We start from the raw sequence: 141,534 nt of genomic DNA on the forward strand, positions 1-141,534 counted from the left end.
CCCATATTGAATTTCATGCAATTCAGTTCATAACTAACGGAGATGTAAAGCGATCGAACATTTCTAAACAAAGTTATCGTTCACACGGACAGATAGATGGACAGACAGACAAAGGAACAGACGGAGAGACCAACCGGCAGGCGACAGATAGCAATGCAAAATTATAAAAGATCTCTAGGATCGTTAATAAACGGCAAAAGTGTAAAATTATGGAACATGTAAAAAACGGTTTTTTGTTTTTTTTACAATAACTTTTTTTGTAAGCGGTACAGAAAAATTCCTTCCTTGGTACAAGACTCGACACCATAACGAACCAAATAGCGAAAAAAGTAGAACAATAGCTCTTAAGATAAAAAACTAGTAGCGTCGCAAAGTTAGCGGACGGACGGACGGACGGACAAAGTAGCCACAATAGCGCATTTTTTTTTTATTTTTGTGGAAATGCGCTAAAAATAAAAAGTGCACTTTTTCGTTGTTTATGTCTGCCTGTCTGAAAAATTATTTCATGTTTTTATTTTCGTTAAGGCATGACATGTCCATAAGAGCTATTAAAATCGAAAAACAGAAATCAAAAATTTCATCATAATCGGTTCATTCCTTTTCGAGATATCGTGAAATGATAAATCTCGCCAGGAACTCGTTAATTAATGTCAAGTCTACACCTCCTATTTCTAGTGGCGACTTACATAAAACTTTCGTCGCTGATGGGTGGTGGTCCGAATATAATAAAACAAACTTCCTTAAACACAATATTATAATAAACATAATTTCTAAAATGCGTAGATAAGGGGTTATAAAATAAACATTATACCTCGCATTATACATAGCTTCATTAAAAAAGTGAAATGAAATCAAAACTTTTGGCAAACACTTAAAATTTGAAAATAAACAAACATTCTAAAATAGGTACCTAACACAATATTTAACTATTTAAAATTTTAGCTGGTTTCTAAACCTTAACAATATTACATCAACTTGACCTCTTATCCTTAAACGTAAAAGCGGAAAATGCGGAAAGTTCAAACTCTTCACGTCGGCGTCGCGTCGGTTCGAAAAGATGTTTTTTTCCGAGAAGCTTTTTTTCGAAAAGTTGTTTGTTGGGTATTCTAAAATAGAATTTTATTTGATTATTATGAAAACTAGCAGTTAGCCTAAATCTGGCACTGATTAATGATGCAATTACGTATGCCATATAAAACAAGAAAGTTAGTATATCACTTTTGGTATAATGGGAAGTGACAATATTTTAGTTAATTAGTTGATAGATTCTAGATTACAACATCTATGCGAGAATTGTCCGAAAAATGAACAAACCGGACTTTTTGGTGATAACTTGAATGAATCAGGTTGCATTCCTTTACTTTACGAGTGAAATAATTTAATAGACTGAAATTTAACATCTACTACGTGACTAAGAAGTTTGATTAGTAGTTTCGCCTCATACTGAATGTATTTCCTACGCTTTCCCAAGACGTTCTCGCACCCGGAGATCCGAAATAATTATAGTTCACACTTTTGATGCAGTTTCATGGTAAAATGCAACCTTTTCATTGGCACAGTCTTTATGATTGAAAATGGTTCCCTCTTATATGGTGCCTCATCACAGTCCCTCTTCAGTGATAACGACGAGATAATGAGACAGATATGTATCCCTGTTGTACATGTTAGTCTTTTAAGGATATCTTTCCATTTGTGACTCGAATATGCTGAGTAAAAAACGTATACATTGTAATAATAACGCTTTCGTTTAGATTGGATTTATACGTATTCATCAATGGATTGATTGAAAGAAAATAAAGTCAGATCACACTTCATAGATTACGGTGCGCTTACACAAACTTCAGTTGGATAATTTAGTATGTACTTGTCACATCATTAATAATAGTGTAATTAAATAATAGTCACATTCCGCAGGAAGTTGCATCAAAACTTTTATCTTCAAGGTAGCTGTACTCAAAGTGTGAAGCATACAGCACCTTCGAGGGGTGTCTGGGAGAGAGTTACTAGTGACCCACTTGTCTAAAGATGTATGCCATCCACGTTTGCTGCAGCCAGTTGGTAGCCGCTTGTCGTGGTGATGGTTGGTAACAAATACACAAACGTGCGTTCTCTTCGCGGTCAACTTTATCGATCGCAGTCGTGATCATTACACTTGATTATAGAAGCATTAAATTAAGATGTGGATGTTCCTTTTGGAATATTGCATAAATTTTAAATAGAGATAAAATAGTAAGTATTTGCAGTTCAAAAAAAATTACCGGACCCTCTGAAATGGTTTTCTTTGCAAATTTCATGTCTATATTAATTTAGTTAATTATGAACTGAATAATAAAATATTTTCTCATTTTTCTGGGTTAAAATTTGTTGGAGTAATCACCGGTTTCTAGATGTCAAATATCTTGAGAGTTCAAATAGATTTATTATAATTTTTATTATACTGTATACATATGAAATATTCTATGTTAAAATAACAAATTCTGAATAAGAATCATAAATGTTGAGTATATTTGAAATATTGGATCATTATAATTTCAAAGAAAGTTCGGTGTTACCTACTAGGTAGGTAGTTAAAATAATTACTAATCCCAAACAATATACTTGGTAATTATTTATCTATTTCAATTGTTAAATATATATACAGAAAAATAACAATCAACAATACCATTTTGCTTATTTAGTTTTTGCTTTTTCAGAGTTCCATATGCGTAGTGTAAATGAAGAATACAGACAGAGAATGGAACACGCTGTAAGATTTAGAGATTAATGGTGCTTGTGGTTTATTTAATTTTCAGTCGGTAGTGTGCATTCGTTAAATTATCGGTGAAACTGATTTGTGATTTCCGTGGAAATAATAGTTTAGACCCAAAGGTGAATGAAAGCGAGATATTTAAAGGAATAGGTAAGATTATCAATTTTTTAAATAATTTGTAAGATTTAATTAAATGCTCTATGTCTATATCAAATCTAAACAATAGCGCATTTTTTTTTATTTTTGTGGAAATGCGCTAAAAAGTATCTTAAAATCTTGGGCTAAGTTAATAGGAATAGAAGACATTCCTGATATTCAGTAGTAAAAGAAACAAAACTTTACAACTGTAAGTACCTATCAGATTGATTTTTATTGATTTCGGTGAGACAGCCGGTGCATCGTATCGTAGAATCAGTAGAATCGAATGAGGTTGTGTGAAAATCGCTCAAATTTTGTGAATTTTTATATGGTATTTAAATCAAATGCCCCATAAAGTGTAATTCAGCCATTCAGGTAATAAGTATTATTATTTGTTTCGAGTCTTATTATCATAATTTCATAGCATTATACCTACACGATAATTGTGTATAGTTTACCTGTATTTGAGGTATTTAATTTTCATTAATGAATTTGTAAAGAATGAACCACATAAATCACAAACGGATAAATGTTATGTTTGATTTTCGAAAAATTAGAGCTTATTTGCTATACTTAGTAACTACAGGGTGTATGTGACAAAAATTAATTAAACCTTTATAGTTTAAATTGGTGTTTATAATTTTTAACGGTCTGCTAAGGCTTTGAAAATCGACAAACACTGATTTTTTAGAATACAAAAAATACTTAAAAGATAAATACGATATGCTTATATCGTTCGAAAGGTAATCAAGTCCTATATTTAATGAAATAAAAAAACTTGGTAGTTCCACATAAACAGATCAAGTACCTTTTATTGAAATTTTGAAAAAGTTTAAATTTGATCGTTGATCGACCTTCTAAGTTTTATGATAACTGCGATATTCAATTTTTACTGGACTCTTACTTTTTGACAAAACCACTCATTTTAGATCATGTGTAAGTGTAGTACATAAAGTCACACTAAAATTAACCAAGGCATCGAAACATGCAATAATGTATAGCAGGTTTGATTTAAAAAACTTTTTATATAAACCACTCTGTATAACAATTTCGTTGAAAGTATCTTTAGGTTGTAGTCTTGGATATTGCTTTGGTTTATATTAAAAATGGGATTTATTGGTTGGTTGATATATGGATGGATAGTGTATTATGATATTATACCGTGCATCATACGCTATTTTTTATTATACCTGCACAATTTAGAGTCTTGTATTCACGCGGTGTGTGACGCATCATTTGGGAGGCGGCGACAGATTTTTTAATCCTCTCTCGCTGTGAGGTATTGGCATCGTTCAACAGAAAAAGTCAAAGAGTATCTACTTAATTAATATTTTTTTAAATAGAATCCCCCGTATTTGAATGCATTTTTGAATTCTACGTGTAATTGTACGTCTTTTTTATTATATGGTTAATATCCGAAAAGCTAGTAGTTTTAAAGATAATTCGATTTTTAAGCAAAATTGGGCATTTGCAAGCGTCAGTAAATTGTTAAAATTATTACTTAAATTTTGATTCCAGGTTTTATTTTTTTATCCTGAGTTAAGTAAAAGTCAAATAAATAGATCTACTATAAAACATTAAAAAAATAGCTTACAGGGTGTTTTTTCCTAGATCCAAAGTTACAAAACTTCATATTAAAAAATCTCACTTTTTTTAAATGGAACACTCTGTATATTTTTCTGTCATCTTTTAGCTCCTCCAAAAACCTTCAAGGTTTGATAATAATGTCCTATACCTATCTCTGATAGTTTTCGAAATATCTTGGTTCTCCTGGTTTTTGTATTCTAATCTTAAATAAGTTATATGTAATTTACATAATAGTGAGGTGGCTATGCATAAAAGGCAATTTTTATCTGCCTCGTTCAAAGCTAAAATCATATTTACTAATTCATTTTTCTAATAATTCATTTAAGTCTATAAAAACTGGAGAATAAATTTGATAGTAAAAACATAAACAAATATCTTGGTTTTTCTACTTTTTATATTTTAACCTGAAATAAGCTCTAATTTACATAATAACGAGGTGAATATGAAAAAAAATGAAACTAATATCACTGACTGGATGACATAGGAGTTAAATTAAAAGTGCTTTGTAGTCAAATGTTTTTACTTATTTTCCAGTTTTTCGACTTAAAATAAATTGTTTGAAAAATAAATTAATCGATATGCTTTTCGTTTTGGACGAGATAAATAAAAATTGCCTTTTTTTGCATGGCCACCTCACTATTATGTAAATTACATAAAACTTAGAAAACTTAAAATTAGAATATAAAAACCAGTAAAACCAAGATATTTCAAAAACCGAGTCGAAAACTATCAGAGATATAGGCATAGTGCTTTCGTTCTAGCATTGCCGGTATGTAATTAGGAATTCCCACTTGTAAACTGTATGGTTCAAGATTTCGTAAAAGTAAGCGGTTCTCAAACTTTGGGTATGTCGCAATTAATTGAATTAAACATCAATCATTCTATGTACATACATCATGTATCACAACATTGGCAAATCAAATGTTGATAACCACTGATCTTTAAACTTATAACAAAAGAAAATCTCATTATATCTCAATGGTTATGCTCTCGCGCGCTTATCTCTCACACGCTCGCACTCGCAGGGATTTACTATACCTCAATTTTTTAACTTCTAACGTCTGCCACTATTAAAGCCACACTTAATATCGTCTGCCAGGATATATTTTAAAGTAGTGACAAAAAGAGGAATTTTTTAATGTATAATTTTTATACGGCCCTCATGGTTTAGTTCAGGGGTGTTTTTCACTACATTGGGGTCCGTCTGTCGCCCTCAACGCTGCACTTGATATCGTCTGCCATAGCGTATTTGAAAACTATGGGAAAAATGGCATTTCTGGACATAAATCTTTTCCGTGGCCCTTATATAGTTTAGTAATTTAGTTGATCTCCAAAAGAATCACTTTTCAGCGCCGCCCTCAAGTTAATGCTGCCACTTACGACTGGCAGACTGGTGATTTTATTACTAGTTTTCAACGTACTTTCAGCCTGTATTGTCGAATTTTTTGTCGCTTATGGTTTAGTTACTATGTACGCTGCCTCCCGGTCTATTTTATTTGGATTACAATTCCCGGACATGTAATGTAAGTAATTAAGTCTTAATTTTAGTTTTTTTTCTAATATTTGTTTGCGTGTTTGTACCTAGGTTTGTCATTTTTCTTGTGTGTGTTACTATTAAATCACACTTTTGTAATTCTCACATTAATTTTCCGTGTGTTTCACTCTAACGATTTCATTTCTAACTTTTATTGGAGGCTTGCCCAAGGTCCATTTTAATTATTCAAAACTCAAAAGTTCAGTTTGGAGTATTTGGTCTGACCCACTATCTGTTAGAAGTTAACAGGTTAACTGAGAGAGGAGTCGAATCTCTCCTCTGTGCTGGGGAAGAGTCTTGTGCTGGGATAATAAGTGAAGGTAAAGAGCTAGCTAGGTTTTTGTAATGGTGTTTTGTGTACAGTTTTTCTGGGCTACGGACCAGTGCACACAGTGATATATGCACTTTTCTTTACTAGAGGCATTTATGGGTAAAATTTCAAAGTGAGATCTCCATAAATAAGACATTTAATTAATGTGACAGATAACGACAGATTTTGTGCGATGATTCGTAAACTAGTGGAGCGACCCAATCAATTTTTATGTAATTTTTCAAATTTTGTCTCGAATTTTGTCAACATAAAAAACGAAAGTTTATTAATATTAATTTAATAATCATCGCACAAAATGTGTCATTATCTCTCGGTCTATATACCTATGATATGCGATATGTTTGTTTTTACTAGAAGCGTCAATGATTAAAATTTTAAAGAGAGAGTTAAAAAAGTTGCCATTTTGCAGTCGGCCCATGCGCTTGTTTGATTTTACTATGTGCGATGTGTTTGCCTTTGTTAACGACATTTGCAATTTTCGTTTTTTACTACATGTGATATGCTTTTATTTACTAGAGGCATCTACGGTTAAAATTTCAAGAAAATATTGTCATCAATAATAAATGTGCAAACAACTATAGCAAACGAGCTCCTGAGTATGGCTATAGCATGCGCAAAATCAAATTTTGATCGTGGTGTTATATTTTCTTTAATTCCACCTCTGTATCAAATTTCATGTAAATGTTTTTATAAATAAGAAAGTTGGCATTACGCATGCGCAAAACGATATTTTGAAAACGTCGTTAGTTTTATTTATATTCGTAGTGCTTGCATATAAAGTTTCATTTAACACAGCAAAATTATAAACTCGTTAGGGAGCTCGTTAATAAGGAAGTTGGCACTGCGCAGAATGCGCATAGGCTCCGCATGCGCCCATTTAATATTTACAATATGACATATGTTTCCCTTTAACAGACGAATCTGTGATTAAAAGATCAAATAGATATCTCGATAAATAAGACAGTGGATATTGCGCATATTCATCTGATATTTATAATATGCGATACGTTTGCTATCTTAAAATTTCAAAAAGATACATCCATAAATAAGATAGTTGCATTGCGCAGGCATCGACGTTGACACTGAAGATATAATATTCGCTTTTATTCCTTGTCGCCGTTCACTGTTCCTTTACCGACTTGATGGCGCCTCGGTATTGCTCTACAAAATTTGCTATATAATTAAATAGTTGCCGCACAAGAGAGTAAACTTCATAAAAGATAATACACTCCTCAACTTCTACGAACGATGAAAACATTTTTTTAGCATTGGAAATGCTTATGTTTGGTATGGGTATGAAGTTAACGGTTTCGTCAAGCAGAAAAGAAGACAGTGGTGTCGCATCAAGTGATGATTGTACCGTACTCGACTGCAATCGGTAGATTCAGGAAAAGTCGCGGATACTGTCGATACAGTACTTACGTAACAGTGGGCAAGAGTTTTGTGACTATTCGAATCTAAACTTCTCGCACATCGCCCGTGATAGTATTACACGCATGTTACGATATTTAGAAAGACACGAGCGAGTGGAGCAAGTGATTCCGTGTGAATAAGGGTTATTTGTGTTTTACATATGACGTTATACGGTTATCATTTCCAATGTCTCTAAGATGGTTGCAAGGATTGCGAAATCTGTGAATTTTTTACTTATAGTTCACCTTCTTAAACTTAAAAAAGTAAATAGCGAGGACGAGACGTATTGATTAGTAGAGTCAAAATTGAATATCTTGATATCTCGAAGCAGAAGCGTTACCAAAAGGGTAAAGGACCAAGGCTCGTTTCGTAATTCTCATACTCGTGTCTTAATAGCCCTCATTAAATGCTCGTTGCATAATATACTATTATGATACTGCTTTTGTGCATTGGAATTTTTTGTTGTCGTGCCAAGTACTGCAATACTTTCTTTTCCAAATAATGTTCTAAATCTACGTTGGGTTTCACTATTTTCTTGTTCAAAGATACAGATACAAAAATGTTGTCAAAAGATAGGAATTTTGGGAAAATCTGTGCAAAATCAAAATTTTCATACCCAGAAACCTAGTAAAACCGTTAATTCCATCCTTCTATGTATTAATGGTTGCTGAGAAACAATTAAAAAGGAAGCGCAAATTTTGGAATTTTAAGAGGTGAGTAGTTCCATAATGAATTACTATTTTGGATTCTTATTTCATTTCGAGGTTCTTTGGTCATCCAATTTATTTACATATTTATTTGTTATACGCTGTATCATTGAATAAGTAATTTAATCAATGGCTGTACTCATTCGGAATGACGTTTGGAAATATATTTCATATATGAAGAAATATGTAGAATTGATTGTCGCTATAAATAATATATACGTGTATAACTGACAACCGAACACATATAATTTTTTAGCCCTTAAATGTATTAAGTTAAAAGTGTACTAAACTTCTGTTTTATCCCACTAAGATCGTATTAATCATATTTGCATTGCCCCATCGACTTTCTACTATTATTCGCAAATAATTCCGTTTCTGACGGAATGCGAATGCAAAAATTCACTCGCACGCCGGCCTCAATTTTCTTTCGGGCTTCGCGAAGTGTAATGTAATGAGTATGTTTTATATGTATAATTAGGCTTTAAAATATGTTAAATCTTGTGGTATCGGAGCGTGTTTTCAACAGCTATGTAGTATCTTACCAATTCAATTTCTCAAACATTTTCCTATAGTTTCTGAAACTACATACTCCGTCCGCCGAGATCCTTCAAATCAGATTGCATCAAGATTTTCGCAATAACTCTTTGATATAATGAAAAAAATGCTAACCCATTCTAAAATTGCTGGCAGGTAGAATATATAATTAAACAGCTTTAAAAGTTTAACGTATCAGAAAACTGAATTATCATTTTGGTAGTTACTTTCAGCACACCTTCAACTCTTTGCTTAATTACGATTTCGTTTATCAGCTTTCGATTATTGTATTATTGAGGACAGCTGCAAAAAATTGGAACGAAGATATTTTTTCAATTAACATCTCTGAAATAATCAACTCATCTATTTTGACACGTGTAATAAGATTAACGAGATAAATTTATTGAATCTTCAGATTAAATTAACTTTTTCTTTTATCCAAAACGAAATCGATTAATTGCAACAAGGAAAACAACAATAAGCGTGAAATGAAAAAATGATGGAAGTAGAGATATACTACGTAATCTGAAGTTTTAATAATCTTCTACGTTGCAGTGACGGTACAAAGTGTAATTTTTGGTACCCAGTGCGTGCGTTTGAGGAATACGTCGGAACAACAATTATTATTAATAAGCGGTAACTGTGCAACCACAGGCGTCATGCGCTTGTTAATCAACTCTGATTAATTAGCGATGTAAACTGACAATAATAAGTATTAATTGCGCTACATGCTGGCGCACATATAATTAAGAATGTATCTCGATTTACCCCAATTGTTTATACGCCTCACTTATTTTCTCATACATAATTACAGGTTTTACACGAAGTCATGTGGTCTAATTAGCAGGATTTACTTAATTTACAGAGCGTGATGATATTGTCAACAAAATTTAAACAAACTATAATAGGGACGGAATCGCTAATAGATCAGAAGTAACTGTAATCGTATAAATTATTATCATTTTCGAGTTCTGCTTAATTTCAACCGCAGTCCAAATCACTGTCATTAATAAAATTAACATTCTACGCTTTTGGCTTTGCTTACATTACGGATGAAAATTGCATTTGGGTACACATAAATGAAGAAAGCCGGCCTAATTATAGGTTTATTTTGATAAGACCATTACATTTAATATTTTATACACTCACTTGTCATGTAATCGATGGTATTTAACCTACAAAATCAAGATTTAGTTATACCTTCATCATTCCTAATTAGCTTTCATTATTACCGTCGTAATCTTTTATTTCATAAACAAACGCTATGTTGTACTGAATAAATAAATAAAAACATTCATGGTCATAGATACGTGTATCAACCTTTAGGTAACTATCTTCGAAAAGAATCGGAATCGTCACTTAGGTACACGGTTGTCTTTAAAAATTGGTATGCTATACCTACGTATTAAGTCTGTATGTCGCTACATCCGCTGGACGTAACATATAGACCGAGACATAACGACAGATTTTGTGCAACGATTAGTAAACGTCTGTCATCGCAATTTTTTCTTTACATTGGGTTTAATCATAAAAGTACTTTCGCTGATGGAGTCTTCTGTTTCATTTGCAAGTCTTTTTGGTATAGTACCTATTTAGTACTGCCATTGAATAATTATTCAATGGTACTGCGAACAAGTTTTTTCCAAGATGAATTTTGTTAAATCAAACCAGATCACGAGTGATAAAGGCCTCTCGCATATAATTCGCTTCGCAACTTTGGTTTATTGTGTTTTTAAAATTTTAAAAGTTACATAAAAATATATTAGACTGCTCAACAGACGTATGATATAGGTACGATTATACGCTACTTCTAACCTATATATTAACCTATATATTATATATAGGTTAGAAGTAGCGTATAATCGTACCTATATCATACGTCTGTTGAGCAGTCTAATATATTTTTATGTAACTTTTAAAATTTTATTTCCACTGTCATTCTTGTTTTGTTAACAACCTACCATACGTACTATTTGCAGCCATTGTTTTAAATACTATATTATGTATTTGTATCATTTTCATGGATAACTAGATTAAAATGAAAATAATTCAAAAATGTTGGTTACCTCAAGTACTTTTGCTGTAGTGCATTTAGAAATTTTGTAGAGAATTTAATAACCTGCGATATAAGATAACAATATACAGGATGTTCCATGAAAAAGGAGTCACATTTTTGTAGTTATCTCAAATACATAAATTGATAAATACACAATTTCAGTGAGTTAACCGTCTTTCTAACTCTACTACTAAGAAAGTTAGCAATAATGCCGACTTAATTTGAAACAGCCTGTATATTACCAAAATAAAGCGAATCTACCTAATTGAATATTGCAGAAATGGGGAAAAAATGAAGCGATCGCAAGACAGAAACAGGTGTATTGTTCCGTGTGAAAATGTATTTCACTAGGTAAAAAATTTGGTTGAAAAGCATTGACAATAGACTGCCCATTCAGTAGTTTGTTGCAGAAGAAGAAGAATATTAACCGTTGTTGGCCATGCATACATTAGAAGCATCTGTTGTCATGTATATAACTTACTATTACAGAGACGAAACCGCGAAAAGGTATTTAAATCTGCTATCCATGGCGCATTCATTTAAAACCACAAAGAATACTGCGATTAAAAAATTTCGTAGCATACTCGAAATCATGTGCGTTTCTGAAAGCTTTCAACAAAGGATACGTGACATCTTTTGCATTTGCAGAAAGCGACTTCAGAGGATTTTTTATTTCAGTCGTAGATGATATATGTAGTTTCATAGGTCATATTTAAAGTAACACTATTTGGCAATTTTTAGCGCATTTACACAATAAAAAAAAATGCGCTATTGTGGCCACTTTGTCCGTCCGTCCGTCCGCTCGTTTTGCGACGCTACTAGTTCTTTATCTTAAGAGCTATTGTTCTACTTTTTTCACTATTTGGTTCGTTATGGTGTCGAGTCTTGTACCAAGGAAGGAATTTTTTCTGTACCGTTTACAAAAATAGTTATTTGTTTCATTAGTACAAAAAATGTCAGTTTTCGGGACGAGGAAGATAGTTGCTGGACGACGCGTCAGCGGAGTCCAGCAACCTTCCGAGTCCCGAAAACGCATTTTTTGTACGAATAAAACATAAAATTTTTTCTCCAACCCCCTTTACTTCAAATTATATTCGAATTTAGATTCAGTCACAGTTTCACTACTATAGTATAAGAATTTCTGCTTTCTTGTCCTCACGTGTCATGCCACTCTAGTTTTTAGGTTAACTTATAACCTATTCGTTCTTACTTCTTACTTCTCACCTCTCGCGACTTTGTAGGGAGCAAATCTTGAGGTAGCATGTTCTGCCGTTTCTATAATCTCTGGCGGAGTGCAATCCATGTCGCTATCAGTTTCAGTCATTTCTAATGCATACACAATTAATATTGTTATATTTGTATTGAAATAAAAAACTTACCATACAGTTTTTTAATTAAAATTAATTGCAATTAACTTTTTCAAATTTTGAATTCAAAATGACAGATAATAGTGCAATGTGTCTTAAGTAGATGGCGTTACGCGCGACGGCGGGTTGTATACGTATTAAAATTACGTTCACCGAATATGTAAATTACGTTACACATGGTTTAAATAAAAATAGCGAGCGTAAATCATTTTCAATACATGTACAAACGTATAGGTAACAGCATTATTTGCATTGAATATGCAAAAATATTTGATTTGTATGTATAGAAATATCTTACAACCTGCAATGTAAACCGATGTCAATGTGACATATCTCCGTGATTGTAATTTTTTAATTGGTCAACTTTCAAGGTCAATTTCTTTTTGGTACTAGGACCAAAAGTATCCACTTTTTGTACAGTTGCCATGGTGAAAGCGATTAATCCGCAAAACGTCAATTTTACGTACCGAAGACCGTCACAAAATAGCGTCTTATTCAGGTGGTTGGAGAAAAAAGTTATTGTAAAAAAAAAACAAAAAACCGTTTGTTACATGTTCCATAATTTTACACTTTTGCCGTTTATTAACGATCCTAGAGATCGTTTATAATTTTGCATTGCTATCTGTCGTCTGCCTGTTGGTCTGTCCGTTTGTTCCTTTGTCTGTCTGTCCATCTATCTGTCCGTGTGAACGATAACTTTGTTTAGAAATGTCCGATCGCTTTTACATCTCCGTTAGTTATGAACTGAATTGCATGAAATTCAATATGGGCATAGCTTTAGCCATATAATATGCAATGCCAAAAGTTGAATCGAATCGATTCAAAATTCACAGTGCCCTTTTCGCATCTCGACCATTTATAAACCGAATTGCAAACTTTTTTAATTATAAAAGTATTTAAATGAAATTTTATACATAGTCACTTGGAATAAAAGCAAATTTAACGCCAGTTTCAAAATTTGGTTTTGCGCATGCGCAGTGCCAACTTTCTTATTTATGGAGGGATTTAAATGAAATTTGATACATAGCCACTTGGAATAAAAGCAAATTTAACGCCAATTTCAAAATTTGGTTTTGCGCATGCGTAGTGCCAACTTTCTTATTTATGGAGGGATTTAAATGAAATTTGATACATAGCCAATTGGAATAAAAGCAAATTTAACGCCAGTTTCAAAATTTGGTTTTGCGCATGCGCAGGCCAACTTTTTTAGTTATGGACGCATTTAGATGAAATTTTATACATAGGCAGTTGGAATAAAGGAAAAGCTAATGTCAGTTTCAAAATTTAGGTTTGCGCATGCGCAGTTCCAACTTTCTTATTTAGAAAATCATTGAAATGAAACTCTTCTTATAAACTGAAATTGAAGTAGCACGTCAAAAATGGATTGCACATGTGCAACGCTATCTTTCATATTTGTGGCCGGATTTTTACAATTTTAACAAAAGTTGCATCTTACAAATAGGAAATGAATACAAGTGGAAATGCGCTTTATGTAAATCGTTTACGATTACTTTTTAACTTGTTAAAGCTCGGTGTGCTTGAATCATCTGTTTTCGCACGCTTAGGAGCGTTTTAAACGGAGGTTCTGATACAGGTATAATAATAGTTATTTATTATACAAGACGATAAAGGGATGTTTTAACATGGTTAGTTCTCCGTTCTCCCTTATCGTCGGTTATGTATTTAAAACTTTATTTTATAGCAAAAGCTATATAAATTATCATAAAACTTCTGAAAATTCAGAATTTATGTCAGTCGTCAAAAATAGCAAGCTTAGGTTCTCCCGTGATTTCCATGGAAACAGGGGTATTGCTTTCTGTTCTGAACTTTATGTTTTTACGTCCTCCGCTGCTCATTTTTAATAGCAATGACAGATGTCATTAGAATGTATCATTTGTTTCACTGTATCTAACCTTACTGTTTTTTTTTGGTTTATGGGCATCGGCAAGGACTTAAGTTATAACTTATTCAATACACTGATGCTTCGCATAAAACCTGTGTTTACACATGCATTTCTTCTTTTAAGGTTATCTTCCCAATTCTACGCGTTGTGCGTCGTATATTGCGCGATCACAAAGTATATGCTCCACCGACAAGACAACCTTGCATCTCCCACACTCCGGAGCGTTCTTGTCAACCAGCAAAACCCTATGTCGATTTTCAAATAAAGAATTTTCACGGTACCGTCCACATCCGCTATTTCTTTCATACAAGTGCAAATAACTTAAAAACCACGGGCATAAATTTATTAAAGTAGAATCCAAAATCCAATAAAAAATAGGGGCGGAGGTCTAGGTGTCGAAATATTTATTCAAAGCTTTGAGAAACATTTTTCAGATAGAAAGTGCTTTATTATTCCATTCTCTACTAATGGTTTTCCATTCTTCTGGTATTTAGTTGTAGACTAAAGTTATATGGATTATTTTCTAATAGTGACAACTTGTGGGTTGTGTATTCCAGATGGTGTTCATAACGCGTGTTGTTCAACACCTTAAATTTCTTAATATTGTACACAAATTACACAAGTTGAAATAGAAATAGACACGAAGTATAGCTTGAATCATGATTTACTTCTTCGGTTGCCGCACATGCATTCTAATAGCTCGCTTCTAAAGGATAAATAGAAGTAGTTTCTCTAGAATATTAACGCGTAACGTAAACTAGTTTGAAAGTTCGAATGATATACCTACTACTTTATACATATACTAGCTAGTCAATATTTTTCATTTCGGATTTTAAATTCTGAGGCCAGGCTGCTAGATACACACAAAATTGGTTACTTACCTCGTTTACATATAGGTATAAACAAGTATAAATTGTGCACAACTCTTGTGCAGATAAAGCGCGTTTTTTAACCCAAATAGCTTTTGTTTTGACATCACCAATGGATATATTTCTTGCAGACGTCTCAATCACCCGTTGTGAGTACCCTCTCCCGACAATCCGTTCTTGAGGTATAAGGGAATATACCCGATCACGATAAGAGGACGAGGAGGAGAGCATGGTTGGTAGAAATCAATGCCTTTTGTTGAGACCTTTCATTAGAGTACCATGAAGGATAAAACCAGTTCCACTTCCCCTTCCCCTGTACTTAGATAAGAGGACAGAAAGAAGGGCAGTAGTGGGTAGAAAACGGTTCCTTTCGTTGAGACCTTTAATTAGAATACAATGAGAGATAAAATTATTGCCCCCCCCCCCCTCAGGCCCACTCGCTCACTGATCTCGAAAAACAGTCGCACGGGAAAGTTATAGCTTGTACAAACCAATTTATTTCGATGAGACTTTTCATTAGAATACCATAAAGGGTAGAACATGCCCCCCCCCCCCAATTTTCTAAAGTTTAAAGGCATGCGTATGCAAAACCTGAGACCAATTGGTTGTCGTATGTAAAAGTTTTACTTTCGAAAACAGCATCTCAGGAAATAATTCGTGGGGGGGGGGCCCTTTTAGACAGCGAAATTTGATGGCCGTCTGGCACACTTTCAAGGTATAGACTACCTACTGCAAAAAATTCCAGGACTCTAGGATTATTCCCCTACAAGTAGTTCGAAACGATAGAAGTCGGTCCGGATGGACGGGCTGACGGACGGACAAAACGTAAACAATAGCATATTTTTTTTATTTAAAAAAAATGTGCTAAAAATAACAACAGTCCAAGCACACTGCCCAGCTGCCCGCCATTGCTTATGTCCAATAGTTCACAATTTGCAGATGGATAAGAAACATGTTGTCGGCGCAAAATATCTCCCTCTGAATACGTAAGATTCCATTGTGGATTCTAGACTTATTCTGTCCGAATTCATGGTGTTAGTTCAATTAAAATGCTTAGGCAGTTTAGGGAGTTTAAAAAAAGAATAACTGTTTTACTAATTTATTTCTCAATAAACTGTAAAGCTATGAGCCTATAATTGGACATTTTTGAGCATCTCCCCATATACTATAATAAATTGTTATTTTTAGCACATCTGGAACTATTGATTGTGTGTTTCTTAAATGACACAATACACTTTTTGTATGATTTGCACAATGCACTCAGGGCCAGTTGCACAAAAAAAATAATCCAGGATTATTGTTTAATCCGGTATTAAGACATTTGATTGGCTTTATACTGCAGTATACACCCAATCAAATGTCAAAATTCTTGTTTAAACTCAGATTTGGCAAATAATCTAGGATTTTGATTATAATTCGCTTTCCTGCAACCGGCCGTCATTCTTATACTCGTAATTTTAGATGGTATCAAATCAGGTCTGGACACATTAGAATTTTTTAATTCCGTTATTGTCCTAAATCTCAAATTCAGTAGCCGGTATTAACAAATATAGTTTCTTTTTGTTTTTGTAAACTGTATTATCCAGACTATTAAATGATGAAGTAAGGTTCACAGGAATATTTAAATTTTTTTTAATGCACAATTTTTTGAGCTGAATGCTCAGATAATCCATAAAGGCATAACTTGCTGCTTAGCGATAAGAATTATATGGAAAATTAGTAAATGTAGTCAATCCCGCGAAAATTCGTTTCTGTGATTTTAGTTGCTGTGTAGAAAGTAAGGAGGACCTTTGGGCTTTGATATCAAACTTTCATAAACTACAGAAGCGAATGAAAAAAACCACATCGCTTATATTTTCAAAATTGAAGCTTTCTATAACTAAGATAATCAACTACCAGTATTCGCACAACATTCTTTAGCAAAAGGCGTAAACTTGTTACTGCTCTTAAGGTGAGTATCCACCGCGAACTGCTCGCGACCACTTGTTACCATGTTCGAAAGGCGAGATAGCGAGCAGTTCGCAAACGCCGCCGATGGATACGCACGTTTAGACTCACTACTTATTAATCAATAAGAAACACAGACAACTACCTACCATATTTTTTCAATCTCACAAAAATTACGTTGATGTTGTCAAGTGCTTACATCGTTTCGAACGTCTCGTGCATCTTTAAATTCAAGTTAATCACCAACGAATTGCAATTTATTACTAAAAAACGAAAAACTAAACGTATTCAAATACGCCCATGCTATGAAGGATTTCAAAGAATCAGTTTTAACAACGTATGTATCATAAATAATGGTCTGTAATAAATTATTCGCGATGTGTATGAGAGAAGCAAATTTGCGATTAAATACGAGTAAAAGTACATTGAAAATTGTATGCACATGACCGCAAAACCAGTTTCGTATTAAGAGAATGTTCCAAAATTGCCAGGCGGAGACTTCAGTTTCGGACCTGCAGCTTCTTTTCACTTTAAACTTGTCCGAATAATTTCGTTTAATGACCATCCTTGGTTTTTTTATTATCGTGCCAACAAGATTTGCGTGTATCATACTTTTATTGGGAACAGTCTTGATATGTACCTATCAATGTATATAGGACTTGTGCGTGCATAAATTCTGAAAATATTAATCGTTTTAACTTCCTCTAGTCTTGCAGCATTATTTGTAATTAAGCAGAGGGGTGTACAATATTGTTGTACCTATTGTTATATCAATTACACAGTGGTTAGAAATCGTATCAATAGATGCACAAATACTTAAAATAACATAGTTATACATCTAACAAAGAATACATTTCGAAATGAATCGCGGTAAAACAATAGGGCGTTTTCGCGTATTGTCAAAGCCGTTTTGATTACGAAATCGCTATTCGTTACACTTTTATAACTTGAAACAATAATACTCGCAAATTATATGAAAACACTTTAATGATTATTACATTGTTATTGCATGCATGTCACCTCACTTTACTTTCACTATTATTCCCAACTGCATGTAGCCGCACTCTTTGCGTACTAATTAGAAAGGTGGATATTACAAAATAACTGCAAAGTACTCTCAGTTTCATCATTAAATTCGATTTAAACATTATCACCATCATTAATCCATTTAGTCAATTACCTCTTTGTGGTGTGTATTAAAATAATACGTTCAAACTGTTCAACTAGGAACATAACGGGATCCAACCCGATTTTATATTCCATCACAAAAATGTTTTACAAATGACCGTATTTGCAAGATTCTTTGGAGAAACTTCAATTTACAATAACATTCCCAATATATCTCTTCATTGTTAGCACAAAACACTGACTTATTTTTGTACAACTTGACAAAGGGATGAAATACGATATATACTTAAAGATTATGGCAAGCCTAAATCATATGAACGTGTGATTTCTTGTGGCATACTCGGATGGCAGAAAATACACATGGAGGAAATATTTCTTAGAGTTTCTACAATTTTATCCTTACAATCTTCAATGCACGAATAGTGAAGGAAATGCAGTGTGACACCATAACAGAATTTTGAGGGCATTATATCCATCTTTTCTTGGCTATTAATATAGGGTGATTTTTCATTTTTAAATTAACTCTTACCTAAATGTAAAGTGATATCCTATTTTAATAGGAAATTAGATTTTGTTCTAATGCAACCCTGTAGGCTGTATTTCAAGAAATTTGAACAATAAGTGAATTTGTGCTTGGAGATGATGATCATGTTATTGAACCGTATTTTTCACCTGCAAATGTACCAAATATGTGGACTACCGCTACTTGGAGAACTGCTAATTGTCGGAATTTATAGTGTGGGATGTAATTGTTTAGCCAAGACGAGGCACCTACATGTTATGCGTATCTTGATTTATTCATTCGCAAGAAAATAAACATTAGTGCCACCCTGTATAAGTCTCTCGAATTATTCTGCACAGAATGCACAGCGCAGTTAAATAGCAGTACCCAAACTGCTATTTACCAGGAGAATAGTGCGACTGCATTAACTCTGTAATCTCTCAGGTGCTTTATTTAGTTTATTAAGGTGACAATTACGGTGCAGTAACAAGATTTTTAGCGCATTTTTGCAAATTTATTTGTAAAAAGTAGCTTTAGTAACTCTTGTAGAAAGGCAACGGGTGTACGTGCCACAAGGCCGTAATTTGTCAACCTTAGGGACAGGGCTACATGATGTGGGGTTGGCGACATCTGGGCGTCATCCTCGAGCGTAGTTTACTAACGTGAAGGTTTTTCAGTTTTTTTCTGTTTTGGTCCGATTCTTTTCAAATTGGTGTTGTCGAAAAGATGTAAAGGCGCACAACTCCTGCGTGGCGGAATTTTGTTTTTTGTCCTAGGGGCGAAATTAACGACCTTTTGCAAGGCGCGCGGGCGCCTTCGAGAGGTAGTTTACCTCGGGCGCCTTTTACCTTCCGTTGCGAATTTTGTCACGCGGTTTAACGTTTCGTAAATCTTGAACCGCTGTCTCTCTCTCTCTCTCTCGTGTCGCCTATAGAAGCTCGAGCAATGAGAAGTGCTCCAAAAATTAAGTACTATCTTGTGGAAGGTTTTTAGCGAAATCCACCAAAATGTGGGTGTAAAATTAGTATGCACCGAAAAAGGCCTCCGACAAGATCTGACTGATGGTGGCGTGAAAACTTCAAACGCGAATTTGGGGTGAACGGGGCGTCGAAAGTGGGTACTAACAAAGGGAATGCGGTAGCCCCCGTAAGGATTCCCCTGTTGGTGGATTCAAATCTTCAAACGCGAATTGCGGGTGAACGGGAAGTCGGAAGTGGGTACCGTCAAAGGGGATGTGGTAGCCCCCGACACGATCTTACTGATGGTGGAGTCAAATCTTCAAATGCGAATTGCGGGTGAACGGGAAATCGGAAGTGGGTACCGTCAAAGGGAATGCGGTAGCCCCCGACACGATCTTACTGATGGTGTAGTCAAATCTTCAAACGCCCACTGGAAGGGAACGGGACATCGGAAGTGGATACCGACAAAGGGAATATGGTAGCCCCCGACAAGATTTTACTGATGGTGGAGTCAAAACTTTAAATGTGAATTGCGGGTGCACGAGGAAAGTGGGAAGCGGGTACCGACAAAGTGAATGTGGTAGCCTTCGACAAGATTGATGGTTGAGTCAAAAGTAGCTAATAGAATACTGATCTGCCACACAAAAATGCGCTGAATTCCCTTCGATCTCACACGAGGACTTTGATAATTTTTTCTTTAATATTCTTTAATTACGATTTACTAAAGTGGACATAACGATATTTTTAAGAAATGAGACTTGAAAATTCCGATCGAAGCTGAAAACAGATATTGTTCTTAGTGCTTGCGATTAAGAGACACAAGGAGTTCCTTAAAGTATTGCTTCAACGTTCGGCCCTGAGTTCATTTATTTGCGTTTTTTTTTAAAGTGCTAATAATTAATCAATTTAAACCCTTAGAAACGCTTATGTAGCCAGAGTTGGACTGGGTCAAGCATAGAGTGACCCAGTGACCCGGTGACCCAGTTAGTTTACTGATCCAGTGACCCGGTGACCCAGTGACCCGGTGACACAGTTTCACCCGGTGACCCAGCTTGACCCAGTGACCCAGCTTGACCCGGTGACCCAGTTTGACCCGGTGACCCAGCTTGACCCGGTGACCCAGCTTGACCCAGTGACCCATCTTGACCCAGCTTTACTCAGTGACCCGTCTTGACCCGGTGGCCCAGTAATTAAATTATTGTTAGGTATCATCCAAAACAATTTCAAGTAACTTTTAATTAAAAAAAAAACTTCCTCAATAATATTCGGCAACAAGCACGTAGCCCAATTTCATTCAAGAGAACTAATACCTAAAAAAATCAAATGCATTTGTTTATAGTTTGTAGTCAAGTAGTCAATGAAAGTATTTAGAGAAAAGATTTATTTGGATTAAGCTAACTAGTAGAAAAAAATTAAATGTGAATGAACACCTGTAAGCAAACTGGTAAGCCCTGAAGCAAAGAAATAACATTATTCTAATACAATTCGGGACATGGAAAGTTTTTTACGGCAGTATTAAAGCAAACATCACAGAAATGGCAGTTGTCAAGCAATCGAGTATTATTTTCAACAAACCAGCATTTCATTTATTTCATAATCTGTACACTTGAACCGAGGGCACTGACTTAACTGCGTTATTCGATCAAACTAGGTGACTGGGTCGAATTGGGTCCCCGGGTGAAATTGGGTAGCTGGGTCAAACTGGGTCACTGGGTCAAACTGGGTCACTGGGTCAAGTTGGGTCACTGGGTCAAACTGGGTCACTGGGTCTAACTGAAAAGAGTATGACGTGACCCAGCGACCCAGTGTTAATTTAGTGACCCAGGTGACCCAGTTGACCCAGTGACCCAGTGACCCAGTCCAACTCTGTATCTAGCCGTTGAAAAGTTTTCGCGTTATTGAATTTGTCGCGTTTGTTGTATTTTTATGGCGAATACGCCTACTTAGTTGAAAAGATATCAAAATCGTTAGTATAATTGTGCACCAAGATCCTGAGGCAAAATACCAAAGCAAATTCAATGCCTACGATATGAGTGCATTTTTGGAACTTCTGGTTATACGGGTAAATTGTAAATTGAACTGTATTATTTCATTTTTACCACCCGCACGTTAGTAAAGAGTAATTTACACCGGATAGTAAAACTCTCACAAGTTTGTGTCAGACAGCACTCCCAATATCTCTCATAATGTAAACAGTGATAGTGAGATCGCTCCCAGCAAGTCGAAAACTTGTCGGCAAGTAATTGATGCAATAAATCTTGCACGTCTAAACAAGTTTCTAACAGGAAGTTGACATTTATTTGAGTCTTGTTGAAAGTTGAAGTGTAAGTGTTGTGCTACTTGGAGGGCAAACGTCTATGGTGAAAAGAAGGCACCTCGTTTCTTTAATTACCCCTTTTCAAGGATTTGCAGAGTTGTGGCAAACTATGGAAAAAATCTCTACAGGTCTATCAATCAATCAATCTTTATTTGTCCGTATACCATAAATAGGTTTTGAAACGTCAGAAAATATAGTAAATATTAAATTAGTACAATGCATATATATTAAAGAATAATAAAAACAGTTTAAAATTTCAAATAAATAAAAGCTAGACAGACCATGTGGCTAAAACCGAATATAGATTATAAACAATTTAAAATTTTAGTTAAAAACAGACAAAACAGAGATAAAATATAAACAATTAAGTAAAGGTAGAAAAAATTCAAGTAAACAAACAATGAAATAAATAAATATCATTAAAATTATTGAATAGATCTCCAAGGCGTATGTAAATATTCACTAACGTTATAAAAATAATGACTTAATAAGTGCGCCTTAACGACTCTTTTAAATTAAAAAAAATTGTAAGGTTTGATACAATCAGGAACGATATTGTATAAGTCGACCCTTAGACTGTTATTTTTAGACCTACTTAGTTTATAATAGGGCGTTTTTATTTTTTTTGCTCCTCGTGTAGAATAGTTGTGAGAGAAGTCATTGGTTTCAAATTTATTTTTGTTTTTATGAATTTCCAATATGGTGTGATATATGAAAATAGATGGACTACTGTGTACATATACTACGCACATTCAAACAATTGCTTCTGAGAATACTTGCTGAGAGAAATTGTTTTTACAACGCTAGCGCAAGTTACTCTCAGAAGTACTATCGCAATTTACTATCCCACAAACATAATCTCGATGAAGTCGGTCTGCAGACCATTTCCGGTTAAACGGTTGAACCGATTGGATCTAAATTTGGTAGACTACTAAAATACTCAAAAAGTTTGGAATGTTATCGATCAATGTGGCTTACAGGAAATTAAAACTCCCTATGGGTCGGATTTAGCATCCTGCGACTTTCTCCAAGTTGAAGGGAGTAAGGGAACATGTAATCGAATCGTAATGTTTAAAGTTTAATTGGGTCAAATGTTTAGTAAAAAGGTCTTATCGGACAAAAATTAATTGGGCCTGTGATAAACAACGCCACGTGCAAAACAATGCAGGTGTCTGGAGTCGGGCAATAGTGACGGAATGATGAGTGTCGCCGTTTTACTGGACGACCAAATACGCTATTATATTCGTTATGGCTGGCTGGCTGTCCGGATGAGATCTCGGCAATTACAATAGCTAGAGACTTCAAATTTTCACTAAAAGCTTTTTGCTATAGGGTAGCAGGCTCTAGTCTATTTTGAGATCGATAATTTTAAACTGTACTAATAAAATACTGAACTGTATTACCAAAAATGTGCTTGCATCATGCATTATGCTGATTTATAACTTGTTTAACTAAAAATTGCCCTTAGATAAAGGTACATAATAACATAACATATAATTTAAATTAGAGCCATAGGCGTATAAATTTGTACGAAATATATCTGAGATTTGTTTAATGCAGACGAGGAATTAGAAGAACGAACGAAGAACAATTATGTGAAGCCAGAAAATCAGTACGAAAAATGCACAGTTCAGTTTGGCGTTCCTAAATTTAAAGATCATTACCAGTGAGCAATTTGGGGTCGATCATTTGCTTACATATTTCTTTTCAATACAAATTATACATGAGGTAACAATAATTTTGCACAGGATTACGATTTTCAACGCCACTAAAAAGCATCTCTAACAATAATCACAACATTTCTGATTGAGTACGCGTGACTTTTGCATTTAGCAGTAGCAATTATAGAGACAAGAAATCAATTGAAATCGATTAATTACGTTTTCTTCGCCAACTATGGAAACATTAGGTTTTTTAATAATTAGAAGTGTAATTTTCTCAGTTTCACTTTAAAAGTAGATTGTGGCACACAAATTAATGTCCATATAATAATTTAACCATGTTATAAATGGGTTAAGTATAGAACAAACCAGACATTGCTGTTACATTTTTATAATAACAGGAAAGTAATCGTGATTTGTTAATTATACACTACCAACGAACCAATTTCATCTTACACTTTCCATACATAGTAATGATATACGACGATAGCGAAACCATAGGATCGCCACACTGAACGCGGTCTGTCCGCCGCGGGCAATCGCTTACGATCAGCCGCGCGGTCTAGTATGTCACACAGGATGCGGTCCACGCCGCGATTCGTAACAAAATTTAATTAGTATAGTCTCGTTCGTTGCTTAGTAGCATTATTGAATATCAAAATTCTTCCTCTGACTAGGAATTATTGTTGATCGCAGCTACCCTTGATAGTGAACCGCGAAGGCGCTGCTGGGTGAACAAGATTAATCAACAACGAAGACAGCTCGGCGACTGCAGCTTGCAGACAGACTAAACACGTTCACTGCCTGAGTGAATTGTTTAATGCTTTTCTTATGAAGCCTGTCACACAGGACGCGGTAGACCGCTTGTCCACTCGCGATCCGTCGCGCGGGCAGATTTCGATCGCCTCGCCAACAGTTTCTGGCGGTCTATCGCGCGCGGTCCCCAATCAGAAACGAGATATCAGAGTGGTACACTCAGGCAATGAACGTGTTTAGTCTGTAAGTTGCAGTCGCCGAGCTGTCTTCGTTGTTGATTAAACTTGTGCACCCAGCAGCGCCTTCGCGGTTCACTATCAAGGGTAGCTGCGAGCAACAATAATTCCTTGTCAGAGGAAGAACTTTGATATTCATTCATGCCTACTAAGCAACGAACGAGACTATACTAATCAAATTTTGTTGCGGCATGGACCGCATCCTGTGTGACATACCAGACCGCGCGGCTGATCGCAAGCGATTGCCCGCGGCGGGCAGACCGCGTTCAGTGTGGCGACCCCTTATGCTCAGTAGGTACATTTATATTTTAATACTAGCAGTCTCGGCGAATTTCGTACCGTCTTTGGGAAATCCCGTATTTTCCCGCACCCCGTTCCCGTTGTTCCCTGTTCCCGTGGAAGCTTCGGGAAGTTCTTTCAGAATACAATTTCAAAGAAACATACGTTCTAAATGTCGAGTCTCTTTTCAACTCAAAACCGTAAATACCTGTTTTTTCGCGCTCCCATAATGGGAAGTGTTTTATTTGTTACTCAGTTGTAAACGTTGATTAACAAGACAAAACGCAAACGGGTAAACGTCATGTTAAACGCTACCATTGACTAATGGGAGTATTAGTCAATGACGCTACTGACTTGTAAAACTGACAGCTGACCTGTAAAAATTTTACAAGTTAGTAATCTAGTAATTTCATTGGCCAGAATTAATGCGAAGTCTTTGTTACATGGATAACATGATATTTTAGACATTTCTTTGAGATCAATTTAAGAACTAGGAGATGACAGGCTCGCCGGTCAACTTCTCCTATCGCCAGTAAAAACTCACTTACCTGGCTAATAATGTAAAATACTATTACAAACTCAGAAACTTTCACGGGCATACGTTCAACCATTCCTCAATCCGCAACCGCAGTCGCATGAACGATTTAAATAGACATAAGATTTTTCATTTTTATTTATATGGACAATTCAACTCATGTATAAAAAGTCGCATAAGCCGCAGTGCAATTGTCACTTTGGCAGCGGCAAAAGTTACCTGTAACTTTTCCAGCGACAAATGCACTAGTGGTTTTTTCACTTATTTATTTTCGAACCAATTATCGCATTGTCCTTTCCCATATGACTAGTTTGACGTCTGTCAATAATTGATTAGTTTGGTGAATTTCTTGTTCGTTAAATTGTCCTGCCGAATTACACTCGAGGTTTGTATTTAAACCGAGTAAATTTGTATTGTTGCCATTCAAATCTGTTTCCTTTTAGCAATTGAACTCGAAAAACTGTCAACCTAAAAATGCTCCACCTTCGGTGTCGCATTTTTATTAGTTGACAATTTTTCTCGTCTAAATGCTAGGCAACACATTTTCATTACCTTAACAACCCAAATTTACTCGGTAAAATACAAACCCCTTGTGCAATTATAAGTGATAATGAACGTTGTATCGCCTATCCCAGCGAACTTGGCTGTACGTGGCTATACATTAACATTGCCTAACATTTCTATATAATGCCATTACGGTGTGCACATTTTATTAGTATATTAAGTAACAAGGGATTAAAAAGAGTTTTTGTTCCTGAGAGAATGGTTTAAATAATATATATAAAATAATATTCCTAAGAGAACAAAAACTAGTTTAATCCAGTGTTGCTTATACTATTTTTCCACTACCGACCGATTTAAATTCATTTTTCCATGAATTGTTCATAAAAAAACAAAAATGAGGGATAAAATTTTTTTAATCCCTAGGGATTAAAATTACCTGTTAATGCACAAAAATTAGGTATTAAATTCAATAAAACAATGTAGGTATTGGAAAAAATTTTTTAAAGAATTGTGAGTTAAGAGATGCCGTTCCAGGTCATTGTGGTGAGCTGTTACCAATTCACACTGTGCACATTTTAAATATTTGAAAGTATTATGAGTATACTTAACTTTGCTTTGTACTATTTACAGCACGGACGAAGGCTACAGCGGGCCATGGGAAAATGACTTATTAAGAGCCTGTAGGAGAAGCCAAGTTAATAGAATATAAATAGTGGCGATACGTGGTCTTTCGTCTGGTATAGTATTCGTTGCATAATTACACTGTGCACATTTTAAATCGTTTCAAAATATGTTAAAGATTTGTTGCAAGCTTACAATGTGTACACTTTAACTATTTTGAAGTATGCGTATTTTTAAGCGGCACACAGGGTACTCTTACCTCTGACGTAAACAGGCTGACTAAAATTATCAGCTGAACTTGAGACAAAAATGCGTAAAGAAAATTCTCCGTCAGATGAGATGTGCACGCATTCAAAAATCACCCCGACAGCTGAGTTAACTGGGTTTATAGTATAGTTGAATTCCGTAGTTCTAATTTACGAGTAATAAGTAAAAGTTTATTTAAAAATAGAGGCCGATTAGCAGAAAAAATAATGAACATGTGCGGTTTTAAGGGTTTATTCAAAACGATATGATCGTGGTGGGCTCTGTAGCGTAATAAGCCCGCCCAATCACCTCCTAGAACCATTCAGATGACATAACGAATTGGCAATATTGCAGGAGAAGGTCATTTGTAACTTGCGTCACCTGTCACAGGCACTTGCCACTTGTCGTTCACTTTCGCGTTAGATGCAGTTAAACATATCTCTTAAAGCTTCAAATCCGACAAACGTCAAACCCTCGCACAAGGTTGCCGGCTCACTTCTACGTGATTGGTTGTAGGTTTATGACGTATTTAGACTGAAGCGTTTCAAATTCGGATTAAAGACACAGCTTTTCAATAATTTATTTTCGGTTTATTTTACTCTCAAATAAAAATTGAGGACACACGGATCTTTTTTTTAATGTACTTTGTAGATCAGAAATAAAAAATGAAGCCGGGGTGCCCCCATTACCACAATACAATCTGAATTTAAAAGTTGGATTGGTAATTACTATAATGTTGCGGAAAATAAGCAAGCCATGTCTTAGTAATGGCACCCTACGTTGGGTGAAGAAATTAATGACCATCATTGAAGCCATCATTTTGAATAGAAAGTACAAATTAAGGTGAAGAAGTTTCGATTCCATTCATCCGTGAAACGTTCAGAACAAATCACAAGAGAGAAATTTCACCTAAATACCATACAGCCATTAAATCCCCAGAGCGGATCTAAAATAGCGACACAGCACCTCGGTGTGACCCTACGGGCTCATTGGATTTGACTCATTTTCAATAGGCTTGTTACATGTGGCATACACGTCAACTGTGCAAAGTTTGAATTCAATCGGCCCAAGCGTTTGACAGTTATTGTGTTCACGGACGGACAGGCGCACACAGAATAAAATATTAACCACAGAAACATCTACACGACCTCTAGCGGGAGAATAAAGAACTATTGTAAATGAAACATAGAATACTCAACTAACTACATCTAAACATGTCGATGAACTAAATTAAATTACAGAGTAAATACATTTGCAATTTGCAATTTAAAAAATCACGTTACATTTTCAAAAAAGATTTCTATAGGTAAATTGCCTTTCAGTAATTTGCGCATGCGCATATTTGATTTTTACTATATGCGATATATTTGCCTTTACTAGAAGCATATGTGATTAAAATTTAAAAAATATCTCTATACATTAAAAAAGTTGACATTGCGCAGTCTAGGCATGCACACATTAATCGTAAAGATTCTTCTTGGTTCAGGTGCCAAAGCTATAAAGTACCGAATACAAAAACAAGTTAAAAAGTAATCGTAAACGATTTACAAAAAGCGCATTTCCACTTGCATTCATTTCCCATTTGTAAGATGCAACTTCTGTTAAAATCGAAAAAATCCGGCTACAAATATGAAAGATAGCGTTGCAAATGTGCAATCCATTTTTGACGTGATAATTTCAGTTTGTAAGAAGAATTCCATTTCAATGCTTTTATAAATATGAAAGTTGGCACTGCGCATGCGCAAAATCAAATTTTGAAACTGGCGTTCGATTTTCATTTATTCCAAGTGCCTATGTATCAAATTTCATTCGAAAACTTTTATAAATAAAAAAGTTTACAATTCGGTTTATAAATGGTCGAGATGCGAAAAGGGTACTGTGAATTTTGAATCGATTCGACTCAACTTTTGGCATTGCGTTCATGCGTTCTTTAACATATGGCTAAAGCTATGCGAATATTGAATTTCATGCAATTCAGTTCATAACTAACGGAGACGTCAAAGCGATCGGACATTTCTAACCCAAGTTATCGTTCACACGGACAGATAGAGGGACAGACAGACAAAAGAACAGACGGACAGATCAACAGACAGACGACAGACAGCAATACAAAATTATAACCATCTCTAGGATCGTTAATAAACGGCCAAAGTGTAAAATTATGGAACATGTTAAAAACGGTTTGTTGGTTTTTTGCAATAACTTTTTTAGCAATAAACGCAGAAAAAATTCCTTCCTTGGTGCAAGCCTCGACACCATAACGAACCAAATAGCGAAAAAAGTAGAACAATAGCTCTTAAGATAAAGAAGTAGCAGTATCTCAACGAACAAGCGGACGGACGAATAGCCGGACGGACGGACGGACGGACAAAGTGGCCACAATAGCGCGTTTTTTTTTTATTTTTGTGGAAATGCGCTAAAAAACGAGTCTTGGCTGAATAGACGGACGGACAAACAGATCGACAGGCTACAATAGCGCACCTAACTTCAATGGAAACTGTGCTAATAAAATAGTTATCTTCCCCTGACATCAAATGACAGACCGAATAAGGTCTTATGTATATGTTGGTTTGTAGTAATGAGCTAACCTTCAATTAGATCAAATTTACTCCCTTTCCATAGATACAATGCACTTACACGTGCCGAAACTTTTGAGCATTTTCGGGGGATTGTACGATCAGTATATGCAATCACTAAAGTCCATGATGGTGGCTAGAATGTTATTATAGAATAACTGAGACCTATATAAATATTTAAATATTTTTTTCCTGCCGTACTAATGACTGGGACTTGATGCAAACAACGAATGTGCATTCTCGTCTAGAAACAAGTAATGAAACGCTGCCTTATGCTAACCCAAAATTATGCTGGTATTTACCCTGCTGCAATGCTGTACAGTTAACATAAATTACGCTTTTCATTAAACCACTAACTTGCGTGGGTATAAGCCTAATTATGCGTGCAAGATTTCTCTTGAGGGAAAAATCAGAAAAAAAGAAACAACATGCGTGTTGGAATAACTCATTTTAATAAAACGGCTTAACTGCTTTAATAATGGAAAAAAATTGAAACACACTTTTCGTTTTCTTCTTCAACGCAATGAGGTTTTGTTTTATCTAGGTAGACTTCAGGCTATACAATTTGTGTCACCTGTAATGGGCGAGGTCGACCTGAATCCTCTTATTAGAGAAAATACAACAGGTGATATGTAGTTTACTTGTGTTAGAACAACAGATTCGAGATTGCAGTCTGGTCCGTTAGTTTTCGATCTCGACAGAATAATATGATATAAATTTCTACATATGTGGAGTAGCATTTTAGAGAGATTTAAATATGAATTAGAATGGAATGGAAATGTTAATGCGAAGAATGATCCCCGCTAGATCACTTCGCACTTTTCTCCGATTTATTTGTTGCGTTTCTGATATCCGGGAGATTTGGGCGGAACAGGTTTAGATTGTCTATAACTAACTCCCGATTTATTTCAACTTTGTTTTAAAACTTATACCTATATCATCCAGGTTCATAATGATATGAAAGTTTGGGCACTATGTGTATATTTTCTTTTTGAGTTACTTATTTTTATGTGTCACACACTGAATTTTAAATTATCTACTGTTTTAAGTTCTAAATAAACAAACCGTAAGCATCTAAATGGGTTCGGTCCCGTCCCCCATTGTATGTAATATGTATGCAGGGTGGAAATGGAACACTGAATATACATATACCTTCAAAACAAATTTGTTACCAATCTACATGCTTTAAATTTGTGGTCAGTGAAATACTTCTGTATGGTCGTTTTCATTACATATTATTATTAAAAGAGTACACTCTTTTGGATATAGCAGCATAAAAGATGTGCACTTTAAGAATATGTAATAAAAAATGTGGTTGCCATTAAAAAAATATACCCTCCCCCTCCACTGCAGAAGTACGCCACTGATCACAAATTTAAAATACCTAGATTGGTAACAAACTTTTTTATAACTTTGGATATCTACCATAGAAAATTTCTTTAAAAAATTTTGTTTTGAAAGTATCTATATTCATTGTTCCCGACAACATTCCCACCCTGTATATAAGTATGTAAATATTTTTTACAAATAAACTAAAGGTCTAAAATGTCCTTTGGGAGCTGCATATCAGATCAGAATGTCCCAAAATGTGTGCTTTTCCATTTTTTTCTCAACAACCATAACAATAGTGCACAGAAGGGTGACACAAAATGCTATATCTCTACATTTTTTGCATATTATACATTTCTAATTGAACTTTGGGACTTTTGGGAATGTAGCTCCCAGATATAACGGGTACTTGATGTACAGGAGAAATATACTTCGAATATTTTTTAAGGTGTATGTATGCACGTTGTCTTACAACGCGACAAGCACGTTATGTAGTCGCGACTTGGTGGCATTAAAAGTTTGACTCAGGTAAGTGTAAAAAAACGTGGGTACGTACTACGTAGCATAAAATGCCATCTTATTTTAGGTTTACTGGTAATTGACATTTCTTTTAAGGCACCGGAACAGTATAATCATGAGCATCTAAATGGTGTCATAAAGGATGCACTTACCAAGAACTCGTGTCATTTCTGTTATTAAGTCATGGCATGGTTTTATAACGAATTGTCAGCACGGTTTTAGAAATGGCGTTTCAACAAAATCAAGTTTTGCTGAATATATACAGTTCGTGAATAGTAAATTAGATGTCGGTGAATATATGTTGTGTCTAGTCTATAGTTTTTGATCTAAACTCGAGCTTTTGACACTGCAGATAATTTTTTTGTATATCTGAAAAATTATACAATCTTGGAATCCGGGGCTCCATTAACAACTGGTTCATGTTATTTTGAGAAAATGAATTATGGTACCCGTCAACAACATTCTGTTGGTTGAATTTAAGTTAGATTTAGGACCTCCGCAAGGTAGCGGTTCTGGACCACTTATCTTTCTCTTATACATCAATAATCTTTCTAATTTTATTACATACGGTAAATTGCTTATATATGCTGACGATACGTGTATGATCATATCTGGCCTTACAAGGCTAACCTAATAGAGAACGTTAACGCATATTGGAGTGCATTTTCAAATTGGTGCTTTAGGAATCATCTAATAATTAATTCAGCAAATTTCGATTATCGAACATCATAGCATACGATAAAAATCATCTTTTCACAAGGTTATAGTCTATACGTCTACATCAGCACGGTTTCCAAGATTCTAGGTAGATGACAATAACATTCAGTCCCCATTGCAGGAGGGCTGGTATTATGCCGTCAACCTCGCCTTTTAAATGTGTATTGTGCTTATGGATATTCAACTATAGCGTATGGCATTATATAGTATGGGGGCAGGGAGATCGAGATCGAGATGTTCAAAGGGTTTTTATATTACAAAAGTGGATACTGAGATTGATCTTTGCTCTTAGTGGGAGAATATCGTGTCGTGAAAAGTAAAAAAAATATTGAACCTCACCTATATACGAGTACCTCCTCAAATTACTATGTCACATTCATTTAACAACAAAAAGACTTTTCGTTCAACATTGACACGATCCTATTCCGGAAGTCGCTCGCATCTTAAGAAAAACATAGATTGTAAATCGACACAAGGTGTGCTGTGACCGGCAATCTTTCCTGGCGAGAGTTATATAGGACATTATTATCAAAAGTTGAAGGTTTTTGGAGGAGCTAAAAGATGACAGAAAAATATACAGGATGTTGCATTTAAAAAAGTGAGATCTTTTAATATGAAGTTTTGTAACTTTGGATCTAGAAAAAAACACCCTGTAAGCTATTTTTTTAATGTTTTATAGTAGATGTATTTATTTGACTTTTACTTAACTTAGCATAAAAATATAAAACCTGGAATCAAAATTTATGTAATAATTTTGACAATATACTGACGCTTCCAAATGCCCAATTTTTCTTAAAAATCGAATTATCTTTAAAACTACTAGCTTTTCGGATATTAACCATATAATAAAAAAGACGTACAATTACACGTAGAATTCAAACATGCATTCAAATACAGGGGGTTCTATTTAAAAAATGTACCATTTTACCGCCCTACTTTGTGGGCGCACCTTGTATAATTCCAAATATTTTTAAAATGTGGAGAATATTCAACCATATCATAATACAAAAGCACTCTATCGAAAAATCTTATCTTCAAGGCATTAAGTTACTCCGCGCAATCGTTGACTTACCCACCCTGTAGCTACTTATTAAGCAAAATAAATTAATTGAATTGAATTGAATTAAAAATACTGTAAATGCCCTTTTAATTATTATTAAAAAAAATACAAATCTCTGAGTTAACTTATTTCTGGATTATCAAAGAATTCTTTGACTTGTGACATTAAAACCATGAAATAGGAACTCAGAACACAGATTCTCTCACCAGGCTTCCGTATACAAGTGTTATATTACTACACATTAATTATTACTAAGCACTTGCCCGTGTTATAAAAGACAAGATATCCAATCGTAAATAAATTCTAGAGGTAATTAATGCGGCGTGGTAGACAAACAATCTATTATACTATGAATTGAATTACTTCTTGCTTATTTTAAAATTAAACCAGTTAAAAAGTAATCATAAACGATTTACAAAAAGCGCATTTCCACTTCCATTCATTTACCATTTGTAAAATGCAACTTCTGTTAAAATCATAAAAATCCGGCCACAAATATGAAAGAAAGCGTTGCACTGCACATGTGCAATCCATTTTTGAGGTGCTACTTCAATTTCAGTTTATAAGAAGAATTTCATTTCAATGCTTTTCTAAATAAGAAAGTTTGAACTGCGCATACGCAAATCTAAATTTTGAAACTAACGTTAGATTTTCCTTTGTTCCAAGTGATACTGAATCAAGCGCCGTGATTCCACTTATCTCGATGAAAACGGGGGGTGGGGGGGGGAGGGGGAGGCAATAAAATGCAAAACCCTGTTTAATAGCGCGTCACACGCATTCCTTTCTCATTTGAAATTATTGTTATTATTATTATCATTATTATTGTATTGCTGTCTCGGATAGATTAGGGGGTGGAACAATAGAAATTCTTTGAAGTCTTTGATTCCCTCTTGATACTGCCAACACTTGTCTCTGGTAATATTTGCTTGTTTTGTTCGTTTCGAAAATTTACCCTGTATAATATTATGAGGTGCTGTCACCTACCGTACGAAAGGTAACGCCACATGCAACTTCCTTGAGAATTAATGTTTTTTGGCGGTATTTACGATTTTAATATTTTATGATAAGTTTCCTTTTTTTAATGTTGTTTAGGATTCCTTTATGTTTTTTAAAAAATTATTTTATGATTATTGTATTTATTTATTTTTTTATATATTTATTATTTTTCATAATTTTAACAGTTTCAAAATTTAAAAACATTGTAAAACAACGTTACATAAAATGAATAATTCGATAGTTTATGTTTCCTTTAATTACGTTTAGTTCCTTAAAATTGGTATGCCGTGCGTAAATTGCATTGACAGAATTATCGCATACTTTCATCACGACTAGCGAAAGTTTCTGCAACAAAAAAACTAAGATTCTGTCTTAGATCAAATATTGTTAATTTGTAATTGCTTATAGAAATCTAATTACGAAAGTCATTTTTCTATTGTTATTCAATAACAATAAGTGTTGCTTTAGGAATTGATTACTTCCTTATTTGTTTCCAAAGAAAGTAATTTGTTCAAACGCATGACTCTGCAGATTTCTTTTATTATCTGGGTTAGTAACTTTGTGCACACTTGCGTATTTTCATCATTATTGAAAGGTGCATGCATCTCAATAGCCTGTTAGAAATTTTCTAATTAATATAAGTAACTATTAACAAGATTGCGTATTTGACGACAGATCAATTTAATTATAACGTCATCCATATAAAATACTCGAGGATGCAAAGTACCGTTTCTTAGATAAATTTAAATTTTTGTTTTTAAGCTCAACGCTCTTTTAGATTCGTTCCGACTTCTTCTTGTCTTGCGCTTTCAATCTTTCTTTCCGAATCTTGAGATTTTGCGAGTTTCTTTATCTACATTCACATTTATGTACAGTCACACTTCTCTAATTATCGTGTTTCTTTTGGAGAACAGCAGTGATGGCATGACTACTACCGCAAGGGATCAGCGGGTTAAAACTACCCCCTACCAGGCTAATTAGACCCGCTCGCACGATCAGGCTTGGTATGCGTTATTCTTAGATTCAGATTAGTAAAATTTCGGAGTCATACACTAGCACGGAACGACAGACACATGGACGGAAATGTAAAGACATAAGCGCCTACTTTCGTGGGTTGCGCTAAGAACGAATTTAGTCAGCGGGTGGGATCTTTCAGCATGAGGTTAATTATATTGTCCTTTATAATTTCCTCTACGATTCTGAGATCTAGGCATAATCTCACAATTCCATCTTTGACATTACAGCACTGCGTGGTCTTCCCTATCTCTCTCCCCGCAGCCCTCTTCACCCCGCTATGTATGTTCGTCACCGGTGTTCTAGTCCAAGATTGTGTCTCGTCCCACACCTCCTGCCACTTATTTAACGTCATCGCCGGGCTGCACCGCCTCTTATCTCTCTTCTACTAGCAATCTCAGCTGGATTACTATACCTCCGCTATCACGTAAAGTTCTTTAGTGGACACTGTTTCATAGGCAGAGGCGACTCGCAGCGCCATGCTTCGCTACACAGTACACCCTATCCAACCTCTATCTGACTCTCCGGGTGCCTACCGCCCCCCTCTATACTTCGCATCTATATCGTATTATCTTGTTGACGGCCATTGCAAGAACTCTCTTCTTCCCTTCCTTGGGACGGCCATTATTCCTTAGTAGCCTTTGCAGAGAGTTGACTGTTTGGGTTGCCTTTTCAAAGTCTTTATCTACGTGTTCCTTGAACTTTAGGTTTCGATCTGATCTTACGCCTAGTATGTCAAAGGTTGCGAGCTCCGCCTATCTCTAGATTGTCCGGTGTAAGCTCTCTACGTCCAGCTTTTAATGCGGCCTTGGATATGTGTCCCACCAACTCTAATCCTTTTCCCTCCAACCAAGTTTGTATATTGGTTGCAGCTTGCCCCACTTTCACTGCCGCTTCCTTTAGACCCCTGTCCACCCCAATTATTGTGAAATTGGGTGCATTCATTGAGCGCCACCTAAAGGCAGGAATACTTTAGCAAGATTTCTCGCGCGAGTTGCTGTCTGATAGCCCTGTCGAGGTGTAACTACCACCATACGTCCGACTTACAGTGGTATGTTGACCTAAACAGTGCTATTAGACAACAGATCGCGCGAGAAACCTTACTAGAGTGTTCCCGCCTTTAGGTAGCGCTCATGGAGCGGTTCGTCTGCTGAACGTAAGCTTTGTTACGAGACTAACACCTCGTGGCACTTCCACTCCCAGCACCCCGTCGCGTCGTGAGCTATGTTCCACAGGAGTAGACCTACGATCCACCCCTGTGGGACACCGCCTTGCAATTAAAAGGAGTAAGTCGTTCTAGACGGAAGGCGCACTTCCGTTGTTCTGTCCGTAAGGTAACTACCCACTAATTTCCTAAAATATTTTGGTGTGTTGGTGCTATCTAACTGTTGCAGTATTTCGCTGGTTGGCATAGTATTAAATGCAGTCTTAACATCAAGATAGGCTACCAGCGTCACTTCCTTTGTTTTCCTCGTTCCGTTAAGCGCCTTGCGCGCCAGTTCTGTGCTTTTTCCAAGCGCGTCTGTGGTGTTCCGATAATCCTGTATGCTGTTCTAGCCTGTTCACTATGACTCTCTCAAACACTCTTTTCCTAGATGACTTATAAGAGAGCCCGGCTCCTTGTTGGGGATTAGTACTCCCTTCCTTTCTGAGGCATATTGGCCGGAGTTTATAACCGCTTCCAACGTTCTTATAAAGATGTTCGGTGCCTCCCGGGCCACTTTTGATATCATTTCCGACGGTAAACCATCCGGGCCGGGGGCTTTCCTCTTACGGCATACTTCTTGCCGCTCTACTCATATCCTCCGCCCCTATCTGTCGTCTATCTGGTTCACCATACTTCTGCTGCTTTCTCCCTTTCTTGTAGAGGGAAAAGTTCTTTGACCTTTTCTATTACTTTCGCGTTGGTCTTGGTGCCAATTATGTTTATTGGTAAACATTCACTTTTCTATTTCAGTTTCAAAGGTTACGTTGCTAGTAATTAAAGGGGAACTTTTCATGGCAGAACTTTAACGGGTTAGTTTTGAAAAATGGAGTCCAGGGTACTTAAAATTGAGTTTTTCTACAATCGATATCCAAAGTAGGCATTTGCGCTCGTATTTGACAACGCAAACGTCATCTTTTTCGAGGAATGTCACTTTGTCGCTTATAAGCGACAAAATAGAAAAAACGCTCGCTCTCTCAATTATTAACTATAAATCAAATATGCATTGCTCAGAGTATCAAATGACAACGAGTATCATCAACGTATGGCACACCTTTCATTTCTGGCCTTTGAAAAAAAAGACTGAATCTCTGTATCCAGAAATATTTCTTCACAAATTTCATAATTCATCAAATCGCAAATTGCCTCTGTTTTAAATTTTTAATATTACCAATCTTTAAAACCTTGTTCATAATATAGTTGCCTTTATGTGTTTTATTGGTGTGCGGTAAATTCGCTCCGGAAGACTCGCCCCGGTTAATTCGCTCCCGGAATATTCGCCCCCAAGTAAATTCGCCCCCAAGTAAATTCGGCCCCGGAGTATTCGCCCCCAACAAATTCGCTCCCAGCAAATTCTCCTCCGAAAAATTCGCCCCAACAAATTCGCCCTTGAAGATTCGCCCCGTAGGATTCGCCCCATAACATTTATTAACCCTCGGAAGTAGTACATAGGTTGGTTTGGTAACATATTAAACAAATAACAATTAAACAATAGTTATGTATATAACAAGAGTGCGAAGTTCAATTTCGCGCATTGAGACTGAAGATATTTTGACGAGGCGAAGCCGGGTCAAAATATCAGTCAAATGCGCGAAATAACTTCGCGCTAGCGTTATATACAATATTTTTTCTACAACTGATCCGATTGTTATTATGAACTGCTGGCCCTGTTACCTCCGAGGATTAATAAATCTTAGGGGGCGAATCCTACGGGAGCGGAATGGCCGGAGGCGAATCTTCCAGGAGCGAATTTGTCGGGGGCGAACTTGCCGGGGGCGAATCTTACGGATGCGAATTTACTTGGGGGCGAATTTTTAGGGCGAATTTACCGGGGCGAATTTTCGGGGGCGAATCATCCTACAATCGTTTTATTACCTATACATAAATAAACATTTTATTTAAAAAATCTAAAACGTTTAAAAGAACCAAAATTGACAGAAAAGCTACTGCTGCATTGTCTGTTATTTGTTGGCTGATACTAAAACCCGGTCTAGGGAATCGAGCATAACATCGGTCGATGTATATAAAGTAACCGAGGCAAAGCAAGAAAGGAAGAAGAAGGGGTGGCCGAAAGGTAAACCCAGACTTCCCCGTAAGTCAGAGGCAACGCCGAGAGGATCTGGTACGGCTTAACTGTGATACTATCTGTGATATATTTTTAGTGTTTAATAGGTGTAGTTGTGGTGAACGTGATCAAAACTGTGATAATTGATAATTATTATGTATTTGCAATAGTCCGATATACACTGTCATCTGTTATTTATTTTATGTTATTTACTCAACTGTGATTGTCTTTATCCTGAAACTAACAATGGATAACACAAATATCATCCAGTGGAATTGTGGAGGACTAGCTCATAATCTAAATGAACTAAAACTGATCATTAAAAAGCACAATCCAGTTTGTATAGCCCTTCAGGAAACGCACCTGAAAGTAAGGCACAATTTTAACATGAAAGGTTTCACTTTATTAAGGAAGGATTTTTTTCCCCTGAAAGGGCATGTGGCGGAGTAGGACTTGCAATCCGTAAAGGAATACCGCATAAAAGGCTACAGATACTCACACAATATCAAGTTGTAGCAATACAACTTGAAATCAACCGAAGCTTTGCGCTGTGTAATATTTATCTTCCCAATACAAATTATGATGTAGGAGAAATTGAAAGAATCATCAATCAACTCCCAAAACCGTTCATCCTTATTGGAGATTTTAATTGTCATAACACTGTGTGGGGCTCTACCTCAAATGATGCACGAGGTAAAGAGCTATTAGATCTCATCGAGACTAAAGCTCTTTGTATTTTAAATGACGACTCCTCTACTTACTTTAACATAAGATCAGGCACTTTTGACACCATTGATTTGTCTATATGTTCTCCGTCTCTATACACTGAATTGAAATGGGAAGTGGAAAATGATCTATTTAATAGTGACCACTTTCCCATAATCTTGACTTTTCGAGGTGTCAACATTCCTGCAATAAGATCTACAGCAAAATTCAAAATCCAACAAGCAGATTGGGAATATTTTACTCACCAACTATGTCCTCCTCCAAATGATGACAAGCTAAACCTGGTGAATATCACATCCTCCATTTTGGAAGCTGCAAAGAAAAGTATACCTATGTCAAAGGCTAGACAGATCACTAGATCTGTCCCATGGTGGTCATCTGTAATAAAAGAAAAAATAGCAATTAAAAAAAGGGCATTAAACAAGTTCCGACGTAATCCTTCCCTGGATAACCTGATAGTCTTTAAAAAACGCAGGGCTGAATGTCGTCGGGAAATTCTCCAGGCACAAAGAAGGTCGTGGCAACACTATGTATCCACCATAACGACGGACGTGACTATGAGTGAAATATGGAAAAAAGTGGGTTCGATATCTGGCAAATCTAAACTAAACTACCCGGCATTCCTTCGGAAAAACGATGGGGTGGTTACGAAAGATTTACAAGAAATTTCGTACCTCTTGGCAGACCATTTCTATCAGGTCAGTAGTTCGTTACTATAACTTACCTTTTAGTATGGATGAATTAGAATCTGCACTTAAAAACACGAAATCCTGCGCTCCCAGTCACGATAGTATCCACAATCAGATGCTTCGTCATTGTAGCAACCCGATGAAACAAGTGATTTTAGATTTCTTTAATTTTTGTTGGGAAAATAGTATCTACCCTGATGAGTGGAAACGGGCCATACATAGTCGTTCCCATACTTAAAACGGGGAAAGATCCGCTGTTGGCGCAGCACTACCGTCCAATTAGTTTGACTTCATGCCTAGGCAAGCTCTTGGAAAAAATTGTTGATGGGAGATTGCGGGTCTTTCTGGAAGAAAACGAGATCATCGTCCCCTATCAGGCCGGTTTTCGGAGAGGTCGGTCGACGGTCGATCAAATGGTTAAATTAACTGATAACATCCTAAAGTCGTTTGATGGTGGCGAGCATTTGATTGGGGTCTTCTTTGATATCAAGAGCGCATATGACATGACATGGCGGTATGGTATACTTAAAAAAATGTTTGAATACAATTTACGCGGAAACATGCCCAAATTTATTAGATCTTTTTTAAGAGACAGAAAGTTTATTGTTAGAATTGGAGAGGCGTATTCAAACGAGCGCGTACTAGAAAACGGGGTCCCGCAGGGCTCGACTTTAAGCTGTTCACTGTTTGCAATTGCCATAAACGGAATAGCCCTGGGTGTTGCCGACACAGTCGATAAATCCCTATACGTTGATGACTTAATGATTCATTGCACCGGAAAAACCGTTGGTTCCGCTGTGCGTATACTAAATGTCATTAGGGTCCTGGCCCACCATAAGTGGGGAGCTCACCCAAAGACGTTACTCGACGTCTACAAGGCCTTAATTTTATCGAGAATTGATTATGGGTGCTGTGCTTATCTGACATGTGACAACAGTGCGATGCTTGGGAATCTCGATAAAATCCAAAACCTCGCCATACGGTATTCCCTCGGAGCTTTTCCAACGAGTCCGGTCGCTGCTCTTCACGTCGAGGCAAACATCCTCCCTCTAGTCCTCCGTCGTAAACAGGCTGCTGTAAACTATTATCTTAAAGTAATTTCGGATGGACAACATCCGAATCACGTATCGATAGCAGGCGCAGTTCCGCGTCGACGGCTGAATAGGTGCAGAACGCTGAGCCAAAGGGCCAGAGAGGATCTAACGTATCTACAACTAAATGACCTTGATGTTGCAAATGAGACAACAGTAACCCGACGTACACTCGTCAGGGCTCGGGTGTATGAGCGTTGGGGCGACCTATGGGCGAGGTCCAATTCATTTTTGAAAAGGGTCAAACCCGATTTGGGGCCGCTATTTCTTCTTGGCGAGGGTCGGTTTGTATTCGTGAAGATGTTTCGAATTAGACTTGGGCACACCGCATTAACCCATAGCGCCTTGCTGGAAGGTAAACCTAGACCCCTATGTGCGAACTGTGAGGTTAATTTAACACTAGAGCACATACTTTGTAACTGTCCACGATACAAAGATATACGCGATATGGGAAGGTAACTTTAACAGCGATGAACGGTGTCGAAGGGTGATGGGATTTGTCCAAAGTGTGGAAATGTTGCACAAACTGTGATATAATGGCTGTCTATTTAATTGTTATTTATTGTTGTTTGTCAGTTACCAACTTTGTCATATCGAAAATATTGTATTGTATGTGAGTCGACCTACCTGTATGTAATATTCTATTAGAACGAAGTCTGTGATATTTTGAGGAAATAGGCAAATGGCCATAGAAGCCGAAGCCATAGGTGGGGTATACCCGAGTAAGGGAGAGCCCCACACTACTCCAGACCTTTCAACCTGGAGTGTGCATAAGGAGCATTTCCCCACCTACCAAAAAAAAAAAAAAAAATTAGTTGAAACCAATACAATAATCAATCAATGACCTTGAACTGGAACTTTTGAAAAATTGCCCCCCTCCTCCCTAGTTAGCGCCCCGTAAACACCATTTTTTTAATTCGCCCTGTCAATTAAGGCCCTGATAGCAACAAACCTCTGGCTCCGGCCCTGGTGCAGCCTACAATTATTTAATGTAAAAATCGTAGAATGATTAAATAGGCGCCCGACCTTTCAACAATCAACCTACAACGTGTAGTTAAGATGATGGTTTGTGCAAAAGTTTTAGTTAATTCTAGTGTGATTTTCCCTTCAATGTCTATGAGGGGGCCCCGCTGCATATACTGCCTATGGGCCCCATACGTTGGTTAATCCGTCACTTAATCCCGTATGTGCCTAAAGGATACGTTGTACATACCTAATTCATAATTGTATCACTAAATTGATTGGACGTAAATTACGTAAATTTGTATTTAGGCCAAACGATAGGTAATATACGAGTAATTTAATACTGCAATGGATCCATGTTATATAGATAGTGGCACTGTTAGTCTCTGCGTTCGAAAGTATAAATATTGTTTAAATAAGAATGATATACGGTTTAAAAAAACCCATTACTATTGAAATAAAACATTATTATTTACAATAGCCATTATCAGCCAATTTGATTCCCAAGTAGTTTCTTTTTAATCTTAAAGTTGTACCGTTATAAATTCCTTTTTAATTTGTTGTTATGTTTTCTTTTTGCAAACATGAAAATTATGCAAATATTAAATTTGTATTTTATTCGAAACACGGGATCGTGAAAACTTACATAATTGCAACTAATTAAAATGAATGGTTTTAAGATTCTGGTCAATTAATTTTTTAGTGAGTGTAGGGCAACAGTGCAATTATATTTCATCACAGTCACCCGAGGCATTCTACAAAAGAATGAAAACTGAAGAACGGGTTCTGCTTTCTCATAATTGAGAAGCAGTAATAAAATAAAATTGCGCATGTTGAACGACACCGAAACAAAGCAATTGTGTCTTTACCGAATGTTATTGATTGAAGTACGCAATTTAGTGAACGAATAAGAGAGTAATAAATTTGAAAAACCGTAAACCGCCGGTCACTCCTTAAAAACCATTGCACAGTAAAATGGCAATTTCCTACAACATTTTAATCTTAATTTATTTGAACATTTTTAAAATTCATAACACCTTTTTTGGTCGTATACATTTACGCTGATTACCGTTACATTTTTAAGTTTTTTTCTACCACAATACATTATAGGTATGCAAGAAGAAAGTACTTACCTAGAAATTATAATCAGAAGTGGACTGAAGTTAGCTATTCCACAGACAAGTAATTCCCAGATCACACAACCGGACGCCGTTTTATGCTCTGGAGGGCATGTAATTTTCCACTTAGTATGTTTGCTGGTTTAAAATGGCCAAGAAAAATAGTAGCTATATTTATAAACAATATTTGGTTTCAAAAATAAAGCCATGCGTGTAGAATATATCAGATTGGGGAAGGTATACTAACGCGACAGGTTTACGTTTGACACCGCTGTACCCGCAATCTGTGGAAAATGGCAGAGTATTCTCACTTTGCCTGAATGTTTGGGCATTTTGCGAAATCCCTAAAGAACAGCAGGCAAAGTAAAAACTCGAGCTCCATTTCTCACTTTGCCTGCGGCATTAGTCATTTCGCAAAATGCCTAGGGATTTTGCAAAATGCCGGATTTCGCAGTTTGCCGGTAACATATAAACTATTTTTTTCACTACTAGCTTTAAAGTCCTCTAAATTAACATATTATATTGTTAAGAATGTGAACGGTTGGACAGAATTTTTTGTTTATTAATTTAAGATGTCAATCAAGTACGTGGAAGGAAAAGTTAAACAGGCCATATTTTGTCCTGTGATTGAGATATTTGCAAAGAGTAAAACATTGTGTGAAAATTGTACCCTGGATCTTACCTAGAAATACATATCTACGTTATATCCATGTGCTGCTGCTTATATTTTTGTAAATCAAAGATATTAAATTATAATACAAATTGACAAGCTTTACCTTTATGGAATACAATAACTTCAATTAACATTTAGTCCATGGGCCAGTCGACATGACGGTATAATTTGGGGGTACCAATTTTCCTTTTTACAGTAGTTATACAGGTTTATTAGGATGCCAAAAAGCCATGATTGCCATCTCAAAGCGGTAGCTAATAGAAATGGCGGTCAATCAAAGATGGCGGATGTTGAGTTGTATAAAGTTGTACAAAGCAAATTGGCTTCGTTCGGCGGGTTCTAAAGCGTACTAGCTTAGTTCCAATTGACTTGTGCAAATAAAAAAATCAGGAAATCAAATGAAGTCGATAAGAAAATCTATAAAGCGCCGTTTAGACGCTACGATAAATTGTAACAATTTATCGTTACGATCGAATCGTTACGATTTATCGTTGCGTGTAAACAGAGGATTGTAGCGATTTATTGGAATTGGAATTGGATTGGATGGTTGATGGCGGCCGGCTTCAATTTCTGCGAATCGTAGCGATAAATTGGAACGTGTAAACAATAACAGCGATTTATCGCTACGATTTGTGACAAATTTTGCCGACGTGAACCATTTTTGTATCCATTTGGGCTACTTGGACTGTCTCTAGCGCACGCGTTTTACATTTGGCGAGTGGCGATCAAGTTTGGCCACCCAAAAAAAATATTTAGCGACACATGGCTACTCATAAATCATAATCGAGATTAAGATTCTATTGTAAGCAAGCAATGTAAGCCATAAAATGCGAGTATAATTTATATTAGTGGACAGAACCAAAAGACAAGTTGAAAAGTAAAAAAATAAAAACTGTATTAAACCGTGATCGACAATGAGATTGGAACAAGAAATCGTTACATGTAAACAGTACACACTCTTTCGATTTATTGAACGATAAATTGGACAATCAGATCGTTACGATTTATCGAAGCCAAGATCGTAACGTCTAAACCGCGCTTAAGAGAAGTCAAATCCAGGGATAAACAATATATAGGGATGGCTATGTCAAAGCAAAATGACGGAAAGATCAAGAGTACTATCCACAGTAGATCTAAAGGTACTCCAAAAAAAAAACAAAACCAGCCTACATCATCGTCGTACACATCAGAAAAACAAACACACGTTACCTCCATTTTCCGACCAACCTGCCAAAAAGGACGTAACCACATAAACGTTTGCCATTGAGTAGTGGACTTCTACCACATGTAGTGCCCCTACAATTCTAAGCCCGCTCCTACACAGGCGTCGTTAAAGATGAAATGTCAAAACCAGGTTATATTCTGCGACGCTTCCGTCGTCTGGATCTCAAAGATTGGTTATCAGAAGTCGAGGAATTGTCTGAGTCGGTATCAGAGTGAGAGTCAGCACTAGGTCTAGGTTGAGTAATAGTATGATCAGGTTTTAGGTCTTTTACATGGTAAGTGCCTATAGGTTTTCCGTCTTTGTTTTTTAATTCGTAAGTCTATCTAGAAATAACGGTCTTAATCTGGAAGGGTCCAATAAATTTGGGAGCAAGTTTGGCGCTAAAATTCTTAGAAGCATCAGAAAGTACAAAATTCCGTTTCCACACGTAGTCACCTTTCTTGTAAGTAATCTGTCTATGTCGAAGGTTATAGCGGGACTGAGTGCATTGAGTAGAATTCCGCATCCTAGCTATTATGTCTTTCCTAATGTTTTCGTAAGTCTGGGTTGATCTGTTAGTCAAAGTACTACGGTCAGGTTCTATTGTTGGTGAGTCTGGGTTTTCGGGTTTATGATATAAATCTCCATAGAGTACATGTTCTCCGCCACAAAAAGCGTAATAGGGAGAATATCCAGTAATGTCATGTTTAGCGGATCAAATAACACCAATTTTTGCTAAATGTTTGTCCCAATATTTTTTATTATCTTGAACATAAGAAGAAATCATAGTCTTTAGAACTCTATTGACTCGTTCGGTAGGGTTAGCTCTAGGATGATAACGGGCAGTAAATAAAATAATAGAACGATACTGAGAACAAAGAGAGGTATATTCCTTACTACGAAATTGTACACCATTATCGGAAATAATATATTGGGCTGTTCCAAACACTAAAAATATCTTCTTCTATCGTTTTGCACACAGAAGAAGCGGTTGCATTACGCAGAGGGAAGAAACATGAAAATTTAGTGAAGCAATCAGAAACTACAAGAAGAGAACAATTACCTTTGGAGGATTTAGGAAGAGGACCAACCAAATCGCAGCTCAAAACTTGCCAAGGGTGAGTAGGAGTAGCACGGGGAGCAGTGTAGCAGCTGCGGTCAGAACATCGTACCATCCAGCGTGTCTGCCGAGACCTTAGCAATATCACGCGATCGGTAGACCATTTTTTTTGGTTTCTTATGACATCAACTTATTCCAACAAACATTTCATCTTTGTAGAAATAAGTTCAATTGAATAATTTTTTATGCATCTTGCGTGGGTGGTAGACTTGTGATAGCAACGCTTCCAGCTCGGTGGGCTATTACCATACTTCATTTTTAGGTATACTTAATTACTGTACAAACTTTCAATCTTGTAGAAACGAGGCATGTACATATTAATTATTAACATGTTCAGAACATTGTTGCAAATTTAGGCAACACCGCCGACGCGGTAGACTACCGTTTTGTTTACGTGTAGATACTATCAAAACAATAAAATGGTAGAATATCAGCTTTGTAAAAATGAGTGCACAAAAAATGTCGCTGCCTCCTGGGCTATAAGGTTTCGGGAGTGATCGCCAATACAAATGAGTCACAAAATATATGGTATTGCGACTGGTAATGTCAGCAAAAGTGATTACCTTCTCTCGGAGCGATGGTAAAGATTTCTACTGACACTTCTATGGTTTCAATTATGCCGGCTCCACGTAGTCATATTATACACTGCATCAACACTGAAATATTCAGAAACTAAGGTTATGTGTGTACACGCGTCAAGTGTGGAGAGCATTGAATTAGAAAACTAATGGAGGGAATATAATGATAGAGGGGGTAAGAATTTTTGTAGACGGAAGTTGCCACAGATAGAGGCCACTCGCGTGGATAGGTTCCCGTGAAGGTACATTTTGGCCGAGATTATTTGACATATGAAAACGCGGGTCCTGTCACTGTCAGTTTTCCACCAAATTCAAATTTTATTAAATTTGCCATTTTAAAGTACCTAATAATTTCGGATCGGTTTGTGCTCTGGTTTATATAAATAACTAACTGCCGCATGTCATTTATCATGTTGTAGGCGAGGTTGTAGGTACCCAGTTTATGTTTCTTAGTTTTCCAAACGAACCAGTACTTCGAGCAAAATGGTTACCTAACATTTGTAAATATATCTCTAGAACAGCTATCGAAATTTGCTTTTGTGCTCACAACGCTTCATTGACTGTGATTTCGACAAAAGGAAAGGCGGAAAATGTTCATCAAATATACAGTAGGTACTATCAAAACTTGTTTTTGCAGCTAAACGTGTGAGTTTATAATATGGATATCAGGTGTAAGTTTTGTTACGAGTGCGGATACATTTTGAGACCAATAAACAATAAATTATTATTGAACCTCTCTGCCGTTGTAATGAACCTGAGACCAACCAGTCAATTGTAGCTATTGATCAACACAGTGAATTTAATGGGAGTTGCCAAGTTGTAGTGGCTATAGTAAACTGGCCTTAATTATACTACTGGAACACATCGATGTATATTTAGATTTGTAATCAATGATTATATTAAATCTGCATACTTTCCCATCCTTGTCTATTTTGTTTACTTTACCACGAGCATGTATTTTACTCCTTCTATACGTTTTTTTTTTGTTATTATTCCTATTAGTGGAAAGAAAATTATATCTCTACGCCACTGAAGTGAGACGCTAATGATAACGGAAGTGGTGTGGTACTTTAATCACAGTTAGAGGCCACTTTTGGTTCCCGTGGTCTACGCCTGGCCAAGCATTTGATTCCCTCCATTAGTTTTCTAACTCAATGGTGGAGGGTGTTCGCTTTCACGGTGGCGAACCCTTTGAAGAGAGCAAAAAGACCGACTCGAAATGGGAAAACACGCGCGAAGATACGTGAACTCCGTGAAAAGTCGTGAAAACCATCCATACTCGCGTTCGCGGGGCTTCACGGGTATTCGCGGCGTGAGTCTGGAGCCGCCTTTATAATCACACTTCGCTGCCTATAAGGTTTATAATAAATTTTAACCGAAATTTTCGGCTTACCGAATATTTTGACATAAACTAACGGCGTGGAACGATACTCGGCGCACAAATTAATTATGGGCACTTAATACTACTATCCATACACTTGATGGATTGATGCATTCAATTCTTCAGTGAAAGTGGTAGACGTCGAAAAATAATTCGTGATTGATAGCTAATAAATGATGACACTAAACTGATATTTTGCAGATTTGTGTTTACGGTACCTGCCTACACTTGCCACCTGAACGACTCACGGTGGTCACAATTTGAATATTTTACCGTAGGTATTTCTTTATAATTGTCAGTTATTATCGCAGCACACAAACCGGCTGTGCATTAATCCACAATTTGCAAACCACTTAATTGAAACAGATGTAAACAAGATTTTATTTGCGATAATGAGGACTGGTTTTCTAGTTTTGACAAAAAATGACTCATAGAATTTGTTGATGACAACGAATTAAGGCATTTAGGTACTTCAGCAATAATATTTAAACAAAAAGAACCCACTCGTGGATACCTTTTCGCGGCTGGACAGTACCACTATTTTGTTTATAGTGGTAGGTATAAATACAGGGTGTTTGACAGAGTGGCGCAACCAGAAACACTGGGGGGGGGGGGGCTGTGTTATATGGACAACCGGTCAATTATACATTTTTTACTGACGCTGTTTGGACGCTGGACGCTGAAAGCAATTAGTGATGCCACCGTTTCGCCTCGTCTCGGCGAGAGTCTCGACGAGACTCTCGTTTGGTCTCGAAGTTTTTTTTTGTATTTATTTGTACTGTTTTTTTTATTTTAATCAAGAAAATCCATTGAAGTAGCACGAATTCCGATTGTTTACATAAACCGTTCCTGACCTTACTGATTTAGGACTGAATTACCATAGGTCTTATATAACTGTAATTTTTCTTAAATCCAGGAAGCCTTCGAGAGCATTATTTTATGTTATTGGCGGAAAATTGATTTATTAAACCTGTACCCTCATCAATAGCAGTATACTTGCTTACTCAAATAATGGTAATTGTCTATGCGAGAAAAACAAGATTTGCTTATAATACTTAATAGGATCTCGCGGATTCCTTTAATGCTCTCATTGTATTTTCACAGGTTTATTGCATTAAATCCTATCGTTTCTAGGTATAAATACAGTGACTCAATTTAGAACAGTTGATTCACCCGGGTATCTTGTTTTTGATTGCTAGTTCGTTATGGTCGCATTAACATTGTCTTGTTGATCATTTTAATTCTACTATTAATAATAATCATCAAAATAATGATTATTTTTATCACCAAGATATGAAAATAAATACTTTTATCTTGTAGATAAGTACAAATAAAAGAATTAAAATTATCTATGTATAAAATAATATTCATTATCTCTTTGATGAAAAATCGTCTACTTGATAAAATGAAATAATATCTTCATAATAATTTTAAATAGTTGAATTAAAATTATTAACAAGATCATTTTGATTCTTGCGTCATTTATTGTTATCTTAAAGGACCACCTTTGCAGATCATATGGACATGGAAATACGCTGCTTTATAAGAAGAGAGAAAGGGAGGGCACGGCGCCATTGCGCGGATAATATTACATACCTTAAATATCTAAAATTATCTGAGGTAAATGGAATTAAAATTATCAACAAGACAATAATTATTTTAATTTGTTATCAAGACAAACAAGTTAAAAAGTCATTATGCAAACATAAATGACCAGAGCGTATTTTCCTCCTAACAATATTAATGCTAGGACCGGGAAAAAATACCGGTGGGAACGAGATCCTTACCGCATTCTCTTTCAAATGAGCCGCGTATCGTTGAGTCTATACAGAAAAAGAGAAGCGTGTACAAATACAAACAAATTTTGAAATGGGCACCTCACTCTCGGACTTTTATTCGAAGTATCCACATATGAAACTTTTTTTAATAAATGCTTTCGTAAATAGCATTGCGCATTGTCTACATTAGAAATTTGATTGAATACCTTGATAAATAAAACATTTTTTTTGTACACGGGAGGAGGGAAATCCTTTATGGACACCTGACTGGTAGTGTGGGAGTCCCCAAGGCATACCCACTAAAACCTTCCTCTCTTTTCGCCGTTCAATTTGTACCGGTACCGCCAAGGCATTTCTTCAGTACGTGGGTTGTTCTGATCATGCTCCGTCTATTTTCTCCCGTTTGAAATCTTTTTCTTTTGTTTTTAATAATTGTGTTATCATGTTCTTAATTGCGTTCCATTTGTTCTCTTCTTCCAGCATTATCCCTATGATGTTCTCTATACCTATGTCTGCATATATATACCTTTGGTTTTCTTGCGCTCTTCTGTAAATCATGTACACCGTAATATTGTGTGTTCCGCCGTGTGTCATTTCGCAGTACATACATTTTTCATTAGATTGTTCTAATTCTTTTAATTAGAAACGTTTACTTTTTAATAAAATAATCTAACCAATTTGAGTGAACTTTCTTTATTCTCTCAATCTACCTAGCAACTATAATTGCTACGCCTTCGATAAAAATTTATAGCAAGATCTTAGTTTAAACCTATGTAGATATGTGTCGAATTGTCCATGCCCTGACAGGAATTGTGTGAGATAATAATTTACTTCTCCATGCCGTCTGTTCATTCATACTTCTAGGTCTTTTATCAGCATTTTTGTTAATTCCGCTTTACCTGTTAGTTGCTCCCATTCCCTTTTCCACGCTTTTATTGTGTTTGTTTTGTGTATTTTTTTCTTCATTATTCATGCCGTAGATTTGTGCGCTTTCTCAGTATGTTTATCGGAGCCACTCCAGCGATTACAAGCATTACCGCACCGTTTTGCACGCGCAACATATGCGGAGGGCTGCGCGTCGTTGACAGCTCAGGAGCATATTCTTATATTTTAGCACACCTGCCGTTTCTTTCCAGACTGGGGCCGCATATAGAAGCACTGAAAGGGTTACACAGCACATAACCCGTCTTTTGCTAGCCGACGGTGATAAATAAAACATACAGCATGCGCAAAGAGTAATTTGAAACCAGTATTACTTTTAGTTTCATTCAAAGTATGATATTTCATTTAACTGCTTTCATAACCAAGAAAGTTGCCATTGCGCATGCGTAAAACCAAATTTTAAAACAGGTGTTAGATTTGCTTGTATTCCAAGTCCCCATGTATTAAATCTCCTTTAAATGGTTCCGTAAATAAGTTGGCATTGTGCATGCGTAAAACTAAATTTTGCAACTGGTGTTATATTTGTCTTTATTCCAAAAGCCTATGTATACAATTTTATTTAAATACTTTCATAAATAGGAAAGTTGACATTGCGCATGCGCAAAACAACATTTTGAAAACGTCGTTAATTTTACTTATATTTGTAGTGTTTACATATAAAGTTTCATTTAACTATCTTCATAAATAAAAAAAATTAGACGGACAGACGGATGGACGACAAAGTGCAGCCAATAGCGACTTTACACTTTGAGGAAAATCGCTAAAAATGACGATAAAATCAAAATAGATCATTTCATCTAATCATTTAAATAAAAGAAATTTAGCTTGCCATTGTAATATTTTTGCACATAAAATGTTAAAACTGTGTGGCATAAAAATATGTAGATATATGCTCTCAAAAAAACAAACAATTCTAGCTTGAAATTAGTCGATTGTGAGAGGGTGTTCCACAGTTACGTATCGATAATTAAACCAGTGATTAAAATAAGTAAACAAAATGCAGTTTGTACTGCACTGCTATACATGGACGATGGAACAAATTTGCAGTAGCAGACTTGCAGTCCTGTTACAAGGAATGAAGAAATCGATTGCGGTTGTAGCTCATTGCACACCCAAACACAGTAATCCGTTCCGCCTATGCGGTAAATAAAATGCAAAGAATCTGCATGTGCTGTGCTCGCCATTCAGTAAGAACTTCAAACTTTCTTCTACCAGAAATATGCCAACGAAAATGAGAAAGGTTTTGAGATTTGATATCTCTGGGCTGGGTCGCACTATTCGCATGTAAGATGACGGAAGTGAGAAGGAGAGAGACAAACTTTAATCGTATAATGCACGTCATAGAATCCACTCTGATAGATCTAATAGCAAGTAGCACAAGCTTCCGAGTATCAGTAATTAACACGCATACTTTGACAGAACATGTTTTATTGTTTATTAATTATAACAAATAGTTTCCTTTCCAGACGTGACATGGTACTAACGGGTAAACAATTGCGTTTTTATTCAGCATAATTTATTATACCAATAATGCGTACGTAATGCTTGCTAATTAAACAATTAACGAGTAGTGGAGACAGGAAAAAAGGGTAATTATTAAAAAAATAACATTATAAACTTGTGGCTTTTCAGTAACTTGGCGTGTTGACTATAAATGGACTAGAGGAATTTGCGAGTTATGTTAAGTAAAATGTGCATGTTTCTTAATCCGATGGTTGATCATTCATCCGTTTAAAGTAGGTATGCAGCGTGCGTTCCTGATAATCTTCCAGTTTAATATACTTAACTTAATTAGATTACACAAGCTTATGATATTAGCGAATTACTTATATACAAACGAAAATATTGCCCATTTTGTAGCGGAATTCATTAGGTAGCAAGGTGTTATTGTAGGTACTTATCTGCGGTTTTTTATCATTCACCGTTAATTTGAACTGTAATAGCACATTCATACATAATACGAGATGCAGTAGGTATGTATGTACGTAGGTACTTTACTTTAATAGTTGTATGGCAGTATACCTAATATCGTTTGTACTTATAAGAAAATGTGTTAATTCAAGACATTGTTCATTACGAATTGTACGATATTGTAATGTAAACTTAATTGTGTGTTATTTACCTAGGTACATTTTATTATTAACTAGCTGCTCGACCCGGCTTCGCACGGGTGTTTATAATGTTCGTATTCGTAGTTACATGTTGAAATGGATGTGTATGATGTTGGTTACAGAAAAAATAATACCTTAAAATTTGCATTGAAACCCCTTTCCCGAATTATATTTGCACCAAAAAATGATGTCATTTGGAATACATATCAGTTATAATGTTGAATATTCTGCAAGAAATGCTTCGATAGAGGGTTTTGCCCTGAAAGAAGTAATGAATTCAGTGGTCAGGTGGCGTTGTAAGTGCGGTATTTGACCTTTCTACTGGCACAATATAATCCTGCTGGTTCTAGTCGAAACCTCAAAAGCGGAAGGAATTCTGTGGAGTATTGGACTCGATCATCAACTTTTTGAAGACACTCGGGTTTACATTAGAACCTAGAACTGCCGTTTTCTTGTTCCCAAAAAATACTTGCCCCTTTTTGAGCACCGTTGGAAGATTTTTAATACAACGTTTTGTTTCGGAGAAATTATAACAAACTATACTTTTTTATATGGCCCGTGGAAAAAGTACACACTGTATTTAGTAGCACTTTTGATTACGAATACAACTATATACGTCACACAAATAAAAACAAAAGTTGGAAATTGTTGGTTTCAACAGGATGGTGCATCTACTCACAACATCTTAATCGTGCAAGTATACGTATCTAACATTTTTTCTATTTTCCAGGAATTGATCCGATAGGTATGCTCGCAAGTTGTGCGCGTGTGCTGTCTTGTAGAGTTCAAAAAGTGGCAATGAGAAAGTATCTTTTGTCTTTCTTGTTGTATCTGTTCAAATAAAACCAGCAAAACATAAACATAAGATCGGCAAGTTTCACTTTTTCTGTCATATCTTCGGAAGTAATCGGATTTTTTTTGTTTTCTCTAAAGCACGATATTAATGGTTTAATTGCGCATCTTTTCTCTAATTTGACCATCATCGTATCTTCCATGGTTTCGATCTCCATGATAGACATCCTTATCTTGGACACTCTTTCCAAGCGAGAGAAAGCCCGTACCAATGAGTACCTGGTCGTACCTACCGTAGTTTATAGTAAATCTTAAATTACTTCTTAAACCTTTGGTAAATTTAATCCCTTTATGGCTTAATTGCATGTTGGGTCGTCCTCAAAGGGACAGGTTGAAATGAATTGTGTAGTCACGGCAAACCTTGCCCTTTTTATAAATAGAATTTGCGGACATGTTTTTAAATCAGCTGCAGATGTAGGGTAGGTAGGTACGAATTTATATTTTATATCTTGACGATTATTTTCGTAAATTAATTAGGCTATTCTTTGGTTTCATTTTTAAGAAAAGAGTGTCCTATTTGCTTCCCTTAGCTTAGAGCGTCACATGTTTCGATAACGCAAGCACAACAAAAAAAGAACTATCTAATTTGATCGTAAATAATTTTCGGCGATTCATTTTTATATACTTTCGCAGTCATTCGTCCTGCAATCGGATGAACAGTTTAGGGACGTACGTCTAACCCCCAAAGTTTAGTCGCAATCGGATAAACGGTTTAGGCAGCTGGCAGTGGCATCATAAGAGACAGGACGAATACAATTTTATTTACTTACCTACATAAAAACCTTGAAATATGACCAATCATTACCCAAAGTTTCGTATCAATCGGATGAATGGTTTAGGCAAGCGTAAGGGCCAATCGTACGTACAGACAGACGGAATTTCTTTTATTATATAGAAACCTTCCCGGGCATACCTTCAACTATTCCCCAAAGTTTCATCGCAATCGGATGAACGGTTTAGGTAGGCATAAGGGACATACAAACATACAAACATTCATTTTTATTTATATAGATGAATTTATAATCGCCCTGAAATAGATTGATTTATTACAGAAAATTATTATTTATCATTTATACTAAAATTTATCATGTAGATTTATAACAAACGAGCGCGAAATAACTAGACATCAATTCGGTGTCGATGTTGGAACTTCTATTAAACACAATTCAATTTGCTTATAGAGCAAACGAAAAGTTTCTAGAAAAATTGTGGAACATATACCGAATAAGCAGATCACATTTCCCGGAAAGATCGCGTCACATTCGCCTTAATGTTTTATCTCCGGTGACTAATCTCCATAGGTTTGATGGCACCTGGTGGCGATCCCATGTCTATCCGATTTCTACAATATTTCTAGCTACAATATAGCAAACAACGCACGGATTTACTTGGTAGGCTTATAGCTCTAGATTTTACAAGAAACGTTTAATTTAATGATAGCCAACTCGCATGGTAAAGGCTTCTTTTAGGCCCATTTAGAAACTAATTTGTTGAAATCGCCTTGAAGAAATGAAAAAAAAAATTGTAGTTTCGACAACTATTAAAACAAGTTCAAAAGTACTGGATGCGTCGAGCTACTTAAAGGCATGTACAGACATGAAACAACGTCGCGAGCCAAACCGCGCGACGAACCGTGCTGCGCTAGTGTAGACGGTGAAACGAACGCGCGCCGTCGCGAACCTGATAAGCGTTACAGCTCGCAACTCAACCCGATCCGGGCTCTGTCGGTTTTTCAACGCGACATCAAAAGAATTGCGCACGACGAAGTTACGCATGTTTGGACGGGCATAACGACGTACTCGTACTGGGTCGTCATTTTGTTGCACAATCCGGTTACGCGACGCGGTTCGGTATGCAGTCATGTTCGTTGCATTGGTGTTCGTCAAGAAGCGCGCGGCGTGGTTCGTCGGGCGGTTCGACTCACGACGTTGTTGCAACATAATGTATGTGTACTGTCGTGAGCCCTACAAAATGTTGTACACAGTTTTGTTGAGAACCGCCTTTGGTTATGTACGTCCAAATGTATTATCTTGCAGTTCAAGAATTGAGTCTTAGGTGTGGTCTTATCCATACCTTCTATTTTCCCTTTATGAATACCCTCTCCCAACACACAGTTTTTGAGATATTCGCATTTGAAGTTTTGTCTGACATGTTAAGTGTATTAGAAGAGTTAGGCGCCCCAAATTTTCAAGTGGAGGAGTGATAGTAGTACTAATGTCCAGAAATACTTCGTTGATGGTTGGTGTAATAAACCAAGGGATGAGATTCGTTTCTTGTATTTGGTTGCTCCGGTTTGCTCTTGATAAAAAATGCGCGCACCAGGAAGGTAAATAGTAAAGTCCCTAGATTACTAAAGTAACGCGATTCATTAGGCTAGTGTATTAGACAAAAACAAACTACTAATTGAGCCAAAATGGCCGTTTGACACTTAGTGTCAGGTTTGACATTATGTTGTTTTGTATTATAATAGTACCGATGTAACCATTAATTAATTAGAGAAGCGCATCTAGGCACTTTTGCAAGAAAACAGAAACCGAAAAAACAAATTACTCAGAAGTGAAGACAACTTTTCGAAAACTTTTAACTAATATCAATTAAATTATTTAGAATTGGGTATATACAAGGGTTTTATGTGGAGTGGTGAAACGATTAAAAAAGCGATGCAACTATATTTTTCTTGTGATGTTGAAGGCTATTAAACGACACGCTCACAAAACTTACCCTATCCAAGTATCCGCACAATCCAAGAGCGACTACAAAATACATACTTTCCAACTGTTGTCCAATTTCAAATTTCGCGGTTCCCAAACTGAGCCAAAATGACTGCTATTCGCGTTACTTTGGTAATTTAGGAACTTTAGTAAATAGAACAATATTTACTTATTTATTAACGAAATACCCCGCTTGGAGAAAAGGCACACGAGTAAATGGGGAAGAGGTAGTAGCTTTAATACTTAATTAGGAAACTTATTCGATTCCCATAAAATTCACTAGATTAATTGGATTTGAATATTTAATACTTCTATGTTCAATGGCAGACGGTCACTAAACCACCCAAAAGCACCTGCCCAGGCTAGCCCAATTAAACACAGGTACTAAAAAAATCTTTGATACGATATGATTATATTTTTTCCAGGGTACGTCCAGCACCCGATACTACGAAAAATCTCGATAATACATTTGTTAAGTTGGGACCCTCAGCAGCCTTAGCTGATGTTACTTCTTGAACCTCACTTCTGTAGGTTAAACTAATCTCGATTTTTATGACACTGGGTTCGTTAAAATTACTGATGTAAAATTGGCTCTTTGATGATGGAAAAACTCCCTTTAACGGTTACTGAGAAAGACTTCACATAGGCGATAAACGCTCGAACGACAACAATCCGAATAACTTGTTCGTAAGCGCACTATAGGCTTCTACTTAATCCGACTTATACAGTCATTTTGAATGACGTGTTAGATCTCTTAGAGCACAACGGACTTTTCTTCTATAACACCTTTATAAGTGGCAAAAGCGACTGTCTTGCAACAAATATACGCTAAAATACGACTGCCTGCCAAACAGAACGGCCACGTTTGAAGATATAGTTATTGCGCATTTGTTGACAAGCAATTAATAATAATAATAATAATAATAATAATAATGCCTTTATTGAGCTACACCTTACACGAAAAAAAAAGTTTGTTTTTATTACCAACTACTCACTACTCAAAGGGCGGAGTTCAGATTGTAATAAAAATTATTACTCCCTGCTCTTCCACTCAACCCAAAATTGAAAGTTTAAATGAAGATACCATTAAAAAAAAACAAAAAAAAAAAACAACGTAACTATACTACCTACTTACGGAAAGAAAAAGAAAGTAACTATACTACTGATGATCTTAAGAAAAGACGAAGAGAAAAAAAAAGAAAACACACATTTGAACTACAGATAACAATTGCAACATCACCTGGCTACTGTGCTTGCTTTTGTTGTATGAACATCTTGCAGTTCCTCTTAAACTGTTTTAAAGAAAGTGATTTGAGATTTAGAGGGAGTGGGTTATAACTCTTGTAGATGTTGTAACTAAAGCATCTTTGAAATAAAGCTGTTTGATGGAGTGGCGGACTTACTAAACCCCTAAATCTCAAATTTAAATTATGTACGTCGGTTCTATAGGTTATTTTATCATGGAGGTACGCCGGTGTCTTATTTAGGATGATAGAATGGTAAAGCACAAGACTATGATGCAGTCGCCTATTTTTCATATTGAGCCAATTTAAATATTTCAATTTATACGTGATTCTATCATATTTCCTTATGCCGAAAATTAATCGCATACAACCATTCTGCAACTTTTGAATGCGCCGTTCATCATTAGTATCTAGACAAGTATTATAAAGTATATCACAGTAATTCAACTTAGAAAGGACTAGAGATTCACAAAGAAGAGTTTTTATGTTTGTATTTAAAGAGTGTCTAATAGAGTAAATCTTTTTAAGATTGCCGTAGGCTTTTTGGAGACAAATAGAAATATGGTTTTTAAAACGCAATTTATTATCAAGATTAAGACCTAAATTAGTTACAACATCTTTAAAAGTAATCGCTTCATTCCTAATATTAATATTGATTTGAGACATTAGCATTTCCCGCTGATTTGCGCCGCTGAACAATATTGCAATAGATTTGCTTGAATTTAAATGTAGAGAGTGAGATTGAAATGTGTTTTGCAAAGCATCTAGGTCTGCGTTTATGCGTTTACAAGCGTTACCTACATCTGCAGCTGGAAATGAATAGTAGATCTGCGTATCATCAGCATAAGAATGTAATGTGGTATATTGAAGACAATTTACTATGGTGCATGTGTAAATAAGAAACAATAATGGTCCAAGAATGGACCCTTGTGGTACTCCCCGGGTGACATTTTTAAAAGTCGATATTTTACCTGAGATTTTAACTGCTTGTTTCCTGTTGGAAAGATAACTGTCAATCAAGGCTATGGCTCCCGGACTGAAACGTACGTAATGTAAAATAGCTAGAAGCATGGCGTGATCTAACGTATCAAATGCTTTAGAGAGATCTAGCAAAACAAGAATAGTTGCTTTCCCCTGGTCCAGTGCGGAAATTATATCATCTACAATTTTCAAAAGAGCAGTGCAACAACTGTGCATAGATCTGAATCCAGATTGGACATCCGGGATTAATTTATTTAAGGACAAATGAGTTCTAATTTGTTTTTCAATTACTTTTTCTAAGATTTTCGATAAAGTTGGTAGAATACTGATTGGACGAAAATCATTTAGATTAGATGGAGATAATTTCTTAGCTACAGTGATAATATAAGCAAGTTTCCATTGTGCCGGAAATAGCGAATTTCTTAAGCAAAAGTTGATCATGTGTACTATAAACTTAAGTAGATACGGTACACAAAGTTTGATAATTCTTAAATTAATACCATCTACTCCAGTGGCTGTAGATTTCATAGCGTTAATAACCTTAAGCACTTCGTCTTCAGTAGTTGGTTGGAAAATAAGAACAGAACTTGCTGGGTGTTTTGTATTATTTAGGTAAAACTGTAGTTGTAACTGATTGTTAAATTTGCGATTAGGTACAGCATTTAAAAAATGTTCATTAAAGTCGTTAGGGTTTGACAGATCTTCCGGTATTTCCGTTTGTTCACGTTTTGAATGTGTTAGTTTTAGTATATCCTGCCACAGAATTTTAAAATTAGTTGTGTTGTATGGGTGATCAAAGTACGCCTTCTTTTCACGTCGAATCGCACTGTTGGTCTCATTACGTAGCTGTTTGTAAAATTCCCAATTCCGATCTAACCTAGTTCTTTTAAATTTAGACAAAGCCGAGTCACGTAAATGCATCATTTGTTTAATAGTATCAGTTAACCACGGAGAGAATGATTTTATAATACGAGATGATTTGAATGGCGCATGTATGTCGAGTAAAGTAGTTATATTTTCTTCAAAAAAAGTTACCTTCCCTTCAATTGTGGATATGTCATAAATGTTTCGCCAAGGAATAGATTGTAGATGATATGTAAATTGTAAATAGTTAAATTCGTTAAAACTCCGGTGTGTAATAATTTTAGAAGACTTGTTGAAAGTTATGGTAAGAACACAATAAGTCAGTAAGTGGTCAGTTACTTTGTCCAGATTTATTACACCAGATTGCGCGACTATTTCCCTGCAGTTGGTGAGAATTAAATCTAATATCGTTGCAGAATTTTGGGTAATGCGGGTAGGCTCATTTATAAGTTGACATATGTTTAGACCTTCAAGAATAGAATTGAATTAAGAAATTTATGTTCATAATTTTGCATAAAAACGACGCTCCATAGGAAAAAGAAGCAAAACACCCCCGTATCTCGGAAAACGAAGCATTTGTGGACAAGAGTTATATAGAAAACTGTATTTTTTCATGGAAAATTACCCCTTAAAGTTTATCGCACTTATTCACACCCTGTATTGAACTAAAGCAAATTACTCATCTTCATACCTTGCGCCCTATATAACAAACGCTTAGCAATCGGCATGGATCCTATAATATTGATAGTTCTGGCTCACTAATGTTTCCAAGTAGAGATTGGAAGTTCAAGTGTTTTGTCGGAAATCGGTCATTCTGTTGACGGTTACAAACCATTAAGAACCACTAATGAAACACTGACTATATGATCATGTACGGCCGGCCGTACCGATGCACGTTATAAAGCACTGACGATTAGCACTGGTCCGACCATTAGTGCTTTCAACGAGAGTAGGAAGTCAGCACTACACAAGTGGGGGTCGATTTGTCGGAAACAGCCGGTCGTGCTGATGCAACTTATGAAACACTAAGAGGCACTAACGAAGAACTAACGATTAGTACTTGGCCGGTCGTTAGTGCTTTCAACTAGGGTAGGAAGTCACCAGTACACAAGGAGGGGAGGGGGTCGATTTCTCGGAAACGGCCGGTCGTGCTGATGCAAGTTATAAAGCACTAAGAGGCACAAATGAAGCACTGATCATGTACCGAAGTTAGTGCTTTTAATGACCGTGGTAACTACCACGGACGTCATAAAAACATGTGTACCATAATTTCAAAGCGATCGGACGTTTCTAAACAAATTTACCACGCGTACGAACAAACAGACGGAACATCGTTAATCAGGGGTGGTGACATAGCAGTGTATAATTTTCTTATTTTTCTACATGCAATTTGAACTTCAATTACATTGAGATAAATCTTAAAACGACTACTTTGTTAGTTGTCTACTCCACGCTTAATCCATTTCTTCTTGCAGATGCGTTTCCGTCCTCTGGAATTTACGCAGATTAGTAAAAATGAAATTAATGATGAAAATGAAAGGACTGCAATAGAATAAATCCCTCGAACATTGGATTCTCATTCACTCAGCACGGTAAGTGAAAAAACACTAACTTTAGTAATATAGCTAGGATTTTAGAGCATCATGATGCACTCTACAGCCTTATTTTTCTGTATGTATATATTTAGCCCACTTTTCATTGTTTTGCTTGAAAATATTGTTTATTTACGTATTTAAAAATGTAAGTTTGTTAGTAAGGGTAAATGCAATCAGAATATGGCTGCATCAACTAGGATTCTGTTGGCCAAACCCATTTTATATGGGGGCAATACTTTATAACAAATTAGATCGACAAAACAAACCATTTAAAAATGCTGTCTATCGGTTTTTAATTAAAAATGGATTTTACTTAATTCAGAGAGTACATACATACCTTGAGTTTGTATATCTAATGTAAGTGTGATAGTGAATGTATATACAGGCTGATTCAAATTCGAAGGCCACCATTGGGATCTCGGCAACTATAAGAGATAGGTAGGCAGTTTATAAATTTGGAAAAGTTGCGTATTTTGTTCAGCATCAAAATACGCAACTTTTTCAAACTTAAACTACCTACCTATGCACAAAATTATTTTAAATGCAAACGCTTATATAAATATTATGTTTGTAGTGTTTTTGAACCTATTGCAATTTAGTTTACTTATGATGTATCCCATGTTGGCAGTGTTGGACATACAAATATTACTACTATTATTATTAGTGTATCTGATGAATTCAAACGCAACCGTGCTTAACGATTTTTGTTGAAATAATTACTGGTACATGTAAATTTATTCAGACCGTCAGAATTTATTACTAAATTTATTCTTGAATTTAGCAGAAAAATGATTTAATTCAATTTATTGATGTTAAAGGTTAATTTTGGCTGAGACTTGAACGATGCGTTTATCTAGTACTTCATAAATCATTAAATTTACATAAGTAAACGGTTTTCCAAATAACTGTATGGCGTTGATATTGATAAAAGTACCCAAACTACGAATTTATGATCCAAATATAAGTCTATTTCCATAAATGCAAAAGGTCACAGAAAATCTATAATTATTATATAAGCATATTTATGCAAAATATGACTGAATGATATAGTTAGCAGTACCTTTGTTGACAGCTGTTAGTAAATTAAGCTTTTAAAGATTTTTTGATGTTTTAAAAACCGGATGGGCAGCTATGAGTAGGTCAGATTCCTTTCATCGTTTATAGAGCAAAAAAGATTAAAACTAATTTATGTTTAAATTAGCAAATGTGCTTGCTTGCTGAAAAGGCAATCTAAACGAATTCACCGAATTAACTTTTGCTCAAATAAAAGTCAAACGGTAGGTATTTAAATCTTGTAAAAGGATACATTTAATAGAATTATAGATTTTCGGCAGTTATTAGAACTAAAGAAAGAAACCAGTTGCTATTTTTAGATGTATCGAGATACCATCAAAATGTTAACCAAGTGTATAGGTATGGCACAGTAGATTTACATGAACCTTTTGAACCTGTCCTGTCCTATCACGGACCTTTGGCCCCTTTGGGTATGATTATCACAAGTTGAATGCCTAAATACTACTTTGAAGAGTTTAAAGTAATATAATTCGGCTTAATTCTGGTGCTATAATAAAAAGAACTTCTCGTTGCTAACGGAATAAACCTAGATATAGTCCGTTTGCTCAACTTAGGTCTCGTATAACAGCCCCAATTTTCATCAATTTGGTGTTTACTTAATGTTGCTATAAGTTGATAAGTCTTTTGTTTTGACGGAGAGCTGAATTGATACTCTATACTTTGGCATATGCCTGCGGCGTAGCTGCCCCTACCAGCATTTAGTTAGCTGTCGTGGGGATGTGTGCTCGGTAGGGACTAACAGGGGTGCATCTCCACCACTTTTTTGCCATTTTTCTGGGGCGCGACGTATGCCAAACAGTGTGGTGGATTTTGTGGATTGAGGAGGTTGGGGGGGGGGGGGGCTAACTGGGCGTTGTCCGACCCAAAAGAGTACAGCTACGGGCTACAGCTTCGCCACTGGAATATCTGCATTAGACGATTTTGTTTAAACAGACGCACTAACACAACACACCAGGTGCTATTGCGGGCAACTTGGAAAACCTTAAAGAAAGGCGTCCTTATGCGATAACTGCTATGAACTATGAAAACCTACTGTCTTTCCAAAAAGCATCGATTACCGCTGACTGCCATACACCCGAAAAACATCCGCCAGAAAAAACCCGTTTAGTGTCTGCTATGCCTATTGTTTCCGTTTTATCGAATTTGTGTGTTCGATAAAATTTATCTGTGTTTTCTTAAGCCAGACACAGACGGAGTGACTTGTCTTAAAACATGCACGGTAAATTATCACCGCGTGCGAAGATGATTTCATAAAGTTTTGGAGTAGATGCGCGACGCAGTTTTACGACGTCGATGTGAGAGTTTCAGCCACAGACGGACGTTGTTGCTCGCGCGTTCGTAACACACTTGCATGCCGTCTGTATCTGGCTTTACAGCGAACAAAACACCTGCTTATCTGCACCTTAACTAACTTTTACCTACTAGTTAAAAATTAGGAGACAACCTTGCACTAGGTAAAAGGGGCACGGGACGGAAATTGATAAAAGGAGGTTATAAGAGTGGGGGTAAAATTGAAAGATAGCAACAAAACCACTTAGGTAACTGTCAAATGTAATTTCAGACTTGCAACCTAACAGTCCGCAAGTTAAACAAGTAACCATGTTTTATATCTAAACAGTTCGCCTACACACTTATTCGCATTTTTGTCCATAAATATGACATTGAGCTATCAAACCAACACAAAACTGACATTACACGATAAACGCACATGACACATGTTACATTTGTCAACATACTTGACGAAGGTGCAACAGCGCAAAGGACGTAATGTAATTCCACAGACGTCTATAATTACAAGCCATGCTAAGAAGTTTGGCAACGTTGTCCGATCGGAGGGCCGATAATAGCTATTTATGTAACAAGTTGCAAATTGACTGTTTTTGGCGCACTTATTTCTCCAATGAGCCCAGCTCGTTTTCTAAACTTGAACTCGTGCGATAAACGCGCCACTTATGAAACTTGTTTCTTAATGTACTATTTTGGAATCGCATTCATTGCAGCATCCACTTTTCATGCATTTCCGCATATTTCGGCACTTTAAAAACAGAAGTTTTTGTTTAACACTTTTGTACCCCGTTGTACATTTAGGCACAATGCACGGAACCCTCATTTTTTTCAAAGCAGCGGTTTTTTTTTGCGTAGCCGTAGAGGTTCAAGGCGACGATAGTTTACAATTACAAATGATTACAAGTCGGCCCGTGACACTTGACAGTTGTCAAAGAACATCCCTCGACATATGCTCCGGCCATGACGACTTTATGGTACTACGGACCAAGATATTAAATCACATATAAAGGAAGCTGCTCTTGTAGCAATAGATGATGATGAATCTTTTACTGTCGACACTGACGCTTCGGATTTTGCTATCTTGTGCGATTGTCGAAAGCCTTAAGAAATGGAGACATTTCATTATTAAGGATCCTCAGATCCTTTATAGTTTTGTATTGTCGTCCGTCCGTCCGTCCGTCCGTGTGCGCTCTAACTCTTTTTAAAAGTGGCCGATTGAGTTGAAATTTGGTGTACGGGTTCTTTGGACATTAAGGACGGACGCTATTGATTTTCAGGAAGCTGGTTCAATAGGAACAAAAGTTATAGGACTTCGAGTGAATCGGGAACAGGAAAAACTACGGGCTCAATATAATAGAAATCAACATATTTCATTCCCTAGGTCATGTATCGGGTTGGGACTTCCGCTAGATTATTCCCTATGACTCTTAGATGTGTAATACTTTAATATAACTCTTCTCTGTGGTATAGGTCGAAAGTTTTAGAGCAAAATGTAGCAAAAATTACACTTTATACATGAATTTAGAGTTTTAAAAGGTTTCAAACGCATTATCTTGATGCAGCAAGAGTACATCACGTGCACATTTGATAACCGCATGTGTGTGATTCAAAAATGTTAAATTATTGCCATATGGGTTTTGATCAAAATAATCAAAATCGTTATTTATGCACCAAGATCGTCGAGAAAAAGACTAGGGGCATTATCTCAATGCTCAAGACATAAATTTGATGCATTTCTGGCGACCACATGGATTTTGATCAAAACATATCAAAATCGTTATTTATGCACCAACATCGTTGGGAAAAAGACTAAGAGCATCATCTCAATGACCAAAACATGAATTTGATCTATTTTTGGCGACCACATGAATTTTGATCAAAACATGTCAAAATCGTTATTTATGCACCAAGAACGTTGGGAAAAAGACCAAGAGCATTATCTCAATGATCAAAACATGAATTTGATCTATTTTTGGCGACCACATGGATTTTGATCAAAACAAGATTAAGAGCATTATCTCAATGGGCAAGACATGAATTTGATGTATTTTGTAACATTAAAATAAATTATCGTTAAAAGTTATTGCAATACTGAGGATCCTTCGATATTTCGTTGTATCGGTTTATTATGGATCCTTTTTATTATTGTATTGTCGTCCGTCCGTCCGTCCGTGTGCGCTCTAGCTCTTTTTAAAAGTGGCCGATGGTGTTGAAATTTGGTGTACAGGTACTTTGGACATTAAGGACGGACACTATTGATTTTCAAGAAGCTGGTTCAACAGGAACAAAAGTTATAGGACCTCAAGTGAATCGGGAACATGAAAAACTGCGGGCTCAATATAATAGAAATCAATATATTTCATTCCCTACGTCATGTATCGAGTTCAGACTTTCGTTAGATTATTCCCTATGACTTTTAGATGTGTAACTCTTCTCTGTGGTATAGGTCAAAAGTTTTGAGCAAAATGTACCCAAAATAATTTTTTACACATGAATTCGGAGTTTTAAAGGCTTTCAAACGCATTATCTTGATGCTGAAAGAGTACATCACGTGCACATTTGATAACCGCATGTGTGTGATTCAAAGATTATTTTTCTGAAGTCACATGGATTTTGATCAAAACATGTCAAAATCGTTATTTATGCACCAAGATCGTTCGGAAAAAGACCAAGAGCATTATCTCAAATGACCAAAACATGAATTTGATCTATTTTTGGCGACTACATGGAAAATCAAAACATGTCAAAATCGTTATTTGTTAACTATAAAATGTATTATGTAAGATTAAAATACATTGTCGTTAAAAGTGATAGTAATACTGAGGATCCTTCGATATTCCGTTGTATCGGTTTATTGGAAAACACTTTCTCTTAATTATGGTCGTTTCGCATTTTACGGAAGGTCATCGTCACGTCACGGACCGGCAACGTCACGTCAAAATATTGACCCGTATGAATAAAAGTAAGCAAATACTTATACTTGAAAAATTCAAAGTAAATACTCGTAAGTGCTCCTTCGCACTGGGCGACTTAGCAGCGCTACTAAGCAGAAGGACAGGGCGCAGTGCTGCTAAACAAACCAGTATAAAGGGACACTTACGAATATTTACTTTTTGCAAGTATAAGCATTTGCTTATTTTTATTCATATGGGCCATTGTATTATAGATTTCTTATAACATTCAGATAGAGACGTAACGGAACGCACCGTCAACGTCAGGAACCGTCGAGATATATTTCAAACATTTCTTTGACGGGACACTACTGCTAATGTTCTTTTATTTATTTATTTATTTATTTATTTATTTATTTATTTGTTGACGTAAAGTAAATGAATGTTGAAAGCAAAGGGTCAACAATTAAGGCTACCTCTCCATTAGAACGCCTTAATACTGATTTTAAAGGCCCCCTTTCTTCCTCTTCAAATAAATATATTTTAACGATTATCAAGGAATATTAAGATTTCCCTTTGCTTACCCATGCAAAGATATAACCTCTTACATGGTCATCATGCCTGAAAGACCTGTTTCTCACTTTTGGTCAGCTTGTACATACATAGCGACAGAGGAACTTCATTCATGACTGAAGAATTTAAAAATTTCCAAAAAAAACTCAAACATTGAAGAAGTTGAATTTACCGGAAGTAATCCTTACCATAGACTTTGGTATTTGGTCTATGTCCTTACTAATGGAGAAATATCAACCATGATATTACAAACCGACATCTAGCGCACTTCCCAAACAAACTTGACGAGAGTGAAGAGTACGTAAGTCCTAAAACTTCCTATACTGAGGACTCACAAGAGATGCAAACTGCTGTATCTTTTACGGAACTTTTGTCTTTCCTACAATCAGAAGAGGGTGCACCTCTTCTTAACAGGTCCACTTGAACCAGAAGGCTACCATCGGGCTTTAGAATTGTAGAAAGTGGAATTGAAAATTCTACAGGGGAAGAATGATATGATATTTATCTACCTATCATCTGATTGTCAATTATTTATTGCTAATGCCAAAGTATTGAATTGTCTATAGATTTCTTCTAGTTAATAAAAGCCATATTTCCAGTAGTTATACGAGTATTGACTTCTTTTTCAAAAACCTATATAGTTCCATTATTATGAAAGATATTGCTGTGTGCCCCACGTTGGGCGCCACAAAAGAATGATGTGTGCACTGATCCGTAAGCCAGAAAGGCCGTACACAAAACACCAAAATAAAAGACCTTCATTTATTATCACGGCACAAAACTTCTCCCCGCCACAGAGGAGAGATTCGACTGTTAACTTCTAACAAATAGTGGGTCAACTCCCATAACTCCAAACTGAACTGCAAAATTTTCAATAACTAAAATGGACCTTGGGCAAACATCCAACAAAAACACTGGTAAATTAGAAATGAAGTCGTTAGAATGAAACACACAGAAATTAATGTGAAAATTACAAAAGTGCGATTTAATTTTAACACACAAATGGAAAATGATACAAAAACACAAACAATTATTACAAATAGACTACAATTATAACTTAGCTACTTACATTACTTGTCCGGGAATTGAAATATACAAATAAAAGGTATCCGTACACAGTTCACAACAATCAAAACTTTACGACAATCCTCCAGCCGGTAAAACAAAAAAAACTTCGGCGTTGTACTAAGCACGAACAAACGTAGAAAAATAATTAGCCGCGAATTCGGCTTCCGGCTTCACAAACGGAACTTCTTCAATCTTCAATCTCACATTGAACGAAAACTTTCGATGCTGGCTGTGGCTTCAAATAAATAATAAACTAGCCGTAAATCAACGATGGAATTCGCAAGAAGCGAATAAACCTTCAATGAAACGCAGTTCTACGGTGAACGTTTCTAAAAGCTGATTTTAAATCTTCAACGAAACGTAACTCGGCACTGAACGTGGCTAAAAGCTAATTTAAATTTTCAATGAAACATATTTCTGCGTAGACTGTGGCTAAAAGCGAAACTTTTTTCTTAACGTCTTATTTAAGGCGAAATCCTTTTTCCGATAACAAAAATTACAACAACCAATCATACACAGTTGACAAAGACTATCCTATCAACGCACGTCATTAGGCCAACACAAATAGAGGTCGGTTACATGTTTAAATCAGACATTAAGAGATAAATCCAAACTTAAATTCTAGACAAAATAAAATTTCATCTCCCTTAACTACACAGAAAAGGCGATAAATCACATCTACCTGTCTATTATATTAAGCATTTACATTTGATACCAGATAAAGACCCAAAAAAATTCCCCGCACTTTCTACGTTTAAATAAAATGTAAACAAAAACAACCTTGATCGCTTTCTCGCATAGCACAATAATCTCAATGCCGTTACATAGACCAACGACAATTAATAAAATTTAATTAGGAAAGTTAATAACACAAAAAGGAGACCGCCCTTGTCCATCTTAATTAGGATTTCTGAAAATTCCATCCTGCCGGACTAAATAAATACAGCAATATATAAAATTGCAAAGTTTGGTACATGTTCATTTAGAAACATTCTGGCGATGAAATAAAAGAAGTTTTTTTGCACTTTTTTCAAGGATATATGGTTTAATAGTTTTGTTTTTAGCGCATTTCCACAAAAATAAAAAAAAATGCGCTATTGTGGCCACTTTGTCCGTCCGTCCGTCCGTCCGTCCGTCCGCTAACTTTGCGACGCTACTAGTTTTTTATCTTAAGAGCTATTGTTCTACTTTTTTTCGCTATTTGGTTCGTTATGGTGTCGAGTCTTGTACCAAGGAAGGAATTTTTTCTGTACCGCTTACAAAAAAAGTTATTGTAAAAAAAACAAAAACCGTTTTTTACATGTTCCATAATTTTACACTTTTGCCGTTTATTAACGATCCTAGAGATCGTTTATAATTTTGCATTGCTATCTGTCGCCTGCCGGTTGGTCTCTCCGTCTGTTCCTTTGTCTGTCTGTCCATCTATCTGTCCGTGTGAACGATAACTTTGTTTAGAAATGTTCGACCGCTTTTACATTTCCATTAGTTATGAACTGAATTGCATGAAATTCAATATGGGCATAGATTTAGCCATAATAATACGCAATGCCAAAAGTTGAGTCGAATCGATTCAAAATTCACAGTGCCCTTTTCGCATCTCGACCATTTGTAAACCGAATTGCAAACTTTTTTACTTATAAAAGTATTTGAATGAAATTTGATACATAGGCACTTGGAATAAAGGAAAATCAAACGCCAATTTCAAAATTTGGTTTTGCGCTTGCGCAGTGCCAACTTTTTTATTTATGGAAGAATTTAAATGAAATGTGATACATAGGCACTTGGAATAAAGGAAAATCAAACGCCAATTTCAAAATTTGGTTTTGCGCATGCGCAGTGCCAACTTATTTATTTATGGAAGAATTTAAACGAAATTTGATACATAGGCACTTCGAATAAAGGAAAATCAAACGCCAATTTCAAAATTTGGTTTTGCGCATGCGCAGTGCCAACTTTTTTATTTATGGAAGGATTTAAACGAAATTTGATACATAGGCACTTGGGATAAAGGAAAATCAAACGCCAATTTCAAAATTTGGTTTTGCGCATGCGCATTGCCAACTTTTTTATTTATGGAAGAATTTAAACGAAATTTGATACATAGGCACTTGGGATAAAGGAAAATCAAACGCCAATTTTAAAATTTGGTTTTGCGCATGCGCAGTGCCAACTTTTTTATTTATGGAAGAATTTAAACGAAATTTGATACATAGGCACTTGGGATAAAGGAAAATCAAACGCCAATTTCAAAATTTGGTTTTGCGCATGCGCAGTGCCAACTTTTTTATTTATGGAAGAATTTAAACGAAATTTGATACATAGGCACTTGGGATAAAGGAAAATCAAACGCCAGTTTCAAAATTTGGCTTTGCGCATGCGCAGTGCCAACTTTTTTATTTATGGAAGAATTTAAATGAAATGTGATACATAGGCACTTGGAATAAAGGAAAATCTAGCGCCAGTTTCAAAATTTTATTTTGCGCATGCGCCGTGCCAACTTTTTTATCTATGGAACTATTTAAGTGAAATTTGATACTTAGGCGCTTGGAACAAAGGAAAATCTTAATTAGTTAGTTTAGTTTTAAAATTTAGGTTTGCGCATGCGCAGTTCCAACTTTCTTATTTAGAAAAGCATTGAAATGAAATTCTTCTCATAAACTGAAATTGAAGTAGCACGTCAACAATGGATTGCCCATGTGCAACGCTATCTTTTATGTTTGTGGCCGGATTTTTACGATTTTAACAGAAGTTGCATCTTACAAATGGGAAATGAATGCAAGTGGAAATGCGCTTTATGTAAATCGTTTATGATTACTTTTTAACTTGTTAAAGTTGTGGACAAATTTAACCAAAAAAGCGAATTTTACTTACCTATAGTTAATCAGGTATAGAATGGGAACAAGTGAACATGAAAAAAAAACAGTAGGTATTCCATAATTTATGCTATTATTCAAAAACTAGTAGCTAGATAGGTTGGTTGCTACGCATCACAAGAATTTTACTCCAAAGCTCCATCCTTCTTACTTACTGGTACGAAATGGTAAGGTCGAACTATATGTTTATTTTTATTTTTATTTTGAACGTACTTTGTACTTACAATAATTTAAAATGTTATTTTTATATTTTAGACATTATTTAGCATAATTTTCATTCTACAAATTACTTACCTATACTAGTCTTCTGTTCCCAATATAACGTATTTTGAAACTTGTACTGGATGAAACAGAAATAGGAATTGTTAAAGATAAATATATGTCAAGATAAATGGTTTTAGTCGCATTTCCAAACACAGTAAATAGATAATTTTTTTAATTTTATTTTCGTCGTGTATTATAACGTATACCTACGTAATTTAGCGATCACGCATTGTAAACGAACTGTTGGATTTCCTGATCAGGAAATACGATTACGAATTCACATATCAACATAAATTTCTATCGGAATCGCGTATGCGTGCTGAAAGTAAATCATATTTCAATGAAATGCAAGAAGTGCAGTTAACGTCATCGGTATTGCCTATTCAGAAGACTTCAGCAAGACATTGATGGTATCTAACACAACTAGATACCCGTAAAGATATTCACCTGAATCGATTACAGAATCGCAGGCGAGGTCGAATAATCGGTTCCGTTATTAAATTGAGATCGGTGTTCGAAGCCAGCGTGAGTTGGATATTATGATTTGATTTTCTCCTATTTGCTACATGAGGTATGGGGTAACAAGCAAAACTAAAATTTTAGCGTGCTGAAAATGGAAAGCTAATGGTAATTGGTAATGTTGTAATTGCACTTTTTCAGGTCAAAGAATCTGATTCCTACGCTTTCTGTTCCATTTGCATTTTCTTTGTCTATGCTCAGCTTTCTGGTCATAAATAAACTCTACTGTGTCAGTATTTTTGGCGATAGATTGCCGCAAATTTAGCTACTTGCCTTGCTCCCAGTTCTTGTAGGCCCATTTTCGTTGATGGTTGGCTGTAAATGACAAAATCATGGAGCTTCAGTGCTGCTTATACCACAAATCCTTTCGACAAACGGCCAAACTAATTTCATCTACCAAAATTAAATAAATTTCACCGGACCAAAGATCAAATCATTATTTTCAAACATGGGGCATATTTAAGGTTTTGATGCAGTTTTTAGATCGAATACAGATATAGAAAGTAAGTACATTTGATTTCGCTGTGTTAAAGTTGGGGTTATTAAGCGGTAGAGCAAAGCGATGTAAGCTTTATAGGGGTCTCGATGGTGTCCGTCTGTTCGTGAACACGGTAACTGTCAAACGCTTCGATTTGGTTCAAACTTTGCACAGTTAACTTATATGCCACAAGTAATAAGCCTGTTAGAAAAGGGTCAAATCCAATGACCCCTTGAGGTCACGCCTCTCTGTCTCTGCCAAACGCTTGAACCTATTTAATTCAAACTTTGTACAGTTCACCTATATGCCACATGTAATAAGCCTATTGAAAATGGGTCAAATCCAATGACCCTGTGGGGTCAGACTTCTGTGTCCCTATCAAACGCTTGAACAGTTGAACCTATTCGGTTGAGACTTTGCACAGTAGAATTATATGCCACATGTAACAAGTCTATTGAAAATTGGTCAAATCCAATGACCCCGTAGGGCCACGTCTCTCTGCCTCTGGCAAACGCTTGAACTGTAGTAAACTGTAGAGTTTAAAGTTGTTCAGAATTAAAAGGTGCATATAAAACTATTTATCTACGACTAATATACAGGGTGACAATTTGAAAACTTACCACCCCCCATATCTTAGTAAATAAACGAGATATTAAAAAAAATCAAAATCCGTTTCGGTAATTCGGAGGGGGAATCACAATGACATAGTTGGCGACGCACCCCCTCCAACCCCCTGCGCCCCAGCCACCCCAACTTTTAAATCTTAAATAGTGACCCCCCATGTGTGATACGTCGTTGGAAAGCTCTGAAAAAATGCTTTCCAACCATACCAAATAGCATTACATTTAGGTTAGTAATTATCGTGCAAATCAAAAAATAAACTAATATGATACATTTGAAATCTGTCGTATTTAAAACGCAACCGGCGAACTAAGACAGAGAATGATTCAAGAATGTCGAAATATTGCAAAACCAACATTTGAAAAGGTTGAGAATAGATTATAACTGGCGATCAAAAATGAGTTGCTGTCGAGTCGGCTTTGGAAGTTCAAGTTAAATACGATTTTCCATGTTTATTTTTTGATTTGCACGATAATTACTAACCTAAATGTAATGCTATTTGGTATGGTTGGAAAGCATTTTTTCAGAGCTTTCCAACGACGTATCACACATGGGGGGTCACTATTTAAGATTTAAAAGTTGGGGTGGCTGGGGCGCAGGGGGTGTGAGGGGGTGCGTCGCCAACTATGTCATTGTGATTCCCCCTCCGAATTACCGAAACGGATTTTGATTTTTTTAAATATCTCGTTTATTTACTAAGGGTGGTAAGTTTTCAAATTGTCACCCTGTATAATGTGAGTATTATACTTATGGTTTGTTCGGTATAATGCCATCCATTATTCCCTTAGGGATTAATGACCAGGGATTAATAATTCTTACGCCTTCTTGTACTCCAATCACAAAATTTCCTTAAATTTAGTATCATCCATGGAAACAAAACAAACGTCAAACGTGTAAATATCAAGCGGGTCGTGTATTGTTTGTATGTATTTTTAGCGCATTTTTTAACAATTAAAAAAAGTAAAAGTAAAACGTGCATGCTTTTACATACGAAAACCAATTGGTCTCAGATTTTGCATACGCATGCCTTTAGTGGTGCTAAACACATGTTTTACCCTTCATGGTATTCTAATGAAGGGTCTCATCGAAATAAATTGTTTTGTACAAACTATAACTCTCCCGTGCGACTCTTTTTCGAGATCAGTGAGCGTTCGAGGTGCCTAAGGGGGGGGGCGGTAAAAATTAATATTTATCTCACTTGTATCTCTAATTACAGGTCTCAAACGAAGGAACCGTTTCTACCACTACTGCCCTTCTTTCTGTCTCTTATCAAAGTAAGGGGTAGGAGGGGGGGGGGGGGTGGCGCTAGTTTTATCCTTCATGGTACTCTAATGAAAGGTCTCAACGAAAGGAATTAATTTCTACCAACCATAGCCCTCCTCATCGACCTCTTATCGTGATCGGGTATATTCCCTCATACCTCAAGAACGGCTTGTCGGAAGAGGGTACTCACGAAGGGCGATTGAGACGTCTGCAAGAAATATATCCACTGGTGATGTCAAAACAAAAGCTATTTCAGTTTAAAAAAATGCGCTTTATCTGCACAAGAGTTGTGCACAATTTATACTTTGTTTTGTATTACAATGGTTAAATCTTAAGCTAATAAATTAGTCGTAGATAAAGTAGAGTATATTACTCGCAATAATGGCTATTATACTCTCGGAATTTTACTCCCTCGCCGCTGAAGCGGCTCAATTCGTAAATATTCCGCGAGAATAGCTAATAGCTATCATTATTGACTCGTGATATAATTTACTATTTTACATGTTTTATAAAGCTTTTGGTATACCCGCTAATTTAAAAATAATTTTCAACATTTCTGTTTTAGTAGCAATAGCCATCACGTTTGTTGTTTTATGAATTGCTACTAATAACAGAAATGTTGAAATTTATTTTTTAATTTGCGGGTATATCAAAAGCTTAAGAAAACATGTAAAAACAGTTTTGCATGCACCTTTTAATTCTGAACAACTTTAACCTCTACACTTTTTCTGTAAAATGTACAGGAGGGCAGGATATTACATAAAATTTATTTCCCATGTTAAATCCCTATGTTCCTACTCACCGTGCACCACCCGGTATATACCACATGTAGTAAGCCAATTGAAATTGGGTCAAATCCAATGACTCCGTGGGGTCACCGAGGTGCTCTGCCGCTTTTTTAGACGCTCTTTATGGGTTTATTACGTAGTCGAACAATTCTGTCTGTCAGACATATGTCTGGTGTCTATATAGCAATATAATATCTTATTTGCGTAGGTCTCGGCTAAATGCAGTCGTCAGTGTCGAGGTTCCAGATTAATACGTGAAACCTTTATAACGGAGAGCTTAAAAGGGAAAACAAAAAATTATCAAAGTTCTCGTGTGAGATCGAAGGGACTTCAGCACATTTTTGTGTGGCAGATCAGTATTCTATTAGCCACTTTTGACTCAACCATCAATAAAAGATCTTGTCGAAGGCTACTACATTCAGACGGTACCCACTTCCGACGTCCCGTTCACCCGCAATTCGCGTTTGAAGATTTGACTCGACCATCAGAAAGATCGTGTCGGGGGCTATCACATTTCCTTTTTCGGTGCATACCCATATTTTGGTGCATTTCGCTAAAAACCTTCCACAAGATAGTACTTAATTTTTGGGGGGCACTTCTCATTGTTCGGGCTTTTATTGGCGACACGAGAAAGAGTGACAAAATTCGCAACGGAACGTAAAAGGCGCCCGAAGTAGACTACCTCTCGAGGACGCGCGCGCGCCGTGCAAAAGTTCGTTAATTGCGCCCCTAGGATAAAAAACAAATTCCGCCACGCAGGACATCTTTCCGACCACACCAATTTGAAAAGAATCGGACCAAAACTGTAGTAGAAGATAGGAAAATACTGAAAAACTTTCACGTTAGACGCCCAGATGTGGCCAACCCCACATCATGTAGCCCTGTCCCTAAGGTTGACAAATTACACGGCCTTGTAGATACACGTACACCCGTTGCCTTTCTCCAAGAGTTCTTCTACGCGCCCACATTTGCTGCCATCCAGCCAGCCAGCCAAAGTGAGATTAAAAGCTACTTTTTACAAACAAATTTGCAAAAATGCGTTAAAAAGCAAAACTGTACGAGGTGTGCTCCGAAAGTGGGTAACAGGATTTTTAGCGCATTTCCACAAAAATAAAAAAAAAATGCGCTATTGTGGCCACTTTGTCCGTCTGTCCGTCCGTCCGTCCGTCCGCTAACTTTGCGACGCTACTAGTTTTTTATCTTAAGAGCTATTGTTCTACTTTTTTCGCTATTTGGTTCGTTATGGTGTCGAGGCTTGCACCAAGGAAGGAATTTTTTCTGTACCGCTTACAAAAAAAGTTATTGTAAAAAAACAAAAAACCGTTTTTTACATGTTCCATAATTTTACCCTTTTGCCGTTTATTAACGATCCTAGAGATCGTTTATAATTTTGCATTGCTATCTCTCGCCTGCCGGTTGATCTCTCCGTCTGTTCCTTTGTCTGTCTGCCCATCTATCTGTCCGTGTGAACCATAACTTTGTTTAGAAATGTTCGATCGCTTTTACATCTCCGTTAGTTATGAACTGAATTGCATGAAATTCAATATGGGCAAAGCTTTAGCCATATAATACGCAATGCCAAAAGTTGAATCGAATCGATTCAAAATTCACAGTGCCCTTTTCGCATCTCGACCATTTATAAACCGAATTGCAAACATTTTTACTTATAAAAGTATTTGAATGAAATTTGATACATAGGCACTTGGAATAAAGGAAAATCAAACGCCAATTTCAAAATTTGGGTTTGCGCATGCGCAGTGCCAACTTTTTTATTTATGGAAGAATTTAAACGAAATTTGATACATAGGCACTTGGGATAAAGGAAAATCAAACGCCAATTTAAAAATTTGGTTTTGCGCATGCGCAGTGCCAACTTTTTTATTTATGGAAGAATTTAAACGAAATTTGATACATAGGCACTTGGGATAAAGGAAAATCAAAAGCCAATTTCAAAATTTAGTTTTGCGCATGCGCAGTGCCAACTTTTTTATTTATGGAAGAATTTAAACGAAATTTGATACATAAGCACTTCGAATAAAGGAAAATCAAACGCCAATTTCAAAATTTGGTTTTGCGCATGCGCAGTGCCAACTTTTTTATTTATGGAAGAATTTAAATGAAATGTGATACATAGGCACTTGAAATAAAGGAAAATCTAGCGCCAGTTTCAAAATTTTATTTTGCGCATGCGCCGTGCCAACTTTTTTATCTATGGAACTATTTAAGTGAAATTTGATACTTAGGCGCTTGGAACAAAGGAAAATCTAACATTAGTTTTAAAATTTAGGTTTGCGCATGCGCAGTTCCAACTTTCTTCTTTAGAAAAGCATTGAAATGAAATTCTTCTCATAAACTGAAATTGAAGTAGCACGTCAACAATGGATTGCCCATGTGCAACGCTATCTTTCATATTTGTGGCGGGATTTTTACGATTTTAACAGAAGTTGCATCTTACAAATGGGAAATGAATGCAAGTGGAAATGCGCTTTATGTAAATCGTTTACGATTACTTTTTAACTTGTTTACATTTTTAGCATAATGTTAGATTACTAGGGATCAGAAATGAGAATTAAGCAGCCTCTCAACTGGATCCTGATGTTTTTTTTGCCTAATGGTCTGCATTACGATCAAATGCACGACGCGAATTCTAGGGCAGGACCCTTCCTTCTCAGCTTCGTAACTCCATCTCTCCGATAGTCCGATCTATTTCACAATTTAAGCCAATTTAATTTGCCGTTCTGGGCTGAAGAGCATCTGGCTCTACGAGTAAAAAATAAGAGGAGAGAATATAACGGTGGTGGGAAATAGCACAACACGCGACGGAAGTCGTCAAAATATCACTTCCTTTGCGCTGGTCAGTTATGTCGATTTGACTTATCATAAAACAGAAGAGACGATGTCAGTTTTGTTTTATTACACCACTGCCAATAATGACGCGTTTCTCCCCACTCTTCTCGCACTTTTATCACTTCCTTTTTGTCCATTTCCGTCAAGTCCCCTTTTAATGCAAGGTTCTCTCCTTTTACTTTTTACTCGTAGATCTGGCTAGTCGCTAGTCCAAATAGCCCGCCGCCGGTGTCCCTACTGATCAGAGGACATCAATTAAATGAATTGTTCAATAGCTTGTCAAAATGTAAAATGTTTTAAGCAATTTGCCATATTTTTATATGCACCATTGAAAGTTCCAAGCAAAGCTGGAAACGTTCTTCCCTTGATATGTAAATAACTATTGACTATCATGAACTATAATAATAGTAGTACCTACTTAATACAATTGGTGTTTACGTTCTTAAAGGTCGTTTTGGAAAAAAGTAGGTAGGTATTGCAAACAAAAGATAAATAATAGGTTATTAGTATAATATACAGGAAAAAATGTTATTAAAACTTAAAACAATGCCCATTGTTAATACTGAAATCTGTGATTATCGAAAATGTGTTTATAATTATTCTTTTTGGTCATGACCTATAATTTCACTTTCTACACTACCTATTGTACTTCCGTACGCATATCTACAGGCAAATAGATCGTTAGTTATGTAGCACATTACGTCTGTACTGACACCCACAACTCTAAAGCCTGTTTGGTGTTACAACTACAAATGAAAGTAATTATCATAGCAGGAAGTAGGTAACTTTATATCGCATCATTAATATATTTATGTACTTATTATGTAAATGCTTGTTTAATATAACAATTAATCGCGATTTTATGCTAAGTTTGATACGTTACAACACTACCTACACTACAAATCTAGTAACTTTGGTGTTTAATACCAAAAGATATTAAACAGAGGAACAAGGAAGCTGCGGCAAATACATCGCTGTCGCAATAGTATAATTAGAACTAGGTTACAATAAATTATTAGATTATCATTAATTCATCATAAGGTAACAATTTATTAAGAGTTGTGAAACGCAAGCCAGCAATCTGGCCGCGAAATACTACAAAGGCATCAAGTTTCAATGGAAATTTAGGTACTATAATTGCATACGTAAAATGCAACGTGTTTAATCTCGGTATGAGATTAAGATAGTTTTGGGGTAGATTGTAAGGCGGCACCCGTCACTGTGCCAAATTGTAGACTTGGAACCTTACACCCCAAATGAGTACAAACAGCCTAAGCTATAATACTGGTTTATTCATAATATTTACACGTTTATATACAAAATTATTGTCCTAGTTCTACCATTTGTTTACCTAGCTCAGCGATACTATTATTCTATTATTTGCATTTTCATGCCTTACTCAATTGACCTGCTTTATCTATGCATAATAATGATGTCTTAATACCTACTTATTACATGAATTACTTAATATTGTTTAATTCTAGATTAATCCCAGATTAATCTGTGATTGAACACAACGTATGTCAACTAATGCAATAAGAAATAAGGACACTATGTCAAACAAACACAAATACGTCATAATTAATTGTATATATAAACTGTAAATAATACTCAATAAATCACTATCGATTTGAATGTCGTTTAGTCGTTGGGGTTGCGAGGTCTCCAGTCTTTCAATTTGTACAAGTGACGGTGTACAGCCTCATCTAGCAACCCCCCGTCAAGCAGTCTTCTATTATCCAGAAGATTGTTCATTGGTTTCCCATACGTAAATTTCTTTACGGCACTCAACCTGTCGTAAATATTTGCGACTTTTTTTCACGTAAAATGCCAAATACAAAATTAACGATTATTTTTAAGGACTAAGTTATTTTTAGTGTCGTCGTTACTTTGCAGTGGTATCTGAAGTATGTTCGTTTCTGTAGATTATATAGGTAAAGATAATTAAATACGCGTTATACCAACCTTCAGCAAGGTGTACGACCTTTTCTTTACGGCAATTCCCGAAAGTGCCTCATTATCAGAAAAAAATTGACTTCCAAACCGATTGTAAGATGTTGTCTTCAGCAAGCTTAATGCGAAAGCAGTATGAGGTACTTACGTGTTTCCCATACCCATAATGAATCATTTTAATAATCTTAATCGATACCAGCGCATATCGTAAGAATTCTAACTGAATAGTGTATTACGGAAGCTGGAATTGTGGTATGAGAAAACAAGTTTTTGCAAACCAAGTAACATAGCCATTTACTGAGATATAAGTTTCTATATATGAAAATACTTGAAAATGTGTACCGGACAACCAGCAATTACTATTCATTCTTGGAATGGGAACACTGTAATATTTTGAGCCTGTAATTGATGTATTTTATGACTCCTAGCGATTCCTAATGACATCATTCGCAAAGAACTATTAAAGTAGTTGTCGTGTAAATGCAGGTTATTTAATTAAAATATGTAATTACGTAAAGAATTTCTGAAGATATGCAATTCATGTACGGTTATCTCAAACGCTGTTTTTGCATAGGTAAGTGTGGTGAACTGTTTTTACGTACCAGTACTGAATAATAAGATAATTAAGCGATATTACGTAGGTATTGCGCTTTATGCAACAAATTTTAGATGGTAATCGAACATTAGCGGTATAATTCGTTGCCTTTAAGGTTGAAGAACATTTTCTTTGAATCTTCAATCGCGTTCTTCACAAGAGTTGAAGAAGCAGAATGCTACTTATACCTACTTACAGGTCTAGTTCTGAGCATATTGCACTCATACTTCCTCATTTAAAGAATTAATTGCGAAATGACTTATTCGACAGCAATTTAGATCAACTTTCAATATTGTATAACGGTATTCCACGGGGAACCTACTTGGGCCACTGTATTATCTAATGTTTCTGTCAATGATCTCTCTGATACTCTTCGCCAGGAAACCAATGGGACGGTTCGTTTAAAAATTGGATTGGAAGCCTTGGCAGGAACCCCGCCCATTACAAAATAGAGGTAAAATAAAAAATATATAAAAAGCCATAGCTCCTCATTTTTCGACCAAAAAGAAGAAGAAATCTCTCAATAGTAAAAACCAAAAACAGTTTTAGCGCATTTTCCAACGAAGCTATTGCAGCCACTTTCTCTGTCCGTCCGTGTGTCCGAGGCCTTAACTACTCCTACAGTTTTTAAGATATTAAGTTCGTTCTTTTTGCATTCGGTAGCGTATCTAGCACCAAAGCCAAGGAAAATATGGACAATTCAACTGCGCAAGCGCTGACTGCGCAATGTCAACTTTCTTATTTATTAATATATTTTGTTGAAATTTTAACCACAGATACTTCTGGTGAAGGCAAATAAAAATTTAACGTTTCGAACGTGTCAAATTTTTAATGCACTACCGCCAAATATTAAGGCCATTAAAACCTACCAAAAATTTAGATTTGCATTAAAACAATTTCTAGTAGAAAAAGCGTACTATCACCTAAATGAATACTTAAACATTTGAAACCTTTTAAAATATTTATTGCATGTTCGTCACAATTTTAGAATGTATCTTTTAATGTGTTTTTTTAAATGTGTCGGTTTGTTTTAATATGTTATACATTTTGTAATTTTAGTATTTGTGCTAAGTTTATTGTTTGTATGTATTAGGGACATGGTGTTGCCACCTACTATAAGGTAAAGCAACAACGAATAAATAAATGAAATGAAATGAAATATACCGCATATAGTACAAATCAGCTGTGCGCATGCGGACACTGCGCAATGACAACTTTCTTATTTATGGAGATATTTCTTAGAAATTTTACCCAAAGCTGCTTTTAGTGTAAGCAAACGTATCGCATATTGTAAACATCAGATTAATGTGCGCATGCGCAGGCTGCGCAATGTCAAATTTCTTAATTATGGAGATATTTCTTTAAAATTTTAACCAAAGTTGCTTTCAGTGTAAGCAAACGTATCGCATATTGTAAAGATAAGATTCATGCGCACATGCACAGGATGCGCAATATCAACTGTCATTTATCGAGATATCTGTTTGAAATTTTAATGACAGATGCTTCTGTTAAAGGCAAACATAACTGACATTGCAAAAATGAGATGTGCGCATGCGCAGTCAGTGCCAATTTCTTTATTTATCAAGATATTTCTTTGAAATTTTAACCATATATGCCTCTAGTAAAGAAAATTACAGCCCACATAGCTATGGCCTTTTGGGAAGTACTGATCATTCATGGAAAATGTGCTGAAGTTACTCGCCTTAGGTCGACAAACTTTTTACTTGTTTAAGTAGTGCTAATGTTGCCATCATTCCCAACGTTTAATAATTTGAGATACCAGACAGTCACTTTTTAACGCATTTTTGCAAATTTATTTGTAAAAACGTACCTAGCTTTTAAGCTCACTTTAGCCGGCTGGTTGTCTAGCAGCAAATGAGGGCTTGTAGAAAGAAAAAGAGTGTACGTGTACCTATCTATCGTGGCCGTGTAATTAACAACTTTAGGAACGGGGCTACATGTAGTGTGGTCGGCGACATCTGGTCGCCATCCCCGAGCGTGGGTTTACTAATGTCGTGATTTTTCAGTCTGTTCCTACTTCTGCTACAGTTTGGGGCCGATTATTTTTAAATTGGTGTCGTCGGAAAGATCTTGTAAACACGAATTTTGTTTGTTTGCGAAAAATGTTGATTTGAATGGGAAAATTCCAGAATCAAAACCTATCTTTGTTTTGCCTATATCGCAACCTCTATCGCAATCCGAAACCCATTTATTAATGGGTGTTTGGATATATTTTTCTTTGTACGTTACGACCATCGGGGTTATCATATTAAAGAAGTTCTGAACAAAATGTAAACACTATCGAATTGAAGAGTACTACCTGTCCATTAGCTGGAGCTGATCTATTACATTGTATCTAAAGCCGGGTACTCATTGACGAACTGCAACTGTAACTGCAACCGTTACAGTAACGAAATTCGCTCATGTGGACGCGTAGAGAACCACGTTCGCGATCACACTTCGAGCGGCTCGCTGCGAACTAACAGTTGTCGGTTTTTGGGACGAACACAAAGGGATTCTTATTCTGTTCGGGTTATTAAACAATTTTGAGGTCATCACGTTTTATGCTATTAAGTCCATTTTTGGCCAATCTCGTATAAATTATAGAAAATAGACTATCTGTAAAGTTGTCTGAATTCAAAAATGTAAAAATATACGTACCATTTTGAGATGTATGGTCCCATTCGGTTAAACCGAAAGTGGTATTTAAATAGTAGGTATTTAAAGTATGCAGTTTGTTTTGACACATAATATTACCTTCCCATTAAAACTTATCGTTAATTCTGTTCTGGCTCTAGTTTGGTTTACATACTGTATGTTTGGCTGATAAGCTGAAACAAAATAAACCAGCAGACATCAAGTCCACTCGTCGCGTGATGAAGGAATATTTTAAATTAATTTCCATATATCTTTTTGGGCTCTAGATAGGATATTACACGGGCTGAGGCTTTAAGTTGGTGGTAATTGTCGATTTCTTTAGTCAGTTTCTGATAGAGAAATGCAAGGAGGCGCGAATGTGAAACCCCCCATCAAGTAATACTCTTTAAATTACGGAATTTTTGCGTTAAAGCAGATTAAGGCTAATGGTACAATATGTAAGCCAATTCTACAGACAGAGTGAATAAACATGACCGACGTAAGGGTGGAGCTACAGTCAGTAGGATTGTGGTTTTATATCCTTTACTGAGAAGTTTGTGGTGACTGGTGACACTAGAAATCGGATTTATGGCTCAGTGGTAGAGCATTGGGTTATAAATCCGGAGGTCGGGTGTTCGAACCTGGGTTGAGGTGAATTTTTCATCTGTGGCGGAGATGGGAATTACCTTAGACCAGTTCCGAGCATTCTACCGGCTACTCCGAATTAGGTTTTCCTGCAGTTTTCCTAATTCGTAAGGTAAATACCGGAGTAGTATAGACCAACTTAAGACCTTCTGCAGAGGCACCTCTAAATAGCAATATGCGGGTCACTCTGTAATTGGGCGCATGCCTGTTGAGAGCCCAAAACAAGAGAGGGATAATAATAAATAAAAATAATAAATAAATAAATAAAGGAGAAAGTGTGTTACGATCAGATTGTATAAAAGTATCCGCAGTTCGCTACAGAAAAGCAAGTTTAAAAGTTCTTTAGCGCAAATGTGTAAATTATATACGAAGTTGTCATAAAAACTCCAGATACCTAACAAGTAATTTAGTATCGTTAGTATTTGAAGTTTTAAAAGTTTTTTCTGCAAAGATAAACAGAAATAACACGGTAGCGTCTTTAGGTTTTTCGTCAATAGCCATTCCCATTGTACGGTTATATTCATTACATACACTATATAGGGAGTATGCTTTTTACACAAACTTTGGCTATTCGTCTCAGCTGATCAATCATGCGATATATATGTTACTATTATAAGTAGATACTCGTATTGAGATTTGTCTTAAGCTATTATCTGCATTTTACGTGAGCTTGACAAAGAAATAACATTTTTAAGCACTGCCTAGTTCCGGTCAAGTGAGATGAAGTAGACTGTGGGAAACTTTTTATTTTACATAAAAGTCCATTGACAATACACTGTTAACTGTTCTTTTTCAAATTGCGTTACTTAATCTCTCTTACTGACCCCCTTCGAAGATATTTAAATAATATATTGGGCACGTGCATCTAATTAAGGAAAAGTGATGTTTTCTAACGTGAAACATCAACAATCATTTCACATTCTGCTATGAAATTCGGAACCGGTCAGCTATTACAGCGCGGGTGGAAATAGACCAAGCAAACATTGTTGTGCAACAGTTGAACAACAGTCCAAAAACACACAGTTTACACAGTGAGTACGTGTTGCGCAACAATTGTGCATCTGTTGCCGAACTGATGCGCGGTGTTCGCTCCCGAGGCGGTACTTCAAAGGAGATGTTGCCCTTCAGTGTAGACGCATATACGGGTCAATTTACATTTTCCATTCGAAAGAAGTTATTGAACAGCATGGGGCCTGACTGAACGAACACTGGACAAACACCGGAGAAGGCAGGCTGGTCGATGTTGACCAACAGTTTGTCGACAATGTTTTCTCCCCACGGCAACAAGTTAGCCAACAGTTGCCTACCTGTTATTCAACTGTTGCACAACAATGTTTGCTTGGTCTTTTCCCACCTTTAAGTAGCATTTTGTACCTTAGTCCTTTTTCTCTTGCAAATAAACAGACAGTGTGGAGTATGTTAATGTAAATTGGATTCTAACTAATTACCATAAAAGAATATTGCGTGGTGCCAAAACCATGGTATGTAAGTACTTGGACCCTATTTATTGGAACGTTTTATTAGACCAGAATTATTAGATTGGATTTAGTTTGATAAGAAGCTATCGTACTACATTTTACGTGGATAGCATTTAAGTTAAGTTAAGTAAAAATCCGGCCACAAATATGAAAGATAGAGTTGCAAATGTGTAATCCATTTTTGACGTGCTACTTCAATTTCAGTTTATAAGAAGAATTTCATTTCAATGCTTTTCTAAATAAGAAAATCTATTGTAACTAACGTTAGATTTTCCTTTGTTTCAAGCGTCTATGTATCAAATTTCATTTAGATCAAAAAGTTAGCACTGCGCCTGCGCAAAATAAAACTTTGAAACTGGCGTTTGATTTTCCTTTATTCAAGTGCCTATGCATCAAATTTCGTTTAAATTCTTCCATAAATAAAAAAGTTGGCACTACGCATGCGCAAAACCAAATTTTGAATCTGGGATTTGATTTTCCTTTATTCCAAGTGCCTGTGTATCAAATTTCATTCAAATACTTTTATAAATAAAAAAGTTTACAATTCGGTTTATAAATGGTCGAGATGCGAAAAGGGCACTGTGAATTTTGAATCAATTCGACTCAACTTTTGGCAATGCGTATTATATGGCTAAAGCTATGCCCATATTGAATTTCATGCAATTCAGTTCATAACTAACGGAGATGGCAAAGCGATCGGACATTTCTAAACAAAGTTCTCGTTCACACGGACAGATAGATGGGCAGACAGGCAAAGGAACAGAAGGACAGACCAACAGACAGACGACAGACAGCAATACAAAATTATAAACGATCTGTAGGATCGTTAATAAACGGCAAAAGTGTAAAATTATGGAACATGTAAAAAACGGTTTTTTGTTTTTTTACAATAACTTTTTTTGTAAGCGGTACAGAAAAAATTCCTTCCTTGGTGCAAGCCTCGATACCATAACGGACCAATTAGCGAAAAAAGTAGGACAATAGCTCTTAAGATAAAGAACTAGTAGCGTCTCAAAACGAGCGGACGGACGGACGGACAAAGTGGCCACAATAGCAGTTTTTTTTTTATTTTTGTGGAAATGCGCTAAAAACATATAATGCGCAATGCCAAAAGATTGGGTCACACCTTTTGTCACTTTTACTTGTATATTTGTAGCGTCGAGTTGCTTAAACGATACTAGAAATAGAAATAGAAATAATTTATTACTGTAAACAAGAAAATTTCACAACCAAATTTACAGTCAATAGACACTAATTTTATTGATTACAGCTAGGCACCTCATTAGCATTAGCTGTGTTGAGGTTGCCTTCATAATTGAAAATAAGAAAATGACTAAGGTGGCTGCTCCCCAGCAGCAATACCAACATACTATATACAAAATTTAAAAAAAATTAATACTGGAATAATTAATAATTAATTCATTAGTTAAATGGCAGAAACTAAGACTACTTCATCGCACTATACCTACATTATACTAGTGCTAATTTTACAAGCATTATTATGCTCAAACTTAAAAAAAAAATATTTATATAATATAAGGAAACTATAATAAACATAATACTAGAAAAAACATTCAACAGTTTCGTGGCTAAAAGTAAACAGCCACGTTTTTAATCCTTTTTTTCACTACTAGCGTCTGATGACATGATTATTAACCTTTTTTCCACTTGTAAAGTAGGCTTTCTCGGCATTTGTTCAAAGTGGTTAATAATTTTTTATTATTAACTAGTAGTCAATAACGAAAACTGTCATGCTGTCACTTTTAGAAAACACAACCCGAAATTTCGCTCAATGAACGTTTAGACAAGTTCTCTAAAACGAATAATTGCCACCATTCGCATTTTCCAGAGAAATTACATACCTAAAATTATCACATTTTGAAAAAATTCGAACGAAATTACTCTTTGAAAAATCTCAATGACAGAACAAAATACGGCCTGTTTTACTTGTACTTCCACGTACTTGATTGACATGTTAAATTAAGAAACAAACAATTCTGTCCAACCGTTAACTCTCTTATCAATATAATATGTTAATTTAGAGGATTTCAAGTGCTAGTAGTGAAAAAAATAGTATATATACCACGGTAGAGAAGTCTATTACTTCGCACCTTACACCCCTCGGCGCAAGCGCCTCGAGATGTAATCTTGGTGCTCAGGCAATAATAGTGGACTTCTCTACCTTGATATATAATGTACTATTAAAAAAATTGTCACTCTATCAACTAGTGATAGAATATGGAAGTTTATTGTAGAATTTTACACAATTGTATACATAAAACCGCTTAAAAGCCTCACACGAGGGTCTTGGTAAGGCTACTCTATTCAAAGATTTTAGCCTAGATGAGTAGACTAAAGAATTACCTACTTTTTGACCACCCCTCAGATAAAATATACGTAAGACTCTAAATATGTAGAGATGCCTGATTGGGAGAATTCGAAGAGACTGAAAATGGGGAAAAGAATGCTCAAATCTTCGAATTCCTGATATTTGCCTAACAGCTTTTTTTTGAGCGACAATAATTGGACGTAGGATACTTAGATACACTCCTCCCCAACAGACTATCCCGTATTGAAGCTTACTGTTGGCAAGGGCAAAGTAAACGGTTCTCAGAATATTCGGAGGGCAGACATATTTTAACAAGTAGAGTTTACTCAAGACCATATACATATACTTTTTGATTGTCTGAATATGTGGTTTCCACGTAAGATTTTCATCTAGTTCCAGCCCTACATACTTAATACTACGAACCTGTTCGATTTTGAGACAATTATCACAACTCAATATTAACGGACCTTTTAGGCACTTTTTACATTTGAAAAATACACTGTCTAATCCCCTAGCTCTATTTCTCAAGAAAAAATGAACCAGTTTGGTTTTTGTGCTCAAGGCCATTTTATTTACGGTAAACCAGAGTTTTAAGTTGTTAAGGTCGTCTTGAATTCATCACTCATTTTATAACATAAGGCAGTGTCATCGGCAAAGCAAGTAAGATCACCATTGAAGTTACCCGAACATAATTGATTGATAAAAATAATAAACAGAATTGGCCCTAAAACAGAACCTTGGGGTACACCACACGTTATTGGCAACAAAGAACTATAGGATTGCTTGATCCGAACACACTGTCTTCTATCCTACAAATAACTACCAAACCCCTGAATCCCGCTTCCTGCAAACGTGACAGAAGTAAACTGTGATTAACAGAGTCAAAGGCTTTCGTTATATCTATAAAAAGTCCGGCTACCGTCAAATTAGAATTAATGCCATTAAAAATTTCAGAGCAAAAGAACAATAGTGCGTCCTCCGTAGATCTGTTTTCGACAAAACCATACTACTTTTTACTTAAGAAATTATTTATGTTTAAAAACTTCACTACTCTAATTTTTACAATTTTTTCTATTATTTTAGAGAAAACCGAAAGCAAGGATATTGGTCTGTAGTCGTTAAGGTTTGTCACATTCCCTTTCTTAAACAGAGGAACTACTACAGCTTTTTTTAAACAGTCAGGGAACTCACCAGTTTCAAAACTCAAATTAATTATGTAGGCTAATCAGGACTAATAGAAACACTAATTTTTTTAATGACATGAGCAGAGATGCCATCGTAACCTGGCGACTTATTGGAGTTTAGCTTCCCTATGATACTATGCACTTCTTCATTACAAGTAGGCATAAAGAAGAAGGAATTTGTGGTATATGTGTTTGGAAAAATGTCTCTGTAATCGTTACCGCTACAACCATCAGCCGAGTCTAAAGTGTCCATTAGCTTCTCAACAACTGAAGTAAAATATGAATTAAACTCATTGGCTATACCAAGAGAATCCCTTATTGTAACATCAGGCTGAGCGACACTCCTTATACTGTCAATGTTTTTTATTTTACTATTCCCACCCAAGATGTTGTTTATAGTAGCCCACTGTTTTTTAGGATTATTCTTGTTTCTATTGAACAAATTTTTATAATATGTATTCTTTTGTTCTATAATGGCGCTCTTGAGTCGCAAGGAAAAGGAATCAAAATAACGTTTTAATTTCAAATTACTGGGTTTTTTTTAACCTTTTTATATAAGATATTTCTATGCTGCTGCCTTCTACATAAAGCAAAAGTCATCCATGGTTTAATCAATCTAAGTTTGCTTATTTTATTTTGTAGAGTTTTCGAATTATTAACAGCATCGTTTAGTATGCATAAAAACAAGTTAAAGGCAACCGATACACTATCTGCATTATAAACACTAGACCAGTCAACATTTGATATTAAACAATCGAACTTAAAATCAATCAATCAAAAACTTAAATCAATCTTCTGTATTTGTTCACAACTATTAATTGGTAGTTTGTTATCAAAGTTGCCTACATCTACATTGCAAACAACAACATCATGATCACTCCGACCAGATAATACAACATATGCGTTTGCAACAAAATTATCCCTAGACCTAAGATATACATGATCCAAACAACGATTACCACGCGTGGGAGAGTTTATTAACTGTGTAAATCCAAAACTGCTCAGCAGGATCTGGTAGTTATCAACTATATTTGATTTTGCTCCAGAATACATAAATTTATGTCACCAACAAGCATCAGGTTGTTTTCTTTAGAGATAACTAAGGTATTGTTTAGCTCTTCTACAAATAACTGAACAGGAAAAGAATGGAGACGGTAAACAGCGATAAGCGAGAGGGATTTGCCTCGGTCGAGGTTAACGGTAATCTTGATCGCGTCCGCAGAGGTCATATCAACCGGACAGGAACTGGCCACATATTGCTGAGATACATAAACCAAAACCCCACCAGCCCGGTAAGTTTCATTACAGCTGGCAAACTGGTTGTAACCATTTAATTGAAATAAACTTAATTCCGTCTCTGATATCCAAATTTCCGTGAACACTATAATTTCCGGATGTTTTGTGAGTGAATTTAAATAAATACAAAAACTATTAAAATTTTCCCTAATGCTACGCACATTTTGTTGCAATATACAGAATGTATTACATACCTCAGTTACTTTATTGAACTCTTCAAAAGACTCATCAGACATTAAGCAATTACAAAGAACTTAAAGTTTGTTCAAATCGTCCATTGTGGTAACATGCACTACAGTAGATCCCTGCTCCTTCCGCATAAGTATTCTCCCGTTTGAAACCCAGAGGTACGCGTAGGCCTTTTACTCTTCTTTGCTTCCCGCGCTGCAGCATACAGTTTCCGTCGCTGGGGGCTCAGGCTCTCGTTAATGTAGATTGGGGTCACAAGCTGTTTAAACCCTAGGTGTTCTGTCGAGAAATTGCGCTTCACTTTCCTGTTTTTAAGTAATGCCAGTTTATCCTCCCTCCTCACCAACCTGACAATGATGCCAGCAGGCCGCTCTTCTTGCGGCTTCCGCTGTCCCATAGTCGGTGACAAACATCGATTTTTTCCTTCTTATTCATGTCCATATTCAGAGCAACACAGACATTCTTCACAACATCATACACGTCCTCTCCCTGCTCTTGTGGAACACCATAGATTTCCACATCGTTGACCCGTGAATACTGCTCAACATCCTCTAATCTTACTTCAACTTCCCGAACTTTCTTCTTTAGGTCGACATTTTCCTGCGTTAATTTCGTGATCATTTCTAGATACTCGCCGAGTTTCTTTGATTGCTCTTCTATTATCTTCTTGTGGTCATCTATTTTGCTATGAGCAAACTCAAATGACGCATTAAACTGAGTTTCCATCCTTTTTCGGTCCTCCCTTGCTTCGTCCAGCATAAATATAACTTGCGATACTGTTACGCTTTGTCCCAAATCGCTGGCTCGCTCGATTTTTTCACGTCCAACCATTTAAAAAAGAACGGCGCAACCGATTACAATGTAATTCTTCAAATAGATTCTTTATCAAATTTGTAGATAGGAGTTTGAGAATTGGCAATATCGGCCAAAGAATAAACAGTACCATTTTGACTTCTTCGCTAGTTATGCATCGAATTGCACGAGTTTTCAATATGGATACCACCAATATGATAAGCGCAATGCCAAAATTGGGGTTTGATAGATCCAAAATTCACAATGCCTTTTTAACTTCTGGTCCATTTATTTAAGAAAACATTTAAAAAAGAACGGATGAACCGATTACGCTGAAATTTACCTATATAAGTACCTATCTTTGTGTATTTTGAACGCCCTGTGTAATGATTGTTGATATAACATATCAACACAAACTAACTACAATACATTTTTTTGGAGATTACTCTATTCCGCGCCCATATGTCCTTGCGCCCTTATCTCCCCGCGCCCTTATGTCATCGCGCCTTTATGTCCCGCGCCCTTTTGTCCACGCGTCCTTATGTCCACGCGCCCTAACGGCCGCGCCCTTTCGGCGGCGCCCTAATGTCCGGATCCGTTGCTGCCGCTCTAATTTGCTTTACCTACTGCAGATTTCAGTTATTTGTACTTTGTATTTTCCAGTTAAAAAAATCAAAAATGAATTATATTTCAAATTTCTTATCTACAGAGATTATTATATTAATGTTACCTAATTCGTAAAAATGTATTGAATTCAGTGCCAGATTAATCTAATACGTATTGAATTTCTGCAACATAAGTAATTGTAATTCAAACATCAATGCTTTTCTGTCTTCCGCTTCTACACAATCCAAACAATGATAACGTCGATAACGGTTGTCATTGTCGCCATTCAGCATTGCTACAATTCTACTCACTTTAAGATTACAATAGCACTGAACAAAATAAAATCGAATGCTGTTGGCGCTCCGCTGATAATATAAGCTTGAAAATGCTTCATTTAATTTACCCCTTTTGCAAAAAAGCCCTTCGACACTTAATCAATTTCTCATTAAAGGCACATTTCCACATTTGTGGAAGACATCATATATTCGTCCTCTCTCGAAAGTTTCTAGAGCAGTAGAACTTAGGCCTATTAGCATTTTGCCAGTGACCACCAAAATACTCGAAATAGTTGTTTCCAATAAGCTATGGTATTCTTCCTACTATACGGTCCGGGTTTAGGAAAAATCACAGTACCACAACAGCACTTTAAAAAAAAATTACAGGCTATCGACAACTCCAAAGTGTCAATCCTGACCCTTTTAGACTACAGCAAGGCATTTGACTGCATTAACGTTGAACTACTACTTGCAAAACTGAAATACTACAATTTATTGTAGCGACTTGGTTTTATAATTACCTATAACCGAAATCAACGAGTGACTCAGTTCTATCTGATGTGTTGCCGGTTAACCAAGAGCTGCCGCAAGGGAGTATTCTTGGACCCATTTTATACATAATTTTTACTGCGGATCTACCCTACCACACGACATCTGAAATAAGCCTGCATCTCTATGCCGACGACACACAAATGTATATCAGCTGTAACCCTTTATGTATTAATGAAGCTATTGATAAACTAAATAGTAATTACAACGTATATCTCAATGGTCACAAGATAATGCATCTAAAACAGAGGCAGTATATGCATAGGTTCCAACGCTGTGCGTGCTCTATCCCAGCGATTCTCAACCTTTTTCTAATCGCGACCCCTTATTTTCTAGATCTGATGACCGCGACCCTCTAGTACTTAATCCTATTGTTAATGCCATTGAGGAACCCAGTTAAATGAACTACACGCTAAACTAAATATTTTTTATTTATTGTTAGCGAGTTGAATACATACAACAGTCATGTAATGCCCTTATACGGAGTGTCAATTTTAAAACTATGCAGTCGGCCATATTTTCCAAACTCACTCATGGTGTACCGCAAGGGTCGGTTTTGGGACCACTGCTGTTCGTGATATACATTAACGACCTTCCAAACTTCCTTAAACCAAACAACAGCGTTTTATATGCAGATGATACCACTTAATTTGGTCTCAAATGCTATTGACTGTACAGTTCTAGATAAAAATATGGCGTCTCTAAGACTTAGGGCTGAAAGTTGGTTTATAGCTAATAAGCTAAAACTAAATAGTAGTAAAACAAATGAACTATATTTTTCGTGTCAGAATGCACCTAGCTTAACATCAAGTTTATTAGGAATCACACTTGACAATAATTTAAATTGGAAAGGCCATATTGACCGCTTAGTCGGAAAACTGTCGTCTGTTCTTTTTGTTATTAGACGACTTAGAGTATTAGTAGATAATCTCACGCTAATAATAACTTATAAATCACTGTTCCAATCTCATCTTTTATATGGTGTAAGTTTATGGGGAAATGCAACTACGACAATTAGGATTTTTAGATTGCAGAAGAAAGCAATACGCCTAATGAAATTTGCCAATCCATTCGATCATTGTAAGCCCCTATTTATAGAACTGCAGCTCTTGACATTGCCATCTATGTACATTCTGGAAGTATTAGTTAATATTCATAAAAAATCATGCTTGATGACAACGAATAGTCAATTTCACAATTACAATACCAGATCTAAAAATCAACTCCGTACCACAAGGTTCAGGCTAAACAAATCAATAAAAAACTCTCTTAATGTTAAACTATATAATCCTTTGCCGGACAAAATAAAAAGGTATAGTCTAAAAGAATTTAAAAGCGTACTTAGGAAATATTTCTTAAGTAAAGCATTCTATTCCGTCGAAGAGTACTTGTCAACCATCAGGGCGGACGTGTTCTGGTTTTAGCTTCCGTTTTTTTTTTACCTATTTGTTTGTTTTTAAAAATTTGCTTGCTGTTTTTTACATAATTTATTTTTTATGTTTTAGTGTCTGCATTTATTATTATATTATTTATATATATTGTGTATATTTCGACGTGTCGAAACACTCTTGTGAAATCCGACGAATAAATATTATTATTATTATTATTATTATTATTAAACTAAAGAAGATATTGATAATCGCGCAAAACCGTTTCGGGAGTATCGAGGGTGAACCAGAATGACGTGATGAGTGACAACCCCCCCCCCCTTAACTTCCCAGCCCCCCTCTTCAAAAATCCTAAATGGCAACTCCATACTTATGACACATCGTTGGAAACCTACTGAAAAATGCTTTCCAGTGGTTCCAATAAAGTCAATATTCATTAAGACAATTTAACAAAAATTTAATAATTAACAAAAAAAACTAAATGTTGACATTGAGCGATTTATGTTGTTATTGTCTTTAGCACTTTCAGATTTCGTTAAAAATCCAAACAGATTTGATTGCTTGCTCATTTTGAAACTAAATAAATTAACTTTATCTTGCCTGCCCTGTACCTACCGCGACCCTCAAAAATCTATGTCCCTACGGAAAAACAAGTAAAAAGGTTTTCGGCTTCCCCAAAGGCCATACCTATGTGCGCTATGTTTTTCATTTCTAGAGGCATATATGGTTAAAATTTTAAAGAACTATCTTCATAAATAAGGAAGTTGACACTTACTGCGCAGTTGATAATGCGCGTCCTGCGCATGCGCTTATTAATCTGATATTTCCAATATGCAATACGTTTGCTTTTACTATAAGCTTCTTTGGTTAAAATTTCAAAGAAATATCTCCATAAATTAGAAAGTCGGCATTGCGCAGTCTGTGCATGCGCACATCTGATTTTCATTATATGCGATATATTTGCCTATGCCTTTACTACATGTATCTGTGATTAAAATATATTAATAAATAAAAAAGTTAACATTGCGCAGCCTGCGTATGCGCAGTTCAATTGTCAACATTTTCCTTGACTCAGGTGCCAGAGCGATACGCTACCGAATGCAAAAAGAACGAACTAAATATCTTGAAAACTGTAGGAGTAGTTAAGGGCTCGGACGGACGGACAGAGAAAGTGGCTGCAATAGCGCACCCAACTTCGTTGGAAAATGCGCTAAAAAACAACATTCTGCACAGGAGTTGTGCGCGTTGGCAAAATCTTTCCGACGACACCTATTTGAAAACAATCGGAGAAAAACGGTAGAAAAATCTCCAGGTTAGTATAACATGCTCGGGAATGGCGTCCAGATGTTGCCGACCCCACATCTTGGAGCCCCGTCGCTAAAGTTGTTAATTACACGGCTCCGGCGGGTTTCTACGGGTTCGCATTTACTGCCAGCCAGCCAGCCAAAGTGAGATTAAAAGCTACCTTTTTACAAAAATGCGCTAAAAAAGCCATGTCATTATTCTTTCGATCTTCGACGTTAACACATGCTAACAGAAAATGAAATAGAACTTCCGCATTTAGTAGTATGAAATACTCGATTCATAAGAGTTTTTGTCGCAAACTTGCCGACAAAACTACATTTTATGATACTCGTCTATAATTTAATAGTAGGTGAGTATATTAAAGTATAAGTAGCATACCACAAAAAAACCTATATACAGCTGTAAAACTATAAGTACAATAAAGCTAAAGTTCCGTATGTGTAGAAAGCAAGAAAGGGTGTGTGTTTGTCTTCAAGCGATTATTGTTAACTAACCGCCACTTCATTAACAATTAACACTTGAGAAGCACTTACCGCAACCACTTACTTTTGTTGACCTTTTTTCTTACATTAAAAAGTCGTTTAAATAATGAGAAAAAACACTACACTTAGAGGTAAGGCAATGAAAGTATTTAAAACAAACGTTGAAGTGGTCTCAATGAGATTCCTAGTTTATTGTTGCGTATACGGCCGGCTACTTAACAATATTACCGTTCTTCAATAAAAACAGTTCTGAGTAAACATTTTTGGAAACTAATAATTTTTGTAATTTCTAACACTACAGTTTTTTCCGATTTGTGTGTTGCTATTTGCGGCAATATTAAAATTAAGCAATTATGTTAGGTAGAAAGAAATAATAATTAATTAAGCATAATAAAAGTTGGACATGTTGCTATTTTATTAAAATTTTCTGTTGGTTTTGTTAATGAATCTACTGATTCTATTTGAGTAAATTAAATTGAAGAGTAAGGTCTAGTTATATCAATGAAATAGGTTTTAAAGACACAAAGATCATGAGCACTTTTTTAACAAGTTAAAAAAGTAATCGTAAACTTGCATTCATTTCCCATTTGTAAGATACAACTTCTATTAAAATCGTAAAAATCCGGTCACAAATATGAAAGATAGCGTTGCAAGTGTGCAATCCATTTTTGACGTCCTACTTCAATTTCAGTTTATAAGAAGAATTTCATTTCAATACTTCCATAAATAAGAAAGTTAACACTGCCCATACGCAAACCGAAATTTTGAAACTAAGGCGGAAACACATTACGTTAGATCTTCGTTTGTTCCAAGTGGCTATATATCAAATTTCATTTAAATGCTTCCATAAATAAAAACAGTTGACACTGCGCATGCGCAAAACCAAATTTTGAAACTGGCGTTAGATTTTCCTTTATTCCAAGTGCTTATGTATCAAATTTCATTTAAATACTTTTATAAATAAAAAAGTTGGCACTACGCATGCGCAAAACCAAATTTTGAATCTGGGATCTGATTTTCCTTTATTCCAGGTGCCTGTGTATCAAATTTCATTCAAATACTTTTATAAATAAAAAAGTTTACAATTCGGTTTATAAATGGTCGAGATGCGAAAAGGGCACTGTGAATTTTGAATCAATTCGACTCAACTTTTGGCATGATGTATTATATGGCTGAAGCTATGCTCATATTGAATTTCATGCAATTCAGTTAATGACTAACGGAGATGTAAAAGCGATCGGACATTGCTAAACAAAGTTGTCGTTCACACGGACAGATAGAGGGACAAACAGGCAAAGGAACAGAGGGAGAGACCAACAGACCGACGACAGACAGCAATAAAAAATTATAAACGATCTCTAGGATCGTTAATTAACAGCAAAAATGTAAAATTATGGAACATGTAAAAAACGGTTTTTTTTGTTTTTTTACAATAACTTTTTTAGCAATAAACGCAGAAAAAATACCTTCCTTGGTGCAAGCCACGACACCATAACGAACCAAATAGCGAAAAAAGTAGAACCAAGAACTAGTAGCGTCTCAACGAACGAGCGGACAGACGGACGGACGGACGGACAAAGTGGCCACAATAGCGCATTTTTTTATTTTTGTGGAAATGCGCTAAAAAGCTAGCTACTTTGAAATTCCCAAATGTGCTACTTTAATTAATTGTCTTCGTTTTTTTAATGAAATTTGCCAAAATTGTCCGTTTTAGTTTCAGCACACAGTAATCTCTCTTAAATATTTTGTGAAGGTAAGAAATCAATTATGTATCTTCAGTAATAATTAAAGTTACTGGGTCACTGGTGTATCTGATTTACAGGATAATTACAACTTAAAAAATTAGTGTAGCTACATGCGTCGCGTGATAGTGCATGTATTATTTTCACTATGGTGTTACGCGAGTACGCAGAATTTCGTCTTTACCGAACCTTGCTAATTGGTGTAATTTTTTTGGTACGAGGTCGGACAATTACCTAATTATTAATGGTAATGATATGAATGAATATAGGATATTCCTCAAGGAAGCTGTAAATTTCACTTATAGTTTTACCAAACTCATTTGAGTAGTGATAGCGAAATAATGATAATGATTGTACAAACCCACCATTACAATCTATATACAATAATTCTAAATCAAGAGGTCGAGTGGTCGGAGTTTTTACTCTGCGAACAACTTCCATGCCCGAAGCTGGATTCCAACCAGACATCGTCGTATCGCCATCGGTACCGAGCATCTACCCAACTAGGCCCACTGTCAAGTGTGCCTTATTATACAGACCTAACCTCACTAGATAAAGATAAAGTTACACATTTCCAGCAACGTGACGTCGCCGGCATGCGTATAACCAAAACTGACTCAGGTCCATACGTTTTTTGGGACAACTGCCAAACAGAGGTACCTATATTAACTAGAGCAATTGAAATTATAAAGTGCAAATCTGAAAGAAAGAGAAATGTGTGTAGAATCATCAGTCAATATACCTTGAAATTCGAAATGTTATGGTTATGGTATACCTACATGCTAGTTTGATATTACGTTTTTCTGTATCTGTAATTGAGCGTAAGCCTGTTGAGGGCCTAGAACAGGAGGGACAATAAATAAATAAATAAATCCAAGGTTTAATCTCTTGTAGGTGCCACTGAATCATGGCCCGTATGAATAAAAATAAGCAAATGCTTATACTTGCAAAATTCAAAGTAAATACTCGTAACTGCCCCTTCATACTGGTCTGTTTAGCAGCACTGCACTGCGTCCTGTCCTGCTGCTCAGCAGCGCTGCTAAGTCGCCCAGTGGGAAGGAGCACTTACGAGTATTTACTTTGAATTTCGCAAGTATAAGCATTTGCTTACTTTTATTCATACGGGCCATTGATTATATTCGATGCATCATAACGTTGGGCTAACTCTGCATTAATGATGTCGTAAAATATGCACAAGGGCGTCGCGATAAAGGAAAATAGGCACAAAATCTCAAGACGGCACTTTGCGAATCTGATGCAACCAGAAATATTTCGTGTAATTATGCATACTATAATAAATAAAAGATCGTTAGATACGGTATAAAGAAATCGTTTTTTCACTTTAATGAGCATGAAATTTTATAATAAGTGCATTTAAATTTATGTTTGTTTATGTCGGGGTCGCAGTACATATTCATTTCACGAAAGCTTATTTTACGTTGTGATTCAAATTCACTCATGAAAAGTTCTACCGTTAACAATTAAAACGTAATCGATTGTATTTATTGTAACTGAATTTTTATACATTGAGATTTATGGGATTATATTTATACATTAAGTTAAGTATATTTATATACCATTAATAAGTTAGATATTAATTCTGCGTCCAAAAATTTTAACGCTTTGGCCATTTCTGAGCAATGTAGATTAGTTTCTTGAATAGATATCGATATTTTCATTCTTTGGTATAGAAATGCCAATTTTCAACGTGCCGTTTCGTTAATGTACAGGGTGTCCCATTAATAATGGTCACAGACCATATCTATGGAACCGTTAATTGCACCGCTGCGGGAAAAAAATTTTGTTAACAAAAGGGGCCAAGAGAAATCGCTGAAAATTATTTTCAAATTTCTAGCTTCACCGCTAGAGGGCGTACGATTCATGGTTAAGTAGACAAATTACGTTTTTTCTAAAATATACCCAACAAACATGCATAAAAAATACATGCATAGCAATCTTGTATCAATTTTGCATCATTTTGATGCAGCACATATTGCTCTAGCTCACAAAATATGAGAGGTGTGGGAAGGGGAACATCTCTTTAAGAAATTGAATGTAACTTCGGATTAGGGTAACAGATTTACACATACTCGTAATAGGTCTTGTTGGAAGGAGCTCTCTTCGTGGAATCAGATTTTACATGAATATAGTCTTTTTAGTAAATGTGATGAGTGTTAGAGAGCGTGATGTTACATTAACATAATCTTTGCAGGTTTTTTGGAAAATTTCAAATGGAACGATATATGAAAAAGTGAGAATATCAGTGAAACAGCATTTTGATATCTGTTTTCTAAACAGAGATATGGAGAAAATACGAACATTCACAAATTTTAATTGTGGCCGAGTACGGTACAATCAAAACTTGACGCGACACCACTGTCTTCTTTTCTGCTTGACGAAACTGGTAACTTCATACCCATACAAAAAACATAAGCATTTCCAACGCTAAAAATGAAGAAGAAAGTGTTTAGAATCGAATTTTCTATAAGATACAGTTGTTCTGGAACGTTCATTTTTTCAAATGTTATTGTTTTTTATGGAAGAATATAAAAAAGCAATCCCGAAAATTAACAATTTGCTATTAATCCGTATTTGGTGACTTCTTTTGATACCAAAACAATATGACAAACCCAATCACCACAGGTTTTATAGTTACTTATTGCATAATTAAATAAACAAATTAAACAAGTACAAATTGTGCACAACCCTTGTGCAGGTAAAGCGCATTTTTTTTAAACACCCCTGCGAAATTTCTTCCATAAATAAGAAAGTTGGCACTGCACATCCTACACAAAAACAAATTTGGAAAATGACGCTACATTTGCTATTATTCCAAGTGGCTATGTATCAAATTTCATTTAAATCCCTTCATAAATAAGAAAGTTGGCACTGCGCATGCGCAAAACCAAATGTTGAAACTGGTGTTAAATTTTCTTTTATTCCAAGTGGCTATGTATTAAAGTTCATTTAAATCCTTCCATAAATAAGAAAGTTGGCAAGGCGCATGCGCAAAACGAAATTTTGAAACTGGCGTTAAATTTGGTTTTATTCCAACTGGCTATGTATCAAATTTTATTTAAATGCCTGTATTCAGTATTCCTCAGTATTCAGTATTTCTTTGAAGGATAAACACGTATCGGAGCGCTTTTGCAGTGATATTTAATACGATTCTGAGTACGCGAGTAAGTGTGATAAGAATCCCGCCGACCGGTGCAACCGCATGGAAATGTGATTAGGTATACTCCGCTCGGTAAGATAACAACATAATCATCTTGCAGCAATGCATATATGCACAAAGCAGCATAATGAATAATCTCTCGTCAATACAACGACCTCCAACACCAGCTGAGGCTTTATTAGCCCAACAAAATCAATGTCTCCTTCAGGAGAATCAACTAAAAACCCAAAATGAGTTCAATCTTTGGAATGCGTGGCAACAAGCAATTGCTACCAATAACACCCTACAGGGAAATATTAACCAGCTATTGTCACGGGTACAAAGCCTAGAAAAAGCAGTGGCGGAGCCTAAGGCAGAGCAGGTAATAGAGGAAAAAGTCGAATATTGCACAGACGAAGAAGAATTAGCTAGAGAAACAAACTGGATAGTACAGGAATCAAGGAAAAACAAGAAACGTAAAGCATCAGGGTCCCCTGAGACCTCCACACAGCAGCAACCACCAACCTCTAAAAAATCAGACAATAAGTCGAAAGAGAAGAAAACACCCCTACCACCGGCAATAAATCTGGTCAATATAAAAACATATGAAACTGTACATGATATATTGCAAGCAGCAAAGGTTAGCTATAAAGTAACTGCTATGAATAATGATGTATTCAAGATCAATGTGCCAGATGAAACACAATACCGTAGTCTGACTACAACTCTACGAAATTACGATGTTGAGTACTACACGTATGAAGATAAACAGAACCGACCGATAAAAGTTATGGCCAGAGGCATACACCCAACGTGCCCAATAAAAATGATTACAGAAAACCTACAAGAAAGAGGATTCAAAATCGCAAACGCTACCAACATTGTGAAAAAAACCAAAACAGAGAATGGCATCATAATGAAGCCATTGCCTCTTCATATGTTATCTTTTGACAAATCAGAAGATATCAAAGATATTTACGCAATTAACATGATTGCAGGATTGAAGGTAAAAATCGAACCTCTACGCAAGAAAACGACCCTTATTCCGCAATGTAAAAAATGCCAGGCGTATGGACACACCCAATCCTTCTGCTACAAAGAGGCAAGGTGTGTAAAGTGCGCAGTCAGCCAAACTTGCAAAAGCTAAATGTGCTAATTGTGGAGAAGCTCATCCGGCAAACTATCGCGGGTGTATAGTCGCAAAAGAACTTCTAAAACGAAGGGAAAAAACCCTGCAGGAAAACAAACGAAATAACCTAAGGACAACTAACGCTCATGAAATGGCACCAATAAAGAAAACACAGCAAAATTTTCCGGCCTTACCTAAGGCTAGTTCGGCTGTACAAAACAGCACAGCAAGTACCAGCTACGCACAAATGACAAAAGGCAAAACACAAGGCAAGAAGGAAGAAGACAACCTGGATGCAATTAATAAAACATTGCAAGCAATCCTAGGAAAACTAGAAAAGCAAGAAGATTCCATAAAATCTATCTTAACTAGAGTAACGAAGCTAGAAAACAGCTATAGGGCCGCACCCAAAACTAGTAATTAAAAATGGCTACGTCAATTAGGATAGCAACGTGGAATGCAAATGGGCTCCTACAGCACGCTCATGAATTAGAATTATTCCTCTGGGATCAAAAAATAGAGATTTGTCTAATTTCCGAAACCCACTTCACTAGGGAAAGTTTCCTAAATATAAAAGGGTATAAACTATACCACACCCCCCATCCAGATAATACAGCAAGGGGTGGATCGGCGGTATTAATAAAACACAATGTCAAGCATTATGAAGAAGTGAATCATAGCACTCGCGAAATACAAGCAACAGCAGTAAAAATTCTTACAAAGTCTAAGGATTATACAGTTGCTGCTAAAAGATGATTACATTAGGCTTTTCCAAGGGCTAGGAAATCACTTTCTGTTAGGAGGGGACTTTAACGCTAAACACACCTACTGGGGATCCAGGCTCATCACTACTAAAGGAAAACAGTTATACGAAGCGGTTAAGCAAGCTAAATGCGTATGTCATTCTACCGGCAAACCAACATACTGGCCGTCAGATGAGAATAAACTACCCGATCTAATCGACTTCTTCATATTGAAAAGCGTATCTGCCAACTACATTGCCATTGAAGATAACTATGACCTCTCATCAGACCACTCCCCCATTATCCTGACGCTAAGCGAATCTATGATCAATAAATCATCTCTACCATCACTAACAAACAAGTGGACTGACTGGGATGGATTTAGAGCAGAAATAGAACAACGTATCAAACTAAACGTTCCTCTAAGAACAACTGAGCAGCTTGACGAGGAAGTAGAGCTGTTTACAACCGACCTGCAGCAAGCTGCATGGAACAATACCCCTGAGCCAAAAAGGAAAACAATTGGCGTGAACTACACTAGGGAAATCAGAGAACTTGTCTCAGAGAAACGAAAAGCACGTAAGAAATGGCATCAAACCAGAGCACCGGCAGACAAAACACTGCTAAACCGATTAAGCCAACAGCTCAAAGAAGAGATTCGCTCTGTCAAAAATGACACGTTCACTACATTCCTTAAGGGCCTAACAGATGATAAAGACACCGAATACTCTCTCTGGAAAGCAACCAGGAGATTAAAACGGCCACATAATCACAATCCACCCATTCGTAAAGATGACGGCGGATGGGCAAAAAAAGATGAGGAAAAAGCAGAAATATTTGCAGAACACCTAGCGAATACGTTCCAACCACATCCAGCTGACGACAACGAGAACCTACCGGAGATAAGCAACAGGGAGTCTGTTCTCATCCTGCCGGCAACTCCTAAAGAAATTCACAATGAGATACAAAAGAATCTCAGTGCTAAAAAAGCCCCCGGCTATGATCTAATAAGTGGACTTCTGCTCAAGGAACTACCAAAAAAGGGCATAATGAAGCTGACGCATCTATTCAATGCAGCATTACGATTAAAGTACGTACCGATGCAGTGGAAAATTGCAGAAGTTATTATGATTCCTAAACCAGGGAAGCCGCCCAATGAGAAAGCATCATACCGACCGATTTCACTATTGCCAACCATATCCAAACTATTCGAGAAGCTGCTTCTGAAACGCCTCAAGCCTATTATTGAGGAAAAGCAGCTCATTCCAACTCACCAGTTTGGGTTTCGGAACAAACATTCGACCATTGATCAAGTACATCGAATCACCGATACAATTGAAAGAACCCTAGAAAAAAAAGAAATATGCGCAGCGTTATTTCTGGACGTGGCCCAGGCTTTTGACAGGGTATGGCACGAGGGCCTCGACTACAAAATAACTAAAAATCTGCCTAAGCAGATGAGCCACATTCTAAAGTCATATATCTCTGGCCGCCAGTTCAGGGTGAGATATGGCGAAGCATACTCTGGACTAAAAGATATTGCCGCAGGTGTACCGCAAGGAAGTGTCCTTGGGCCAGTTTTATATTTGCTTTACACGAGTGACATCCCTATGAGTGTAGAAGTGACGACAGCCACATTTGCCGACGACACTGCATTACTAGCCACAAGCAACGAAATACAAACAGCTACAAACAAACTACAAGCAGCCGTCAACAACGTCACCAATTGGACTAAAAAATGGCGAATCAAACTAAATGAGACCAAGTCTACCCACATAAACTTCACAAATAAAAGAATTAATTACTTACTTGTAGTGATCAACCAGCAAATAATTCCTTACGCTAACACAGCTAAATACCTGGGCATGACACTAGATGCCAAACTCAGGTGGAAAGAACATATAAAGAAAAAACGCGAAGAACTTTGCATTAGATTTAGAAAAATGTGGTGGCTAATTGGAAGACACTCTGAGCTGTCACTGCATAACAAGCTATTGTTGTACAAACCAATCTGGACCTACGGAGTGCAGCTGTGGGGTTGCACAAAAAAATCTAATGTAAAAATTATTCAAACTTTTCAAAACAAAGTACTGCGCAGCATTGTAAATGCTCCATGGTACATCAGAAATGAAGACATCCACAAAGACCTAAAAGTGCCTATGGTCAACGAGGTGATTAAACGGTTTGCGGAAAAACATGAAACAAGATTACATGAACATGTAAATATCGAAGTGCTACGACTACTCGACAACAGTGGACTTATCCGTAGATTGAAAAGGCAAAAACCCTTCGAACTAGTGTAAGTTAAGTGAATTAAGGGCAATTAAAACATGTGAAACAAGTGTTTTTTAACATATGTGGAGTGCGCCAGTGGGAGTACATCCACCAATCGCTAAGACTTACCTAGATTCAAGACTGTAGACTTAGATGTAGGTAAGAAACTGTTAAAAACAAATTGCTAGATAGTACCTACTAGTTGCAATGTATACGCCTAGTGCGTGTTTAATAAAAAAAAAAATGCCTCCATAAATAAGAAAGTTGGCACTGCGCATGCGCAAAACCAAATTTAGGAAATGGCGCTACATTTGCTTTTATTCCAAGTGGCTATGTATCAAATTTCATTTAAATCCCTCCATAAATAAGAAAGTTGGCACTGCGCATGCGCAAAACGAAATTTTGAAACTGGCGTTAAATTTGGTTTTATTGCAAGTGGCTATGTATCAAATTTTATTTAAATGCCCAAGGATATTTCTTCCAAACGTCCCAATCACCCTTTGTAGGTACTTTCCTTTGACAATTCACTTTTAAGATATAAAGAATTATAACCGATCACGACAAGGGATCGAGGAGGAAGACTATGGTTAGTATAAATTAATTCCTTTCGTTGAGACTTTTCATTAGAGTACCATGAAGGATAATACTAGTTCCACCCCACCCCCCCCCTTCCCCCTCCACCCCGTACTTTGATAAGAGGCCAAAAAGAAGGGCAGTAGTTTGTAGAAAAGTTATAGTTTGTACAAACCAATTTATTTCGATGAGACCTTTCATTAGAATACCATAATGGGTAGAACATGTGTTAACCCCCCCCCCCCCCCCACAATTATTGTAAAGTTTAACTTGGCACCACTAGAGGCATGCGTATGCAAAATCTGAGACCAATTGGTTGTCGTATGTAAAAGTTATGCACGTTTTACTTTTAAAAACAGCATCTCAGGAAATAATTCGTGGGGGGCCCCCTTTTTAGACAGCGAAATTTGATGGCCATCTGGCACACCTCCAAGGTATAGGCTACCTACTGCAAACAATTCCAGGACTCTAGGACCATTCCCCTAGAAGTAGTTCAAAACGGTAGAAGTGGGCCCGGGCGGACGGACGAACAAAGCGCAAACCTCGGCGCAAACAATAGCACTTTTTTTTAATTCTTAAAAAATGCGCTAAAAACGATACTTTGTCTTTCAAACTAGGTGACTCCCAGAGCCTTCTTAATTTTTTTACAGTTAGTGAACGCTAAGACAACCTTTTTTAACAATCGTGTCGATGATTCTTGCAAATCGGCGAACCGTGGAATTTTTTTTCAAAATTTGAAGAATATTCATAGTTAACACTTAGGTAACAGTTATATTCCGAAATATAACAAAAAATGTAACTATATAATAGGCGAATGGAAAGCTCTCGGAAAGGCGTCCAAATCCGATGAATAGTTCACGAGAAATCAGCTTTTGACTTTGAGCTTGTTTTCAAGACAACAAAAAATGATTTTGCAAATCGTGTCGTACCGAACTGCTATTTAAAGGGCCCCATTTACGGAACGATCCGTCGTCACGATCGATCTGAATCGATATCGTGACGATAGATCGCCCAAAGCTTGCCACCCACAAACGAAACGATTGGTCGTTACGATCGATCGCTAACAACCGAACCATCGTGATTAAATAATTTAATACGTCATACGTGCCCTGTCGAATCGTTGATCGAAATGAGCAATACACTGTCGATTCATCGTTACGATATTCACGATTGCATGCGTTTTTGTTGCGATGTCCGATATTCCATTCGATGAAGTAAATCGTTAACGATCTTGACATACACTAGCGATTCGTCGTTTCGATCGGTCTGAAACGACGGATCGGACAGATCGATCGTGACGACGGATCCTTCCGTGTATGGGGCCCTTAAAGCGTGAACTTTTCTGCTTCTATTTGACCAAAATAAATGATTTTTATTAAACCGAGTACCAAGGGCCTATTAAAGAGTTACCTTTCTTGTTATATTTAGGGAGTTATTGCATTTGTTAGTTAACTAAACAAAATTCCACAATTCGCCGATTTGCAAGAATCATCGGGACAATTTTTGGAAAAGGTTGTTTTAGGGTTCCACTGTGTGTAAAAAAATTGACAGCGTTCTGGGAGTCATCCAGTTAGATAGACAAAGCATCGTTTTTTTAAATTTCCTTATTTAATTATGCAATAACTATAAAATGTACTGTGATCGGGTTTATCATATTGTTTTGTTATCAAAATAAGTTACCAAATACTGATTTTCAAAAAAATCCGATGAATTTTACTTGTTAATAACAAATTGTTAATTTTCGAGATTACATTTTATATTTTTCCATTAAAAACAATAACATTTGAAAATGAACTATCCGGCCCAACGGTATCTTATAGAAAATTCGATTCTAAACAAATTCATTTTTTTCATTTTTTCCCCTCAGACCCTCACGCCAATGTGTGGATTTTGATTAATTTCTCTTCCTATTGTGTAATTATGCAACATTTTTCTTTCTAAAAGAAATGGGAAAGGGAAATTAATACAGGGGGGGGGGGGGTTACTCTTCCCTTCCAGCTCCCTTTGAAATATTACACTTTATTGCTCTTCAAATTAGATTATGAATTATGATAATAACATCACGCGAATGCACTACTGTCTCGTTTCGTGCAGACAGGTGCGAAGGCAAAACTCCTAAAAACTGCAACCTAACGTACACATTTGGTAAAACCGTTGAGTGAAAACGTTATTCAATGGTAAAACATATCCATAGTGAACTTCCAGTTGTTGACTTTGGCGCCCTGCATGTTTTTGAGCAGTCGAGACCGAACCGTCCCTCATGTTCAGATGACGGCGGGCCGCTGTGTCCACAAATCGTTAACAGATGCATGTATCATCCAGACGAGCCGCGCTGAAACCATTTTCACAGTTTTCACTGCTGGCGCCGCACCGCCCACGAAATCGTCGAAATCCAACCTAATGAATGATTCCAAGAATTGGTTACCTTATTCTTCTGTGTATCTGCTTCTTATACATTATACAATACAATAAATAAACGCTACGGCGGGAAATCAGCCGTTAGGATAATTATACAGAACTAGAGATAATTAAAAGGTTCTACGAAGAGAGATGAAAACCAATTGTCGTAACTACAGTTCATATAAATTATGCCCGTTCATTTCATTCAAGATAAATTCCATATTCACTTAGAATTAATTGTTTGTAAGAAGACCTACACCTTAGGTACCAATAATTACCAATGAACCATCAGACTTCATACTTTATCTAATGCCGTTAGCACAAAACCAAATACTTTTTTGCCTTTCTCTTAATTATTTATCTTTAATGAATTTTGGTCATTAATTATCTACTTACCACTTTTTAGCATTGGAGATGCTTATGTTTTGTATGGGTATGAAGTTACTAGTTAGTCGAGCAGAAAAGAAGACAGTGGTGTCGCGTCAAGTGATGATTGTCCCGTACTCGACTGCAATCGGTACATTCAGGAAAAGTTGCGGATACTGTGGATAGCGCAAAGGTTTTGTTAATTCGAATCTAAATTTATCGCACATCGCCCGTGATGGTATTACACGCGTGTTACGACGCTTATTATTAATAAACCCATAAAGAGCGTTTAAAAAAACGGCAGAGCACTCCGGTGTGACCCCACGTACTCGTTGGATTTTACCCATTTTCAATTGGCTTGTTATACCGGGTGGTGCCTAGCACGACGCAGCATAGGGATTTCAATGGTAATTTCTTTATAGTCAATTACTAGCTCCCCTAATTATTTTAGAGCAAAAGTCTAAATAAGTTTTTTTAGAGAAAAACATACTGAATCTGTTCATGCTATTACTCATAATTTTCCGTTTTTGAAAACCGTAGAAATCGACAAAATAAAAAGGTTCATTTTACAATAAATCAAATACGCCTTGGAATTACCTAAAAAAACAGCGATCACGTTTCATTATTTGCCTTTGACGTATATTAACTTTATACTAATCTTTGCTAACGACCTTCTATCTTTGCTAACGACCTTCATCTTTGCTAACGACCTTCTATCTTTGCTAACGACCTTTTATCTTTGCTAACGACCTTCTCTCTGGTAAACTCGAAGGTTCTGTTACAGCTTTTGCGGATGATACTGCTTTTGTATACTCAAATAATAATATCGAAGAACTGCATAACACAATTCAGTCGGACGTTAGGAAGCTCCAATTGTGGTTTACGTACAATCGGTTATCTCTAAACACCGAGAAAACAATGGTTATTAATTTTGGGATTGACAACAGTGCAAATTTTCTTAACCCACTTATCTTTCATAATATATCTTGCTTAAGTAGTACTAAGTGTCACTGTCCTAGACTAAAAGAAACAAATTCTATTAAATACTTAGGTATTTGCCTTGATAGTGGATTAACATGGAAAAGTCATATACAGAGGATAAAACAACATTTACTAATCTCACTCAGGACATTTTGCCATTTCAAATCTGTTTGTGGCGTAGCAATACTGAAGCAAGTATATTTTGCGCTTGTTCACTCTAAATTATCTTATGGCATAGCCTTTTGGGGTGGTACGTATATCTCCTATCTTAGATGTATGCAAACACTGCAGAAACGTTACATAAGGTTGATTTACGGTAAAAGCAGGTATTTTTCTTCCTTTCCCTTATTTCTTTCTCTTCGTGTGCTTCCCCTTCGTTATCTATATGTATTCAAAGTTCTTGATCTATTTTATCAGATGAGTAGTGGCTTTGGAATAACAGTTGATCTGGGGACTGGAATTCACAATACTCGACAATATTCTAAGAAACTGCTGCGTCTACCTAAAGTCACTAAATCGTTTTTTCAAAAAACATTCTTGTTCCTCGGTCCAAAATTTTGTAATTATTTTTTTAACCATTACTCTCAAAGTATATTTGAACTATCGGTTCGGGTGTTTAAGAAAAGAGCTAAGGAATTTTTATTTACTAAAACGATTACTGAGTTGGAAAACATGTATCTTATTTTAAGTTAATTTTACAGTTTGATTAATTTTGCTTGGTTTATGTTATACATCTTCATTTCCACCAATGCTTCACTAGAGATACGTTGCGTACATTTTATTGAGCTGAAAATATGTTCATTAAATTTAAATAGTTATATCTGTTGATCTCTATTTAGATTTCTATACGTGTGAATGGCGTTTGTATTATGATCTTGAATTTGCTTTTCCTCCCAGTGTTCAGAGCAATTTTATTCTCATTACTCTTACTGGTGTAGTATTATTTCACCTAGTACATTATCTTTAAGCTAAGTTTTCGTTTATTTTCGCACTGCCTTAATTTATACTTTATATAATTTTTAATTTTTTGTTGTGTTTACAGTTTTGTATCTAGGTTGGAATAAAGATTATTATTATTATTATTATTATTATTATTATTATTATTATTACTTGTTTATAAATTAGTTAAAGAACTGCAAGTGCAATAACGTTCAAAATGTCCGTCAAAACCATCAGGAAAACGACAATACATTCAACGTTTTGACTGCAGTAGCGGAAAATCCGAATATAAGTTTAAGAACAAATCTGCTTCAAATCAGTTTTTTTTTCTTCGATTATGTAGGTACTCTGATTCTCTCTGATAAACAAATAGTATCTGATGCAGATGCAGCATACATTCTCTAAAAAAACATTACCCTAAGATGCCTTTTATTGCATGGGTTAGTTAAAACAGAATTAAATATGAAAATTGTTCGACGTCAAACAACGATTAACTTAGATGCGATGCGCTTATAGCTTGTTAAAAGATTCCAAAGCATCACTGATTTATACGATTTCTACGGTTTTGAAAAATGGAAAATTATAACTATTTCTACGGTTTTGAAAAATGGAAAATTATAACTATAGTTGACGCCAAATTAAGTTGGGTATGACTCATCGCTATGTATTGCAATAATTAGCGTATGGAACGGTGCCTCTCACACAGATTGACGGTTGCTAGAGAAGGATAGAAATTCGTAACTTGAGTCTGCTGTACAATTCATACGGGCGATCTAAAACGTATGTCGCGCATTCCTCAGCTTTTCTTCTGTCATTTCGTGTTTACCTGGTTAACATTTATTTTTACGTTTTTACTTCAATACATCAAGAAACAGTTTTTTTAAAAAACTACTTTGCACTTGTGGAGAGTTTAATCGGTAAATTGTAACAACTTGCATATGAAATTGTGAAAACCATTGACGTAACTTTATAATTATCTTGTAGCATCTAAACTAGAACTGAACATCTGTTATAAGTATAACGAAATTGTTTTTGACTTCTTCTTGACATAATCTCATAAGCTGAAGCACGATATGTACAGATACAGATGTCTCGTTACGAAATCACCTTTGCCGAAAGAAGAGGACTGTATACGATATTGTGAAACCTTGCTCGTAGCTAATGTTCAACATTTTAGAATAACGCATTTGATTTGCCAGTTTTCTGCCTGAAATGCATGTTATAAATGAATGCAGAGGATCGGTGTGTTTACCTACATTAAGTATAGGTTCAAATAAGTGGAGATAATTATAACAACCATTTCTTCTATTTTAATAATTCACTACTATAAATAGTAACAGTTCCCTTTAACAGTTCCCTTTAAGTGCTTTTAGTTTTGAATCCGCATATCAATTTACGCAACCTCGAAGTTTGACAGATTAAAAGTTGAACTTGAAGTTAGCAAGTTACAGAGACATCTACCCGTGCGCATATTAACTAAACGTCGATTTAGATACGACTGACGTTGCTTGAATCTTTAAGGACGGCATACGAATTAAAAAATTGAACCAGTTATGAAATGAGGCAACCCTGATTCAGCTAATAAATATCAGAGGTCGCAGCATGTTTTAAAATCGAAAGATAGTGAAGTATTATCTTTGTAGTAAATAAATTGTGCTGCCACATCGTGTCGAGTAGGTAGTACTCTACTTACACAATTGGTTTGTGTATGCTCTAAATTTAATTACTTTTACATGTTGGCTTCCATATGACCTTGTGCACATTCCTTTGCTTATTTTAACGAGATAAAAAACAGCTGGTTGACATAGATTAAATTACATTTAAAAGTACACGCAAAAACAGATTATGCACTATTACCAGAGATTATTCAACAAATTGAAGGCATGTTTTTTTGTTCAAATACCTAGCCCTTCTGCTCTCGCTCTGCAGTCGAAATCGCAAATAAAATTTTTGACGTTCATTTGTCAATATTCTTATAATTCTTTGACGTGGTGAATTTAAAGGATACATAGGGGAATTTGCTTTATTTACAACCAACTGTTTATTTTGTCAAACCTACAATTTGTAATCATTATTTTCACGAATACTTCATACTATGCGATCAAAAAAGAGTTGTTGTTGAGCAACCTTTGGAATTTTTGGTTACCCAGAAAATCGGCGACTCGATTGTCAATCCTTTTTTGATCGCTCCTTATATGAAAAGCGGGAGAAATCCTACTCGGGGGTTATTGGGGGTGTAGAGTCCATCTCTGCTCTCGAAATTGACAGACGATGCCCAGGAGCGGCGCTACGAGGGTGCAGTGAAGTAAAAAATTAACCGTGCTGAAAAAATTGTTACTCGGGGCAATTCATATTTTTTTACTGAAAATTCACCCCCGCCCCCATGATCTCTACCCCTGAGCATACCCGGATAATTTGGACAGTAGATCTGGTCTCTGCGCCAACGAAGATAATAAATGCATTTTTGCACCCCTGTGATTTTTAGGAAATGCACGTCGTAGGATAGACATAGGATAAGGGCAGCGTTGCACAATCGTGTAAAATTACCAAACGGATTTAACTACCTGTCTTCTTTTCTGGAGGGTCGCCCACACACATTCAAATCACAAATGTCATTTTATCTTAGTAAAAGAGAAAGGAATGTTGGCATAGGTCGCGTTTATGTACTCGTGTTTAGACAAACAACCATTCATTGTACTCAATGACATCATAATGGGATGCAGCAGTTCCTTTATATTTTTTACAGACGCGCGCCAAGTTAAGTTGTACCTTAGCGACATCTAGAAGTAAATAGCTGCACTACTGCTGCTTGCCGCCATTGTGATTGATGTAACTTTTTAAAAATGAAATCTTTGAGAATGACTCCTGGCCGCAATATTGGGTTTTAAATGACAAAACTTTCAATATTGAAAGAGGAGGAGCAGTTTTACAGCGACTGTACTTTAAAATTCAACAATTGCTTAAAATAAAATATGAAATGTGCCCTCTTATTTTAGCAATATTGTAGTAATTACTGTCTTTTTAGTAAAACCTTTATACAGTCGCTCTAGAGTAATGTATGTAGAATTTATATTTTCAAAAACCAAGCTAAAAAATGATTGTATAAGCCCAGGAGTCATTCTCAAATTTTGATATAATTTTACAATGCAATTTGTCAGTGGCGACCTCTATTGGTTCTCATGAATAGTATGCCGTCCTTAATCCGTACAATTTTAAGAATGAGTCATACCCAACTTAATTTGGCGTCAACTATAAAAGTATGAACAGTTGCAGTATTTTTTTCTCTTAAAAAAACTTATTTAGACTTTTGCTCTAAAATAATTAGGGGAACTAGTAATTGACTATAAAGAAATTACCATTGAAATCCCTATGCTGCGTTGCGCTAGGCACCACCCTGTATGTGGTATATATGTTAACTGTGCAAAGTTGGAACCGAATAGGTTCAAGCGTTTGCCAGAGGCAAACAGGCGCGATCCTACTGGGTCATTGGATTTGACCCATTTTCAATAGGCCTGTTACATGTGGCATATAGGTCTACTGTGCAAAGTTTCAACCGAATATGTTCAAGCGTTTGGCACGGACAGACAACTAAGTTCAAAATATCCGTCAATGGACGCACAATAGAAATAATTTAAATTGCCGCCATGTTTTCGGACGTCCTCGTACGTACGCGCGAAACTATAGCAATGAAAACTATATTCAGATATAGGTAGTAAGAAAAGAAACACGGCGGTTACAACAAAACGAATAAAATTGTGAGATTAAAGTTGGAAGAAGAAACGTTTAGTTTTATTAAATTATTATTATCCATCTCGGCTTGTTATCCTTACCATAAAATTATCCCTGTCCTTATTCCTTGCTCACTTCTTAATATCAGTTACGATCTGGATAATATTTGCTAAGTTATATAATTTATTATTTACAGTCAATAAAATTTACCTTTATTTATGAAAGTATTGAAATGAAATTCTTCTTATAAACCGAAACTGAAGTAGGGAATCAAAAATGGATTGCACCTATGCAACGCTAGCTTTCATATTTGTGGCCGGATTTTTACGATTTTAACAGAAGTTGCATCTTACACATGGGAAATGAATGCAAGTGGAAATGCGCTTTTTGTAAATCGTTTACGATTACTTTTTAACTTGTTTTTGCATGCGGTCATGTAACACCCTGTACTTCTACTTGAATATCACTATATATTTCTGTGTTATTTCGCCTGCCGGACGAAATTTTTTGAAATCATAGTAATTAAGATGGACAAGGGCGGTCTCCTTCTTTTGTAATTAACTTTCATAATTAAATTATTGTATTTGTCGTTGGTGTATGTATCGGCACGGAAATTATTGTCAAACGAGAAAGAGGTCAAGGTTGTTTTTGTTTACCTTTTTATTTTTTTAAACGTAGAAATTTTTCAAGAATTTTGTTTGCTGATATCTGTGTATTTAAAAGAGATGAATTTTTTTGTTTTCCTAGTATTTTAAGTTATGTTATAAGATAAGAATTGATTTTATAAAATTATTCCACCTCTATTATTTTCGGTCGATTTTCGTATATAGAAGGGATATATTTTGTTGTCAACTGTGTACGATTGGTTGTTATAATTATGATTTTCGGAAGAAGGGTCTCACCTTAAATAGGATTTGCACAAGGAAGCGGGACTTTGCCACATTCAACGCAGAACTACATTTCTTTGAAGAAGTTATTCAGCCTTTTGCCATCTTGGGAGCGGAACTACGTTCCGATGATGTTTGAAATCAGCTTTTTACGCACAGTCAATGAAAAACTACGTTTGTTTGAAGATTTAATTCAGTTTTAAGCCAAGTTCAGAGCCCAAGTGCGGTCAATTTAAAATTCGCTGTACGCACAGTTTACGCAGTTACGTCTTGTTGAAGTTTGAAATGAGCTTTACGCCAAGAGTCAGGGCCGTATTACGTTTTTTTGAAGTTGGAAGATAGAAGAAGTTCCGTTTTGCGTAGCCGGAAGCCGAGTTCGCGGCTGATTATTATTCTACGTTTCGAGTTTGTTCGTGCTGGAGGATTGTAAAGTTTTGACCATCTAATAAAGTGCTTCAAAGAAAATTGTTTGTCGACGCCTGGCGCCCTTATGAGTGTGTTTTCGGCGTGATTTTAAAGTGTAATTGTTTATTTGAAACTTGTGTAATCGTTGTGTTTAGTGTACCTGTTATTTGGATTACAATTCCCGGACATGTACCTAATGTAAGTAATTAAGTTTTAATTTTAGTCTTTTTTTCGTAATACCTAATTGTTTCTGTTTTTTTGTACCATTTTCCTTTTGTGTGTTACGATTAAATCGCACTTGTGTAATTTTCACATTAATTTCCGTGTGTTTCATTATAACGACTTCATCTTTAATTTACCTGTGTTTTTGTTGGATGCTTTGCCCAAGGTCCATTTTAATTATTCAAAATTTTGAGGTTCAGTTTAGAATTTAAGGTATTTGGTCTAACCGACTATCTGTTAGAAGTTACCTAACAGGTTAACTGAGAGCAGAGTCAAATTTCTCCCCTGTGCTGGTGAGAAGATTTGTTTCGTGATAGCTACAGGTAATGAGCTAGCTAGGGTTTTGTTTAAGTGTTTTGTGTACGGTCTTTCTGGCCTACGGACCGGTGCACACAGCAATATTGTATTTGTAAAAATTGTAATCAAATACGTTTGGCTAACAAATCGATCATTGAAGATTCGTTCTAAAGAGCATATGGCTCATTTCAAAGATAATCGTCCCACGTAGTATTCGATATCTTATGTATATACATTTTCAATCCATAATGTACAGGGAATATCCTGTCCATCTTATGTAATACTATGCATATTCATTATAGACATATGTATTTTATGTCCAGTATGGATATTATATAAATATACATTTTGGATGTGCTATGGATGTTTAGGCACACCATTGTATGTATCTTTTATGTATAAATCTTATACCTCCTCACGAGGATGTTCTATGTATATACATGGGATTATATGTTATGTATATACGTTTTGGATTTGATGCATGCGTTTTCTGTATTACCGACGTTACAAACGTTAGCGTCTCATTTTCTGTGAATTACGGCGATGAAGATAGTAAGGTGCTATTCCAAATACAGTTCATTTTTCTAAAATCAGGAGTGTTATTCTGAGAGTTATTAATGAGTTTGTTTGTCTAATTTGGACAGTGAAAGTAATGATTTTTATTTCGTGTGTGCCTGACCTAACGTTGCAAATATGTGTTAGTGAGATGTAAAGACTGGATGGGAAGGGCAGGTGTGTTAGCAACCTATTTGTTATGTACTCGCGCTATTATAGGGTTGAATAAGAACATGATCAAGATGACTCAAGACTACAGTGTTAAATAAAGCAATAATAATTTCTTAAGCACATTTTCCATTGTATACTAGGAGACATAATAAACGAAAGCTTCACTCAGTGAAAAGAATTTATTTATGTAGGTATAGATGCTAGTCAACTTCCCGAATGTTAGAGGAATCTCTATAGATCATCCATGCTGAATGTATACAATATACATAGAATATCCTATTGAACATCTTTGCATATTACAGGAATATTCATGGTATATCCAGTTGTCAGTATACCAATATACACAGCATGTCTGATGCATAGACATGCATATACATAAGATATCCAAATATGNGGTGACTTGCGTCACGTATCATAGGGATTTCAATGTAAAATTCATAACATGCCATTATTGGCTCCCCAAATTCCTTTAGAGCAAAAATGTATTAAGGTTTTTTTGTAGAAAAAAATTTTTTACGTCAATCAACCGTATTAGTTTTCAATTTTTTGCATAATAAAGACGGAAAATTGGAAAAATAAAACCCGCATCTTTTTCAATAATCTGTGATGCCATGGAATTTTATAATACAAAAACTACACCAATATCCGTCATGCCATGGAATGTCTGCTATAAAACAAATCAAATTCTATCAAAAAGTATTATATTTAGAACAGCGAATTCAACATAAAGAAAGACCAAATTACTAAAAACGGTTTCCTAATATAACAATTTACAATAAACGTTCGAATAAATCGCTATTAACTGCAAGACAGTAGTCGATCATAAAATCCATTTCGAACTGCTGCTAATTGATAACTGGATGTCTTTTTGTTTTAGAAAATTCCATGGCATCGCAGATTATTGAAAAAGATGCGGGTTTTATTTTTCCAATTTTCCGTCTTTATATGAAAAAAATTGAAAACTAATACGGTTGATTGGCATAAAAAAAATTTTCTACAAAAAAATTTAATACATTTTTGCTCTAAACTAATTTGGGGAGCCAATAATCGCATGTAATGAATTTTACATTGAAATCCCTATATGATGCGTTACGCAAGTGACCACCCTGTATACTATGTATTATGTGAAGTCTGCCAAACTATATCCCATGCACATACATCGGACATTTGCGACATACTTTTCCACATTCTATGGATATACAAAATCCCACGTGGAAAAGTGAATGTTATATGCAATGTATATGTCTGCTATGTGGGGTTGTTTAGAAATCGTCTAGTTGGCGATATTTGTCTGGTTAAGCAAGTAAGTAGTACAAGATTGTTATAAAAGTGTTTGTAAAAGAATAACACTTCCAAATGAGTAATGCTGAAGGGCGTCCTTTAGAGGCCAATCAGAGCTCGTAAACCTTCACTTTCACTTATCATTAGGTAGTCTAAGTAAGGTCCTATCTGTATTTTGTTATTCACTTAGTCGTCGATGATGACAGCTTTGCGGTTGAAATGTGTTCCATCTTTTAATATATCATTGTGGTGTATTGGTGTTTGTTTTCACTTTTGTATAAAAAAGCATTTGTTTGAATAACACTACCTATTTAATACCTACATTCAAATCACATAATGCGGAAAGAAGTAATTCGTGGAAATTTAACGAACGATTATTACATTGTGGCGTTTAATTGTATACCTAATTTTTTGCATCTTTTCAGGATCAAGTATGCTCTGGGAGGCTGTACTCGGCGCCATACTGCTGTGGTCCGCTGCCCCAGGAAATTCTGTTCGGCCGACGCAACGTGGACAAGGTAAGCTTTAATGCGTGGGTAATAAAACATTTGCAATTGCATTCAGCATATATCGAAATGATCGAGAACTTTGCCTATAAGGGCCATCAGTTGTACCACGGCAGTTCATTTGAGTAGCATAATTGAGAAACTTGGTTGGATCATTTTTGAGTTTAACAAATCAAATTTTTCAAATTTCATCCGTGATAGCTCAGTTATTTTCAAAGATTTTTCAAAAAGATGTAATGCGGTTTTTTAGTTACAACCACTTTGCCCCCAATTTACTTATACTGTATGGTGAGTCACCAATTTGAACCACCCTCTACAGTAGACAAGAATGGAATAGTAGTACATGCACAACACGTTAACGGCAGCAATTTGTTAAGTTACCTAATAAATAATAATAATACCCACATAGCAGACCTATATACATTGCATACAACATGCACATTCCACGTGCGATTTTGTATATCCATAGAATGTGGAAAAATATGGCGCAAATATCCGATGTATATGCAAGGGATATAAGTTTGGCAGACTTTACATAATACATAGTTTATAGCTATATACGTTTTGGATGTCTTGCGTATATTCATGAATATGCATCAGACATGCTTTGTATGTTGGTGGTATACTGACAAGTGGATATTCCATGAATATTCCTCTAATATCGTTGAGTGAAGGCTCATATTTAATTACTCAATGGTAATATGCAAAGATGTTCAATAGGATATTCCATGTATGTACTATAGATTCAGAATGGATGTTCTATAGAGATTCCTCTAATATTCGGGCAGCTTCCCTTCATCTATACCTACATAAATAAATTATTTTCATTGAATCAAGTTTTTTGTTTATTAAGTCTCCTAGTATACAATGGAAAATGTATTTTTATTGTTTTATTCAACACTGTACTCTTGAGCCCCCTTGATCGTGTTCTTGTTCAACATTATAATGGCGTTAGTTAATAACAGATTATGAATTAGGTTGCTAACATACATGCCATCCTTAGTAATTGCCATCCAGTCTTTACATCTCACTAACACATATTTGTAACTTTAGGTTTTACACAAACCACATTCAAACAATAAAATTCATTACTTTCACTGTCCAAATTAGAAAAATAAACTTTCTTTCCTAATTTAAAAAAAATGAACTGTATTTGCAATAGCCCCTTACTATCTTCATCATCATAATTCACAGAAAATCAGACGCTAACGTTTGTAACGTCGGTAATACAGAAAACGCATGTATCAAATCCAAAACGTATTGTTATTACTTATTTATAAATAATAATGAACATCAATAATTAGTTATTAAATTGATTTTGAAGAAATGTCTAAAATATCATCAAAATATCAAGTACCGTTTAAAGATTTTTGATCATACGGTACTTTAATAACAGAACCAAACGCACCCGTTTAGTATTGGTGAAAAGGCCTTTATAAATCGAACCCTTGAAGTCGATGGGTCGTTTAGGAGCAAAGTTTCATCGTGCACAAGTACACAGAGACAGACAAACAGACACAAAGGACAATGGCTCCCCATTTTGGTGTGTTGCGTTCAAAATTTTTTTACAATTTCACCAATTTTCTTTCGAATCTATATTGGAGTTTTTTTATGTAAAATTTAATGTAGGTTCATGTTTTTATTTGCAATTTTACTATGTCGTCAAATTATTACAATCACTATACTTTTCAGCTTATCAAATCAGTCCGAAACCTTGCTGGGTGGATGGTTTAGAAGGAACCTGCATGTTCGTTTGGGAGTGCATAAAATCCGAAGGCTTTCACGTAGGAATGTGCGTAGACAGTTTTATGTTTGGGTCGTGTTGTGCGCACAACGCAACCGACAACATAGTGATACCAAATTCGAATAACAATCCGGCAGTTTTATATACACCTCCTGGAGATTCAAATAATCATAGCACCAACCGGCCAGACGCCGGTAAACTTAGACCAAGGTGAGTGTATTCGTTAACATGTATTAATATTAGGTGTAGTTGAAAACAATTTCGAAGTGAAAGTGCTTATATTACTGTTTGGATAGCAAAATCAAAACTATCTTATGTTTCCATTATTGTGGAAAAGACGACTCCACTATTATGTTATACAAGGTTTACAGTTCAACGCGAAGTTAACCATGTCATAAATTATATATATATATATATATATATAACGCAAATAGCGCCTAAGTTTACTTACACAAGAACTCCATTAAGCGATCAGGGTATCAATTTTTCTATCGCCAAATCATCTAAGATTTCATTGTATTTTCCATTCTTCCATACTGCAGTTTTACGTACCACATACACATAGTAACTTGATAGGAGAAGGCTATACAGGGCTTTCATTTAAATCGAATCCGCACGGATTGTTAACTTTTATTACATTTTGATAAAAAATCGAAATACGGTGAAGATTGTATGTATTATTTTCAGCGTACTAGTGGAGACAATGTTGCGTATTTTAAGTCATAACCATACCATACAGATTTTATTTGGTGGGCATTTCTGTAAAGAGAATGCATATTATAATAGGTGGGTGTAGCTGGAGGTGAGGGGGTGAATGCTATAACCCTTAGCTCAATTCTGTTCTTATTTAAGCGCATTCTAATAAAGAAGGATAAAAATGTCAAAAAACTAAAATCAAGTATGTGAAGGAGCAAGCCGGTTGGAGCACCCCTAAAAAATCTGAGGGATGTGTGGGGAGGACATTACATCGTCTGCAACTTTTTCAGATTGTGACTATTGGAGAGCTGAAGTTATGACACCGACTTGTTAGATTGGAAGGTTATTTCCTTTTTTAAAGAACTTGAATCCATATTTTGTTACGCTAAAAGATAATTATCTTCATTCTAACGAGTCTGTTGAGAGAAATCGAGATGACGAGAGACGATGTGTTTATCAAGATGATTTTAATCTTGACATAAGTACTAAAACTAACTAACTAACTAAAAAACCTTGATTCAAAGAAGTTTGTATACTTAATGATTTTTTAACACCTCGACCAGTTTTCATAAAAAATCACTGCAGTATGAACGATTCCAATAAATATCCTTCGGTAAAAAACACGCCAGTAAAAATTTTTTGTACTTATAGCACTATACTTCCAGAGAAATCTTTCTTGATCGATTGCATATGGTCATTAATTTAACTGTCCACCTCTTTTTTTATGTCCAAAATATACGAGTATTACTTTTGCATTGAACAGTTTTAAAATAAGTAAAGTAAAATATCTAAGAAACATGTCGAAGCAATTCAATTTCCCCGTGGAGGTAGTAAAGTAAATTAGAGTAATGACTAATGAGTATTCCAAAAACGGATACATGGCTGTAAGTTGCACTTTCATTACGAAATTCACTGTTTCTGATAAAGGACAAATATATAACAATTTACAAACAGTTTCTATGTTTCAGCAGACCACAAGGAATAGAATCATCACATTCTCGCCCTTTGAATGTAGCGACATCTAGACCTAGTCTGCATTTAAACTTCCACTCGAATTCAGAGGACGCAAACACCTTCAAGCGGCCTACACAACCACCACGACATAGTATTCTACCAGTCGGATTAGATACGTTTTCTCCTGTAAATCTTTCAATGGCATTTTCAACGCATGTTGGATGGCAAATTACTACAGAACCCAATTTTATAACAGGTCACAAGAACTCTTCATATCAAGCATATAAACCAAATTCGTTATCTTGGCACGTTACCACGGAACCTGGATTTGTAACGAAAAATAAGAATAAGGCAAGTTATAAACCAAAGCCAAAGCCTTCAAAAAAACCGGTGCAATTTACTACAAGCAAGAATCCTGTAAAGTTTAGCAGTAAACCTACGAGAACGACAACGTTGAGGTGAGTACCTACCTAAGATTTTCATTATTCCAAAGATGTAGGTATATATGTGCCATTGTTTATGAACAATGATAATACCACACTCAAAAGTATTATATGATCTGAAACTTAATTGGTAGTGAAGCGATATTAGTGACAGGATAAATATACGAATATCTTAGCTGAAAGCTACAATTTACACGTAAAATTTTTCTTGTTGACTCACCAGCAGTCACCGCTGTCTAAGCTTACAATAAAAGACTGACACCTACTTTTTAAGTCGCGTCGTCTGAATATGCTTTTTTGTAGGAACATACGACACTAGAACATTTCGAGATTTGTAAATGAAAGTTTCTGGCGCTCTTTTAGCATACAACGTCAAGCATGTATTTTTCCCTACATGTTTCTCGTAGAGATTTCGGAAACTAGGGGTGATTAAATGGGAGACACATATTGTTGCGCTTTTGTACAAAGGAAAATAAGTTATGGCATAATTATGTTTATAAATAAAAAACTTACGCACACTCGTTACCACCGTAAATACAAACGGTACACTTGACGTTTAGAATATGCGATATGTTTGCCTTTATGAGAAGAATTTTTGCTTCAAATATCAAAACAAGTTTAAAAAGTCATTATGTAAACATAAATGACCTAATAATATTAATGCTAGGACCAGGAAAAAATACCGGTAGGCACGAGATCCTTATTCCATTCTCTTTTAAATGAGCCGCCTATCGTCGGAGTCTATAATTGTATACAGTTTAATAAAAAATAGGGGAGCGTATACAAATACAAACAAGTATAAATTGTGCACAGGTCTTGTGCAGATAAAGCCCATTTTTTAACCCTCCCCCTACATCCCGTACTTTAATAAGAAGGCAAAAAGAAGGGCAGTAGTTGGTAGAAAACGGTTCCTTTCGTCGAGACCTATAATTAGAATACAATGAGAGATATAATATTTAACCCCCCCCCCTCAGGCCCCGCCGCTCACTGATCTCGAAAAAGAGTCGCACGGGGAAGTTATAGTTTGTACAAACCATTTTATTTCGATGAGACCTTTCATTTGAATACCATGAAGGGTAGAAAATGTGTTAATTCTTAAAAAAATGCGCTAAAAAGTTAGCATTGCACATGCGAAATTTTTGACACTGCGCATGCGCAAAACCAAAACATATCGGTATGCACGGAATCCTTGGACCAAGCCCTTTCAAATGAGCCCTATATCGCCCAAATAGGTTCAGATGTGTAGAAGGAGTACGTGGGACGGACGGACGCATGGACGGACGAACGACAAAATGCAGCCAATAGCGATTTTTCACTGTGATAAAAATATCTGCGTCAATAAGAAAGTATGCGCACATTTGATTTTTACAATATGCGATATGATTGTCTTTACTAGAAACATCTGATGTGGTTAAAATTTTAATAAAATATTTTCATAAATAAGAAAGTTGACATTGCACAGTGTAAAAAGAACGAACTAAATATCTTGAAAACTGGAAGAGTAATTTCGGCCTCGGACGGACAGACGGACGGATGGACCGAGAAAGTGGTATTACTACATAAGTCGATGGACTTGTCGGCATTGTCGCAGTAGTAGTCGTGCCGAATTGTAAGCATGTCATCACACCTAGAGGTTTGTAGTCTAGTGATAACAAAAATGGAAGTGGTAGTCATTCTTGTATAAAGTATGTATAAAGTATAAAGTGATTTATTGATTACTTTCCAAATGAACTAAAAATTTCTAAAGTAATTTGTTTTTTCAAAAAAGGCAACCCATACTCGATGAGTAACTATAGACCTATTGCCTTGTTATCTCTTTTTTCTAAAGTTTTTGAAAAACTCTTGACTCACCAGATCACTAACTTCTTAGAGACAAACAATCTATTTTCACCGCAGCAATACGGTTTTAGAAAATCTAGATCTACATCACTTGCTCTCTGCAAAATTTTGGACAAAATTTACACAGAACTTGATTCCGGTAACAAGGTGTTCGCACTATTTGTTGACCTGCAAAAAGCATTCGATTGTGTGGATCACATAATATTGCTGCAAAAAATTGAACCGTATGGGCTGCGAGGCAAAATAAATAATTTGTTAAAAAGCTATTTAAACGGGAGAAAACAATTTGTAGAATATTTAAAAGCTAGATCTGAATGTCGTGAAATTGATGTTGGTGTGTCCCAGGGTAGCGTCTTAGGGCCCCTGCTGTTTATACTCTATTGCAACGATTTAGGTCAATGTATTAGTTCCCATTACACAGCTTTTGCGGACGATATAACTTTGTTGTTTTCGGATAACGATTTAGAATCTCTGACAGATTCGATATCATCAAATCTTGAAACATTAGATGCGTTCCTTAGCAAAAATAAACTAAGTTTAAATATTGATAAAACCTACACAATGCAATTCCTTATGCGTCAACATCTTTATACGGAAAGCACATTAATCAGGAAAAATAACAAATCTATAGAACAAGTAGCCTCAATGAGATTACTGGGTATTGAACTTGATATGTCTCTAAATTGGAAAGTGTGTAGTTGCACAAAATTGTGCTAAGAATTGTTATGTTTTGGAAAGGTTAAAGCAAATTACTGACTTGCACCTTCTTGCACGTAGTCAAAACTTTTTATTTCTCAAATTTTGAATCATTACTGAGATATGGTGTAGTTGTTTGGGGTAATTCAACAAACGTTAGACGAATATTTATTCTACAGAAAAGAACAATAAGGCTAATGTTCAATCTAAGCTTTCGTGAGTCATGTAGAGAGACTTTTATCAAAGAGAAGATACTTACTTTCCCGTGCATATACATATTGGAAGTATTGAAATTTGTTAAAAACAGTATCCGAGACTTCAATGAGCTAAATTCATTTCATTCTTATAACACAAGACACGGCAATGATCTAGCAATAAACAACCATCACACTAATTTATTTAGACAGAACCCGTATTATATGGGCGCGATAATATACAACAAACTTCCCATGGAAATAAAACCGCATGCCGGACGCCATTTTAAAAACCGAGTTAAAAACACAGTAAAAAACTTTCTAGTCAACCATGCATTTTATTCCATCGAAGAGTATTTCAATCATTCATTTTAACTGTGATTTCTTTATGTGTTTGTTACTTACTTATAGAATATTGTTGTCTTTTACCGTTATATGTACGTATTTTATTGGTTACTTTTGGTTTAATTTGACTTGTCCTATATCCAGAAATTGTGATCTATTGGATTAATAAACATTATTATTATTATGGTCGGTGTTTCTTGTGAGAACTCAGGTCTAGCCTGGTTAACTAATCGCACGGATTAAAATCAAGTAACGATTAGTGTCTGTGTCTGTGTCTGTTATGTAGGGTCCTTAAAAAAAAATCACACACGTACATTGGAAATCTAGGGATAGTATGTAATTCATACTTACCAACATACCTATTGATGGGCACAATAGCCAACGCCGTCAGGAAAGAGGAAAACAAAACAAAACCAAAAAAAATCATAATAATTTCTGTAATTTTATTAAATGGAGTTTATTGTGTAAGTGTTTCTTTGGCTTTGCGTTTGGGTTGAATACGAGTGGGTTGTGATAACGTGGTGTGTTTGTGGGAAGAAGGAGTTTTGTGTTTTTTAACTGTGCTAGGACGTGTAACTTTATTGGGTGGACCTGTCTTTGTAGTGCATGTTGCGTTACTTATATTTATGGTGTTTCTTTGTTCTTGAGGTTGTATTTGTGAGGTTACTTGGGTTTTTGGTGGAGATATTACAGTATGTTGTGAGCCTGTAGTTCTGTTAAGGTTTTTGCGTTTCGGTTGAATACGAGTGGGTTGTGATAACGTGGTGTGTTTCTGTGAAGAAGGAGTTTTGTGTTTTTTAAATGTGCTAGGCGTGTAACTTTATTGGATGGACCTGTCTTTGTAGTGCATGTTGCGTTACTTGTATTTATGGTGTTTCTTTGTTCTTGAGGTTGTATTTCTGTTGTTGCATGGGTTATTGGTGGAGACATTACAGTATTTTGTGAGCCTGTAGTGCTGTTAAGGTTGTTGCGTTTGGGAGTACGAGTGGGTTGTGATAACGTGGTGTGTTTCTGAGAAGAAAGAGTATTGTGTTTTTTAGCTGTGCTAGGCCGTGTAACTTTATTGGGCGAGGGCGTTATTATTATTATTATTATTAGCATCTTGACATATATGGTATATGATAATGCAAGTCAAGTACAAAACTACACAAAAGAACATAGTACACACGGCTCAGTTTCCTTCACAGAATTTTACCTACGTCGTTATGTAATTCATAGAATTCATTTAGTGAATAGAGGGCTTGCCTATGTAAATATTTCTTAACTATATTTTTGAACGAGTTGAAATTATTGATACTTTTAATTTTAGAAGGCAATGCATTGTACAACTTTTTGCAAGCATAAAACGGTGACTTCTCATACAAAATTTCGATTTGTGCAAATCTGTCCGTAGCAAGTCATTAAATCTTGTATTGTAATTATGATGTGAGTTATCGCTTGTTATATTACGCTTTGCATACTTTAGACAGTTGTCGATATAAATTGAGTATATCGTCATAATTTTATGCTTTTCAAAAATCGTTCTACAAGATTCCATTTTATTTAGGTTGAATATCAATCGCAAGATTCTCTTCTGTTTCTTTTTACTAAAATACAAACATTTTGTCTTAGCAATATTAAGAATCATATTGTCTGTACACATGCGGACGCGGACGATCCAGCTCTGGTACTTTTCTGGTGCACTCAAGAATAGACCTAGGAGTAACCTAGTAATCATTATCCATTCAATCATTCTGCCCGATTGTTATTTGATTTGTCTGAAGATATTCCTGCAGGACATGTACTACAAACAAGTAAAAAGGTTTTAGCCCTATGGCGAGTAATTTCAGCGCATTTTCAATGAATGGTAAGTACTTCCCAAAAGGCCACGGCTATGTGCGTAACATATTTTTCTTTACTAGAGGCATCTATGGTTAAAATGCCAAAGAAATGTCTCCATAAATAAGAAAGTTGACGTTGCGCAGTTCGCGCATGCGCACATTTATATGCGATATGTTTGTTTATACTTTCTAGTATAAACGCGTTTACGGTTAAAATTTTAAAGAGAGATCTTCATAATTAAAAATTGTTGGCATTTTGCAGTCTGGACATGCGCGCATTTAATTTTTACTGGACGCGATGTGTTTGCCTTTACTAATGACATTTGTATTTTTCGATTTCTGCTACATACATGTGATACGTTTTTTTTAACTAGAAGCAGCTATGGTTAAATTGTTCAAGAAATATCTTCATAAATAATTAAGGATGACTGCGCATGCGCATACATAATGTTAACAGTATAATATAATATGTTTGTCTTTAACAGAAGCACCTGTGATTAAGGTCCGGTTGTAAAGTGTCGGTTTAAATTTCAAATTAATTTAACTGGCAGATTCCAGAAACACGATTGGTCAACTTGTGAAATATTAGCCAATCAAATCTTCTAACCCACAAGTTAACTATAAACTGAAGTTTAAACTGACATTGTACAACCGGGCCTAAAATTTCAATAAGATATAAGTACCGAGGTGGAGTTCCGCCTTTATATACTGCTTTTCAAATAATTCGACAGTCCATACTTTCATGGTTTAACACGTTGAGTGCCACGAGAAATTTTTGAAAATTTTTTATCGGGCCAAAAACTATTTTAATCATTTTCGGATATGTTATGGCGGGTATAATGGCAAAAAGTTATAAATATCATGATACAGTGTGTAAAGCGATGGGGTATTATACAAGAGGGAATTTTTTTTAAATATTGATTTATGAAAAAAAATTATTCTTCATGATATGTTTTGCTTGCTTTGAAAGTACCAATAACGTTTCGATAATCTAAAATTTATTTATAAAAATCTGGAAAAATATAAAATTAATTTTTTTTTATTGAAAGTTATTCTACATTATAATTAAGATAGAGTATTACTATCAAACCACAAACAATCCACGTTATTGGTACTTTCAAAGCAAGCAAAAAATATTATGAAGAATAAATTTTTTTCATAAATCAATATTTAAAAAAAATTTCCTCTTGTATACCCCATCGCTTTACACACTGTACATTTGTTTATTTAAAAATAAAAATAATAAATTTAATAAAAACTGCTGCAACTACCGAGTGGTCCCTAGGGACCGCCGTGGCCCTATCAGATATGTTACGAGCGGCCCCCACGGACCGCTGCGGCGCTAAACGTGTTAATTGAAGTGCAAACGTTCCTTAAGAATCGAGTTTATTAAAACGCTGAGCGACATTTAAACAACATGATTTTCCATACGTACATTTCCAACAAAAATTTATTTTCCGCTATAAGTAAAGTTAGTTGGTAACGATACTTGAGCAAAGTTTGATGTTTGATGGAATGTAATGAATGTTTGACTTTTTGTGGATTATGCCTTACCATCATAAATGTTAATGATTCTATTAAAGAGTGTAAATTGTAGCGACTTTTTGTCAAGATTACATTCGATATTGAAGGAAAATGCCAAACTTTACACCCAGAGATGGTTTCAAGAGGTATGTTCTCTGGAAATTCGAACAAAAATGTTATTGTCTCTTTCTTGTTGTGAAATGTGACAGCGTGACAGTTCTCATTATTGACTACTATAATATAGTTTAAAATTATTAACCACTTTGAACAAATGCCGAGAAAGCCTACTTTACAAGTGGAAAAAAGGTTAATAATCATGTCATCAGACGCTAGTAGTGAAAAAACAAAAATTCTGTCCAACCGTTAACTCTCTTATCAATATAATATGTTAATTTAGAGGATTTCAAGTGCTAGTAGTGAAAAAAATAGTATATATACCACGGTAGAGAAGTCTATTATTGCCCTCGCACCTTACACCCCTCGGCGCAAGCGCCTCGAGATGTAATCTTGGTGCTCAGGCAATAATAGTGGACTTCTCTACCTTGATATATAATGTACTATTTTATTCAATGCTTATAACTCAGTTGCAACACGAGACGGAATATGTTATGGAGCTCAATTCAGCATGTTAATTGTAACTTTTTAAGTATTTTCCACAATAAGACGTTATACTCGTAAAATGGACACGCACACGGTTGAAACATACTTCAAACAACTTCTCAATTGTATTGTTACATACAAGAGGAGGTCTCATTTATAAATTTTATGAGGTAATTTTTCAGTTGTAAGGGCTATACTTTCCAGCTATGGCATACGATTACATTTTTAAAAAATTTGAAATACATTTCCAATTTATAGGTGCATGAAATTTGATTATACGTGTATATTGCAGTATACATTAACGAAATTAGTGAGTTAATGGGACGTATCCATGGATGGAGTCAAAACTTTGAACTCGGATCTCTCGGAAACGAAGTGTCGGAAAAGAGTACTCTCAAAGGGAAAATTAAGATCTGTGCGAGAAACTTCAAATATGGATATCCGATGAGAATACCTTCAAAAGGAAAGTAGAAAATCTTGAAAAGACGCATTTATCGGTGGAGTGAAAATCATAAGATCTCGAAAACTAAATGAAAGGTCTGGACGAGTGGTATCGTTCGGAGTACTATGTATTACAATTCCTCTATGGTATTACTTACCCAACCCAGTTCCTATTTGTGTGAGGAAAATCGCAATCCTACAAGTAGGCAACGCGATAATTGCGCATAACTTCTTATTTCGTTGCTCAATAGTTATTACTCGTAGTTAGTAATTTTTTGGATCAAATAATATGCAACTTTTGAGTGATTTCAGTGAATATGAGTCACCAGCTTTTATACAGGGTGTTACATGACCGCATGTAAAAAAAGTTGGGTGAACGTACCAACGATGTATACCTTCTTGCTAATGTTCCAGTGCAACAATCAGGGAAATACCTGGGAACGTGCTTGGATACAAAGTTAAACTGGAAGTGCCACTGCTTATGCTTGATAAAAAAGCTTAATGTTTGTTGCTTTCAAATCCGTAGTATCAGACAGTTGATTGGTGTATATTTCATATTGTCCTTCTATTATGCGGAGGAACGTCAAGGTTATGTTACGGTGTTCTTTTCTGGGGATCATCTACACTGGCCGCTAAAGTTTTTACTGTACAAAAACGTATAATACGATGTTTATTGGGCATAAAGCAGCGGGAGTCATGCCGACCATATTTCATCAAACATAACATCCTCACCCTTCCGTCGCTATACATATTGGAAATATTAACACACATTTACAAAAATAAACACCAAAAGCAGGCCTTCCACGTGCATTCATTTCATTGAAGTTGGAGTGTACACTCCTACAACCAGACCAAGTTCGAACGTGGAAGTGGTCATCGCGCAAAGTTTGCATCGTTCTTGGTGCGGAGCGAAGAGTTTTGCCAATCCTAAATTCTTGGCGTGGAGCTGCTGGGCGCGCGCGTGGGTGTGGTTGTCGCTCCTGGAATTTAGACATAAGATTTACGCACTGTAGTATATGAGGAACCGAAAACGCATATCGTTGTTCTTGCGTGCACAATCGTACCTGTATTTGTTCGCCAAGTTTGTGCGAACCATGTGCGAACGTGGAAGTGATGTTTCAACAGTCTATTCCACGTTCGAAGACATGGCGTTAATTCAAAGTTCGATGAAATGAATGCACGTGGAATGCCTGCTTGGCGCAACAATGAATCTCACTCGTATAACACCCGAAATAATGGAGACCTTAGTATAACCATGGCAAGGTCGAAAAACGAAAAACAATCTCCAAACTCTGTAGGAAATTAGGAATCAAACTATTCAACCACCTCCCAACCTCAATTAAAAACCAGCATACACTCAAAGATTTTAAAAGATCAATAAAAAATATTCTAAGCGAAAATTCTTTTTACACTGTCGATGAGTTTGTAGAAGTATGTAAGTGCTCAAGGTTTTAAGTAATGTTATGTTATCTTTATGTTAAGTTATGTCAATGTTTTCTTTCCCCTTTTCTTTCTTTTTTCTTCATTTTGTGACATGTCCTAATTAAATATTATATTGTCAACAGGAAACAATAACAGTTATGAAGTTAAAACGTGTTTCGTTTGGGAGCCACCCCCAAAGAAGTTGTGAAATTTGGATTTCTTCTTTCATTTTTTTCTTAGCCACCATAAGAGTTACAAAGATGGATGACACGTCTTTGAATAGGTTATCGGGTATGCCCTATCCGATTTTTAAAAATTTTTTCAAAATTCCTACCACGAAAGGGCGCACCCTTACTTGTGGGTACGAAAAAAATTCTGATTTCGACGAAATTTGATACCTGGGGGTTTTTTAACATGAAAATGACGAATCTGGAATTAGTTTTTAAAATTTTGAAAAAAAAAGTTCCACTGCAATTACTTGATGAGTTAAGGAAAAAATTGTCGAACAGTTTTTTAAAATAACTCTTCAAACAAAAGTTATACTTATTTGAAGATTGGGCCTTCGGATTACAAAGTGTCCCCCGCCTACTGGTGAGTGATCTAATTTCGCATGTAGTGAATTGAAAATGTCGCAAATAACAAAAAAATTTACGATTTAAGTCGATCCCCTCTATCACCCGATTTTGTTATTACATGCGGTCATGTAACACCCTGTATATGGCAGGTTTGGTCAGAATGAGAGGAATCAATACGGATGGTGTCAAAACTTCAAATGGGAACATCACGCTAACGGGAAGCGGCCAGATCAAAGGATACAACAACAGAGCACTAGTATCACTTAAAAACAATCTATTTATCAATTTTTTGTTAGGGAACGGGCGAAATGCACTCGATTGTTAGGTAAACGTATGATTGACTTTGCTATGTTCGAGAAAGTTTGAAAAGTATTTGTTAATATCCAATGAAATGGAATCCGAATAAGGTAAAACACTAATTCGCGTGTACATACTTAATTTTCTTTGTTACAATAAGATCTTTATAATTTCAATAATGAGCGTTTAAAAAAGCGGCAGAGCACCTCGGTGTGACCCCATGGAATCATGATTTGACCCATTTTCAATGCAATGTGCAAGGTTTGAATCAAATCGGTCCAAGCGTTTGACAGTTATCGTATTCACGGACAGACGGACAGACAAACACCATCGACTCCCCTATAAAGTTTGCATGGCTTTGCTCTGGCGCCGCTTAATAATGACCACATTATTAACCACTTTGAACAACTGCCGAAAAAGCCTACTTTACAAGTGGAAAAAAGGTTATCAGACGCTATTAGTGAAAAAATATATTTTTTATTATACCTGAATCACAATCTCCGTTTTAAACACTCAAATGCGTGCGAAAAAAGGCCTTTAAAACACACGTGCTTTAAAGTTGCTAAGTAACGATACTTCAAGTATGACTTTTGAAACTGTCATCTGGGTGAAATAAATAATCTTTCTAAGTCGCTTTCTGTAAATGCAGAACATTTCTTTGGCTTGTACCTATCCTTTGGTTGAAGCTTTTACAAACGCGCGTAATTTAGGGTACCTATGCTTCCAAATCTGTTCCACTTTTTAGTCCCAGCAATAAGTGAAGTTTTGAATGAATGCACCAAAAGATAGAAGATTTAAATACCTTTGACATTTCCTTCATATATGCCAGCATTATCGATGCATTTAAGACTTTATTCGTAAGTAACTTCCTATCATTCATCCACGGAAACAACTTTTCATATTCTTTATAATAGGCTTTAACTGGATTGAGATTTTACACCTACCAACGTTTGTTTAGATTTTACAACAAGCGATTTAATGGACGGTGTATTATCTTTTTCAACGGAAATTGTTTTATTCACAAAGACGACGATTGTTATAAGCAAACGTCAAGTGACATTTCCATGGCAATTGTGAAATTACGAACACCCAGCCTACTTAATTAGACATGTATTTGAGTATAACGTCAATATGATTTCATTGAATTTCCTATTTTTAAATTATACTGCAGGTATAATAAAAAATACTATAAGATACACGTCTATAATTGGTCTTTAAAGCACTTGCAACGTTAAAGGCACTCCGCTTTGCGTCGTGCCCTTAAACTCGTTGCGCGTGCTTTAAAGACTTGATTATACACTTGTATCTTAATATACTATATTATGTCAAACAGTTTCAAATAACGCACGGTGTGTGCATTAAATTTTTCAGTTTGAAAATCGATAACTGGAACTGAAAGATTATTACTTATCGTACTCTACTTATTCTTGTCCTTTAATTTTAAATTTAAAATATATTTCCAAGTTAATTTTCCAGAACTTTTAACCTATAAATTCATAAAATGAGCTTCTCAACATTTTATGTTAATTTTCTCCAAGTCAGTTTGAATGAATAACTTTCAGTTGTGGAAAGGATATTAAATTGAGGTAGGTAGGTACAATTTAATTAGAAATGACAACCGCGTCGAAGTTATTACCTAATATGCCCGATACATGCACTCACACTCAATCGGTATTTTGAGTAAATTCGGTGTTGCAATTATGAACGAGGTGAATTCATTGTTCAATGTACCATGTGACTGTTATATCATCGCAACCCACGGAACTGCAAAATTGATCCCGTTTGTTATTTGATATTTCATTTCCCATTACACAATTTTTACTTTTTAGACACAAGGCTTTCCATTCGGCAGTCACTTGTTTATATTCGTGGTCGTATTTAAACATCCTTAGTTCCGAACGGCAGGAATAGGTAACTATGATTAAGCTGTTACTGTAAGCATTTAGGCAAGATCCGGTGTACAGGGTGTAAATCGAAAAGTGGAACATAGGCGTTTAAGGTATGAACATCAGTTCGAAATTTCAACTTGTTGTAGAGATAAGGTAAGGAGGCGTTTTATTTATTAATAGTTTATAATAAAAGCAGGCTGCGTGAAAAAGAAAAACATAGTCCATGGCTACTTAGACTAAAAACTCGTGAAAATAGAATCTTTATAATTAATTTTTTCGCGTACAAGAAGAGGTAGAATAATCGTTTCACATGATTTAGATGCAGAATTTATACCTCTATAATTTTTATTTGAAGTATTTTTGCGTAAAATAATTAGGAACGTTTGCGCAAAGAAAAAGTAATTTCCCATGTTAAACGCCTATGTTCCACCCTGTAGGTAGTACATGTACATTCGTGTGTAGAGTTTTTGTAGTTTCGGCGTTTAAAAAAGGTAACGATTCAATAGTTTTTGGAAGTTCTGGGAAAAGAAATGGGAAGTATTTCTGTACAGGGTGTCACAGAAACAGAAGCATAGTAAGTTAAAAAAATGTGTGGAATATCTCGAAAACTATTTAAACCACGGTGGCCAACCTTGTTAGCAGAATAGCCAAATACAGGGCCAAATATGAAATGTAAGAGTTTCCCTCTTGCCACGCAACTTTTTTTTGTTAATTGAAGCTGATCTAAACTAAAGGTATAGAGAACATCAGTCGATGTGGAATTTAATTCTACATAAAAAATGAAAATATTCACATTTAGAAAAATTCACAGATTTCGCCATCCATGCAACCATAAGAGACATTGGAAATGATAACCGTATCACCCCATATGTAAAACACAAATAACTTTTATTCTTCTGAACAATAAACGCCCTAACATGCTCGGGATACTATCAAAGATGTATAAGAATGTTAGATTGGAATTAACAAAAACACTATTAAGTAAGTACTGTATCGACAGTCAAATGATGTGAGAAGTGGGTTACTTGGAAAAAATTGTTGATTTATCAATTGAATGTTAGTTTCTTATTGTAAATTTAGTAGTAATTGTTTAATTCATTCAATTCTATTTGCTGTATTTAGTTTGTAAGATAAATTTAAAACGGGTAACTTAGGGAACATTTAATCGAAATTTTAACGTAAGCTTAAAGCTTTGTCTGGTCAGGTGTTGATAAAAAGTTGTTATCGGAATGAATGAATTGGTTTTTCGACAAACAATGTCACGTGCGAGATAAGCGATGCAGTTGTTTTGTCAGTTTTTGAGGCGTACATGGAATTTCGAGTGTTATTGGGAATAATGATATTGATTTTAGTAAAAGATTCGTTTGCCTAAATGTTATTTCCGATTGTATTCAAAATTTCAGTAGTGAATTTACGGAGTTGGCAACTGAGTAGCTAACATCGCCAATTTGGAACAGGGAGTTTCGCAGGGTTTCATTCTAGGGTCTCTTCTTTATTTCTCTATTTTTGTAGACAATATAAGTAGCTGTAAATATCCGCTTCAAGCATTGCACTTACTATTACCGTCTTTGAGTTAGAAACGATAAAGTGAATCGCCACGCGCGCGACTTTGCCCCTTCCCCCTCATGTGATGCCCTCCGCGGAAATGCGACGACATCGATTTTTTCATCTACTATATGCTCCCAACAATAATCAAAAGTCAAACTGCGTTAGACTTCCAATGCATGCTCAAACCCTTTAGCGCCCGGCCTATATTGCATTGATCAGTATATTTACTTGACATGTGACATGTGACAGCCTTCACATAATCGTACACGAATAAACTTTATTATTATATCTGCAACTAACCCGTGTATACCCTTGAGGCTTTCACGTGCTGGTTCTAAAAACCATGAAATTCCAAGAAAATAAGATGCACAAATTTATCACTTCACAACCCCTCAGAAGTCGCCACCTAAATGTTGTAGAGTTGTAGAGGAAGCTATGACTTTAGGGCTCCCACCTCCCTGAGTATTCGTGTTCGATAAGGTTCCCCTTATCATCCTTTAACGAGTCATGATCGAGTGCGATTTCTCAAAACTCTACTCCTGATGTATCGGCATTTGAAATTCGATCTTTCACCAGATAGTTACTTCCGCCATTTTCTCGCATTTTAAATCTCCACTTGAACTGCTGGGCTGAAGTCACATTGTTTCAGGCCTCACAATACAAAACAGCCTGGAATCGAGAAGTTGTCCAATGTCGTCTACCGTGAGCGACATCGCGAATGCTTTCGAATTTGTGTACTCCATGAAGCATTTGAATGATATGAAACCCGTTGAACCAGATTTACTGTAATTGGGAACTCATATTAGACTTTATTTTATGCCTAGGATACTTAGCTTCGCAACTGAAAATAGTTACTACTAAGCCCTACCTTGCCCTACGCACGCTACAACTGCATTATACAAAAAAGTTTCTTGTTCTATGTACAACCTTAAAAAAATATGGTAGGTTTTAGTACAAAAACACCGAGAAGCAAAATGTCAAAGTTAAAAACCTACATTTTTTTTCGGTAAACGCTACATTAGGCATAAAGGGTGTAAGATTGTTATAGTTATTTACGTTATAAGTCCGGTAGGTTACTTGTAACAGTACGAGTTAGACATTATGGACGAGGCGACGTCAGGAGCCGAGTCAAGAATGTCTTAAACGAGTACTGTTACAAGTACTACCGGACGTATATCGTAACGTATTTTATTTCATACTGTAAGTCTGTTTTGTATCATTATTTCATTTCAAAGATTACAAAATTTCATTATATTGTAAAAATCGCATTACCTTGTTTCTGTGGCAACGACCGTTGCTATAGTTTGTAGTTTGTTGACATTGAATTTTTTTCACTGAAAAATGGACGCTATAAAAGTTGTGGGATGTTCCACTGTTCCCGATACAATTCTGTCGAAATCTCATGAAGCAACCGAAAAGTTGGTTCCTAAGAAGTAGGCCGCAAGGTATGAAAAAGAGTACTAAGTGTTTTGCCAATGGAGGAACGAACATGGGGCGAAACAAGTAGAGAAAAACGTCATGTTGGCATACTGTTTGGATGCAGTAGGTTTTTGAATTGAGATTTTTTTGCCTGGGTTTCGATGTTAAAGCGTCATGGGACATGGAAAAGCTCATCGACGGCAGAAAAATACATCGAAGGTAGAAGGAAAAGTTAAGATTGCTCGTATGATGCAACTGATACAAGGCGGCGAAAATTTCATTCTACAGCAGAAGGAATATTATTATTATTATTAATAATAATAATAATAATAATAATAATAATAATAATAATAATAATAATTAGTATATATAGTATAGTAATAATTAGATTAGTTAACCAGGCTAGACCTGAGTTCTCACAAGAAACACCGACAATAATAATAATAATAATAATTGCACAAACTGAATACAAACATCGACACGATCAGGTAGCTAAAATCATACATCAAAAATTAGCACTTAAACACAATCTCATAACAGATAAGACACCATACTACAAATACACGCCACAGATTATACTTGAAAACAACACACACAAATTATATTGGGACAGGACACTACTCACAGACAAAACTATCCACAATAATAGACCAGATATTACACTTATAGATAAAACGCAAAAATCCATTTGTATTATAGACATTGCCATACCCAACACTAACAAATTAACTAAAACACATGCAGAAAAACACCGCAAATACACCGATATAGCTATCGAGCTTAAGACGCAATGGAGAATGAAATCTACTGTTATAGTTCCCATTATTCTTAGTGCTACCGGAGTTATACCAAACAAAGACAATACACCACAATTTACAACTATTAGGTTTGGACAAAAACACATACAAACATTTACAAAAAGCAGTCATTATCAACACATGCCATATTGTTCGTAAATTTCTAAACATAACACAAGATACTACATACAGAAGTGATCCACAACGTATACATGTAAACAACAGCACTCCCTCACAACACGGTACACAACATACTGTAATATCTCCACCTCTAACCCAAACAAACACACAAATACAACTTACCGAACAAACAAGTACAACAAATGATACAACGTATACTACATTCAGAGATTCACCTCTGAAGCAAACCACATTATCACAACCCATTAGTATTCAACCCAAACGCAAAAGCCTAAACAGCACTTTAGACTCGCAACATGACACACAACATACTGTAATATCTCCACCCTTAACTCAACCAACCACACAAACACAACTTCCTGAACAAACAAACGCAATAAATACAAATAACGCAACATGCACTACAAAGACGCCCTCACCCAATAAAGTTACACGGCCTAGCACAGCTAAAAAACACAATACTCTTTCCTCTCAGAAACACACCACGTTATCACAACCCCCTCGTACTCAACGCAAACGCAGCAACCTTAACAGCACTAGAGGCTCACAAAATACCGTAATGTCTCCACCAATAATGCGAGCAACAACACAAACACAACCTCTAGAACAAATAAACACCATAAATACAAGTAACGCAACTTGCACTACTAAGACAGGTCCACTCAATAAAGTTACACGTCCTAGCACAGTTAAAAAACACAAAACTCCTTCTTCACATAAACACACCACGTTATCACAACCCACTCGTATTCAACCGAAACGCGAAAACCTTAACAGAACTACACGCTCACAACATACTGTAATATCTCCACCAAAAACCCAAGCAACCACACAAATACAACCTCAAGAACAAAGAAACACAACAAATACAAGTAACGCAACTTGCACTACAAAGACAGGTCCACCCAATAAAGTTACACGTCCTAGCACAAATAAAAAACACATAACTCCTTCTTCACCGAAGCACACCACGTTATCACAACCCACTCGTATTCAACCCAAACGCAGAAACCTATACAGCACTACTAGCTCACAAAATACTGTAATATCTCCATCAATAACCCAAGCAACCTCACAAATACAACCTCAAGAACAAAGAAACACCATAAACACAAGTAACGCAACATGTACTACAAAGACAGGTCCATCCAATAAAGTTACACGCCCTAGCACAGTTAAAAAACACAATACTCCTTCTTCTCAGAAACAACCCACTCGTATACAACCGAAACGCAAAAACCTTAACAGCACCACAGGCTCACAAAATACTGCAATATCTCCACCAAAAACCCAAGCAACCTCACAAATACGACCTCAGGAACAAAGAAACACCATAAATACAATTAAAAAACACAAAACTCCTTCTTCACAGAAGCACACCACGTTATCACAACCCACTCGTATTCAACCCAAACGCAAAGCCAAAGAAACACTTACACAATAAACTCCATTTAATAAAATTACAGGAATTATTATAATGATTTTTTTTTTTTTTTGTTTTCCTCTTTCCTGATAGCGTTGGCTATTGTGCCCATCAATAGGTATGTTGGTAAGTACGAATTACATTATCCCTAGATGTCCAATGTACGTGTGTGATTTTTATTTATTTTTTTATTTTTTTATTTTATTTTTTTTTAAGGACCCTAAATAACTTCACCAGACACAGACACAGACACTAATCGTTACTTGATTTTAATCCGTGCGATTAGTTAACCAGGCTAGACCTGAGTTCTCACAAGAAACACCGACCATAATAATAATAATAATAATATATTACGTGCTTTGCAAAACAAAATAATACTTGCACTAGTCAAAAACAACAAACATCAATACATTGAAGATAACTACATCTAATTACTAATTAAATTAAGGTAGGTATAGTAATCTTAAGGAATTCCTCAACAGAGTAGAAAGCCTTTTCCTTAAGGAATTTCTTAACCTTCAGTTTAAAACTCGGAAATGCTAACTCTTTTACATCATTTGGCAGGTGATTGAAACATTTTAAGCCAATAATTTCTGTTCCGTCCTGAGACTTGGTAAGTCTACGGAACGGCACATTGGCGACAGTCTTCACGATATCCTAAATTAGTGATTACTCTAAAGCTCAATTTACATTATACTTTTTTCGTCTAGAAACTTTGACTAGAACTTGTGCTAGATTCGACACTATACTAGAAATTTAAATTTACCGCTTTTTGATGCATTGACTTTTGTGTTTCAATGGCAGTGCTGCCAATTTCGGAAAAAAAATCACAATATTGTACATTTTGAGGTTAATTTAAATTGCTAGGAAACAAACATGAATAACAAGCAAAAGAAACTCATTTTTGCTATGTACATGTACCTAATTCAAGAGACTTATATTTGAGGTTAAGTTCAAGAGTATAAAAATAAAGTTGTTGGTAGCACGGAATTTGTTCTAATTTGGTGCTAGTGCGCAAGTCACAAGTATGAAAGTTGGATGGAAAATGGGTCTGGACCTAGTTTCAGATCTAGTTTCTAGATTAGAAACTTGGACGGAATTTTCTGATTTACATTGTCAAAATTTTAACAAGTTCATCTAGTACAAGTTCTAGTCAAAGTTTCTAGACGAAAAAAGTATAATGTAAATTGAGCTTAATAGCACGACGTTGTAATTTGAAAATGTCTTTAGCATGTGAAGAATTGCCCCCCACCAGAACAGCATAAGACATCACGCTATGAAATAGTGCATAGTACGCATTACGTAAAACAAACTGGGATTATTCAGACACTTTTTAATTTTTCGGGCAGTGCTTTGGAAAAACAAAACGTTCTATATCGTGAACAAAAGTTTGACAGTTTGATCCATCTGTCTGGTTGGAGCGTCGGCAGGGAACTAGTTGTGTTGAGATTTTCATCTGAATAGGATTGAACCTTCGTTTTGCAAGAAAATTATAATTCAAATTAGAATAAAATACTTAAGAATAAATAATATTTTCGTAATAATTCTAGCACAAACGTAAATTACACTACTTGAAATAAGTCAACCTGTTGTTCACAACAAAAGAACGTTTTGTTTTTCCAAAGCACTCTTCGCAGAAGATGAAAACTGTAATTTTAGGAAAAATGTGTTACTGAACCATACCATGTGTGATATATCGTTGTAAAGAGAAATAAAGACGTAATCTCAAAATGTCAAAATCCAAAACGGCGCCCATAAGAAAAATTAAAGTTGCCGCGTGTTTCTCAGTCATCTTAAAAGTTATTGAAAACGGGATGCCATATTCAAAATCTCCATGAAAAAGTGTCTGAATAATGTGTTAATTAGAAATGTCTACAATGATTAGTTTACTATGAAAAAATTAAAAACGAAAATCAGAAAATGTCATCAAATGTCGACGTTTTACATTTTAAGCAACTTTCAAGGAATAAAATTTTTTCCGTCTGTATGTACGTACGTAAGTTGATATTTTCCGAGGTAACGCCTCGACGAATTTAGTTCAAATTTTGTATATGTATATTAGGCACACGGAAACGAAAAGTATCGGGCAGGATTTTTGCAAAACATTTTGGAGCGCCGCAACGGCATCGAAATTTTATTTTCAAAAAGCAACCTAAAATTTGTATTACCCCACACACTATATTGGGGCTGGTGCTACCCACTGATCTAAATAAAAAATTCACCGATTTCGCAATACTTGCAACCATCGGAGGCATTGGAAATAATAACCGTACAACGCCATATGTAAAACACAAATAACCCTTATTCATACGGTATCACTTGCTCCATTCGCTCGTAAGCTCGCTCGTGTCCCAAACATGAACTTTCTGAGTAATAAGCGTCGTAACATGCGTGTAATACCATCACGGGCGATGACTAATAATAATAATAAGAAAGGGATAATAAATAAATAAATAAATGACAAGACAACTTCTCTGTAAATAGCTTAATGGTTTAAAAAACTTATTAATTGTTGTCAAATTGCGATATTTTGTTTATGTGTTTTCACTTCGTTGTTAGCGTTAGCGCCCTTGAATAAGGAATATTTCGTATTCTTATACCAAATCATATACGATTTGCGTATACTATGGTAGCGCTAAAACAAAAAAATATTTTTTCTACAACTGTCAAAAAAACCTGTCATTTTCTGACGGATTTCGAAACGCGAAGTACTAGATTTTTAATCGGTTAATTAATAAGTAAGGTTGCTCTTGACAACGTGCGCGAAATCGTCGACAGTGAAAAAAAGTATTTCGCGCACGGGACAAAGTTGAACTTAAACAGCAATTTAATTAACAATCGGTTCAGTTGTAGAAAAAATATTGTATATAACGCTAGCGCGAAGTTATTTCGCGCCTTTGACTGATATTTTAACTCGGCTTCGCCTCGTCAAAATACCTTCAGTCTCAATGCGCGAAATTGAACTTCGCGCTCTTGTCATATAAATAACTACCTATAATGAAACACACATTTTTATTTTTAGTAGGTAATAGCATTGTATTTATAAATATAATATAATGGTAGACAATTCTTACAGATCTTTTTTTAACAAACAAAACGTAACTTGTGGCCAGGCCAGGGGGAGGGGCAGCTGCCCCCCTT

At 35.9% G+C, this 141,534-nt stretch overlaps 1 protein-coding gene across 1 annotated transcript; it reads left to right on the top strand.

Annotated features, from left to right (window-relative positions):
- Window positions 1-55,171: 55,171 nt before the first annotated feature.
- Window positions 55,172-121,442, top strand: LOC116172399 (serine proteinase stubble-like). The gene is made up of 5 exons (XM_031489641.1): window positions 55,172-55,435; window positions 60,926-60,977; window positions 117,506-117,598; window positions 119,279-119,540; window positions 120,995-121,442. Exons 1-5 carry the CDS (start codon window positions 55,172-55,174, stop codon window positions 121,440-121,442), a joined length of 1,119 nt encoding a protein of 372 aa, XP_031345501.1.
- Window positions 121,443-141,534: the final 20,092 nt, after the last annotated feature.

This window comes from Photinus pyralis, unplaced genomic scaffold (assembly GCF_008802855.1).
Source record: "Photinus pyralis isolate 1611_PpyrPB1 unplaced genomic scaffold, Ppyr1.3 Ppyr1.4_LG1, whole genome shotgun sequence".
Lineage (NCBI taxonomy): Eukaryota > Metazoa > Arthropoda > Insecta > Coleoptera > Lampyridae > Photinus > Photinus pyralis.

What these genes read in the sequence shown, in the direction of transcription:
- LOC116172399 (XM_031489641.1), top strand. Translation starts at nt 55,172, where the DNA reads ATGTACAGACATGAAACAACGTCGCGAGCCAAACCGCGCGACGAACCG. An exon ending in CGGTTACGCGACGCGGTTCG is followed by an intron (nt 55,436 to 60,925) that starts GTATGCAGTCAT and finishes TGAAAATGAAAG; the next exon opens with GACTGCAATAGAATAAATCC. An exon ending in GCCGGTAAACTTAGACCAAG is followed by an intron (nt 119,541 to 120,994) that starts GTGAGTGTATTC and finishes TCTATGTTTCAG; the next exon opens with CAGACCACAAGGAATAGAAT.